Source organism: Staurois parvus, unplaced genomic scaffold (genome assembly GCF_062004578.1).
Source record: "Staurois parvus isolate SC_StPar_1 unplaced genomic scaffold, SC_StPar_1.0 ptg002851l, whole genome shotgun sequence".
Lineage (NCBI taxonomy): Eukaryota > Metazoa > Chordata > Amphibia > Anura > Ranidae > Staurois > Staurois parvus.
Window position 1 is genome coordinate 1 of NW_028320647.1, and position 122,385 is coordinate 122,385.

General features: G+C 48.3%; 1 protein-coding gene across 1 annotated transcript; it reads right to left on the minus strand.

The window, feature by feature from the left end:
* Positions 1 to 10,026: 10,026 nt before the first annotated feature.
* On the minus strand, positions 10,027 to 66,145 carry LOC149429035 (V-set domain containing T-cell activation inhibitor 1-like). Its single transcript, XM_089666808.1, has 8 exons — positions 66,025 to 66,145; positions 49,536 to 49,568; positions 47,643 to 47,884; positions 43,577 to 43,620; positions 39,369 to 39,414; positions 36,065 to 36,397; positions 29,085 to 29,363; positions 10,027 to 11,609 (listed from the first exon to the last, which is right to left on the minus strand). Exons 4-8 carry the CDS (start codon positions 43,592 to 43,594, stop codon positions 11,566 to 11,568), a joined length of 720 nt encoding a protein of 239 aa, XP_089522934.1. The 5' UTR covers positions 43,595 to 43,620; positions 47,643 to 47,884; positions 49,536 to 49,568; positions 66,025 to 66,145; the 3' UTR covers positions 10,027 to 11,565.
* Between the last annotated feature and the right edge of the window lie 56,240 nt (positions 66,146 to 122,385).

Consider the following 122,385-nt stretch of genomic DNA (forward strand, 5'->3'; position numbering starts at 1 on the left):
CCCTCCCCCGCTGACTGCAGTGAATTGTATCTCGTACACCGGAGACAGAATGAAGGGAAATGTACAGAATTCGCAGGAACGGACGCAATGATACAATATGACTTTATTGATGTATTTATCACACAGATACAGAGGAGAGCGAACCGTCACCACAATCCATCCACAGGGACATGTCACCTCCAGGAACCCAGATCCGTACAAGGACCAGAAAATCACATTAGTAAATGTTTGACAGAAAAAAATAATTATTAGAATTTTTTTTTCACATCTTCTAATATTTTTTTATGATGTAAATGTTTACATTGTATCTCTTTTCATCTTCTACAGAAACAGTCAATGTATGCAGCACTTTACATATATATATATATACAGGGGCGGACTGACCATTTGGAAACTCGGGCACTGCCTGAGGGCCCAGGGTCAGTAGGGGGCCCTATGAGATGCCCCTGGTACCTTTTTCATAGGCTTTTTTGAGTTTGGGCAAGGACACAGGGGCCCCATGATCCCTTATTGCCCGGGGGCCCCATGAGTTGTCAGTCCGCCCCTGTATATATATTGTACGGTCACATCAGTCCCTGTGCCCAAGGAGCGTACAATCGAAGGTCCCGAACTTACATTCATACACTGGTGAAGATGTGGAACTCCCTCCTCCAACCAGTGGTGTCAATCGTTTTTAAAAAACAACCTCTTAGATGGGCATCTTAGTGAATGCAATATACAGGGAAATGGGAAATGACATTGAATTACACACACACAGGTTGCACTAGATGGACCGGTGTCTTTATTCAACCTTACCATGTAACATACTAGGGGCCAATTTAGACAGGAGATAATTAACCTCCCAGCATGCTTTTTTAGTGTGGGAGGAAACCGGAGTACCCGGAGGAAACCCACGCAGGCACAAGGAGAACATGCCTGGTGGTGCCGTGGTTGGAATTTAAACCGACAACCCCAGTACAACTTTAAAATAGAAAGATACGGTTCATATGCCACACCCAAATATATAAATCAAAAATGAGAAAAATCTGAGGATTTGACATGAATTGCAGAACAAACAGGAAAAATTACAGTTCTGTGTAATAAACATTAAGTATAAAAAGACAATAAAAACATTAAATACAAACGATATAGAACACCACTTGGATACAAGTCCTACTTTCTATATTGGTATATATTGATATTCTGATATATAAATCTCTTAATCCTCTAGAACAATAAATGTGGTCCTGAGTCCTCGTGGGGCAACGCGTTTCTTGTTTGCACTTCATCAGGACGTTTGGAGATACAGCAGCAATGACCGGACATAAAAAGAAATACAAAAAAGAAACTTTATAAAGTGCATACATTTTACATTACATATGTATATACTTCATTTATATGTATTTCTTTGTATGTCCAATCATTGCTGCTGTATCTCCACGCGTCCTGAGGAAGCGCAAACGAGAAACGCGTTGATCCATGCCTCCTGAGGAATTCCCTCCTCTTGTGTGATCGTTATCAGTGATGTGTGTATTAGAATCCTCTCTCTACTCCTATTGGTTGGATCGGTGATAACATTTGTCCCGGCACTTGGCTATGGCTATGATCAAGGCTAAATGCTGAAACGCGTAAGTCATGGGACTAATAAGTCAATTTATTCAGGAAGATCGATATGATGGCTTCCTCTCATCTCAAATGTCTCCGTACTCAGTCCTGCTTGCCAGCTCTGCCGGGTGTTTGGGGGGTTTTTTTGTCTCCGCCCATATCTTCCTCGCTAGATTCCACGTGGGAGCACCATTTTCTCTGGTTGCATGTTTGAAGCACAACCGAAAGATTTTCAGCTGGTCACTCGTGCACTAGCACTCAACATCCTACACAGGTGAAGATTTTTTTTTTTACCAGCTGGTGGGTCTTATATATGGAGGCCTATTAAAGTGGTTGTAAACCTCAGGCATGAAATATGAACAAAGCACATCCCTCTATAGTGTGTACTTGTCTCAATCCAGAGCACTGAGTATCATTTCTGTCTGCTGCCTCCTTCCTCCGCTATCAGCATGAACCACTTCTGACAAGTTTTGCTGACATCAAGAGGTAAAAAGGTGACAGGGGAGGGAGTTCCAGCACACAGCCTGTGATTGACAGTCTCATTTCTGTTCCTGTGTGCTGTGTGGTGGGGGGGGGAGGGTGTCTCTTTCCTGCAATCAGCTCTCACAGTGTAACTTCAACTGCCCCCTTCCTGCCTTCTGAAGGCTCAGACAAGCTGTGTAAATTCTAAACTTTCAAAGGCTGTAGAGATGAGTCCTCCTAGGACAGGAAGTGTGCTATGGGCAGGATCACCGGAGAAAAATAAAAGGAAATAAAGAAACAAATGCAGCCGCCACATCTAAGCTGCAATGTAATACCGTTCTGTCCCTTGGTTTAGATCGACTTTAACCAATGAACCGTTACTGCGGATGAACCGAAGAGCTGCTGCCGTGTTTTCCTATTGCTGAGGCTCATCTCAGGAGCCTGTTCATGTGAACGTTCGATGGAAGTCGAAGCTCACCGATTCCCTGATCTCAAGTAGAGAATTGAGAAAAAACTCTGCTATGCTGGAAGATGGACGCTAAGCCGTGGAATAGGACGACCCTTACACATCGCCGAGCTCCGCAGGGAAGCAGCACAGGTACTGAGGAACCAATCAGATCCATGCAAATTGGATTTCCTGGATGGTAAAGTGGTAAAAAGAGGATTCCATACGTCTCGTTTCAACCTCTCGCTCCCTGCACACCTTGGATGGAAAACTTCAGTGCAACCAACTTATCGTCTTGTTTAGTCACGCAGGAAATTAAAGGTGCTAAGCGATTGGATAGGACAACCCTACCGAGCGCTGCAGGGAAGCAGCACAGGTACTGAGGAGCCAATCAGATCCATGCAAATTGGATTTCCTGGATGGTAGCAGAGTAGAAAGAGGGTTCCATTCATCTCATTTCAGCCTCTTACTCTCTGCACACCTTGGATGGAAAACATAATTTCAAGAACTTATCGTCTTGTTTAGTCACGCAGGAAATTAAAGGCGCTAAGCGATTGGATAGGACAACCCTACTGAGCTCCGCAGGGAAGCAGCACAGGTACTGAGGAGCCAATCAGATCCATGCAAATGAGAGTCACTGGATGGTAACAGAGTAGAAGGAGGATTCCATACATCTCATTTCAGCCTCTTACTCTCTGCACACCTTGGATAGAACGCTTCAGGGCAATAAAACTTTACCGTCTCTTTTAGTCACATAGGAAATCAAAAATACTTTACATACAAAAAGTCCCGTCGTATTCAGAACATCACTCAACACAGATAGATCCATCACCGAGGAAGAACGAAGAACAGGAGCTAGAAGTCCAAGAACAGGAGCTAGAAGTCCAAAAATATATTCATTCCAGGAAACTCGTTCAGCTGTGGTTGAGCATGCTGCTAACTCTGCACCCCACTCCCCTCACCCTCATGAGTCCACCTGTTGTGTCTCCACACACAACCTAAAGTGGTGGTCAACTCTGTCCTCCACCACCACAGACATTCAGAACCCCATTTCCCCAGAAGACCTGTATTTGTGTCCTTACTGTGTATACTGCCCCAGGACCTCCAGCTCTTCTACAAAGTCATGGGGACAGGTGGCCTTGGGACCCGTTACCCTCCTTCAGACTTAGTAGCACCTGAAAGGCCTCGCTCTGTATTCCTTCAGGCTAAAAAAAAGTTATTGGTCAAGTTCCAGCATGGACATTGACATGCCAACCCACTCCTTTCACGGTTGCATTTTGCACCTAGTGGAGCTTAATTGTTTTCTATTCTCCTCTTGCTCTACAATGAAGCTCCACTGGGGGAGCTTAATGAATCAGACGCAGGGGTGTCAAACCGGCGGCCCTCCAGCTGTTGCGAGACTATAAGTCCCATTATGCCTTGTAACCTTGGGTTATGCTTGTAACCGTCAATTTTGCAATGCCTCATGGGACTTGTAGTTTGGCAACAGCTGGAGGGCCACCAGTTTGACGCCCGTGAATCAGAGGATGGAGTGGGTTGGAATGTCAGCGTACACATAGGAACTTGAACAGTAAAGTTGATTTTAGCCTGCAGGAGGATTGAGTGTGCTCTTCTAAGTACTATTGAGTCTACCCCTGTTCTTGCTGAAGCTGGGGCCATCTTGTATGTGTCTCAACATTTACTTCTTCTCCATCTTCTACCCTCAAAGGCGTCATCCACAAAGCCTGCATATGCATGAACTAAAAGAGCCAAGCCCCAATCAAGGTTGCCATGCTCCATGTAACTCCATGCTGCCTATGTACCACTGATTTCCTAACTCCTGCTGGTCACCAGGGGTTTCAGAAGGTAACCGAAGCCAATGCCAGACCCAGAAGAGGGCCTCATCCAAGCAGGACTGTCAAGGTCCTACCTTTTCCCTGAGGTTTTGTTACTCCATGTGCTGGCGTCCATCTTGGATTCTGCTGTGCATGGTGGGAATCCTTTTATGCCTTCAGGTCTCTGAGGTCCATCCCCCAGAGGGGTGTGGCTGATGACATATAAGCCTGTGGCCCGCACATGCTCTTTGCACTTGTGTCTTGTGTCTTTGTCTTCCTACAACTGTGTATACGCTCGTGGCTCTTCTGGTATCTGACTCGGCTTGTGATTAAGACCATTCTCTGTGTTTTCCTTCGATCTGACCTTCCGTTGCTGAACCCGGCCCGTGACCTGTGATTCTCTGTCTACTGTTCTGTACCGTTTTGTCCCGTTGTTGTTGACCCGGCTTGCCTGACTACGCTATTGTCATTCTCACCAGCTACACGCCATTGGCAGCGGCCATTACCGCAGCCGGGGTGTCTCGGGGGCCGCGACCTGGTTCCTGGCTGCGTCAAATCCATCCCCACCATCAGGGGCCCTGGTGAAGGGCAGCCTGGGACTTAGACTCCGCACCCTGAGGGACTTCGGTCTGTTGGTGGTGGTTGTCGTCAGCCAGTGCGTTACCCTGCCACAAGGCCTACCTGTCCGTTCCACAGCCCTGCCCTGACAAGGACGCTTTAATCATTGGCTCACCCAAGATGTAGTGAATGTGAGAGCGAATGGGCATGGGCAAACGAGGTCACCAAAAATACCCACATCTATAACTCATGAACGGAACGGCTTTGGAGGATTTGTATTAAGAAGCTCCTGAGTTGACGCCTACCTATCTATGCTTTGAAGGGTGAATGCCATGCTTTCAACAAGTAGTATGTAGATGAGAACAAATCCTACCCAAGCTCAACTGCTCTGTGGAAGACAGGAGACTGAGAGACTGGCTAAGGCGTTCACCCTTCAAAGCATAGATCCACAAAATAGGTATCCATCAACTAGGGAGCTTCTTAATATAAATTCTTTATCGGTTACACAAGTACAGAATCCAAGGTGCTAACATGTTTCAGCTTACAAAGCCTTCCTCATAGCATACCGCGTTACAAGGAAAGCTTTGTAAGCCGAAACACGTTAGCACTTTGGATTCTGTACTTGTGTAACCGATAAATAATTTATATCAAGAAGCTCCCGAGTTGACAACTACCTATTTTGTGGATCTATGCTTTGAAGGGTGAACGCCTTGCTTTCAACAAGTACTATGTAGATGAGAACAAATCTTACCCAAGCTCAACAGCTCTGTTGGAATGTGGAGGAAGGAGACCGGTGGATTGGCTAAGGTGTTCACCCTTCAAAGCATAGATCCACAAAATAGGTATCCGTCAACTCGGGAGCTTCCTAATGTAAATTCTATATTGGTTACAGGAGTACAGAATCCAAAGTGCTAACGTGTTTCGGCTTACAAAGCCTTCCTCATAGCAAAATGGAGGAGACATCAGGGCAATTTACAAGCTGCACTATAGACACCAGGACAGGAAGGGAAATATTACCCATATCATCCTTGGAAAAGTTCCAAGCCTTCCATACTTCATCCAAAACCAATATCGGCTGCTAAAGTCCCACTTTAAAGGTTAACTCCACTTACGCGGGAAATAAATTGAACGAATAATAAAAAATAATAATAATGGAGCGCATACAATTGCAACACAAGTCATATAGTAAGTGAATCTTATTATAAATGAGCTTTCCTTACAGCCTGTCAGACACCGCCTGGCGGTACCACTAGCACTCCACAGAACAGGATTCCCCAGAGCGAGGAATCTAAGCCCCAGACTGCTGTTCACCAGGGCCCCTGATGGTGGGGATGGACTTGGAGCAGACTGAGACCAGGTTGCGGCCCCTGAGTACACCCACCTGTGGTAGAGGGATCTGCCAGAAGTGTGTACAGGTGGAGAGCCTGACGTGAAGAGGCGGATTGGCCTGAGCAGTGGTGACCAGATCCGTGCAGGGCGGATGGATAGCAGGGCAATAAGTGTGGTCAGACGGGCCGGTTCGGTAACAGTGGGATCAGCGTGGTACAAGGCAGCAGACAAAGAATAGTCAAGTCACTTGCCGGGTTCGGTAACAGGAGTTCAGTTCGGTAGAATTGTCCAGAAGAGTAGTCAAACGATCCAGGGGTCAGAGCAGGAGAAGTCAGCGAAGTCAGGATCCAGCAGGGTCAGCAAAGAATCAATCAGCAGGAAACACACGAGCAGGAACACACGAGCAGGAACACACGAGCAGGAACAGGGTAAGAATACCATACGGCAACTTGTGTCTGTGCAGGGCTGGTTTAAATAGCCCGCCTGGCACTGACAGGCGCGCATGGGTCCTAGTGCCTGCCCAGCGCCGTCATAGGTGACAGGCGCGCCTGGGTCCTAGTGCCCGCCTACCTGCATGTCTTGTCGGACACCTACGCATGTGCAGACTTATGCGTCGCGGTGATCCCTGACACAGCCGCTGTAAAATTCAGCATGGCGACATAGACCTCCCCCCCCAAGAAATTTAATTTCCTGCTTGTGTGATTGGCTCACTGATTTTCCCAGAAGTTAGATTTTGGGTGTCCCCTGCAACACAAACATCATTTTTGGTGAGATGCTTACAAAGGGAAATCACAGCTAAAGTCCGATCACATACAGATTCACTCCGCCCATGGACACAGACAGACAAACAAACAAACGGCTCTTTCTTCAAAATAACAAAAAGTATGGATCTGCAACAAAGTTTCATACAATCCCTGCAATGTCCACCACCCAGGGGGGATTTTTTTTTTTCTCAAGTGGATTATTCTGATTGTAGCAAGAAAAACAAACGATCTCCAGATTATATAAACCTCGGGATCGCTGTACAAGTGTTCCTGAAACATATTAAAATACTGCGTACAGTATACTATCCCCGAGAAATATATGTAAACCGATAGTTATAAAGTGCAACAGAGAAAACTAAAGAGATGACTGGTTTTTTTTATATTAAAGTGTTACTAAACCCCCAACAGTGACACCCGTCTGTCTATGCAGCAAAGCATGCTGGTTATACTCACTGTGGAACCTAAGGGGTTAATCCTCTGCATTGTGTAAAAAGGGCTGTTTGATCCTGTCTTCTCTGATCCTCGGATCCTCCCTTTCTTCTACTGTCCTCAATCCATCTGCTGATAGAACAGAGCCTTGGGGGCAAGCTGCACATGCTCAGTTTGCTAGAGGTTTTTTTTTTTCTTGGAAGAGTACATGTGATCAGCACAGGGCCAATCAGCGATGTCCAGACAGAAGTCCAGGGTCCTGTGTCCTGCTAGAGTAGAATGAAAACTCCTACAAGCATTAACCAGTGCTCTGCAGGACACTGATAGAAGTCACAAGACTGCTATATACTGCTGATGAGAAAAGGTATAGTGATAGGAATAAGATATAGTGAATGCGGGGTCCGGGGAGAGCGGATATAGTGAATGCGGGGTCCGGGGAGAGGGGATATAGTGAATGCAGGGTCCGGGGAGAGCAGATATAGTGAATGCGGGGTCCGGGGAGAGCGGATATAGTGAATGCGGGGTCCGGGGAGAGGGGATATAGTGAATGCAGGGTCCGGGGAGAGCAGATATAGTGAATGCGGGGTCCGGGGAGAGCAGATATAGTGAATGCGGGGTCCGGGGAGAGCGGATATAGTGAATGCGGGGTCCGGGGAGAGCGGATATAGTGAATGCGGGGTCCGGGGAGAGCGGATATAGTGAATGCGGGGTCCGGGGAGAGCGGATATAGTGAATGCGGGGTCCGGGGAGAGCGGATATAGTGAATGCGGGGTCCGGGGAGAGCGGATATGGTGAATGCGGGGTCCGGGGAGAGCGGATATGGTGAATGCGAGGTCCGGGGAGAGCGGATATAGTGAATGCGGGGTCCGGGGAGAGGGGATATAGTGAATGCGGGGTCCGGGGAGAGCGGATATAGGGAATGCGGGGTCCGGGGAGAGCGGATATAGTGAATGCGGGGTCCGGGGAGAGCGGATATAGTGAATGCGGGGTCCGGGGAGAGCGGATATAGGGAATGCGGGGTCCGGGGAGAGCGGATATAGTGAATGCGGGGTCTGGGGAGAGCGGATATAGTGAATGTGGGGTCCGGGGAGAGTGGATATAGTGAATGTGGGGTCCTGGAAGAGCGGATACAGTGAATGCGGGGTCCGGGGAGAGCGGATATAGCAGATGCGGGGTCCGGGGAGAGCGGATATAGCGGATGCGGGGTCCGGGGAGAGCGGATATAGCGGATGCGGGGTCCGGGGAGAGCGGATATAGTGAATGCGGGGTCAGGGGAGATGGGATATAGTGAATGCGGGGTCCGGGGAGAGCGGATATAGTGAATGCGGGGTCCGGGGAGAGCGGATATAGCGGATGCGGGGTCCGGGGAGAGCGGATATAGCGGATGCGGGGTCCGGGGAGAGCGGATATAGTGAATGCGGGGTCAGGGGAGATGGGATATAGTGAATGCGGGGTCCGGGGAGAGCGGATATAGTGAATGCAGGGTCCGGGGAGAGCGGATATAGTGAATGCGGGGTCCGGGGAGAGCGGATATAGTGAATGCGGGGTCCGGGGAGAGCGGATATAGTGAATGCGGGGTCCGGGGAGAGCGGATATGGTGAATGCGGGGTCCGGGGAGAGCGGATATAGTGAATGCGAGGTCCGGGGAGAGCGGATATAGTGAATGCGGGGTCCGGGGAGAGGGGATATAGTGAATGCGGGGTCCGGGGAGAGCGGATATAGGGAATGCGGGGTCCGGGGAGAGCGGATATAGTGAATGCGGGGTCTGGGGAGAGCGGATATAGTGAATGTGGGGTCCGGGGAGAGTTGATATAGTGAATGTGGGGTCCTGGAAGAGCGGATACAGTGAATGCGGGGTCCGGGGAGAGCGGATATAGCGGATGCGGGGTCCGGGGAGAGCGGATATAGTGAATGCGGGGTCAGGGGAGATGGGATATAGTGAATGCGGGGTCCGGGGAGAGCGGATATAGTGAATGCGGGGTCCGGGGAGAGCGGATATAGCGGATGCGGGGTCCGGGGAGAGCGGATATAGCGGATGCGGGGTCCGGGGAGAGCGGATATAGTGAATGCGGGGTCAGGGGAGATGGGATATAGTGAATGCGGGGTCCGGGGAGAGCGGATATAGTGAATGCAGGGTCCGGGGAGAGCGGATATAGTGAATGCGGGGTCCGGGGAGAGCGGATATAGTGAATGCGGGGTCCGGGGAGAGCGGATATAGTGAATGCGGGGTCCGGGGAGAGCGGATATAGTGAATGCGGGGTCCGGGGAGAGCGGGTATAGTGAATGCGGGGTCCGGGGAGAGCGGGTATAGTGAATGCGGGGTCCGGGGAGAGCGGATATAATGAATGCGGAATCCGGAGTTTAGTAACACTTTAATGCCCCCCCCCCAATACTCATCTGAGTCCCATCTCGATCCATCAATGTGCAAGAAAGCAGTGGCTTTCTCCCACCTCATTGGCTCAGAGGCAGCAGCAGGAGCCACTGTCAATCACAGCAAGAGAGACGCACAGAGCCGGCTCAGGAGGGAGCGCACACAGGTGCCCCGTAAGTGACTTGCTATAAGGGCCCTCGGCGGGGGACCCCAGAAGAAGAGGATGGGGGCTGCTCTGTGCATAACCATGACACAGAGCAGGTAAGTATAAAAAATATAAACTGTGATCCTTTACAATCTCTAGAAGGCGGTCGTAGACATTAGCAATCATATGAACGAGTAGAAATGTAGCAAAGTATAAAATCTACAATATAGACTGAAGTTACAGAACATTTGAAGGTCTGTTTAGGAACGTTTTCACACAAGGTTTGCATGTTTTTCCCAACTGCATGTGTGAATCCTGAGTGAAAGTTGTGTGAATCTTGCCTGAAAACCTTTCTAAGTGGACCCTCTTGATTTCTTATGGAGGTAGTAGGACAATTTGTGTACCATATAATTCATTGATAAATGTCCCCAGACAGTTCCTGATGGTGGGACTGGATTGGGAGGACATTCAGCCATTACAGAAGCAAATGTTCGCAGTAAAGTGCAGACAATTCTGAGCTCCACAACCTTGAGGTGACCATATCTTCCCCAACTTGTGTAGAGCCGGGGCAAGACTCGGTGCCCCCGAGACTCAGCAAAAACTCCCAACCAGATTGGTCGTGGAGACTCTAGTTCACTATCACAGTATTGACGGATTAGTAATTTCACAATATCGGTAGTGCAATGTGCAAAGTGCAGCAAGTATATGAGATGAATCTTCATTGCCTGCAGGCAGGCCTGGACTGGCCATAGGGGACATCGGGCATTTGCTGTGGGCTGAGGCCGCCAGGATACGAGGGGAAGCCGGGTGGCACATATAGGAGCAGATCATTGTATTTTACTCCTGCCTCCGCTTCTCCTCCTCGCCCTGCGTGAATCCTAATATAAAAAAATGTAATAAAATTGGAAAAAATTATTAAAAAAAAAACTACTGACCCCAGTGGTGGAACCACCAGGGTTACCAAGGTCGCTCTTGCATCCGGGCCCTGCCGTTCTGCCATTGGGCTCCAAGGAAAGGGTACCCGGGCATGAGGCTGCTCATTCTAAATTGCCCGGGCCTATGTTTTGTCCCAGTCCGGGCCTGCCTGCAGGGAAAGTAAAAAAAACCTGCATAAAAATGCGTCAAAAATGCATGGGCAAAAAAGCAATGCAGAAATGGATGACACGCAAACTGCGTAGGTGTGAACCTAGCCTTAGGGGTGCATGCGGAGATGCATTGAAGGTCTCTGTCAGGTCCTGAAGCACATCTGCGCATGCGTATGCAATGACATTCTCGCCTAGGCAAAAAAAAAAAAGGTGCCTAAAAATGTATAGATCCAATTGTGGGAGAGGGAGGGGACTGGAACCAGGTGAAAACAGAGTATTTTTGAGGGGTGAAGGTCCATTCTTGGAAAGTTCTCAGTAGTTGTTTCTAATTCTTGCAAACCCTTGGAAGCTCTATAGGGGGCGCACATGGCTGAGTTAGGTAGACTCATCTTCTTTTAGAAGCTCAGAAACGTTTTATCCGGAATACATTCCATGAGGTGTAAAGCCTTCAGAAGCTACTATCAGCCCTATGGAGAGAATGGAGGTCATGTGACTAAGGGTTGGACAAGACTTGACATCACGGATCACAGAGGAGAAGAGATCATCAGGGGGAGGATTTTCTTGTTATGGGGCTGTTTCTCACTCTGGAAGTGGTATTTCAGGGAGAGTCACCGGTTTTCCATCTGCAAAATAAAAAATAAAAAAAATTGGTAAAGGTCTCATCTTCATCCAGACGTTCTCCATAAATGGAGCATTCATAAAACATAAATGAGTTTTGTAAGCCCTCCAATCCATTCTGGAGGACCAGAGGATGTTCCTTCCTATTTGCCCCCATGAGGTTGGAGCTTGTACATAGAGCCCTGGTGACCTCAGTCTCTGACCTTCAGGCAGAATATGGAGGAAACTATGAGAACATCTTAGGTGGTATCAAAAAGTTTCGAGACTAGTTTTGTAACACGCCAACAGATGGCAGCACCAGGCTGCAAGTCAGTGTATCAAAAGACATTGTCCTGAGTTACACAGGCTGCGTACATTGGGAGCTGTGCAACTGGTGCTAATCTGACTGAGTGCGTTACCATTAGTGATGGGCAGAACACCCCCATGTTCGGTTTACGGTCAAACGTTTGAACCTAATGAACATTTGACCGTGAACTTAAAACTCAATGCAAGTCTATGGGACATGAACATATCCCCCTTATGTATTATACATGGAGATCATATCCCCCTTATGTATCACACATAGAGATCATATCCCCCACCTTATGTATTATACATGGAGATCATATCCCCCCCTTATGTATTATACATGGAGATCATATCCCCCTTATGTATTATACATGGAGATCATATCCCCCCCTTATGTATCATACATGGAGATCATATCCCCCTTATGTATTATACATGGAGATCATATCCCCCTTATGTATTACACATGGAGATCATATCCCCCCTTATGTATTATACATGGAGATCATATCCCCCTTATGTATTATACATGGAGATCATATCCCCCCTTATGTATTATACATGGAGATCATATCCCCCCCTTATGTATTACACATGGAGATCATATCCCCCTTATGTATTATACATGGAGATCATATCCCCCCTTATGTATTATACATGGAGATCATATCCCCCCTTATGTATTATACATGGAGATCATATCCCCCCTTATGTATTATACATGGAGATCATATCCCCCCTTATGTATTATACATGGAGATCATATCCCCCTTATGTATTATACATGGAGATCATATCCCCCCTTATGTATTATACATGGTGATCATATCCCCCTTATGTATTATACATGGAGATCATATCCCCCCTTATGTATTATACATGGAGATCATATCCCCCTTATGTATTATACATGGCGATCATATCCCCCCTTATGTATTATACATGGAGATCATATCCCCCCCTTATGTATTATACATGGAGATCATATCCCCCTTATGTATTACACATGGATATCACAGACCCCCTTATGTATTATACATGGAGATCATATCCCCCCTTATGTATTATACATGGAGATCATATCCCCCCTTATGTATTACACATGGAGATCATATCCCCCCTTATGTATTATACATGGTGATCATATCCCCCCTTATGTATTATACATGCAGATCATATCCCCCCTTATGTATTATACATGGAGATCATATCCCCCCTTATGTATTATACATGGTGATCATATCCCCCCTTATGTATTATACATGGAGATCATATCCCCCCTTATGTATTATACATGGTGATCATATCCCCCCTTATGTATTATACATGGAGATCATATCCCTCCCTTATGTATTATACATGGTGATCATATCCCCCCTTATGTATTATACATGGAGATCATATCCCCCCTTATGTATTATACATGGAGATCATATCCCCCCTTATGTATTATACATGGAGATCATATCCCCCCTTATGTATTATACATGTAGATCATATCCCCCCTTATGTATTATACATGGAGATCATATCCCCCCTTATGTATTATACATGGAGATCATATCCCCCTTATGTATTATACATGGAGATCATATCCCCCTTATGTATTATACATGGAGATCATATCCCCCTTATGTATTATACATGGAGATCATATCCCCCCCTTATGTATTGTACATGGAGATCATATCCCCCTTATGTATTATACATGGAGATCATATCCCCCTTATGTATTGTACATGGAGATCATATCCCCCCTTATGTATTATACATGGAGATCATATCCCCCCTTATGTATTATATATGGAGATCATATCCCCCCCTTATGTATTATACATGGAGATCATAGCCCCCCCTTATGTATTATACATGGAGATCATATCCCCCCTTATGTATTATACATGGAGATCATATCCCCCCTTATGTATTATATATGGAGATCATATCCCCCCCTTATGTATTATACATGGAGATCATAGCCCCCCCTTATGTATTATACATGGAGATCATATCCCCCTTATGTATTATACATGGAGATCATATCCCCTTTATGTATTATACATGGAGATCATATCCCCCTTATGTATTATACATGGAGATCATATCCCCCTTATGTATTATACATGGAGATCATATCCCCCTTATGTATTATACATGGAGATCATATCCCCCCCTTATGTATTGTACATGGAGATCATATCCCCCCCTTATGTATTGTACATGGAGATCATATCCCCCTTATGTATTATACATGGAGATCATATCCCCCTTATGTATTGTACATGGAGATCATATCCCCCCTTATGTATTATACATGGAGATCATATCCCCCCTTATGTATTATACATGGAGATCATATCCCCCCTTATGTATTATACATGGAGATCATATCCCCCTTATGTATTATACATGGAGATCATATCCCCCTTATGTATTATACATGGTGATCATATCCCCCTTATGTATTATACATGGAGATCATATCCCCCCCTTATGTATTATACATGGAGATCATATCCCCCCTTATGTATTATACATGGAGATCATATCCCCCCTTATGTATTATACATGGAGATCATATCCCCCTTATGTATTATACATGGAGATCATATCCCCCCCTTATGTATTACACATGGAGATCATATCCCCCCTTATGTATTATACATGGAGATCTTTTCCCCTTTTATGTATTATACGTGGAGATCATATCCCCCCTTATGTATTATACGTGGAGATCATATCCCCCCTTATGTATTATACATGGTGATCATATCCCCCCTTATGTATTATACATGGTGATCATATCCCCCCTTATGTATTATACATGGAGATCATATCCCTCCCTTATGTATTATACATGGTGATCATATCCCCCCTTATGTATTATACATGGAGATCATATCCCCCCTTATGTATTATACATGGAGATCATATCCCCCCTTATGTATTATACATGGAGATCATATCCCCCCTTATGTATTATACATGTAGATCATATCCCCCCCTTATGTATTATACATGGAGATCATATCCCCCCTTATGTATTATACATGGAGATCATATCCCCCTTATGTATTATACATGGAGATCATATCCCCCTTATGTATTATACATGGAGATCATATCCCCCTTATGTATTATACATGGAGATCATATCCCCCCCTTATGTATTGTACATGGAGATCATATCCCCCTTATGTATTATACATGGAGATCATATCCCCCTTATGTATTGTACATGGAGATCATATCCCCCCTTATGTATTATACATGGAGATCATATCCCCCCTTATGTATTATATATGGAGATCATATCCCCCCCTTATGTATTATACATGGAGATCATAGCCCCCCCTTATGTATTGTACATGGAGATCATATCCCCCTTATGTATTATACATGGAGATCATATCCCCCTTATGTATTATACATGGAGATCATATCCCCCTTATGTATTATACATGGAGATCATATCCCCCCCTTATGTATTGTACATGGAGATCATATCCCCCTTATGTATTATACATGGAGATCATATCCCCCTTATGTATTATACATGGAGATCATATCCCCCTTATGTATTGTACATGGAGATCATATCCCCCCCCTTATGTATTATACATGGAGATCATATCCCCCCTTATGTATTATACATGGAGATCATATCCCCCCTTATGTATTATACATGGAGATCATATCCCCCTTATGTATTATACATGGAGATCATATCCCCCCCTTATGTATTATACATGGAGATCATATCCCCCCTTATGTATTATACATGGAGATCATATCCCCCTTATGTATTATACATGGAGATCATATCCCCCTTATGTATTATACATGGTGATCATATCCCCCTTATGTATTATACATGGAGATCATATCCCCCCCTTATGTATTATACATGGAGATCATATCCCCCCTTATGTATTATACATGGAGATCATATCCCCCCTTATGTATTATACATGGAGATCATATCCCCCTTATGTATTATACGTGGAGATCATATCCCCCCTTATGTATTATACATGGTGATCATATCCCCCCCTTATGTATTATACATGGAGATCATATCCCCCCTTATGTATTATACATGGAGATCATATCCCCCCCTTATGTATTATACATGGAGATCATATCCCCCCTTATGTATTATACATGGAGATCATATCCCCCCTTATGTATTATACATGGAGATCATATCCCCCTTATGTATTATACATGGAGATCATATCCCCCCTTAATCTCCTCTAATCTTCCCTCATAGCTGTTCTCCTCCATGCCTCGTATCAGTTTGGTTGCCCAAGACTTAACTGTATATTCCAGATGAGGTCTTACTAGTGATCTGTACTGGGGGGGGAGGGGGGGTGATATCTCTCTCTGTAGTCTATACCTCTCCTAATACCAGAGAGGAGTGATTTCAGCCTCTGCACACAGTTTACACATAAATAGTTGCCAGCCAGCTCATGGTGTCCCTTTTCTCTGCCCAACAATGTCTAGTGTGAACAACACCAGCGGGTCCTGATCACCGCCACACCAGCAGGTCCTGATCACCGCCACACCAGCGGGTCCTGATCCCCGCCACACCAGCGGGTCCTGATCTCCGGCACACCAGCGGGTCCTGATCACTACCATACCAGGTGGTCCTGATCATCACCACACCAGGGGGTCCTGATCATCACCATACCAGTGGGTCCTGATCATCACCACACCAGGGGGTCCTGATCATCACCATACCAGTGGGTCCTGATCACCACCATACCAGTGGGTCCTGATCACCACCATACCAGTGGGTCCTGATCACCACCATACCAGTGGGTCCTGATCACCACCATACCAGTGGGTCCTGATCATCACCATACCAGGGGGTCCTGATCACCACCATACCAGGGGGTCCTGATCACCACCATACCAGTGGGTCCTGATCACCACCATACCAGGGGGTCCTGATCACCACCACATTAGTGTCAATGCCATGTAAAAAAACCTACACCAGGGAGGAGGCGTTCCAAATTCTGAGCATGATGGATGAGAGTAGCGGGGAACTCTCACTGTCAGACTCACATTCAGAATATGAACCTGTAGACGGCAGCAGTCTAGAATCTGATTGAGAAGAAGAAGAGCTTCCAACTACAAGACATTCCAAGGAGCATCAGGCAACAACCAGCAGCTCAATACCTTCCAGTGACATGGCTACCTGTGTGCTGTGTGTTGGGAGACATGTTGTGCAGAGAGATACAAAGCAGCATGTCCTTGCTGACAGGAGAGAGATCCGTGTTGTTTACATACAGACCTCTCCCCTGTCAGCTTTCCCCAACGATCGCCGTGTGCTGGCCAGGAAGCGCTGACCCGGGACCCAGTGATTGTCATCCCTAGTCGCCAATAGAGGCGCGGGTAGGGCGGCGCTCGCATGCCCCCTACCTGGAAATGCAAATCACCAGGACTGGTGGCAATGTAACAAGGACCACTGTTGCGGACATACACTGGTCTGGTGGCACTGGGACTGGTGGCGAGGTAACAAGGACCACTGTTGCGGACATACACTGGTCTGGTGGCACTGTACTGCTCTGGGGGGTGATCAGGTATTTTATTTTCTCACACTATGGTTGCTTATTACAGCAATGATCGCGGTATAAACAATCCCTCTTTATTTAGCAATCATCTATGACACCATTGTTTAATATTTTTGATTGATGTGATTGGCCACAACTACCGCATGGTACAGGGCCGCTTTGATGCCCTGTACTATGTAATTACTGTAACCCATTACAAAGAGCAATGGTGTCATGAATATTCCCCCCAGCCCGTGCCCCTCCCCCCGACTTCTCCATCAAGATCAATAACACAATCATCAGTCCCTCCCCTCATGCCAGGGTACTATGTGTCATCCTAGACTCCCATCTGTCCTTCCAGCCCCAAATCCAATCACTGTCCAAATCTTGTAGACTTCACCTCCGCAACATCTCCAACCTCCGCAACATCTCCAACCTCCGCAACATCTCCAACCTTCGCCACACCTCCTACTCTCTAGCTCCCTTGTCTCCTCCTCCCATGCTCATCTCCAGGACTTCTCCAGAGCTTCCCCCATCCTCTGGAACTCTCTACCCCAATCTATCAGACTATCGCCTACTCTGCTCACTTTTAGGCGATCTCTGAAAACCGATCTCTTCTGGGAAGCCTATCCCACCCTCAGCTAATACTGGAATCTTCTACTCCTCCTACCAGCCCCTCCCCCGCAGTTATTGCCTTTTGTACCACTAGCCCCTCCCTCCTAGATTGTAAGCTCCCAGGATCAGCCCCTCCCTCTTAGATTGTAAGCTCCTAGGATCAGCCCCTCCCTCTTAGATTGTAAGCTCCCAGGATCAGCCCCTCCCTCTTAGATTGTAAGCTCCCAGGATCAGCCCCCCCTCCTAGATTGTAAACTCCCAGGATCAGCCCCTCCCTCTTAGATTGGAAGCTCCCAGGATCGGGCCCTCCCTCTTAGATTGTAAACTCCCAGGATCAGCCCCCCCTCCTAGATTGTAAGCTCCCAGGATCAGGCCCTCCCTCTTAGATTGTAAGCTCCCAGGATCAGGCCCCTCCCTCTTAGATTGTAAGCTCCCAGGATGAGGCCCTCCCTCTTAGATTGTAAGCTCCCAGGATCAGCCACTCAATCTTAGAGTGTAAGCTCCCAGGATCAGCCCTCCCTCTTAGATTGTAAGCTCCCAGGATCAGCCCCTCCCTCTTAGATTGTAAGCTCCCAGGATCAGGCCCCTCCCTCTTAGATTGTAAGCTCCCAGGATCAGCTCTTCCCTCTTAGATTGTAAACTCCCATGATGAGGCCCTCCCTCTTAGATTGTAAGCTCCCAGGATCAGCTCTTTCCTCTTAGATTGTAAGCTCCCAGGATCAGGCCCCTCCCTCTTAGATTGTAAGCTCCCAGGATCAGACCCCTCCCTCCTAGATTGTAAACTCCCAGGATCAGCCCCTCCCTCTTAGATTGTAAGCTCCCAGGATCAGGCTCTCCCTCTTAGATTGTAAGCTCCCAGGATCAGGCCCCTCCCTCCTAGATTGTAAGCTCCCGGGATCAGGCCCCTCCCTCTTGTATTGAACTGTATTGGTGCTGTATTGTCTCCCTGTATATTGTACAGCGCTGAGCAAACTGTTGGCGCCATAAATCCTGTATAGTAATAATGAATGACAGCCGTTGTTTACTACTGAACATATGATCGCGGTGACTGGTCACATGTATGTAACTCGTTGATATGTGGAGAATATTTTTCACATCCAGATAAGGGTAACCAATACCACATATGGGACTACTTGAGCGGAGCATTGTGTTCACATCTTAGAATGCTCATGTACATGTAGGCAAGAAGACTGGCCCATTCAAGCCTCCAAGGACACGGGAGGGACGTCATGACGCTAATTGCTAATGGTGGTCAGATTGACTTGACCAAACCAGTAGGGGTTCAATTTGTCACACACGAACTTCAACTGCACCAGCTTCCAGGGCATGGTGAGTGGATGTGTCAATCAGTCTGTAAGTGTCAGGGTTCTGTCCTCAGCAGAGGTGTTAGGAGACCCGGCACCCCTGCCAGTACCTTGCATGGCCGCAGAAGTTCACATCGGCTCAAACGGCCTTTATAAGGAAGCCCTGCACTACTCTCAGGTGTTGGTAGATCTCTGGCTCCCCAGTACCTTGTTCCTGTTCCTGTGCTACTGTGACCTGTGATTTCCTGATACCGACTTGGCTTGCTCCTGGACCTGTCTATTCTGCTTAAACCCTGACCTGACCTCAGCTTGGCTAACGGATATTCTCTCTCGCTCCTCTGTGTATGACCTCGGCTATCCCATCTGACTACGTCTGCTCTGATCTCCACCCGGTACCGGACCTTGGCTTTGAACCAGCTATCCAGTAATCCTCTGTTCCCCGGAAGGCCTTGCATACCTAGCACAGGTGCCACCAGTGCATCAGCTGTGCTCCTGGGTGGACCACCAACGAGCACTCCTACAGGCGACCTGTGCCACTTTGGGCCTGACTCCCGCTGTCCCACTGTCAGGGGAGTCTGGAACTTAGCCGCAAGGGAAGCCCTCTCTCCATTGGCCTCCATCACCAGGTACGTGACAGTAAGAGGTGGAGACCGTGATTGCCTCCTCCAATGCTGAGAGGCTTTCTGGATCTATACACTTGGCACCATATAACCAAGTGGTCTGAATACAAATTTAAGAAGAAAAAAAAAATTCTTGACTAGGGTAACCCCATATGTCTCCAAGTCCTTCTACATCTCATCATAGCTACCCTTCCCAACTTATACTAATGAAGAAATGACCAAAGACCAGATCTGGAGGAAATTGGCCAACCTTGCCGTTTATTAACAAATAAAACCCAAATAACATTCCTTAAAACAGGATCATTTCTTTGTGAGGGGCGAACATTCAACATCAGCCGGGGAGCAAATATGCATTTCCTTCACTGTATAATGAGATAGGAGGGAAGGGGAGCATTGAAGTTCAGTACCATGGAAGGCACCTCTCCCCCTTATTGTTATTTTTCTTTGTTTTTTTTTTATTTTTTTGGTACTTTCTTTTATTTTGATTTTATTTTAACATTTTTATCTATTTTTATTTCCATTCTTACTTATTTTTTCATTTTCTTTTTTTTTTTTTTTTTTATATATATTTTCTTTTTTTTCTCTTCTTTTTTTTCTTTTTTTCCATTTTCAGTCTTTTTGTTTACTTTTTTCTCATTTTCATTTTTGTCTTTTTTTTTTTTTTTTTTTCAATATTTTTTTTTTTTTTTTTTCCTCTTTTTTTTTTCTTCTTTTATATATATATTTTTTCCATATTTTTTTATTTTGTTCTGTTTTTATTGTTTTCTTTCCTTCAGTCTTTCATTGTTTGCTTTTTTCTCATTTTTATAATTTTTTTTTTCTTTTTTCATTTCTTTTTTTTCTTTTTTTTAACTCTTCAGTTTTTTATTGTTTACTTTTTTCTCATTTTTGTCTTTTTTTTCAGTTTTTTTCAATATTTTTTTTTTTTTTCCTTTTTTTTTCTTCTGATATATATATATATATATATATATATATATATATACACACATTTTTTTTTTTTTTTTCATTTTTTTTTTCTTTTTTCTTCTCTCTCTTTTTTTATTTTTTCTTTCTTTCTTTTTATTTTAGGCTCGTAATGATGAGAGGTTTAGACTGCACAGAAAATGAATACTTTGAGCAGCAAAATCACCCAAAAATGTAATCTGCAGCCAGGGGCAGACTGACAACTCATGGGGCCCTCGGGCAATAGGGGATCATGGGGCCCCTGTGTCCTTGCCCAAACTCAAAAAAGCCTATGAAAAAGGTACCAGGGGCATCTCATGGGGCCCCCTACTGACCCATTTCCAAATGGTCAGTCCGCCCCTACCTGCAGCATTTACATTGGTAATTGTTGCTGATACAGGTTCACATGGATGGGGATAGACAAACTCTGTTGTCCCCAGCATCACTAAATGTACGTTTGGAGAGGACACTAGGTGTGTAGTTGCGTATGCGCACGCATTTAGGCACATCTAGTGTTTAAAGCAGGGGTAGGCAACCTGCGGCTCTCCAGCTGTTGTGGAACTACATTTCCCATGAGGCATTGCAACATTACAAAACTGACAGTTACAACTATGACTTGCAGAGGCATGATGGAACAGGTAGTCCTGCAACAGCTGGAGAGCCGCAGGTTGCCTACCCCTGGTTTAAAGTGAAGGTCCGGTCAAATTTTTAAAAAATAAAAGACAGCAGCTACAAAAACTGTAGCTGCTGACTTTAAAAAACAAGACACTCGCCTCTCTCACATGACAGCACCCAAAATAATTACTATGGAAAGAAACTTGGATACATATTATAGTAATAAATGAATGAGGAAATCAAGATGAGCGGTGAGTGACAACAACGATTGTAAGTATTGGGGTCCCTCTGGTGACCCCTGAGATTGGGACTACTTTCTATATGACAAGATACCACTCGGTCGTTATATATTTGATGTTTCACCTTGCAGATATTATATATATGTATGTACTCCTGAAGAAGGGAACTAAGAGCACGAAACGCGTCGAGGTTTGGAAATTGTGCTGTAATTATGTATCGACATTTGGATTGTCTATCCAATGATGTATGAAATGCATTAAGCGCTTTTATAAACGGCCTCCGCATTCACTGCCTGTGCGCGCTCCCTGGGAGCACCGATCGTTGTACAGGACCTCTGTGTGAGGGCCCGATCATGTGATCACACATAGTAGTAAGTTTACTACGTGTGAAATCTGTGAATGATCACAGAGATCACACGGTACAGGGCCATTCACAACAGCCTTGTACCATGTGACATGCTGTGACCAATCACAGCTCTCACAGTATTTCTCAATGTCTGCAGGAATGCAGCCAGAGAGAAGGAGAAATGGTTCCTCTTAAAGCAATCGGTGTAAAAAAAAATACAATCTTCATCACCCCCCACAAGTAGTACAGTGTCACCATGGTGACCGTACTGCTAGGGTGACAGTATGTTAAAAAAAAACATAAATAACAAAATTAAAAAACTAAAATAAAAATATAAAAAAGTTTTTTGAAAACTTATAATTTTTGGTTATAAACAAATTTGGGTTGTTGTTTTTTTTACTAAAAAGATAGCTGAATACATTTGGCCAAGATTTATAAAGAAAGATTATTTATTTGCAAAACTTTATAAGAAAAACAATTTTTTTTTTTTAATTTTTGGACTTTTTCATTTATATAGCAAAAAATAAAAATCTCAGCCGTGAATAAATACCACCAAAATAAAGTTTTATCTGTTTCAAAAAAATGCTAAAAAATTCACATGTGTACAGTGTTGCATGACCGCGCAATTGTCATTCAAAGTGTGGCAACGGTGAAAGCTGAAAACTGGCCTGACAGGAAGGGGGTGAAAGTGTCTGGACTGGGGGGGGGGGGGGGGGAGAGCGTCCGGACTGGAAGGGGGGAAAGCGTCCGGACTGGAAGGGGGGGAGAGCATCCGGACTGGAAGGGGGGAAAGCGTCCGGACTGGAAGGGGGGGAAAGTGTCTGGACTGGAAGGGGGGGAAAGTGTCCAGACTGGAAGGGGGGGAAGTGTCCGGACTGGAAGGGGGGGAAGTGTCCGGACTGGAAGGGGGGGAAAGTGTCCAGACTGGAAGGGGGGGGAAGTGTCCGGACTGGAAGGGGGTGAAACCGTCCGGACTGGAAGGGGGGAAAGCGTCCGGACTGGAAGGGGGGGAAAGTGTCCGGACTGGAAGGGGGTGAAACCGTCCGGACTGGAAGGGGGGAAAGCATCCGGACTGGAAGGGGGGGAAAGTGTCCGGACTGGAAGGGGGGGGAAGTGTCCGGACTGGAAGGGGGTGAAAGTGTCCGGACTGGAAGGGGGGAAAGTGTCCGGACTGGAAGGGGGTGAAAGTGTCCGGACTGGAAGGGGGGGAAGTGTCCGGACTGGAAGGGGGGGGAAGTGTCCGGACTGGAAGGGGGGGGGGAAAGTGTCCGGACTGGAAGGGGGTGAAAGTGTCCGGACTGGAAGGGGGGGAAAGTGTCCGGATTGGAAGGGGGGGAAGTGTCCGGACTGGAAGGGGGTGAAAGTGTCCGGATTGGAAGGGGCTGAAAGTGTCCGGATTGGAAGGGGGGGGAAGTGTCCGGACTGGAAGGGGGTGAAAGTGTCCGGACTGGAAGGGGGTGAAAGCGTCCGGACTGGAAGGGGGGGGAAGTGTCCGGACTGGAAGGGGGTGAAAGTGTTCGGACTGGAAGGGGGGGAAGTGTCCGGACTGGAAGGGGGTGAAAGTGTCCGGACTGGAAGGGGGGGAAGTGTCCGGACTGGAAGGGGGTGAAAGTGTCCGGACTGGAAGGGGGGGGGGAAGTGTCCGGACTGGAAGGGGGGAAAGTGTCCGGACCGGAAGGGGTTAATATGTATTTATTACAAATCGGCTTGTTACCATTGTATCCTCTTTTTGTAAGCAATGAGAAGTTTATTCATTTATGAAAAATTGGAATGTTGGAAAGTAGGTATTGGTTGGCCGTGTGTTGTGCCTTGTTATGTTCACATGACTGTCATATGCCTTTAAGAGTTTTCTATATCTTGTCTCTGCTCCTCCCTTTCCTTTGGTTTAGCTAATTCTGCATAGATAGCCCCTCCCCCTTTCCCAGGAATGCATTGCAGCAAGCCTCATGGCAAGAAGCAGGAACGTTATGAACTTTTGACTTATGGAATTTCATTGTTGTAAGATTCTCTCAGTTTATGGAATAAACTTCACAAGATCTACAAGATGTCATTCTCATTGAGTCACTGACTGTGGTGTCCACCAGAGGTCGGAGTTATCGCTATCTCATCACAACTGTAAGTTACAGAGATCACACTATCAATGCTTAGATCGGAGACACAGAACATTTACTGTCCCAGGACATATAAATTGGTTGCATGGACCGTCCCAAGGCACCCTTTCAAAAGATGGACCATCCCGAGGCACCCTTTCAAATGATGGACCGTCCCGAGGCACCCTTTCAAAAGATGGACCGTCCCGAGGAACCCTTTCAAATGATGGACCGTCCCAAGGCACCCTTTTAAATGATGGACTGTCCCGAGGCACCCTTTTTAAATGATGGACCGTCCCAAGGCACCCTTTTAAATGATGGACCGTCCCGAGGCACCCTTTCAAATGATGGACCGTCCCGAGGAACCCTTTCAAATGATGGACCGTCCCAAGGCACCCTTTTAAATGATGGACCGTCCCGAGGCACCCTTTTTAAATGATGGACCGTCCCAAGGCACCCTTTTAAATGATGGACCGTCCCGAGGCACCCTTTTTAAATGATGGACCGTCCCAAGGCACCCTTTCAAATGATGGACTGTCCCGAGGCACCCTTTCAAAAGACGGACCGTCCCGTGGCACCCTTTCAAATGATGGACCGTCCCGAGGCACCCTTTCAAATGATGGACCGTACCGAGGCACCCTTTCAAATGATGGACCATCCCGAAGCACCCTTTCAAATAATGGACCGTCCCGAGGCACACTTTCAAATGATGGACCGTCCCGAGGCACCCTTTCAAATGACGGACCGTCCCGAGGCACACCATTCTAAAATGTGAAAAACTATTATAATAGGTTTTTATAACGCAGCAACATCCACACATATAGGACACCCAACATTAGAGGGGATTTATCCTTCCAAAGCAAATACACTTTTGCACCCTGGTACTGACTAGTATTCTCATGTTTCTCTTCTCCCTCAGTTGCACCCTGGTACTGACTAGTATTGTCATGTTTCTCTTCTCCCTCAGTTGCACCCTGGTACTGACTAGTATTCTCATGTTTCTCTTCTCCCTCAGTTGCACCCTGGTACTGACTAGTATTCTCATGTTTCTCTTCTCCCTCAGTTGCACACTGGTACTGACTAGTATTCCCATGTTTCTCTTCTCAATCAGTTTTTCTCCATCACTGAGCTAATGTGACCCCAGTGCTGATGAAGAGAGGGCAGGGGAGGGCCAAAATAGGATGCTGTGCAGGCAACCAACATCCTCCTTATCATCTGATGATGTCATTGGTTGTCAGGACACCGGCGGCTAAAAGGTCATAATGGCGCACAATGAAAACCTACGGCTTTGTGTAACGAAAAGGCCGGCATGTTCCACCCGTTGGCTCGTATACAAGTTTTGGATAATTTTTAGACATTTTGCCAAGGCATCCCTGAAGAAACCTCAAGGCACCCCTGAAGAAACCTCAAGGCACCCCTGAAGAAACCTCAAGCCACCCCTGAAGAAACCTCAAGGCACCTCTGAAGAAACCTCATGGCACCCCTAAAGAAACCTCAAGGCACCCCTGAAGAAACCTCAAGCCACCCCTGAAGAAACCTCAAGGCACCTCTGAAGAAACCTCATGGCACCCCTGAAGAAACCTCAAGGCACCCCTGAAGAAACCTCAAGGCACCCCTGAAGAAACCTCAAGGCACCCCAGGTCGAGGAAGGCTGTACTAAGGGATGGAGGCACATCACTTGGTGCATCAGGTCACATTCTAATTTAGTCATTCTCAGGTTTTTATTGCCTTTCGGGTCCTGCCGAAATGTCCTTTTTTCTGATGGAGTCTCCAAGGCAAGAAACACAGGGAAATGTCCCCATGGGCACCCAGCGATATAAAACCCACCATTCTCCACCCTACCTTGAACAATATGTATACGGTATATATATATATATATATATATGGATCGTCAATTTGCACCCCAAGTTGTATCAGTCTTTTTCCTCTTCATACATCCTATTACGAGGGGCATAATGCGATTGGTGGATTATGTTTTCCTTAAAACGTCATATTATGGAAATTGTGTGAAAGTGTAGATGGTGAATACAATACACTGCTCTGACCATGATGGGAAAGGGGGGTTGAGGAACTGTTCCAGGATGAATGTACCTACCTAAATACCTACCTAAGAGACACAAGCCACTCCTCTCATCCCATGCTGCGGGTCACAATAGTTAGGTCAGGCACTGGAACTCTAAAATAGCCATTGAGCGGATATCAATCCACCTGGTGGTACTCAGTGCTGGTGCCTATAAGGGGAACATCGATGTGTAGGCACTACTTTCTCCCCTGCAGGTGTTGCATTGCAGTTGGAGAGGAAGTCAAGAGGAACATGGCTCCTCTATGGATTCCTGGGTCACTGGGGAAACTATCCAATTGGATGACTTTAGCAGCCATCTTGGGTCAGGCATAGCCTATTTAAGTCCTTGGATCCCAGGCTTGGCATGAATTTTGCAGTGGGGAGAGTAAGGATAGGTACCCCACCTGGTAGGGACAGAGCTAGTAGCAGAGAAAGGTTCCTGATGAGGAGGGAAAGCATAGAGCTTGCCTGCGCATGCGATGGTCAGGCCACGGTCTGCCCCTTCTAGTTGTCAGGTTGTCAGCTCGGCTGGAATCTGCTGTCTACATGTTGGTGGACCTGTGAGTGTTCCCAGTTGGGTTGTCTTCCCACTCAGCTTATGGTGAACTGTCTGTTCATTATTCCAATACACGTTCTTTCCTCACACTACAACTGTGTGCGTTATTGCCCCCACACCACACCTACAGGTGCCACCACCGAGCAGATCTGAGAATCTCTTATGAACATCGGATGATGGCACTTAGGGGTTGACTTACTACAACTGGAGAGTGCACGATCTGGTGCAGCTCTGCATGGGAGCCAATCAGCTTCTAACTTCAGTTTGTTCAATTAGGCTTCAGCAATAAAACCTGGAAGCTGATTGGTTTCTATGCAGAGCCGCACCAGATTTTGCACTCTCTGGTTTTAGTAAATCAACCCCTATATGTCATTGATTTCCATCATTAAAGTGTATGTATAGACGATGTTCGTAGATTTGGATGGAGTAAGTGAGGGTTAGAACCCCACCGAGTTATTTTCTTCTGACTTCCTGTCTTACATTTCTGAAACACAACAGGTAGTTAGAACAAAGTTAGTGATGGGATTCCCTCTCTTAGCCAGTTGTCCCCGTTACAAGTGCCCCCCTGTGAGATGTCCCCCCTCCTCTTGTTCTGGGGACAACTCTAACATTTTGGGTTCCCCGTCGCTTTCTTTTTTGTTGACAATCATCACCAATACAAACAAAGGGGGTGAATCTTCCCAATGGGAACACAGATAGGGATAAAACTGTCCAAATTTGTAGACTTCACCTCCGCAACATCTCCGACCTCCGCAACATCTCCAACCACTGCAACATCTCCGACCTTCGCAACATCTCCGACCTTCGCAACATCTCCAACCTCCGCAACATCTCCAACCTCCGCAACATCTCCAAGATATGCCCGTTCCTAACATTTGAAATTATTAAGCAACTTATTCCCTCCCTGGTTATCTCTCGCCTTGACTATTGTAACTCCCTCCTCATTGGCCGACCTCATCGCAGGCTATCCCCTCTCCAGTCTCTCATGAATGCTGCTTCCAGACTCATCCACCTTACTAACCATTCATTCCATATCTGCCACCCCTCTCTGCCAATCCCTCCACTGGCCTCCATTCCGTGTCCTCCACCCCTCTCGGTCAATCCCTCCACTGGCCTCCACTCAATGTCCTCCACCCCTCTCTGCCAATCCCTCCACTAGCCTCCACTCAATGTCCTCCACCCCTCTCTGCCAATCCCTCCACTAGCCTCCACTCAGTGTCCTCCACCCCTCTCTGCCAATCCCTCCACTGGCCTCCACTCAATGTCCTCCACCCCTCTCTGCCAATCCCTCCACTGGCCTCCACTCAGTGTTCTCCATCTCTCTCTGCCAATCCCTCCACTGGCCTCCATTCAGTGTCCTCCACCCCTCTCTGCCAATTTCTCCACTGGCCTCCATTCAATGTACTCCACCCCTCTCTGTCAATCCCTCCACTGGCCTCCACTCAGTGTCCTCCATCCCTCTCTGCCAATCCCTCCACTGGCTTCCCATTGCCCAACGGATAAAATTCAAAACATTAACGATAACCTATAAAGCCATTTATAACTCCGCCCCAAATTACATCACCGATCTTGTCTCTAAATATCATCCAAACCGTACTCTCCGCTCCTCCCACGACCTCCTTCTCTCTAGCTCCCTTGTCTCCTCCTCCCATGCTCATCTCCAGGACTTCCCCAGAGCTTCCCCCATCCTCTGGAACTCTCTACCCCAATTTATCAGACTATCGCCTACTCTGCTCACTTTTAGGCTCTGAAAACCTCTCTCTTCAGGGAAGCCTACCCCACCCTCAGCTAATAATGGAATCTTCTACTCCTCCTACCAGTCCATCCCCCACAGCTACTACCTTTTGTACCACTAGCCCTTTCTGATTGTAACCTCCCAGGATCAGGCCCCTCCCTCTTAGATTGTAAGCTCCCAGGATCAGGGCCCTCTTGACCCTCTTGTATTGAACTGTATTGGTGCTGTATTGTCTCCCGTTATATTGTACAGCGCTGAGCAAACTGCTGGCGCCATAAACCCTGTATAATAATAATATAAATCCTGTATAATAATAATAATAAAAAACCTAACAGACGGCTTTACCCCTCCCCCCCTCTATCCAAAATCAAAACAAAAAAGTTTTTCCTAGAGATACACTTTCATATCTGCACTGGTGGTGTCCGGGTCTTCTAGTTGCTCCTCTGGCCTTTCTCTCGGTTTCTGTGTTGTGATTCCCCCATTACATTGGACTTTGTTAGGTTTTATTACCTGATATCACAGCTCGGGCGGTCCTCTTCAGTCTCCCCTCTTTCACCACACAGAAGTACTGCTTATTTATTTCCACATCCATGTTCAGCACGGACTCCACCTTCTTCCGGCCATCACTGATGTCAGTTACATTACGTGTTCCATGTTGGGACAGATCCATCTTCTGCTCATCGTACCACTTGACCCACGGATTCCTGAACACGCCAATATCCATACATTTCAGACGCTTCTCCCCATCAATGTGAATGACGGTAACTGTTGAATCATCTGCATTTAAATCTATAAATAAAAAACAATTTACATTACATTAGAACAGATTTACATTTTGTTTATTCGATACGTTGATCAGTCATTTCAAGAATGCAACGTGGTTGCTGCAGTACCCAACATGTCTCCAGCACTGACCCCTTCAGAAAGTCCTCTCCAGTCCGGTCCTCCTTTGTGTTATTGAAAATAAAGCCCAGGGGGAGGGGGGGGGGGTACTCCAGGGGGGAATTTGTTCTTACAATGGAGAAGGCAGTCAAACTAAAATAATTGGCATTTATTATCTGCATATAATCAGTACTTAGTAGAACCAGCTTTGGTTGCAGTTTAGGCTCTTTGGGGTCATTTGTCTTTGGGGTACCAACTTTGCACATTTAGGATCTGATCTTTTTTTTTTAACAGTTCTCCATATCCAAATAGCTAAAACTCTGTTGGGTTGGATGGAGGCCATTGATGAACTGCAACCTTCAGGTCTTAGTTTCTCAGATGGACTCAGGTCTTTGACTGGCTCTTCTTATGTATATAAAAAATGGGTGCAGCGCTAAAACCTTAACATTGCCAAGTGTCAAAGTATAATATATGTAATAAATAACGAATATATATATGAGAACATTCAATAAAGTGACCAGTGATAAGGTGCTAATATACAGTTGCAAGAAAAAGTATGTGAACCCCTTGGGATTCCGTGGAGTTTTGCATGAATTGGGCATAAAATGTGCTCTGAACGTCATCTAAGTCACAACAATAGAAGAACACAGTCTGCTGAACATAATACTACACAAACATTAGATGTTGCCATGGTTTCATTGCACATAACATGTAAACAATCACAGTGCAGGGAGGAAAAAGTATGTGAACCTTTGGACTTAATAACTGGTTGACCCTCCTTTGGCAGCAATAACCTCAACCAAACGTTTCCTGTAGTTGCAGATCAGACCTGCACAACGATCTGGAGTCATTTTGGACCACTCCTCTTCACAAAACTGTTTCAGTGTAGCAATATTCTTGGGATGTCTGGTGTGAATCGCTCTCTTAAGGTCATGCCACAGCATTTCAATGGGGTTGAGGTCAGGACTCTGACTGGGCCACTCCAGAAGGCGTATTCTGTGCTGTTGCAGCCATTGTTTTGTTGAATGACTTGTATGCTTTGGGTCATTGTCCTGTTGCATCACCCATCCTCTGCGGAGGTTCAGCTGGCAGACAGATGGTCGTACGTTTTCCTGCAAAATGTCTTGATAAACTCTGGAATTCATTTTCCCATCAATGACAACAATCCATCCAGGCCCTGAGGCAGTAAAGCAGCCCCAAACCATGATGCTCCCTCCGCCATGTTTCACAGTGGGGATGAGGTTTGATGTTGGTGTGCTGTGCCTTTTTTTCTCCACACAGTGTTGTGTGTTCTTCCCAAACAACTCAATCTTGGTGTCATCTGTCCACAGTATATTCTGCCAGTAGTGCTGTGGAACATCCAGGTGCTCTTTTGCAAACTTCAAACGTACTGCAATATTCTTTTTGGCCAGCAATGGCTTCCTCCGTGGTGTCCTCCCATGTACTCCATTCTTGTTTAATGTTTTCCTTATTGTAGATGTGTCAACAAAAATGTTAGCATGTGCCAGAGATTTCTGTAGGTCTTTAGCTGACACTCTGGGATTCTTCTTTACCTCATGCAGCATTCTGCGCTGTGCTCTTGCAGTCATTTTTACAGGACGACCACGCCTAGGGAGAGTAGCAACAGTGCTAAACTTTCTCCATTTGTAGACAGTCTGTCTTACCGTGGACACATGAACATCAAGGCTCAAGGAGATACTTTTGTAACCCTTTCCAGCTTCATGCAAGTCAACAATTCTTGATGGTAGGTCTTCTGAGAGCTCTTTTCTGCAAGGCATGGTTCACATCAGACAGTGCTTCTTGAAACCAGTAAACCCAAAACAGGTGTCAGCAACACATCCAATATCATCACACTGATTGGAGTCAAGGTTGGCTCACTCCTGGCTCCAATTAGCTCTGGGAGAAGTCATTAAGCTAGGGCCTCACATACTTTTTCCTCCCTGCACTGTGAATGTTTACATGTTATGTGCAATTAAACCATGGCAACATCTAATGTTTGTGTAGTATTATGTTCAGCAGACTGTGTTCTTCTATTGTTGTGACTTAGATGACGTTCAGAGCACATTTTATGCCCAATTCATGCAAAACTCCACGGAATCCCAAGGGGTTCACATACTTTTTCTTGCAACTGTATCAACAAAATACAGTGACTTTGTGGCACTGGAAGTTCTGGTCACTGATCCTGCTGTGTAGAACTACAGAGAGCTGCGGATAGAGGAGACCCCACTCAGCAGAGGAGGAGGGGACTATGGCCTGAGTCTGTAATCCTGACCACCTGGAGGCGCTACATTCACATTCCAAGCTTTGTTTACAAAACAGTTGCCAAAAAGTTTCTGCTGGTGATCTCTGGAAACCGTTTGCTGTGAACGTGACGAGAGGAAACTTCTCAGAACACAGAATCATGAGGGATTACTATGAGATTCTCGGAGTGCCCAGGAATGCCACCCAGGATGACATCAAACGGGCAGCTGCATGAGGGGAGCGGCAGAGCCATTGCTGACAGCAGAGGAAGCAGTGAGGGAACATCAAACCAGACCATACTCACCTTTAAAGGGGCCTCCAGTCGATCTACTGAGAGTGTTATCTCTAAATGCGCTATTTGATTGCGCATCTGGTGAGTACGCAGTCTTTACACTATTGGACACAGCCCCATTATACCGGATAGATCACCAGCAATTGAAGATCATTATCAGATCTTCCATACACCCATCTTTGGACATTAATATTATCTTTCCAACACTTTATTAAGCACTATTGGTCACTACATAGTGACAGAGATATATGTTGCCACTAAGTCACTTTATTTTGTTGATATATTAGCATCTTATCACTGGTCACTTTACTGAATGTTCTCATATATATATATTCGTTATTTATTACATATATTATACTTTGACACTTGTCAATTGTAAGGTTTTAGCGCTGCACCCATTTTTTATATCGATGCTTTGGAGGTTTTTTTGGTACCTTTTGGTGTTTCAGCAGCTCAGTTGACTTTAGCACTCTCTTACCTCTCTGACTCTTCTTATGTATTTAGGTTCTTGGTACTAAAATATTCCAGAAGAACATTGGCTATGTGTTTAGGGTCCTTGTTCCTCCAAAACGTGAACCACTGGCCCCGTCTCAGGTCTCTTGCAGATTGAATAAGACTTTCGTCTATAATTGCCATGTATGGGTTGCATCCATCTTGTCCTCCATGGATGGTTGTTCTCATCCCAGCTGTGGAACTCCACAGCTTCTTCAGGGTTACAAACAAATCTCTCGGTTGCATGTCGGATTAATGTCCTGTTTATCCAGGTATGTATTTTGTGTAGTCAGCTTTAGTTATGCAGAGTCACAACTGTGCTGTTCTCTTTCCAGGTTTTTGATAATGGATTCAGTGCTGGATCTACCCTGATTAGTCCTTCTGTATCCTGGGTATTCGGGATGATGTTTATTTATCAATGTCTAAAACTCTGGGCCCTTTCAGCAGCTGTATTTACGTAGTGTTCAATTGTTCCTCTTGAAAAATTCACATGACAAAACATGTCAAGGAAGTGACACAGGCAGGAACCAGAAGTCAATGGTTCCCCATCTTTGTTTTTACTATTATATGGATTTTTATGTTCAGGATTTGGCTTCTCCCAACCTGGTAAGCTGATCCTTCATATGAGTTCTTCCCACTCCTACAGCCATGACTGTGTAACAGCGTGTATTCCTGGCTCTGGGATTTCCGAGTTCCCCAGAAAGTGTTTTGAGTTACCCTGAGAGCGTTTCCAGTTACCCCAAAAGTGTTCTGAATCACTCTGAAAGTATTCTGAGTTCCAAGTTACTCTGAGAGTGTTCTGAGTTATTCTGAGAGTATTCCAAGTTACCTCAAAGAGAATTCCGAGTTCCAAGTTACTTTGAGAGTGTTCAGAGTTACCCCAAATGTGTTCTGAGTTACCTCAAGAGAATTCCAAGTTCCAGGTTACTCTGAGAGTGTTCAGAGTTATCCCGAGATCATTCCAAGTTACTCCGAGAGTGTTCTGTGTTAGCCCAAGAGAATTCCGAGTTCCAAATGACTCAGAGTGTTCCAAGCTATCCCGAAAGTGTTCTGAGTTACCCCAGGAAAATTCAGAGTTCCAAATTACTCTGAAAGTGTCCTGAGTTATCCTAAGAGTGTTCCACTTTATTTTAATAGTATTCCAAGTTACCCTGAGAGTGTTCTGAGTTACCCCAAGAGAATTCAGAGTTCCAAGTTACTCTGGAGGTATTCCAAATTACCCTGAGAGTGTTTTGACTTACCCCAAGAGAATCCCAAGTTCCAAATGACTCTGAGAGTGTTCCAAGTTATCCCAAAAGTGTTCTGAGTTACCCCATGAGAATTCAGAGTTCCAAGTTACTCTGAAAGTGTCCTGAGTTATCCTAAGAGTGTTCCACTTTATTTTAATAGTATTCCAAGTTACCCTGAGAGTGTTCTGAGTTACCCCAAGAGAATCACAAGTTCCAGGTTACTCTGAGAGTGTTCTGAGTTACCCCAAGAGAATTCTGAGTTCCAAGTTACTCTGGAAGTATTCCAAGTTACCCTGAGTGTGTTCTGAGTTACCCCAAGAAGACTCCAAGTTCCAGGTTACAAGTTGCTCTGAAAGTGTCCTGAGTTATCCTAAGAGTGTTCCACTTTATTCTAAGAGTATTCCAAGTAACCCTGAGAGTGTTCTGAGTTACAAGTTACTCTGGAAGTGTTCCAAGTTACTCTGAATGTGTTCTGAGTTACCCCAAGAGAATCACAAGTTCCAGGTTACTCTGAGAGTGTTCCAAGTTACTCTGAGAGTGTTCTGAGTTACCCCAAGAGAATTCTGAGTTACAAGTTACTCTGGAAGTGTTCCAAGTTACCCTGAGTGTGTTCTGAGTTACCCCAAGAAGACTCCAAGTTCCAGGTTACTCTGAGAGTGTTCCAAGTTACTCCAAGAGAATTCTGAGTTACAAGTTGTTCTGAGTGTTGCATGTTTCTCCGAGAGTGTTCCGAGTTACTCCAGGAGAAATCTGAGTTTCAAGTTACTCTAAAAAGTGTTCCAAGTTACCCCAAGAGTGTTCTGAGTTATCATGAGAGTATTCTCAGTTACCCCCAGAGTGCTCCAAGTTCCTCCAAGAGTGTTCTGAGTTACCTAAGAGTGCCCCCAGTTCCTTGTGACCCCAAGTTCCAAGCTATACTAGTTTCCATGTGACTCCAGAGTGACCCTTGTGTACTCCACTTGTCTCCAGCATTCCAGTCTTCTTGCATCTTCTGTGACATCTGTATCTTCCAAATGCCACTGTCAGGAATGGACTGGCCAGCAATGGTGGGACTCACCTGCCTTTTGATCTGCAGTACCAGGGCTGGCCAGCGGGTGCTCCCAGCAATCAGAGACTCAACTTTGCAGCCAGCTAACACCTGGAACTGATTATGCTGGGGTATTTAAGGGATGGCCAGACCCACAGACTCTGCCTTGGTGTGTGTTTGTCCTGGGCCCTGTATCTGTCCTGCATCCTGTTTCTGTTCCTTTGCTGACCCTCTGTACTACGCTGCTTGCTACCTGTCCTGATCCCTGGCTTGTGACCCTGACCATCCCTCTGCCTGACCCTCTGTACTACGCTGCTTGCTACCTGTTCTGATCCCTGGCTTGTGACCCTGACCATCCCTCTGCTTGACCCTCTGTACTACGCTGCTTGCTACCTGCTGAACCTGGCCTGTGACCCCGACCATTCTCCGCTTGCTCCCCCTGTACCTACCTGCCCAATTGATATTGACCCGGCCTGCCTGACGACGCTTGCTTGTATGTACTGTTATCTGTGGGTGGTTGGTTTGGTTTGTTTGCACTGTATTATGTTTAGTATTGCACTGCGTTTATGTTTGTATTGTTAGTGTTAATAAATTATATTGTTTATCCCATATCTGAAGTCTGCGTTTCCCTGCGTCAGTCACACATCTCTGGTCATACCTGGGAGCCCTGACAGCCACTTTGTATGTCTTCAGTGACCTCCAGAGTTCTGTGACCCCCCAGCAAGTGAACCCTTACATTTTGTGTGCATGTCCAATTTCCTTCCATCCGTGAGGCCTGTACACTCCCAGAGAGCTTCCTGCAGTCCAGCACTGTGTGTTTTGTATACTCTCTATGAGCTTCTAGCATTCCTGCACCGATGTGCCTTTGAACTTCTAGTGAGTTTTCTGTGTTCCGAGAATCTCACTGATGCATGAGACTCGGATTCCTGCCTTCCTGTGATCCAACATCCCTGAGACCCTTGCACTCCTGCCTTTCCATGTGTTTAGCACCCCAGTATTTTATGTACTGATATTCCTTAGTGCACTCCTGTGTGTTACCTCAGAACCTCCAAGAACCCCACTTCTTTGTGATATCCATGCATTCCTGTATCGGGTCAGCTGTAACATACATGGGTGCAATGGAGGGCTGCAACCTGGGAGCTGTCCAGCAGGTAGTCTGGTGAATATCCGGCGCTCATTAGACTCTGCGCCTTAAACACACATCTATCATACATGCAGGCTGCATGGTGGGCCCACAATTCCCAGCCATATATGACAGTATAGAGATGGTGAACCGGGAGAACAGAAAAGCTGTGTATGTAAGGCCATAGACTGGAACAGAACTTACTGCCTATGGTCAATTCCACCTTCTGGTCCCCATGGCCTCTCTTATTGGCTGCTCTGCAGTAATACGTTCCTTCATCACTGAAGGTGACCTCTCGCAGTGTCAGGTCCAACGTTCCCTTAGAGACATCTTCAGACAATGCTGTGCGTCCTGTGTAGCTTAGATCTTGATCCTTGAGATCATCCCGGCCATCTTTGAACTTGTGTGCGATAAAACCTCTTTTATCCAGACCAGTCTTCTCCCAGACCACCACCAGACCTTCCAGCCCACGTATTAAAGGAAATGAGCAGCGGAGGATGACCGTGCCATAGAGGGAAGCAACCACTTCAGTCTGATCTGTGGAGGGGAGCAGAAATATTCGCTAAAAACGAATCCTTCGTACAATCAGCCTCATTCTGAATATATTTCACATGATCTCTGTTTGTTACATTGTGTAATGATTAGTATTTGTTCATTTATAACAATGATAAACATGTACATATACGATCATTTTCCAGTCCATGCAATCAGTGGGGGTTCAGGATACTGTTCTGTGTATAGGAAGTGTATTGTCTGGTAGCCAGAAATGATATTGTCCTGTGTCCACAAAGGATATTTTCTGGCATCCTGGAAGGAAATTGTTGAGTGTCTCGTGGCTAGGAAAGATATTGTGTCACGGTCAGGAAGGATATTACCTGGTGGCCAGGATGGATATTGCTGAGTGTCCAAGAAGGATACTGCCTGGTGGCCAGTTGATCTTTACGTATTTTGGGCAATGTATATATAGTTGGTATCCTACAAATAATTGGAATTAAATGTTTCCCTTTTTTTTGTAAGTACTTGAGTTTGATTTCTATTAATCCCATAAGCTCTTCTTTATATTGCCTATGGCACAGTGACCCCATCAGAGTCCCCCTATGGCACAGTGACCCCATCAGAGTCCCCCTATGGCACAGTGACCCCATCAGAGTCCCCCTATGGCACAGTGACCCCATCAGAGTCCTCCTATGGCACCGTGACCCCATAAGAGTCCTCCTATGACACAGTGACCCCATCAGAGTCCTCCTATGACACAGTGACCCCATCAGAGTCCTCCTATGGCACAGTGACCCCATCAGAGTCCTCCTATGGCACAGTGACCCCATCAGAGTCCTCCTATGGCACAGTGACCCCATCAGAGTCCCCCTATGGCACAGTGACCCCATCAGAGTCCCCCTATAAAACAACTACCCCACCCCCCCTTATCTGCAGGCCGGATTACTATGTCTTTTCTCTCCTCCAAACACTGAATACCTTCCTGTATATACCTAGGGGTCACCTCTTTCTTCGGAACTACTGTTGATAAATCTCTCAATACTGGGTGTTTAACCCCTTCCAGTCCGGACACTTCCCCCCCCCCTTTCAGTCCGGACACTTCCCCCCCCCCTTCCAGTCTGGACACTTTCCCCCCCTTCCAGTCCAGACACTTTCACCCCCTTCCAGTCCGGACACCCCCCCTTCCAGTCCGGACACTCCCCCCCTTCCAGTCCGGACTCTTTCTCCCCCCTTCCAGTCCAGGCACTTTCACCCCCCTCCAGTCCGGACACTTTCACCCCCTTCCAGTCAGAACACTTTCACCCTCCTCCAGTCCGGACACTTTCCCCCCCTTCCAGTCTGGACACTTTCACCCCCCTTCCAGTCCAGACACTTTCACCCCCTTCCAGTCCAGACACTCCCCCCTTCCAGTCCGGACACTTTCACCCCCTTCTAGTCCAGAAACTTTCACCCCCTTCCAGTCCAGACACTTTCACCCCCTTCCAGTCCAGACACTTTCACCCCCTTCCAGTACAGACACTTTCACCCCCTTCCAGTCCAGACACTTTCACCCTCTTCCAGTCCGGACACTTCCCCCCCTTCCAGTCCGGACACTTCCCCCCCTTCCAGTCCGGACACTTTCATCTCCTTCCAGTCCGGACACTTCCCCCCCCTTCCAGTCCGGACACTTTCACCCCCTTCCAGTCCAAACACTTTCACCTCCTTCCAGTCCAGACACTTCCCCCCCCTTCCAGTCCGGACACTTTCACCCCCTTCCAGTCCGGACACTTTCACCCCCTTCCAGTTCGGACACTTCCCCCCCCTTCCAGTCCGGACACTTTCACCCCCTTCCAGTCCAAACACTTTCACCTCCTTCCAGTCCAGACACTTCCCCCCCCTTCCAGTCCGGACACTTTCACCCCCTTCCAGTCCAAACACTTTCACCTCCTTCCAGTCCAGACACTTTCCCCCCCTTCCAGTCCGGACACTTTCCCCCCTTCCAGTCCGGACACTTTCCCTCCCCTTCCAGTCCGGACACTTTCTCCGGGGGGGAAAGTGTCCGGACTGGAAGGGGGGGGGAAGTGACTGGAAGGGGGTTCCAGTCCGGACACTCCCCCCCTTCCAGTCCGGACACTCCCCCCCCCCCTTCCAGTCCGGACACTTTCACCCCCCTTCCAGTCCAGACACTTTCCCCCCCTTCCAGTCCGGACACTTTCCCTCCCCTTCCAGTCCGGACACTTTCTCCCCCCTTCCAGTCCGGACACTCCCCCCCTTCCAGTCCGGACTCTTTCTCCCCCCTTCCAGTCCAGGCACTTTCACCCCCCTCCAGTCCGGACACTTTCACCCCCTTCCAGTCAGAACACTTTCACCCTCCTCCAGTCCGGACACTTTCCCCCCCCTTCCAGTCTGGACACTTTAGAGGGTGCCTTGAAATTGTCCATAATTTTAGAGGGTGCCTTGAAATTGTCCATAATTTTAGATGGTGCCTCAAGACTGTCCATAATTTTAGAGGGCGCCTCAAGACTGTCCATAATTTTAGAGGGCGCCTCAAGACTGTCCATAATTTTAGAGGGTGTCTCAAGACTGTCCATAATTTTAGATGGTGCCTTGAAATTTTCCATTATTTTAGAGGGTGCCTCAAGACTGTCCATAATTTTAGAGGGCGCCTCAAGACTGTCCATAATTTTAGAGGGCGCCTCAAGACTGTCCATAATTTTACAGGGTGCCTCAAGACCATCCATAATTTTAGAGGTTGCCTTGAAATTGTCCATTATTTTAGAGGGTGCCTCAAGACCGTCCATAATTTTACAGGGTGCCTCGGGACTGTCCATAATTTTAGAGGGTGCCTCAAGACTGACCATAATTTTAGATGGTGCCTTGAAATTGTCCATAATTTTTAGAGGGTGCTTCAAGGCTGTCCATAATTTTAGAGGGTGCCTCAGGACTGTCCATAATTTTAGAGGGTGTCTTGGTTGAAAAAAGGTCGTGAAACACTGGTCTATTCTTTATCTGGAAATGTCAAAGTTTCACTTACCTGAGGTCTTCACAGACAGGAAAAGCAGGAATGCTACCAGTGCCACCTACAACATATAAATGTTTCTGTAGTCAGCACATTGATACTAAATAATGAATAAAGAATACAAAAACAGAAATATACATCTCTAATTGCTCGGCTTTTACACAGTATATGGTGTCATGGAGATAAATCAGAACAAGGACCTTTGACAGAGTTCACAATGATGATTGTTGGATCAGGAACTCATGGGGAGGGGAATTCGATCCCTTTACACACCTTTTTTTGAGTCAGCTGGAAAGAGCCACAAATATCTTTAACAATTTGACAGGTTTGTTGGGGTTTTTTTTTTATTTATTTATTTTTTTACAACATAGGGGTGAAAAAAAGGCATAAAAATAGTCATCTGTGATTTGTAAAGAGACAGAATGCAAGAATGTAACACATTGTCCTACAAGAAGCAACAAAACACAAAAAAAAAAAAAAAAAAACTTCCTTTCTTGTGTCCTGTTTTTAGGTTACTATTTTGTGCCTCTTTTTTTTTTCCGCCTGTGTCGTCATCGCCACCCTTCCAGAAAGTGGTTTGCATTTGACAGGTGGCTGGGAGGAGTTATGTCCCATTTGACAGGTGGCTGGGAGGAGTTATGTCCCATTTGACAGGTGGCTGGGAGGAGTTATGTCCCATTTGACAGGTGGCTGGGAGGAGTTATGTCCCATTTGACAGGTGGCTGGGAGGAGTTATGTCCCATTTGACAGGTGGCTGGGAGGAGTTATGTCCCATTTGACAGGTATCTGGGAGGAGTTATGTCCCATTTGACAGGTGGCTGGGAGGAGTTATGTCCCATTTGACAGGTATCTGGGAGGAGTTATGTCCCATTTGACAGGTGGCTGGGAGGAGTTATGTCGCATTTGACAGGTGGCTGGGAGGAGTTATGTCCCATTTGACAGGTGGCTAGGAGGAGTTATGTCCCATTTGACAGGTGGCTGGGAGGAGTTATGTCGCATTTGACAGGTGATTGGGAGGAGTTATGTCACATTTGACAGGTGGCTGGGAGGAGTTATGTCCCATTTGACAGGTGGCTGGGAGGAGTTATGTCCCATTTGACAGGTGGCTGGGAGGAGTTATGTCGCATTTGACAGGTGGCTGGGAGGAGTTATGTCCCATTTGACAGGTGGCTGGGAGGAGTTATGTCCCATTTGACAGGTGGCTGGGAGGAGTTATGTCGCATTTGACAGGTGGCTGGGAGGAGTTATGTCGCATTTGACAGGTGACTGGGAGGAGTTATGTCGCATTTGACAGGTGGCTGGGAGGAGTTATGTCGCATTTGACAGGTGGCTGGGAGGAGTTATGTCGCATTTGACAGGTGGCTGGGAGGAGTTATGTCCCATTTGACAGGTGGCTGGGAGGAGTTATGTCGCATTTGACAGGTGGCTGGGAGGAGTTATGTCCCATTTGACAGGTGGCTGGGAGGAGTTATGTCACTTCCTCTCTGCCTGTGTTAAACTAGACAGCACCACATGCAGGTCAGATGTGGCCGGCCCAGGGGCAGACTGACAACTCATGGGGGCCCCCAGACAATAGGGGATCATGGGGCCCCTGTGTCCTTGCCCACACTCAAAAAAGCCTATAAAAAAGATGCCAGGGGCATTTCATGGGGCCCCGTACTGACCCTGGGCCCTTGGGCAGTGCCCGAGTTCCCAAATGGTCAGTCCGCCCCTGGGCCGGCCTCATTCACGTACCCCAGGTTCACACCTAGGGGTTTTTTCTGTAGCGTTTTGTATTTTGCCGAAACGCAGTGCAGTCCATTTAACATGATTTCCTATGGGACAGATTCAGATCTCTGTGTTTTTTTTTTAAAGGGTCGGGGACTTTTCTGAACGCAAAACGTTGCTTTTTTGGTTCTATAAACTTCAATGGGACTGCTGCAGAAAACCATGCATTGCGTTTTTGATGCGTTTTGTGTTTAAAATCTGCCTAGCAACAAAAAAAGAAAAAAAAAAAACGCATCACAAAGATGGCAAAAACACTAACGCAATGCAGAAACTCAACCTGCGTAGGTGTGAACCTAGATATAAATGGATTGTATGGCTGCAGTACTTTCTGCCAGGTACGACCTGTTGTATACATTTTGTAGCAGCATGTGCACTGCCCCCTCCGGACGCCATGTTAGGCAGCGGGGCTGGACACTGTGCTTGTACCTTCCACTTCTACGTAGCACCAAGTACCCGACTCCCGGTATCCTAGCTCCAGATTCCCACCACTCTGCTGACTGGTTTTCTTGGTTACAACCTTGCTTCTTCATCTGCCTGCTGCCCACCTTGACCTCCGGCCTTACCCCAACTCTGTATCTACTTGATGGTTTGGTAAATTTCCCTCATTTTGTTTTTGATGTCAACCATCTATAGTAGGGTGAGCTGGAAGTTTACACCCATGGGGTATCTGCCACACAAGACCAACTCCCCGTGGGACATTCCTTACTTCCTTTGGCTCGCTTGTCCTTAGACAAGCCTTCCCCATCATTGGGAGACTCAGATGGTCCACCATCTATGGTCAGGTTGAAGCTGCCTTCTTTCTTCAGCTTTCCTTGGTGCCCTACTAGCTGCTTTGAGGTAAGCCAATCCCAGTGCCCCAACCCCCCTCATTCACAAAGGAACATACATACATCAGATCATTGAATGAATAGATTGTCCATGATGACCAAACCCCATCTGATGTGCGTTAGACTTTGCTCCTCAAGGATGGGAATTCCTTAGGATTGTACAGGACACCGGGAGTTTGTCCTGGATGGTAGATACATTTCCCCGATATTTGCAGTGTGGTCTCTTTAAGGGAGACCATTGAAGAGACAACCAGGACTTTGGTCTCAAGGGGTTAAATCCCGGGTCAGGGAGGCTTAAATGGCAGCAGAGGGAAATTGGCAGGGGTGTCAGGGAAGTGAAGAGAGAGACTCACAGGCTGTGAGGCTAGTGGAAGCGCTCAGACAAACTGAGACACGGGCTGTTGATCCCCCAATGTGGCCTGCCTGGCACCCTTGTATGCAGGAGCCTAACCCCCTGTATGGAGGAGCCTAACCCCCTGTATGGAGGAGCCTAACCCCCTGTATGGAGGAGCCTAACCCCCTGTATGGAGGAACCTAACCCCCTGTATGGAGGAGCCTAACCCCCTGTATGGAGGAGTCTAACCCCCTGTATGGAGGAGCCTAACCCAATGTATGGAGGAGTCTAACCCCCTGTATGGAGGAGCCTAACCCCCTGTATGGAGGAGTCTAACCCCCTGTATGGAGGAGCCTAACCCCCTGTATGGAGGAGCCTAACCCCCTGTATGGAGGAGTCTAACCCCCTGTATGGAGGAGCCTAACCCCCTGTATGGAGGAGTCTAACCCCCTGTATGGAGGAGCCTAACCCCCTGTATGGAGGAGCCTAACCCCCTGTATGGAGGAGCCTAACCCCCTGTATGGAGGAGCCTAACCCCCTGTATGGAGGAGTCTAACCCCCTGTATGGAGGAGTCTAACCCCCTGTATGGAGGAGCCTAACCCCCTGTATGGAGGAGCCTAACCCTCTGTATGGAGGAGCCTAACCCCCTGTATGGAGGAGCCTAACCCCCTGTATGGAGGAGTCTAACCCCCTGTATGGAGGAGCCTAACCCCCTGTATGGAGGAGTCTAACCCCCTGTATGGAGGAGCCTAACCCCCTGTATGGAGGAGCCTAACCCCCTGTATGGAGGAGCCTAACCCCCTGTATGGAGGAGCCTAACCCCCTGTATGGAGGAGCCTAACCCCCTGTATGGAGGAGCCTAACCCCCTGTATGGAGGAGCCTAACCCCCTGTATGGAGGAGTCTAACCCCCTGTATGGAGGAGCCTAACCCCCTGTATGGAGGAGCCTAACCCCCTGTATGGAGGAGCCTAACCCCCTGTATGGGACGGAAGATTGTGGTGAGGTTATGATTCAGCTTCTGAAACCAGCTTTTGGGTCTGTTTATAGACTTTTGCTGAAGTAAGTTGTCTTTTGTTTTTCATGAACCGAAGAAATGAACTGTTTTGCTTTTACCAAACTGGCTGGCGGTCGTTCCGGAGCCACCCCACAAATCATCCCAACGTCTGTCCAACCCTTCCTGGAGCACCTCTACATCTTCACTCCTCGCCTATGTGGTTTCATCACATTCAGTGTTCCAGAAGGAAATGGATGATCAGAACTTTACATAAATCCAATAAATCTTCAGAATCTCACCTGAAGGAATGACTTCATAGTAGATCGTGATGCGACTTCTCTTCCTGGATGAAATACACACGAGTCAGTTATATACGGAAGAGTTTCTATCATTCTATGGCAGTGACTTCTCACTTACTAAGAAAAGGTTACAGATGTTGTCACATTTCCTTTACTTTGAAAACCAGTTGAGCTCCAGAATACATTTTACATCTTTTTAGCTGCTGACCGGATGATTTGGACATAACTTTATCAGAACTGATATTTATCATTTTTTACTGTAAAAGAGTTATTGACATTGGTTGGGTGTAGTTAGGGATGGGAAGGGTTCAGTCAGGGAAATATATACCGTATCTCCCAGAAGTGAGTCCCCCCCTCCCCCTCACATTTGTGTCAATATTTGATTCTCTCTTTTCATGTGACAACACTGAAGAAATGACACTTTGCTACAATGTGACGTAGTCAGTGTACAGCTTGTATAACATGGAAATTTGCTGTCCCTCAAAATAACTTTTTTTTTTTTTTACACAGCCATTAATATCGAAACCGCCGGCAACAAAAGTGAGTCCACCCCTAAGTGACAAGGTCCAAATTGGGCCCAAAGGGTCAATATTTTGTGTGGCCGCCATTATTTTCCAGCACTGCCTTAACCCTCTTGGACATGGAGGTCACCAGAGCTTCACAGGTTGCCACTGGAGTCCTCTTCCACTCCTCCATGATGATATCACGGAGCTGGTGGATGTTAGAGGCCTTGCAATCCTCCATCTTCCGTCTTCCACTCCTCCATGACGTCATCATGCAGCTGCTGGATGTTAGAGACCTTGCGCTCCTCCACCTTCCCTCTTCCACTCCTCCATAAGGACATCACAGAGCTGGTGGATGTTAGAGACCTTGCGCTCCTCCACCTTCCATTTGAGGATGCCCCACAGATGCTCAATAGGGTTTAGGTCTGGAGACATGCTTGGCCAGTCCATCACCTTCACCCTCAGCTTCTTTAGCAAGGCAGTGGTGGTCTTGGAGGTGTGTTTGGGGTGGTTATCATGTTGGAATACTGCCCTGCGGCCCAGTCTCCGGGGGGAGGGGATCACGCTCTGCTTCAGTCTGTCACAGTACATGTTGGCATTCATGGTTCCCTCAATGAACTGTATCCCCCCAGTGCCGGCAGCACTCATACAGCCCCAGACCATGACACCCCCCACCACCATGCGGCCCCAGACCATGACACCCCCACCACCATGGGGCCCCAGACCATGACACCCCCACCACCATGCGGCCCCAGACCATGACACCCCCACCACCATGGGGCCCCAGACCATGACACTCCCACCACCATGGGGCCCCAGACCATGACACCCCCATCACCATGCTTGACTGTAAGCAACACACTTGTCTTTGTACTCCTCACCTGGTTGCCGCCACACACGCCTGACACCATCTGAACCCAATCAGTGTATCTTGGTGTCATCAGACCACAGGAGATGGTTCCAGTAATCCATGTCCTCAGTCTGCTTGTCTTCAGCAAACTGTTTGCGGGATTTCTTGTGCATCATCTTTAGAAGAGGCTTCCTTCTGGGACGACAGCCATGCAGACCAATGTGATGCAGTGTGCGGTGTATGGTCTGAGCACTGACAGGCTGACCCCCCACCCTTCACCCTCTGTAGCAATGCTGGCAGCACTGACAGGCTGACCTCCCCCCCCCCCCTTCACCTTCTGCAGCAATGCTGGCACCACTGACAGGCCGACCCCCCACCCCTACACCCTCTGCAGCAATGCTGGCAGCACTCATACGTCTATTTCCGAAAGACAACCTCTGGATATGACGCTGAGCACGTGCACTCAACTCCTTTGGTGGACCATGGCGAGGCCTGTTCTCAGTGGAACCTGTCCTGTTACACCGCTGTATGGTCTTGGCCACCGTGCTGCAGCTCAGTTTCAGGGTCTCGGCAATCTTCTTATAGCGTCAGCCATCTTTATGTAGAGCAATAATTCTTTTTTTTCAGATCCTCAGAGAGTTCTTTGCCATGAGGTGCCATGCTGAACTTCCAGTGACCAGTATGAGAGAGTGAGAGCGATAACACCAAATGTAACCCACCTGCTCCCCATTCACACCTGAGACCTTGTAACACCACCGAGTCACATGACCCCGAGGAGGGAAAAAGGCTCATTGGGCCCAACTTGGACCTTGTCACTTAGGGGTGGAGTCACTTTTGTTGCCAGCGGATTAGACATTAATGGTGGTGTGTTGAGTTATTTTGAGGGGACAGCAAATTTCCATGTTATACAAGCTGTACACTGACTACGTCACATTGTAGCAAAGTGTCATTTCTTCAGTGTTGTCACATGAAAAGAGAGAATCAAATATTGACACTAATGTGAGGGGGAGGGGGGACTCACTTCTGGGAGATACTATATATATATATACATTGTATACAGTCTGGGGGAGGGGGGACTCACTTCTGGGAGATACTGTGTATATATATATACATTGTATACAGTCCGGGGGAGGGGGGACTCACTTCTGGGGGATACTATATATATATATATACATTGTATACAGTCTGGGGGAGGGGGGACTCACTTCTGGGAGATACTGTGTATATATATACATTGTATACAGTCTGGGGGAGGGGGGCTCACTTCTGGGAGATACTATATATATATACATTGTATACAGTGTGGGGGAGGGGGGGCTCACTTCTGGGAGATACTATATATATATATACATTGTATACAGTCCGGGGGAGGGGGGACTCACTTCTGGGAGATACTATATATATATATATACATAGTATACAGTCTGGGGGAGGGGGGACTCAGGTCTGGGAGATACTGTATATATATATATACATTGTATACAGTCCGGGGGAGGGGGGACTCAGGTCTGGGAGATACTGTATATATATATATACATAGTATACAGTCCGGGGGAGGGGGGACTCAGGTCTGTGAGATGCTGTGTATATATATATACATTGTATACAGTCTGGGGGAGGGGGGACTCAGGTCTGGGAGATGCTGTATATATATATACATTGTATACAGTCTGGGGGAGGGGGGACTCAGGTCTGGGAGATACTGTATATATATATACATTGTATACAGTCCGGGGGAGGGGGGACTCAGGTCTGGGAGATACTGTGTATATATATACATTGTATACAAAAGGATCACCTTGAATTTTGGACTTTCTTATCTTGTGTATTTATAACGCACTTCAGTCACTTTATTAGTTGGTTTTATCAGCCACATTGTCATGTATGATGGTTCACTATCTGCATTTTATATACACACACAGAGTATCTCCCTGAAGTGAACCCCTCCCCCGGACTGTATACAATGTATAATATATATTTTATACATTGTATACAGTCTGGGGGAGGGGGGACTCACTTCTTGGAGATACGGTGTGTATATATATATATATATATATATATACATTGTATACAGTCCGGGGGAGGGGGGACTCACTTCTGGGAGATGCTGTATATATATATACATTGTATACAGTCCGGGGGAGGGGTGTGTATATATATAACTTTTTTTGGTAGATTTGAATTAGCTGCAGTAACTCTGCTACACAGGACACCTATAAAGGTCCCACCTGGGGGGTGGGACCAGCCGGAAGGACTGCAGGACACACATGGTACATTCTAGATGACTAAAAGCAATGCCCCGTGTTGTAGACACAGCCGGCACCATGACTGGGGACGGGCCCTTCGGACTGGGCTGTAGGGTAATGAAGGGGTTAAGTGATGGCAGGAGGGTGAAGGGGCGGGATTTGGATTGTGGTGGCAGAAGATTGGAAGGAGGAAGAAAAAGGAGGGGCCTCCTGCATCATGTGACCTCCCTTGACATACTGGTCACTCAATTGGCCCCCTTCCAATTTTCTGGGATTTGTTGTTATGGATTTGCTTATAACGAAATAAGGAAATGAATATATTAATAAATAATTTTTTTAAAAAAACAAAAACAAAAAAAAAAACAAAGAATACATATATAAATTAAAAAATAAAATAAAAAAAGAAGTGCAGTTTTTTCTTGCAAGACAATGAATAAATAACTATAAAGTGCCTAATTCAGTGACACCTTCTTGTTGTTGGTTCCAGTCCAGTATGTTGGTTGTCACGTGATATTTTTGTCAAAAAAATGGACCGGATGGAATTATTGGCATCTTCTCAGAATTGTAAGAAATAATTGCGTTCCCAGTCTGTGATGTTTCTGTCATTTGTGATTTAACTCCCCCGTATCCATGACCAGGCGCTGACAACATCACACCGACAACCGGGTACAATGGTGACAAATGGCCTCCACCTTTCTGTTGGGTGTCTCTGTGTGCCACATGGAGGAGAGAAAGAGAAGCAAAGAATTATCTGACGATTGGAGAACAGTATTGTGGAAAAGCATGAACAACCTCAAGGTGACAAGTCCATCTCCAGAGATCCTAATGTTCCTGTGTCCACTGTGCACAACATTGTCAGAAAGTTTACAGCCCATGGCACTGTAGCTAATCTCCCTGGACGTGGCCCAAGGAGAAAAATTGATGAAAGATTGCAATGGAGGATTGTTGAAATGGTGGCTAAAAAACCTCCATCGACTTCCCGACAAATCCAAGCTGACCTTCAGGCACCGGGTACAACGGTGTCCACTCCCACTATACATCGCCATCTGAAGGAAAAGGGACGCTATGGTAGGAGACCCAGGAGGACCCCACTGCTGACACAGAAATATGGGAGAAGACCCAGGAGGACCCCACTGCTGACACAGAAATATGGGAGGAGACCCAGGAGGACCCCACCGATGACACAGAAATATGGTAGGAGACCCAGGAGGACCCCACCGCTGACACAGAAATATGGTAGGAGACCCAGGAGGACCCCACCGCTGACACAGAAATATGGGAGGAGACCCAGGAGGACCCCATTGCTGACACAGAAATATGGGAGGAGACCCAGGAGGACCCCACCGCTGACACAGAAATATGGGAGGAGACCCAGGAGGACCCCACTGCTGACACAGAAATATGGTGGGAGACCCAGGAGGACCCCACTGCTGACACAAAAATAAGGGAGGAGACCCAGGAGGACCCCACCGCTGACACAGAAATATGGTGGGCAACCCAGGAGGACCCCACCGCTCACACAGAAATATGGGAGGAGACCCAGGAGGACCCCACTGCTGACACAGAAATATGGGAGGAAACCCAGGAGGACCCCACTGCTGACACAGAAATATGGAGGAGACCCAGGAGGACCCCACCGCCGACACCGAAATATGAGTGGAGACCCAGGAGGACCTCACTGCCGACACAGAAATATGGGAGGAGACCCAGGAGGACCTCACCGCTGACACAGAAATATGGGAGGAGACCCAGGAGGACCCCACCGCTGACACAGAAATATGGGAGGAGACCTAGGAGGACCCCACCGCTGACACAGAAATATGGGAGGAGACCCAGGAGGACCCCACCGATGACACAGAAATATGGTAGGAGACCCAGGAGGACCCCACCGCTGACACAGAAATATGGTAGGAGACCCAGGAGGACCCCACCGATGACACAGAAATATGGTAGGAGACCCAGGAGGACCCCACCGCTGACACAGAAATATGGGAGGAGACCCAGGAGGACCCCACCGCTGACACAGAAATATGGGAGGAGACCCAGGAGGACCCCACCGCTGACACAGAAATATGGGAGGAGACCCAGGAGGACCCCACCGCTGACACAGAAATATGGGAGGAGACCCAGGAGGACCCCACCGCTGACACAGAAATATGGGAGGAGACCCAGGAGGACCCCACCGCTGACACAGAAATATGGGAGGAGACCCAGGAGGACCCCACCGCTGACACAGAAATATGGGAGGAGACCCAGGAGGACCCCACCGCTGACACAGAAATATGGGAGGAGACCCAGGAGGACCCCACCGCTGACACAGAAATATGGGAGAAGCCAGATTGGAGTTTGCCAAAACTTACCTGAGGAAGTCACGATCCTTCTCAAAGAAGGTGCTGGGGACAGACAAAACAAAATGTCAGCTTTTGGTAAATCCCATCATTCTACTGTTATCAGAAAAAGAAATGAGGCCTAAAGAGGAGAATCCAGTCCCTCCAGTCACACATGGTGGGGGGTCACAGTCCCTCCATTCACACATGGTGGGGGGGGGTCACAGTCCCTCCAGTCACACATGGTGGGGGGGTCACAGTCCTTCCAGTCACACATGGTGGGGGGGTCACAGTCCCTCCAGTCACACATGGTGGGGGGTCACAGTCCCTCCAGTCACACATGGTGGGGGGGGTCACAGTCCCTCCAGTCACACATGGTGGGGGGGGGGTCACAGTCCCTCCAGTCACACATGGTGGGGGGGGGTCACAGTCCCTCCTGTCACACATGGTGGGGGGGTCACAGTCCCTCCAGTCACACATGGTGGGGGGGGTCACAGTCCCTCCAGTCACACATGGTGGGGGGGTCACAGTCCTTCCAGTCACACATGGTGGGGAGGTCACAGTCCCTCCAGTCACACATGGTGGGGGGGGTCACAGTCCCTCCAGTCACACATAATGGGGGGGTCACAGTCCCTCCAGTCACACATGGTGGGGGGTCACAGTCCCTCCAGTCACACATGGTGGGGGGTCACAGTCCCTCCATTCACACATGGTGGGGGGGGGTCACAGTCCCTCCAGTCACACATGGTGGGGGGGTCACAGTCCTTCCAGTCACACATGGTGGGGGGGTCACAGTCCCTCCAGTCACACATGGTGGGGGGTCACAGTCCCTCCAGTCACACATGGTGGGGGGGGTCACAGTCCCTCCAGTCACACATGGTGGGGGGGGGGGTCACAGTCCCTCCAGTCACACATGGTGGGGGGGGGTCACAGTCCCTCCTGTCACACATGGTGGGGGGGGTCACAGTCCCTCCAGTCACACATGGTGGGGGGGGTCACAGTCCCTCCAGTCACACATGGTGGGGGGGTCACAGTCCTTCCAGTCACACATGGTGGGGAGGTCACAGTCCCTCCAGTCACACATGGTGGGGGGGGTCACAGTCCCTCCAGTCACACATAATGGGGGGGTCACAGTCCCTCCAGTCACACATGGTGGGGGGTCACAGTCCCTCCAGTCACACATGGTGGGGGGGGTCACAGTCCCTCCAGTCACACATGGTGGGGGGGTCACAGTCCCTCCAGTCACACATGGTGGGGGGGTCACAGTCCCTCCAATCACACATGGTGGGGGGGTCACTGATGTTTTGGGGTGGCTTTGCTGCTTCAGGCACTGGATGTCTTGGCCGTGTACATGGCATTATGACATCTGAAGACTACCAAAGAATTCTGGGGTCCAATGTTGGGTCCGGGGTCAGGAAGTTGGGTCTCCAATGTCAGAGGTCCTGGGTCTTCCAGCAGGACAATGACCCCAAAGCACATGTCACAAAGCCCCCAGAAATGGTGTCAGACAAAGCGCTGGAGAGGACTGAACTGGCCAGCAATGAGTCCAGATCTCCATCCCATAGAGCTCCTGTGGAGAGCAGAGGTGTGGAAATTATTTGGGAATTGTGTGTGAAGCCGTGTGGCAGTGAAGGGGTTAGGTGTAGCGGGCTGGGTCTGGCGTGTGAAGCCGTGTGGCAGTGAAGGGGTTAGGTGTAGCGGGCTGGGTCTGGCGTGTGAAGCCGTGTGGCAGTGAAGGGGTTAGGTGTAGCGGGCTGGGTCTGGCGTGTGAAGCCGTGTGGCAGTGAAGGGGTTAGGTGTAGCCGGCTGGGTCTGGCGTGTGAAGCCGTGTGGCAGTGAAGGGGTTAGGTGTAGCGGGCTGGGTCTGGCGTGTGAAGCCGTGTGGCAGTGAAGGGGTTAGGTGTAGCGGGCTGGGTCTGGCGTGTGAAGCCGTGTGGCAGTGAAGGGGTTAGGCGTAGCGGGCTGGGTCTGGCGTGTGAAGCCGTGTGGCAGTGAAGGGGTTAGGTGTAGCGGGCTGGGTCTGGCGTGTGAAGCCGTGTGGCAGTGAAGGGGTCAGGTGTAGCGGGCTGGGTCTGGCGTGTGAAGCCGTGTGGCAGTGAAGGGGTTAGGTGTAGCGGGCTGGGTCTGGCGTGTGAAGCCGTGTGGCAGTGAAGGGTTAGGTGTAGCGGGCTGGGTCTGGCGTGTGAAGCCGTGTGGCAGTGAAGGGGTTAGGTGTAGCGGGCTGGGTCTGGCGTGTGAAGCCGTGTGGCAGTGAAGGGGTGAGGTGTAGCGGGCTGGGTCTGGCGTGTGAAGCCGTGTGGCAGTGAAGGGGTTAGGTGTAGCGGGCTGGGTCTGGCGTGTGAAGCCGTGTGGCAGTGAAGGGGTCAGGTGTAGCGGGCTGGGTCTGGCGTGTGAAGCCGTGTGGCAGTGAAGGGGTCAGGTGTAGCGGGCTGGGTCTGGCGTGTGAAGCCGTGTGGCAGTGAAGGGGTTAGGTGTAGCGGGCTGGGTCTGGCGTGTGAAGCCGTGTGGCAGTGAAGGGGTTAGGTGTAGCCGGCTGGGTCTGGCGTGTGAAGCCGTGTGGCAGTGAAGGGGTTAGGTGTAGTGGGCTGGGTCTGGCGTGTGAAGCCGTGTGGCAGTGAAGGGGTTAGGTGTAGCGGGCTGGGTCTGGCGTGTGAAGCCGTGTGGCAGTGAAGGGGTTAGGCGTAGCGGGCTGGGTCTGGCGTGTGAAGCCGTGTGGCAGTGAAGGGGTTAGGTGTAGTGGGCTGGGTCTGGCGTGTGAAGCCGTGTGGCAGTGAAGGGGTTAGGTGTAGCGGGCTGGGTCTGGCGTGTGAAGCCGTGTGGCAGTGAAGGGGTTAGGTGTAGCGGGCTGGGTCTGGCGTGTGAAGCCGTGTAGCAGTGAAGGGGTTAGGTGTAGAGGCTGGGTCTGGCGTGTGAAGCCGTGTGGCAGTGAAGGGGTTAGGTGTAGCGGGCTGGGTCTGGCGTGTGAAGCCGTGTGGCAGTGAAGGGGTTAGGTGTAGCGGGCTGGGTCTGGCGTGTGAAGCCGTGTGGCAGTGAAGGGGTTAGGTGTAGCGGGCTGGGTCTGGCGTGTGAAGCCGTGTGGCAGTGAAGGGGTTAGGTGCAGCGGGCTGAGTCTGGCGTGTGAAGCCGTGTGGCAGTGAAGGGGTTAGGTGTAGCGGGCTGGGTCTGGCGTGTGAAGCCGTGTGGCAGTGAAGGGGTTAGGTGTAGCGGGCTGGGTCTGGCGTGTGAAGCCGTGTGGCAGTGAAGGGGTTAGGTGTAGCGGGCTGGGTCTGGCGTGTGAAGCCGTGTGGCAGTGAAGGGGTTAGGTGCAGCGGGCTGAGTCTGGCGTGTGAAGCCGTGTGGCAGTGAAGGGGTTAGGTGTAGCGGGCTGATAATGAAATTAACCCCTCGCCTACCGGGCACTTCTACCCCCTTCCCCCCCAGGCCAATTTTCAGCTTTCAGCGCTGCCGCACTTTGATTGACAATTGCGCGGTTATGCAACATTGTACCCATATGAAATTTTGATCATTTTTTTCTCACAAATAGAGCTTTCTTTTGGTGGTATTTACTCCCCGCTGGGCGCTTTACTTTTTGCGCTATAAATAAAAAAAGTGCAAAAAATTTGAAAAAAAAAAAAGTTTATTTGTTTCTTTTATAAAATTTTTCAAACAGGTATTTTTTCTCCTTCACTGATGTGCGTTGATGAGGCAGCACTGATGGGCACTGATAGGCGGCACTGATGGGCACTGATAGGCAGCACTAAAGGGCACTGATAGGCAGTACTAATGAGGTGGCACGGATAGGCGGCACTAATATGCAGCACTGATAGGCGGCACTGATAGGTGACACTGATGATGGGTACTGATAGACGGCACTGATTGGCATCACTGCTGGGCACTGACTAGCGGCACTGACTGGCACAACCCCTGGGCACTGACTGGTGGCACTGACTGGCAGCACTGCTGGGCTGCACTGGTGGGTGGCACTGGTGGGCAGCACTGGTGGGTGGGCACAGGTGGGTGGCACTGGTGGGCACAGGTGGGTGGGCACAGGTGGGTGGCACTGCTGGGCACATGTAGGTGGCACTGCAGAGTGGCACAGGTGGGTGGGCACAGGTGGGTGGCACTGCTGGGCACATGTAGGTGGCACTGCAGAGTGGCACAGGTGGGGGCACTGCTGGGCACAGGTGGGCGGAGCTAGTGGGTGCACTGCTGGGTGGAACTTGCGGGTGTCACTGCTGGGCACCGATCATCAGGGCACTGATCATCAGTGCCCTGATGATCGGTGCTGATCCTCGCTCTGACAACTGCCGGTTCTCGGCAGTACTTTCCTCACGATCTGACAGCGTGAGGAAAGTGCAGCCGAGAACCGGCACTTGCATTTCCCTGTGATCAGCGTGTCATTGGACACCGCTGATCACGTGGTAAAAGGCCGCTGTGATTGGCCTTTTACCACACCACGTGATCAGCTGTGTCCGTAGGACACAGCGATCACGGAGATCGCCGGGTGCGCGCCCCCTGGGGAGCGCAGGAGAGCGCGTTCTGGGAGGACGTCATATGACGTCCACCCAGAACTGGCCGGCCGCGGTGAAGCCGTCATTCAGCTATGCGCGGTCGGCAAGAGGTTAAATAATAATATAATTACATTAGAATGTATTGTGTATTATACTTTTATTATTATTATTGTTACATAATGAAGTTATTATTATAATTACCTAAATGAATTATATTTATTTATTTTGTCCCGAACCTTCATCCTGACTCCAGCCCTGACATGTGACTTTGGACACATAAAGGTTCCTGCAGCACTTTGATGCGACTTGAGTGACGCAGAGCGGGAAGTCGCACTACATGGACACAACTGCCTCACTTTTCTGTTAGCAAAACAAAAACAAACCGGAACCCCTCATCAGCCGCATCCTGCTAGATCCTCGCCGCGCTCTGCACCGGACGCAGACTATTTCTCCAGAATAATAAATGATCGGAATCTGATACAAAGTATTCCTTATGTCGCGGCTCCAAGCCGGGGATGGAAGGGAAAAAGCCCCCCTACCGGCAAGTGAGAAGAGGGGGGCACGAGTCCCAGCCATTCCTGTGTCAGCCAATACAAGTGAAGGGATGGACGCTGCTCAACCCACCCCAGGAGTCCAGTATTGAGGACCAAGCCAACAGTGGGCGGGGTGAAATGCGTCAATGGGCGTGACCAGAACGGTGGCTGAGACCATTCCTCAGTACTGGAGCCGGATGAGCGGCACCATCCCTTCACCTGCAACCAAGTGTGTTACTACCCCTGCAATGTGCAGAGACCACCCAGATTCCGGTGAGAAATCGAACAGGACAAATGGAGAGGATGAATCTCCCTGACAACTGACAGGGGGTCTCACCCCTCCCCCTCCATCCAACACTGACAGGGGGTCTCACCCCTCCCCCTCCATCCAACACTGACAGGGGGTCTCACCCCTCCCCCTCCATCCAACACTGACAGGGGGTCTCACCCCTCCCCCTCCATCCAACACTGACAGGGGGTCTCATCCCTCCCCCCTCCATCCAACACTGACAAAGGGTCTCACCCCTCCCCCTCCATCCAACACTGACAGGGGGTCTCACCCCTTACCCCCTATCCAACACTGACAGGGGGTCTCATCCCTCCCCCATCATCCAACACTGACAGGGGGTCTCATCCCTCCCCCTCCATCCAACACTGACAGGGGGTCTCATCCCTCCCCCTCCATCCAACATTGATAGGGGGTCTCACCCCTCCCCCTCCATCCAACACTGACAGGGTTCTCATCCCTCCCCCCTCCATCCAACACTGACAGGGGGTCTCACCCCTCCCCCCTCCATCCAACACTGACAGGGGGTCTCATCCCTCCCCCCCTCCATCCAACACTCACAGGGGGTCTCATCCCTCCCCCCTCCATCCAACACCGACAGGGGGTCTCATCCCTCTCCCTCCAACACTGACAGGGGGTCTCATCCCTCCCCCCTCCATCCAACACCGACAGGGGTCTCACCCCTCCCCCTCCATCCAACACTGACAGGTGTAAAACTCCCTGCTAGTATATTCTAGAGACACATGCTCACCAGACAGAGGAGGAAACAGACAAAGTTCCAGTCAGAAAAGCTTTATGGAAGCAGAGAAGGCCAAATAGGTATTTAATGCACTTGTGTGTTCCTCTGTTGTTTAGTAATGCAGGTAGATCTGTGTGTAAAAACTGTTGTGTGTGTTTACTTGTAGTTCCACCGAACTTACGAATCAAGTCACTGTAGAGTAATCATAATCGATACAATCTACCGAACTTAACAAATTAATCTAACATAAGCTAACGAATGTATCGAGATAAGCTATCGAATCATCCCAATGTAATATGAAAGAAACAACCCAATGTATATGAAAGAAACAACCCAATGTAATATGAAAGAAACAACCAAAATGTAATAAGAAACAACCCAATGTAATAAGAAACAACCCAATGTAATATGAAAGAATCAACCCAATGTAATATGAAAGAAACAACCCAATGTAATATGAAAGAAACAACCCAATGTAATATGAAAGAATCAACCCAATGTAATATGAAAGAAACAACCCAATGTAATATGAAAGAAACAACCCAATGTAATATGAAAGAAACAAGCCAATGTAATATGAAAGAAAACAACCAATGTAATATGAAAGAAACAACCAAAATGTAATATGAAAGAAACAACCCAATGTAAGCTGTTATATGAAGAAGATTGAAGTTATTAAAGAAGTTAACTAAAGTATTCGGTTTGCTCTTTAAACCTTCTGCATCCATAGAGCGGCATTGGAGGAATTACAGAGTAAAGTCAGTCTAATCAAACAAAGAAACAGCAATTGCATCATTTTACTAATGCCACAGCGCACAAGGCACCAAAGGGTGCTGCGCCTGCCACACTCCCCCTCCATCCAACACTGACAGGGGGTCTCACCCCTCCCCCTCCATCCATCACTGACAGGGGGTCTCACCCCTTCCCTCCATCCAACACTGACAGGGGGTCTCACCCCTCCCCCTCCATCCATCACTGACAGGGGGTCTCACCCCTCCCCCCTCCATCCAACACTGACAGGTGGTCTCCTCCCTCCCCCCTCCATCCAACACTGACAGGTGGTCTCCTCCCTCCCCCCTCCATCCAACACTGACAGGTGGTCTCCTCTCTCCCCCCTCCATCCAAAACTGACAGGGGGTCTCACCCCTTCCCTCCATCCAACACTGACAGGGGGTCTCATCCCTCCCCCTCCATCCAACACTGACAGGGGGTCTCCTCCCTCCCCCCTCCATCCAACACTGACAGGGGGTCTCACCCCTCCCCCTCCATCCAACACTGACAGGTGGTCTCCTCCCTCCCCCCTCCATCCAACACTGACAGGGGGTCTCACCCCTCCCCCCTCCATCCAACACTGACAGGGGGTCTTACCCCTCCCCTCCATCCAACACTGACAGGGGTCTCTCCATCCCCCCTCCATCCAACACTGACAGGGGGTCTCCTCCCTCCCCCCTCCATCCAACACTGACAGGGGTCTCACCCCTCCCCCTCCATCCATCACTGACAGGGGGTCTCACCCCTCCCCTCCATCCATCACTGACAGGGGGTCTCACCCCTCCCCCTCCATCCAACACTGACATTTGTGATCTGCAGCGGGGTCAATAATAAGTCAATGGCCCCCCAATTGCAGGTTGCAGATGCAGCGGGTCACATGGTGCAGAGTAAGAAGTTCCATGTAATCTGCTTGCAGTGCGTTTCCATAGGCAGTGCTTGGAGGACTATTGGGGCTCCGTACAGAACGGCATGTGACCTGTGCATGACGGATCACACAGCATGCCGTGTCATCCACATCCACATGGACATACATTCCCGTGTCATCCACATGGACATACATTCCCGTGTCATCCACATCCACATGGACATACATTCCCGTGTCATCCACATGGACATACATTCCCGTGTCATCCACATCCACATGGACATACATTCCCGTGTGATTCACATCCGCATGTACATACATTCCCGTGTGATTCACATCCGCATGGACATACATTCCCGTGTGATTCACATCCACATGTACATACATTCCCGTGTGATTCCCATCCGCATGGACATACATTCCCGTGTCATCCACATCCACATGGACATACATTCCCGTGTGATTCACATCCGCATGTACATACATTCCCGTGTGATCCACATCCACATGGACATACATTCCCGTGTGATTCACATCCGCATGTACATACATTCCCGTGTGATTCACATCCGCATGGACATACATTCCCGTGTGATTCACATCCACATGTACATACATTCCCGTGTGATTCACATCCACATGTACATACATTCCCGTGTGATTCACATCCACATGTACATACATTCCCGTGTGATTCACATCCGCATGTACATACATTCCCGTGTGATCCACATCCGCATGGACATACATTCCCGTGTGATCCACATCCGCATGGACATACAGTGGGGCAAAAAAGTATTTAGTCCCCACCAATGGTACAAGTTCTCCCACTTACAAAGATGAGAGAGGCCTGTAATTGGCATCATAGGGAGACCTCAACTATGAGAGACAAAATGAGAAAACAAATCCAGACAATCTCATTGGCTGATCTGGAAAGAATTTATTTGCAAATTATGGTGGAAAATAAGTATTTGGTGACCTACAAACAAGCAAGATTTCTGGCTCTCACAGACCTGGACCTTCTTCTTTAAGAGGCTCCTCTGTCCTGCACTCATTACCTGTATCAATGGCACCTGTTTGAACTTGTTATCAGTATAAAAGACACCTGTCCACAACCTCCAACAGTCACACTCCAAACTCCACTATGGTGAAGACCAAAGAGCTGTGGTACATTCCCAGTTACGACCGAAAGACAACCCAGAATATCCAATATAATGTAACATTCTATTCTATTCTATTCTATTTGTGTTTTGATTCTGCTCTGTCCTCTGTATCTCCAGTGAGGGTATAAACACAATACAAAGGATTACAAAAAACAAACAAAACCCCCCCATAGACAACCCCCCCCCCATAGACAAAACCACCAGATGAGAGCCCTGGTGCCCTACTTGACCCCCCCCCCCAAAAAAATAAAAAATAAAGACAAATTAAACTGCAGAAAATATGAAATCAACAAAACGACCGCTACATGTCTTGTTATTTGCAAAAATAAGTTCCATAAGATGCCACCGATATCAAGACGAAACATCTATTAACCAAATGGATAAATGGGCAGCACTTCCGCCTGGCAGTACTCGGGTTGTCAGTTCAAATCCCAACCATGGCACGTCCTGCCTGGAGTTTGCATGTTCTCCCTGTGCCTGCGTGGGTTTCCTCCCACACTCCAAAGACATGCTGGGAGGTAAATTGGCTCCTGTCTAAATTGGCCCCTAGTATGTGTATGTATGATGGGAGTTAGGGACCTGAGATTGTACGCCTCTCAAGGGTTAGGGACCAGGGGCGGACTGACAACTCATGGGTCCCCCAGGCAATAGGGGATCATGGGGCCCCTGTGTCCTTGCCCAAACTCAAAAAAGCCTATGAAAAAGGTACCAGGGGCATCTCATGGGGCCCCCTACTGACCCCGGGCCCTCGGACAGTGCCAAGTTTCCAGATAGTCAGTCTGCCCCTGTTCCTGTGTGATTCACATCTGCATACATTCCCCGTATGATTCACATCTGCATACATTCCCGTATGATTCACATCTGCATACATTCCCGTATGATTCACATCTGCATACATTCCCGTATGATTCACATCTGCATACATTCCCGTATGATTCACATCTGCATACATTCCCGTATGATTCACATCTGCATACATTCCCATATGATTCACATCTGCATACATTCCCGTATGATTCACATCTGCATACATTCCCGTATGATTCCACATGCACATGCATTCCTGTATGATTCACATGTACATGCAATTCCTAGCATGATCCGGTCCTAAATCCCACAGCACTGGTCACATCCCTGTCCTGCAGGCGCGGTGCGTTTTAAAGTCAATCCCTGCATTCCGCATCAATGTTGCTGTTTAGAAAAACGTTCCAGAAATTCAGCTCCCCATTGTAATGGATGGAAAATCCAACAAAAACATAAAAAACGCACTGTCTTTGCTTTATTTATTTTTTTGCGTCCTATGTCCACTATTGACAGATCAGAAATGCATCCAAAATGCCACAGAAATACATATGTGTTTATGGCATGTAGCCGTGTAGAAGCAGTCTGCCGATCCTACCCGGTCTGCTGAGCTCTCTACATTCCCAGCTACGGCCAAAAGACAACCCAGAATATCCAATATAACTTAACATTCTATTCTATTCTATTCTATTTGTGTTTTGATTCTGCTCTGTCCTCTGTATCTCCAGTGAGGGTATAAACACAATACAAAGGAGTACAAAAAACAAACAAAACCCCCCCATAAGATATAAAGATCGATTTGTATGGAATGCACTCACTGGGTGCGGCTCTGCTGCTGTGTATTCCTGTAAATGAGCTGCACCGATCATAGAATGTGTAACATTTCAGAACTGGTTTCACTTTCCTGTAACTAGAAGAGCCGTCTTCTGTGAAATCACATGACCACTTCTAATTCTCCTGACATTCGCTTGCATCACCCCATGGCCCCTCCCAGCCTGGAATCTACCTCCTGGTCTCAGCCTCCTGCAGCACTCCACTATGGTCCTGGGAGCTGTATTCTGGGGTAGGGCTAGTGTCCTACTTGCCCCCCCCCCCAAAAAAAAAAATTAAAAACAAATTAAACTGCAGAAAATATGAAATCAGCAAAACGACCGCTACATTTCTTTTTATTTGCAAAAATAAGTTCCATAAGATGCCACCAATATCAAGACGAAACATCTATTAACCAAATGGATGAATGGGCAGCACTTCCGCCTGGCAGCACTCGGGTTGCCAGTTCAAATCCCAACCATGGCATGTCCTGCCTGGGGTTTGCATGTTCTCCCTGTGCCTGCGTGGGTTTTCTCTGGGTACTCCGGTTTCCTCCCACACTCCAAAGACATGCTGGGAGGTGAACTGGCTCCTGTTTAAATTGTCCCTAGTATGTGTATGTATGAATGTGAGTCAGGATTGTACGCCCCTCGAGGGTTAGAGACCTTAGATTGTACGCCCCTCGAGGGTTAGGGACCTTAGATTGTACACCCCTTGAGGGTTAGGGACCTTAGATTGTACGCCCCTTGAGGGTTAAGGACCTTAGATTGTACGCCCCTCGAGGGTTAGGGACCTTAGATTGTACACCCCTTGAGGGTTAGGGACCTTAGATTGTACGCCCCTTGAGGGTTAAGGACCTTAGATTGTACGCTCCTCGAGGGTTAGGGACCTTAGATTGGACGCCCCTTGAGGGTTAGGGACCTTAGATTGTACCCCCCTTGAGGGTTAGGGACCTTAGATTGTACGCCCCTTGAGGGTTAGGGACCTTAGATTGTACACCCCTTGAGGGTTAGGGACCTTAGATTGTACGCCCCTTGAGGGTTAAGGACCTTAGATTGTACGCCCCTTGAGGGTTAGGGACCTTAGATTGTACCCCCCTTGAGGGTTAGGGACCTTAGATTGTACGCCCCTCGAGGGTTAGGGACCTTAGATTGTACGCCCCTCGAGGGTTAGGGACCTTAGATTGTACGCCCCTCGAGGGTTAGGGACCTTAGATTGTACCCCCCTCGAGGGTTAGGGACCTTAGATTGTACGCCCCTTGAGGGTTAGGGACCTTAGATTGTACGCCCCTCCAGGGTTAGGGACCTTAGATTGTACGCCCCTCGAGGGTTAGGGACCTTAGATTGTACGCTCCTCGAGGGTTAGGGACCTTAGATTGTACGCCCCTCGAGGGTTAGGGACCTTAGATTGTACGCCTCTCGAGGGTTAGGGACCTTAGATTGTACGCCCCTCGAGGGTTAGGGACCTTAGATTGTACGCCCCTCCAGGGTTAGGAACCTCAGATTGTACGCCCCTCGAGGGTTAGGGACTGGTGTGAATGTACATTATACAGGTGTACCTCAGTTTATAAATGTAATTTGTTCTGCGGGACTTTTTGTATAGCGAAAAAGTCGTAAACCAAAACGCCATTTCCCATTGAAATGCATTGAAAACCAATTAATCCATTCCGGGGGTCAGAAAAAAGTAAATGCTACTAAAATACGACAGGAGTTATCTGATGAAGTCATGCAGTATTTTAGTAGTGACAACCACGTGTTCATGTTCCAGCTGCCAGCGGGGTTCCCCACTGACAGATGAATGTAAAAGAATTGCCGGCAATTAAAAAAATAATTTAAAAAATGGCGTGGGGTCCCCCCCCTCCATCCATTCCAAGCCCTTCTGATGTAGAAGAGATCACCCTTTGAAACGCGTTAGCTTGTACCTCCCTTTTGGATTGACCTTTGACCCTGTGTGCACTCTGGGGATTTTATGCCTGTTTTATCGCTACTCTTGTGAGAATATTTCTTCAATAAAATGATTCATTGTTTACTGAGGGAATGCGCAAGGTTGGTGCGCTCTCTTGTATCCCCTTCTACCATATACAGTATAATGACTCCATACGCCGGAGAAGTTGCATCAGCCTAGTCATGTGACCGATCTCTCCGATAATACAAACTAAGAATGGATCTTTACAGCAAAATGTCTCAATAATGTCGTTTAACCAAAAACCTGCATATTGTATCAATATCAGCAACTTATACAACGTACATCATATACACTCACATACTACTAGAATAGATTCTATTCTGGTCACTACGGACTCCCATGACACCCCACACCATGACACCCCCCACCATGACACCCCACACCATGACACCACACATCATGACACCTTACACCATGACACCCCACACCATGACACCCAACACCATGACACCACACATCATGACACCTTACACCATGACACCCCACACCATGACACCCCCCACCATGACACCCCACATCAGGAAACCCCACACCATGACGCCCCACACCATGACGCCCCACACCAGGACGCCCCACACCATGACACCCCACACCATGACGCCCCACACCATGACGCCTTACACCATGACACCCCACACCAGGACACCCCACACCAGGACACCCCACATCATGACACCTTACACCATGACATCCCACACCAGGACGCCCTACACCATGACGCCCCACACCATGACACCCCACACCATGACACCCCACATCATGACACCCCACACCATGACGCCTTACACCATGAGGCCCCACATCATGACACCCCACACCATGACACCCCACACCATGACACCCCACATCATGACGCCCCACACCATGATGCCCCACACCATGACGCCCCACACCATGACGCCCCACACCAGGACGCCCCACACCAGGACGCCCCACACCATGACACCTTACACCATGACGCCCCACACCATGACACCCCACACCATGACAACCCACACCATGACGCCTTACACCATGACACCCCACACCAGGACGCCCCACACCATGACGCCTTACACCATGACGCCCCACACCAGGACGCCTTACACCATGATGCCCCACACCATGACACCCCACACCAGGACGCCCCACACCATGACACCTTACACCATGACACCTTACACCATGACGCCCCACACCATGACACCCCACACCATGACACCCCACACCATGACACCCCACACCATGAAACCCCACACCATGACGCCTTACACCATGACGCCCCACACCATGACACCCCACACCATGACACCCCACACCATGACACCCCACATCATGAAACCCCACACCATGACGCCTTACACCATGACGCCCCACACCATGACACCCCACACCATGACACCCCACACCATGACACCCCACATCATGAAACCCCACACCATGATGCCTTACACCATGACACCCCACACCATGACGCCTTACACCATGACACCCCACACCATGACGCCTTACACCATGACATCATTGGTTGGTTGAAGGCCAATCACACATATTAATATTAATTAGGATTAATCATAAAAACACCCCCTAGTAAAACACGCCCCTCACACAGATAACCCTTCCCTGAATAATAAACTTAACCCCTTCCTCCCCAGTGCCATTAGTACAGTGTCAGTGGTTTTTTTTTTGTACTGATCACTGTATTGGTGTCACTGGGGATGTCAGTGACCCCAAGTCAGTACCCCCCCCCCCCCCAGTGTCAGAATGCCCGCTGCAGTCCCACCATAAGTCGCTGATCGCCGCCATTATTAGTATAAAAAAAAATTAAAAATCCCAGTATCTTTCCCGCCATTTGTAAACGCTATAACTTTCACGTAAACCAATTAATTTACACGTATTGGGGTTTTGTAGCAGAAACTTATAACAAAATTTGATTTTTAAATTTTTTTTTACTGGACATGTTTTATAGCAAAAAGTCCAAAATATAGTTTTTTTTCCTCAAAATTGTCAGCCTTTTTTTTTATAGCACAAAAAATAAAAACCGCACAGGCGATCAAATACCACCGAAAGAAAGCTCAATTTGTGGGGAAAAAAAGGATGTAAATGTCATGTATGTACCGTATTGCATGACCGCGCAATTGTCCGTTAAACTAGCGCAGCGCTGTATAGCAGAAAAATGTTGTAAATTGCAGTATCTATCCCATAGTTTGTAGACGCTATAACATCACACAAAGCAATCAATATACACGCATTGGGATTTTTTTTACCAAAAACATGGAGCAGAATACATTTTGGTCTAAATTTATAACCTACTTTGAGTTTACTATATATTTTTTTATAGCTGAAAGTAAAAAATATCGTTTTTTTTCAAAATTTTTGGTCGTTTTTTGTTTATAGCGCAAAAAATAAAAAGCGCACAGGTGATCAAATACCACTGAAAGAAAGCTCTATTTGTGTGAAAAAAAGGACGTAAATTTTGTTGGGGTGCAGCGTTGCATGACCGCGCAATTATCAGTTGAAGTAGTGCAGCACTGAGTAGCAAAAAGAGGCGTGGTCATTAAGGGCGGTAAATCCTCTGGAGGGAGAGGGGTTAATGTTTATCACATGGAGGAAGGGGGGGAGCAGTGTCAGTGACATATGGGGGGGCAGAGTCAGTGACATGGGGGGGCAGTGACATGGGGGGCAGTGTTAGTGAATGGGGGGGCAGTGACATGGGGGCAGTCAGTGAAATGGGGGGACAGTGATATTGACATCAGGGAGGACTGTTCTCCCTGATGTCACTATCACTGTCCTCCCCATGTCACTGCCCCCCCATTTCACTGACTGCCCCCTACCATGTCACTGCCACTGTCCTCTCCCCCCCATGTCACTGACACTATCATTGCTCATTGCTACTGCCCCCCCATGTCACTGCCCCCCCATGTCACTGTACCCCCCATGTCACTTCTTGCCATGTCACTGTACCCCCCCGTGTTACTTCTCGCCATGTCACTGTACCCCCCCATGTCACTGCCCCCCATGCCGCTGTACCCCCCCATGTCACTTCTCGCCATGTCACTGTACCCCCCATGTCACTTCTCGCCATGTCACTGTACCCCCCCCATATCACTGCCCCCCATGTCACTGTACCCCCCCATGTCACTTCTTGCCATGTCACTGTACCCCCCCATGTCAGTGCCCCCCATGTCACTGTACCCCCCCATGTCACTTCTCGCCATGTCACTGTACCCCCCCATATCACTGCCCCCCAATGTCACTGTACCCCCCATGTCACTTCTCGCCATGTCACTGTACCCCCCGATGTCACTGTACCCCCCATGTCACTGCCCCCCCATGTCACTGCCCCCCCATGTCACTGTACCCCCCCATGTCACTGCCCCCCCATGTCACTGTACCCCCCCATGTCACTGCCCCCCCATGTCATTGTACCCCCCCATGTCACTTCTCGCCATGTCACTGTACCCCCCCATGTCATTGTACCCCCCATGTCACTTCTCGCCATGTCACTGTACCCCCCCATGTCACTGCCCCCCGATGTCACTGTACCCCCCATGTCACTTCTCGCAATGTCACTGTCCTCTCTCTGATCCCTTACAGTGATCTGCGGGATCAGTGTCAGCGGTGTGCAGCCTGTAAGGGGGTAACTGTGGCAGTTCTGCGCTAAAGGCGGAGATCGGCTTCTCCCTGAACCCGGCACATACGCGGCTCCTTCAGGGGAACACATTTTACCGCCACACCAGCTCGCCGACCAGCTCCTTGACTACCAGATATTCGCTGTAAAAACGCTTATTAACGGTTGTTAAGGATGCCAGCGGCCCCCGCTTAGGGAGGAGAAGCTGGAAAAAAGCTACTAGAAGCATTTAGGAGAGTTTAGGAGTGCTCAGCAATTTTTTTTTTTTTTCCTGTCGGCAATCTCCCCCCCCCCCCTTAAAAAAAATAACTCTACAAAAATACATTTTTTTTCTGCTTTTGAATGCTGAGATGGAAGAACCCTTCCGGCCTTTTTGCACGGACACAGGAGATCTCTCATCAGCTTCTAGGAGCAGATAGGAGTTGTAGTGTTCATGGATCCTCGCATGACGTCCTCATGGAATCCTGGAAGACGTGACGGTGTACTCACCCCTCCGAATGGTGCGACTGGACATAAAACCTGCAGATGGACTGAGCTCCCCGCCCCACTCCGTGTATATATATATATCAGATGTTAGTTTCAGTTTCTGTGTCTCGGGTGACCAACTGACATTCCTCTTCTGCATTCACTTGTCACATATTTCCCTTCAGCATTACATTCACATGGGAGGGTCTGGAGGCGGTACTTAACCCCTTCCAGTCCGGACACTCCCCCCCCTTCCAGTCCGGACACTCCCCCCCCTTCCAGTGCGGACACTTTCCCCCCCCCTTCCAGTCCGGACACTCCCCCCCCCCCCTTCCAGTCCGGACACTTTCCCCCCCTTCCAGTCCGGACGCTTTCCCCCCCTTCCAGTCCGGACACTTTCCCCCCCTTCCAGTCCAGACACTTTCCCCCCCTTCCAGTCCAGACACTTTCCCCCCCTTCCAGTCCAGACACTTTCCCCCCCTTCCAGTCCAGACACTTTCCCCCCCTTCCAGTCCAGACACTTTCCCCCCCTTCCAGTCCGGACGCTTTCCCCCCCTTCCAGTCCGGACACTTTCACCCCTTGCAGTCCAGACACTTTCCCCCCCTTCCAGTCCGGACGCTTTCCCCCCCCTTCCAGTCCGGACGCTTTCCCCCCCTTCCAGTCCGGACGCTTTCCCCCCCTTCCAGTCCAGACACTTTCACCCCCTTCCAGTCCGGACACTTTCACCCCCTTCCAGTCCGGACACTTTCCCCCCCTTCCAGTCCGGACGCTTTCCCCCCCTTCCAGTCCGGACGCTTTCCCCCCCTTCCAGTCCAGACACTCCCCCCCCCTTCCAGTCCAGTCCAGCTGCTACAGACAGGCACAGAGCTGGATCAGGTGAGGACTCCGGGAGGGAGGGGGGTGATACTGGAACTGGGAAATGTTGTACCCACCGGGTGCGACTTGTGATTTTCCGTGTCATGTGACTTGCAAATCTCATGGTAAGTGGCACCCTATTGTCCGCCATTCCAGCGGTCCGATCGGTGCGGTTCTGACTTGGTCTCTTTACTCCACATTCAGCACCTGGGAGCGGACAGAAATGACCAGGACAGGTAATCAGGTATCAGCGCTGATTGTGGGCCCCTACAATGCCATTACAGAGGGGATTCTGGTTTCTCCCTCTTTTGTTTAGTGCTAGTTAGTTCAATCCCAGCGAGATCCCCCCTCCTTCATCCATGGCCGGATCTAGCCAATCTGATCTGGGGGTTCAGTAAAAAAAAGTCAGGGGGAGTAATGTCAACACTGTGTGAGTCACTGAAGGTCTGTCATACGGTGTCACAACTTGGGAAACACTGGTATGTATTAGTGGCCCTATCAGAGGTCTCCTTTATATCAGGTTCCCCCATTAGAGTGCCCCCTTACATCAGGTGTCACCATCAGAGTCCCCCCTTACATCATTGTCCCCATCAGAGTGCCTGCCCCCTTACATCAGGTGTCCCCATCCCTCATCAGAGTGCCCCCTTACATCAGGTGTCCCCATCCCTCATCAGAGTGCCCCCTTACATCAGGTGTCCCCATTAGAGTGCCCCCTAACATCAGGTGTCCCCATCAGAGTGCCCCCTTGCATCAGGTGTCACCATCAGAGTGCCCCCTTACATCAGGTGTCCCAATCAGAGTCCCCCTTACATCAGATATCCCCATCAGAGTGCCCCCTTGCATAAGGTGTCCCGATTGGAGTGCCCCCATACATCAGGTGTCCCCACCAGAGTTTCCCTTTACATCAGGTGTCCCCATCAGAGTTCCCCCTTACATCAGATATCCCCACCAGAGTCCCCCTTACATCAGGTGTCACCATCAGAGTCCCCCTTATATCAGGTGTCCCCATCAGAGTCCCCCTTACATCAGGTGTCACCATCAGAGTCCCCCTTACATCAGGTGTCACCATCAGAGTGCCCCCTTACATCAGGTGTCCCCATCAGAGACCCCCTTACATCAGATATCCCCATCAGAGTCCCCCTTACATCAGAAGTCCCCATCAGAGTCCCCCTTACATCAGATATCCCCATCAGAGTCCCCCTTACATCAGGTGTCCCCATCAGAGTCCCCCTTACATCAGATATCCCCATCAGAGTCCCCCTTACATCAGGTGTCACCATCAGAGTCCCCCTTACATCAGGTGTCACCATCAGAGTCCCCCTTACATCAGGTGTCCCCATCGGAGTGCCCCCTTACATCAACGGTCTGCATCAGACTGGTTCATGGATTAGTAGTGGATACACTCTCAGAGACCTGGGGGGGGCACAGCCTACCCCAGCACCCCCCTAGATCTGGCCTTGGTTTCATCCATGTCCCCCCAGTCAGTGGTAGTACTTTGCAGATGTACAGCTACCCCCATAGGGGTTGTCGATGAATCTGGGTCCTCCTAGAGTCCTGCACAGCCAGGCAATCTGCATCTTCCACACTTGCTTGCATCCAGAGTCAGTAAACCAGTCCTTCAGCTTTTTGTTTTGTATTTTATTGAGGGGATTCAACTGGGATAGGGAAAAGGTGGGGGGGGGCAGGGGCGGACTGACATCTCATGGGGCCCCAGGCAATAGGGGATCAGGGGGCCCCTGTGTCCTTGCCCAAACTCAAAAAAGCCTATGAAAAAGGTACCAGGGGCATCTCATGGGGCCCCTACTGACCCCGGGCCCTTGGGCAGGGCCCGAGTTTCCAAATGGTGAGTCCGCCCCTGGGGGGGGGGGGGGGGTACAGGATGCCCAAGGGAACCGATAACTGAGGACAAACTTCTTAGAACGATTCACAATCTTCTCTCCTCCAGTGAAGTCTTTGTTGGGGAGGTAGCCAGAGTCTCCCTGATGTACACCCCCCAGACCCCCTGCTCACCCAATGGGTTAGGGATCGTCCTGAGCAGGGGATCTGGCTCCTGCCCCTTTAAGTAGGTGCACAGTCACTAGTAGGGGGCTAATCTGGTTTCCCACCAGAGTGCTCCATCCCCCATTCAGCCCGGGGGGGGGGGGGTGTACTCACTCAGATCCTCTCCTGTACAGCTTGGGGGTTGGCTGCTGCTACCAGGCCAATCAGCTGGGCCGCTCCTTCCCTGCCCTACAGGTGGTCCTCTCTCATGGACCAATCAGTTCTCAGCTTTCTCCCATTCCAGCTCCAGACTCACAGGCAGACCCCATCCCACTAGGCCTCCTGGCATCCTCCTTCCTCCTCCAGCCTCATATCTTGCTCTCTCTTCCTCTTCCACCCGACTCTCCTGCCACTGAGCACGCTCCAAACACTTTTAAGGGAGTCCCAGCCCATTGCCAAGCCTTCTGTTGCGGATTGGTTGAGGTCCCTTAGCCAGCCACTGCCTCCAAGGCCCTCCTCCAAAAGCCTCAGAGCCTGCAGAGTCTGTCAGCCCTGACCACAATTTGACCCCTCCGGCTATTACACCAGCCAATCAGCTCCTGTCTAACCATCTAGCTCCCCCTAGCTGAACGAGGAGGGTGCTACACAGAGACAGGGCTTAGGAAAGTCATTGTCTTCTTACACCTGAGACGTGAAATACATCCTCTGTACTGCAATCAGCTGAATTCAAATCGTGTCGGATTCAACTTCTGTGTCTCATCGAAGAGTTACGCTGCCTGTGGATGGTGCCAAGCTAGCAAGTGACCAAACCGCCAGACAGACTGGGTGTAGGAAGGGCAATACATAAAGCAGCATTTGAGACGGAAGATTTTCCTTCACTTCTTGTCCCTGAGACCCTCCAGGAAGTGAGAGAAAATCTCTAAAGAGAGAATTTCCCTTTCTGCATAAAAACAAAAACCTGTCTGGTGACATTTTTGTTTCCTTAATTGAGTTCTCGCCCTAAAAAAAAAGAAAAAACTAACAATCAGCAGCTACAAATACTGTGACTGCTGACTATTAATATTAGGGCACTTACCTGTCCAGGGACCCAGCGGTGTCCTCCCCCCAAGGGGTGCCGGGTGCTGGCGCCGCCATCTTGACTAAGGGAAACTGGCAGTGAAGCCTTGCGGCTGCGCTTTGTGAATGGGCTGCAGTCTTTGGAAGTGGACCTTGGAAAGAGGGGGGGGGGGCGATCTTCCAGCTCGGTTCGCCATGGTGGACTGAGCTGAAAGTGGAAGCTGGTACCTGTGAAAACCAGGTACCCCCTCCCCCCCAAAAAAAGATGCCAAATGTGGCAGTGGAGGGGGGGGGGGAGGAGGCAGATAAACGGAGCTTCTGCTTTTGGGTGGAAATCTGCTTTATCAGGCTTTAACCCCTCACCTACCGGTCTCTCCTCCCCTTCCCTTCCCCCCCAGGCCAATTTTCAGCTTACAGCGCTGTCGCACTTTGAATGACAATTGCGCGGTCATGCGACATTGTTCTCATATTTGTATCATTTTGTTTCACACAAATAGAGCTTTGTTTTGGTGGTATTCAATCACCACGGGGGGGGGGGGTATTTTTGGTAAACAAATGAAAAAAGACTGAAATTTTTGAACGGAAAAAAAAAACCTCTCTTTTCGTTTCTGTTATAACATTTTGCAAATAAGTAATTTTTCTACACTAATATGTGCTGATGAGGCTGCACTGATGGGCACTGATGAGGCTGCACTGATGGGCACTGATGAGGCTGCACTGATGGGCACTGATGAGGCTGCACTGATGGGCACTGATGAGGCTGCACTGATGGGCACTGATGAGGCTGCACTGATGGGCACTGATGAGGCTGCACTGATGAGGCTGCACTGATCGGCACTGATGAGGCTGCACTGATGAGGCTGCATTGATGGGCACTGATGAGGCTGCACTGATAGGCACTGATGAGGCTGTACTGATGAGGCTGTACTGATGGGCACTGATGAGGCTGCACTGATGAGGCTGCATTGATGGGCACTGATGAGGCTGCACTGATAGGCACTGATGAGGCTGTACTGATGAGGCTGTACTGATGGGCACTGATGAGGCTGCACTGATGAGGCTGCACTGATCGGCACTGATGAGGCTGTACTGATGAGGCTGCACTGATGGGCACTGATGAGGCTGTACTGATGGGCACTGATGAGGCTGCACTGATGAGGCTGTACTGATGGGCACTGATGAGGCTGCACTGATGAGGCTGTACTGGTGGGCACTGATGAGGCTGCACTGATGGGCACTGATGAGGCTGCACTGAAGAGGCTGCACTGATGGGTACTGATAGGCTGCATTGATGGGCATTGATGAGGCTGCACTGATGAGGCTGTACTGATGGGCACTGATGAGGCTGCACTGATGAGGCTGTACTGATGGGCACTGATGAGGCTGTACTGATGGGCACTGATGAGGCTGCACTGATGGGCACTGATGAGGCTGTACTGATGGGCACTGATGAGGCTGTACTGATGGGCACTGATGAGGCGGCACTGATGGGTACTGATAACTTGCACTGATGGGCACTGATAAAGAGGCATTGAACAGATGTAAAGAAGAGAAGATAAATAGGTGCAACTTATGTAGGGGGATTTGTTTCATCTCTGTGCCAATCACTGCACTGGGGATATGGAGGGCTTACAACCACTTTAACGTGTGCATAAAATAATGAAAAAACCTGCACTGGCAGCTAAAGTGTTAATAGATGAAGGTTTGGTTTAACCCCTCCCCCTCCAGAGGATTCCCTCCCCCCCTCCTGAGGATACCCCCCTCCCCCCTTCCTGGCCAGGCAATTTTTTGCGTTACGGCGCTTAGTTACTTTAACTGACAATTGCGCGGTCGTGCAACGCCGCACCCAAATGAAATTTACGGCCTTTTTTCCCCTCTAATTGAACTTTCTTTTGGTGGTATTTGATCCCCTGCGCGTTATTTTTTTTTACGCTATAAAAAAAAGACAGACAATTTTTAGAAAAAAAACAATATTTTTGGACTTTTTGCTATAAAACACGTCCAGTAAAAAAAATGTAAGAAATCAAATTTCGGCCAAAATGTATTCTGCTCCGTGTCTTCGCTGAAAAAAAAAATCCCGATACGTGTACGTTAATTGGTTTACGTGAAAGTTATAGCGTCTACAAATGGCGGTATACATATGGGGATTTTTATTTTTACTAGTAATGGAGGCGATCAGCGACTTATAGCGGGACTGCGATGGGCATTCTTACACTGGGGGGGGGGGCTGACTCAGTGTCACTAACATCCCCAGTGACACCAATACAGTGATCAGTGCTAATAAAAAGCACCAACACTGTACTAATGGCACTGGGCAGGAAGGGGTTAACATATGAGGCCATCAAAGGGTTAACTGTGTGCTGGGAGTGTTTTACTAGGGGGTGGGGTCTGTGTGCTTCACTGTACTCACACTGCTCTGGATGGCTGTGCTGTGCAGTGTGCCCGAGCCGACAGGGAGGAGGACTGTTTTGTTTTTACAAAGAGTTCTCCTCCCCGTCAGAGATCCCCGGCAATCGCTGGGCAACAGCGAGTAATCATTGGCCGGGACCCATGATTGACAGCTGCGAATGGCGGTGTGGGTAGGCTCGCCCCCTACCCAAAAATGCGAAATCATGAATATATATGTGATTTTGCGCATCCGTGCCGCCCTGTAGCAGTATATCTTCTATAAGGAGGGCGGGAAGCGGTTAAAAACTTGTCACAAACACACGTGAAAGATTAGCAACAACACAGAACATAAATATTAGTAAAAAAACAACATAATCAGCACGCCTACTTTCTGAAACCATCCAAAAAAAATCTCCAAAACTTCCCATCTCTATAAAAGGGTTCCAGCCATCCTCAGCTATGGATGGAGCTCCAGCTTGTAGAGCATTTACCTGCTCTCTATGATTCTCAATGACTTCATAGCAGTCTGGGATCTCAGCAGACGTGTTCCATGGTCAGCAGTAGAATCACACAGCCCGGTCAATGCTGCTCCCATTCCTTCTATATTCATTTCATTCATGAGCCTCCGTCTCCTCAATGCAACATTCAAGTCCAACATTCCACCCCTCCCCCACCTCTAGTTATGTTTTCTATGTATTTGTTTGTTAGTGGCATTAATTGTACAAAGTCTCCATCCTCAGGCCCCGCCCCCGGTGACGGAACGTTTAGACTCGCCGCTAAATTCTTTCCTTCATTTCTTTTGTTGCCTAAATTGGAACACCATTCAGGTTCCATCACCACCAACACCTCAAATGTCCACCTTGTAGTCACATTGGTGAGGATGATCCTCAGATGACCAATAAACATCCACAACATTCTTTGGTGCAGCATACAATGGAATGTTCGTGGTTTTGGGGCGGAGCCTACAAACCCAACAACTCTTGATACCCGAGGGCTTGGCATACCGACATGTAAAGTTCAGCTGTGACATATCTTCAGTCAATCATCTCTTCTGCTCTTTATTAGTTCAGCCATTCCCGGTCTTCTGGTTGTGGCCACAGATTGGTGGCCCTTCATGTAGATGATGGTAGCCGTGACTAACTGAAAGAGTTATCACTGAGAGACAACCAATCAGAAGAAAGTTCTTCCAGGCCGTCTCTGGAGGAAGCAGCACCCTGAAGATTGGAGGGTGTTGATAGGTCCGTCTCCTTTCCTTGTTCCGTCTGTTGCTCCTCGTTCTTTGGTGGTTCCGGGATCCTCTTTGCTCTAGAAGCTAGAAGACATTGGAGTCACCAATCAGAACTGAGGTTCTCATCACAGCCCTCACTATGGTGGGTTCTCCGTAGGGCGGATCTGCGGTCTTGTGTCTGTGAAGTTCCTTCAAGCAGAGCTCCACCCAACAGGGGAAGACCCTCTTTAAGTCTTTGTCCCCAGCTCCTCATTGAGGATTGTGTCTGTGAAGTTCCTTCAAGTGGAGTTCCACCCAAAAGGGGAAGACCCTCTTTAGGTCTTTTTCCCTGCTCCTGATTGAGGATTGTATCTGAAGTTCCTTCAAGCGAAGCTCCACCCAAAAGGGGAAGACCCTCTTTAGGTCTTTGTCCCCCGCTCCTCATTGAGGATTGTGTCTGTGAAGTTCCTTCAAGTGGAGTTCCACCCAAAAGGGGAAGACCCTCTTTAAGTCTTTGTCCCCCGCTCCTCATTGAGGATTGTATCTGAAGTTCCTTCAAGTGAAGCTCCACCCAACAGGGGAAGACCCTCTAAGTCTTTTTCCCCCGCTCCTTGTAGAGGATTGTATCTGTGAAGTTCCTTCAAGCAAAGCTCCACCCAAAAGGGGAAGACCCTCTATAAGTCTTTGTCCCCCGCTCCTCATTGAGGATTGTATCTGAAGTTCCTTCAAGTGAAGCTCCACCCAACAGGGGAAGACCCTCTAAGTATTTTTCCCCTGCTCCTTGTAGAGGATTGTATCTGTAAAGTTCCTTCAAGCGTAGCTCCACCCAAAAGGGGAAGACCCTCTATAAGTCTTTGTCCCCCGCTCCTCATTGAGTATTGTATCTGAAGTTCCTTCAAGTGAAGCTCCACCCAAAAGGGGAAGACCCTCTATAAGTCTTTGTCCCCCGCTCCTCATTGAGGATTGTATCTGAAGTTCCTTCAAGTGAAGCTCCACCCAACAGGGGAAGACCCTCTAAGTATTTTTCCCCTGCTCCTTGTAGAGGATTGTATCTGTAAAGTTCCTTCAAGCGTAGCTCCACCCAAAAGGGGAAGACCCTCTATAAGTCTTTGTCCCCCGCTCCTCATTGAGGATTGTATCTGAAGTTCCTTCAAGTGAAGCTCCACCCAAAAGGGGAAGACCCTCTTTAGGTCTTTGTCCCCCGCTCCTCATTGAGGATTGTATCTGAAGTTCCTTCAAGTGAAGCTCCACCCAAAAGGGGAAGACCCTCTTTAGGTCTTTGTCCCCCGCTCCTCATTGAGGGTTGTGTCTGTGAAGTTCCTTCAAGTCTGTGAAGTTCCTTCAAGTGAAGCTCCACCCAGAAGGGGACGGTCCTCTTTAGGTCTTTGTCCCACGCTCCTCATTGAGGATTGTATCTGTGAAGTTCCTTCAAGCGTAGCTCCACCCAACAGGGGAAGACCCTCTAAGTCTTTGTCCCCAGATCCTCATTGAGGATTGGTACCTTTGGGGAGTGAATTTGGCAGGTACCCGCTCCCACCTCCGCTGGAACTCCACCACTTCCCGATCTCCTGGCTTGTACGGGTGAGTTGGATCATCTGTGGGAAGAGGAAACAAGAGAAACCTCACCGTATACAACATTCAGCACCCTAATCCGTTCCCGGACAAATCTTTCCTGGACCAATCACCCGCCATGACTACCAAGAGGACCTCTTGTCGTATATTTTTTGCAACTACAATAACCAACCAGCAAAAGAACCCAAAATAATTTCTGCTGCTCCTGACAATCACAGCGATACCAAACGTGTATGTTTGTTGTTGTTTGTACCCGGAGTGCGGCCCCGGAACAATAGCGCACATTTCGCTTTTTTTTTATCTAGCCACTAACTGACACTAATACTAATTTAAAAATTGAAAAGAAAAAAATGTTGACAAAAAAAAAAAAATTCGGACCCTGATCCCTAATCCTGACCTTTGACCCTAACACAGGCACTGACCTAGATCAACTCTTCATCTAGGAATTTGTATTTATTTATTATTTTTTATTATTATTATTTTTACTTATTTATTTATTTTTTATTTTTGTTTTATTATGTTTTTATTTTTTTATTATTTTTACTTTTTTATTTATTTATTATTTATTTATTATTTTTATTATTTTAAGTATTTTTACTTATTTATTATTATTATTGTTATTATTATTTTTTTTTTATTTATTTTTTTTTTACAAACACTTTTATTTTCTCTCTCTAAAAGGACAAAGAGATATACAATGTATCTTCTCTCCTCCACTCAGAGAGAGAAAACAAGTGGGGCGGGCTTCGCAGTGAGTGATCATTGTGATATCCAATCAGAGGCTTTCACAGTGATCACGTGACCCAAAATCAGGGAGTACAAGGTCTCGATCATTAGAACGGGACTCGGGGCTCTCACTGACACCATGATGTTTGTGCTGGTGACACCAATGATGGGGCACTATTCCTCCCACTGACACCAATGATGGGGCACTATTCCTCCCACTGATACCAATGATGGGGCACTATTCCTCCCACTGACACCAATGATGGGACACTATTCCTCCCACTGATACCAATGATGGGGTACTATTCCTCCCACTGACACCAATGATGGGGTACTATTCCTCCCACTGACACCAATGATGGGGCACTATTCCTCCCACTGACATCAATGATGGGGCACTATTCCTCCCACTGACACCAATGATGGGACACTATTCCTCCCACTGATACCAATGATGGGGCACTATTCCTCCCACTGACACCAATGATGGGGTGCTATTCCTCCCACTGACACCAATGATGGGGCGCTATTCCTCCCACTGACACCAATGATGGGGCGCTATTCCTCCCACTGACACCAATGATGGGGCGCTATTCCTCCCACTGACACCAATGATGGGGCACTATTCCTCCCACTGACACCAATGATGGGGCACTATTCCTCCCACTGATACCAATGATGGGGCACTATTCCTCCCACTGACACCAATGATGGGGCACTATTCCTCCACTGATACCAATGATGGGGCACTAGTCCTCCCACTGTTACCAATAATGGGGCACTATTCCTCCCACTGACACCAATGATGGGACACTATTCCTCCCACTGACACCAATGATGGGGCACTATTCCTCCCACTGACACCAATGATGGGGCACTATTCCTCCCACTGATACCAATGATGGGACACTATTCCTCCCACTGACACCAATGATGGGACACTATTCCTCCCACTGATACCAATGATGGGGCACTATTCCTCCCACTGACACCAATGATGGGGCACTATTCCTCCCACTGACAGCAATGATGGGGCACTATTCCTCCCACTGATACCAATGATGGGGCACTATTCCTCCCACTGACACCAATGATGGGGCACTATTCCTCCCACTGACACCAATGATGGGGCACTGTTCCTCCCACTGACACCAATGATGGGGGCACTGTTCCTCCCACTGACACCACAGATGGGGGCACTGTTCCTCCCACTGACACCACAGATGGGGGCACTGTTCCTCCCACTGACACCAATGATGGGGGCACTGTTCCTCCCACTGACACCACAGATGGGGGCACTGTTCCTCCCACTGACACCAATGATGGGGCACTATTCCTCCCACTGATACCAATGATGGGGCACTATTCCTCCCACTGACACCAATGATGGGGCACTATTCCTGCCACTGACACCAATGATGGAGCACTATTCCTCCCACTGACACCAATGATGGGGCACTATTCCTCCCACTGATACCAATGATGGAGCACTATTCCTCCCACTGACACCAATGATGGGGCACTATTCCTCCCACTGATACCAATGATGGGGCACTATTCCTCCCACTGACACCAATGATGGGGCACTATTCCTCCCACTGACACCAATGATGGAACACTATTCCTCCCACTGACACCAATGATGAGACACTATTCCTCCCACTGACACCAATGATGGGGCACTATTCCTCCCACTGACACCAATGATGGAGCACTATTCCTCCCACTAACACCAATGATGGGGCACTATTCCTCCCACTGATACCAATGATGGGACACTATTCCTCCCACTGACACCAATGATGAGACACTATTCCTCCCACTGACACCAATGATGGGGCACTAATCCTCCCACTAACACCAATGATGGGGCACTAATCCTCCCACTGACACCAATGATGAGACACTTTTCCTCCCACTGACACCAATGATGGGACACTATTCCTCCCACTGACACCAATGATGAGACACTATTCCTCCCACTGACACCAATGATGAGACACTATTCCTCCCACTGACACCAATGATGAGACACTATTCCTCCCACTGACACCAATGATGGGGCACTATTCCTCCCACTGACACCAATGATGGGACACTATTCCTCCCACTGACACCAATGATGGGGCACTATTCCTTCCACTGACACCAATGATGGGGCACTATTCCTTCCACTGACACCAACATTTGGAAGAAGTAATGAGATCTGGCTAAGAGGTGACAGAAGAATGGCACAATTCGGTTGTCACAGACTGTGGGGTTCTCTGCAGACCGTCCATTGTGTGACACCTGTAGAGTCCTTCAGTGTGACTTCCCTGAGTCTGCGTTGGTTAAAACCAGTAAATCCCGTCATAGGAGCAGATTGGACGGGTCGCTGGCAGGGTGTCACTCACACTTATCTGTCATCTGTTGTTATATAAACTCCGTTCTGTGTATTGTGGAACCTCGGCATGGAGCACAGAGGGGAAGTATGACGGGAATTCTGAGTCATGCATGTGACATGTCACGGAGCCCCCACACACCACGCCCACAGCGACCAGCTAACCGAGGTGCACGTGCGGCCGTGACTTGTGGTACGAGGGAATAAAGGGGACGCAACTGAATATATAGAACCGAGTATAAGATCAGCCGTGATACTTCCACAGTCCGCACTACCTCTAGCCACCACTAGAGGGAGACTCCAATCCAGAGGGCTGACCACACACTGGCAGATACAAATCTTACATACAATCTGCTGCACTGATTAGAGTTGAGGACCAGCTTAGTAATTACACCCTTCTAGAGTCCCTCCAGCTACCTACAGCTTGAACCCCGGTGTTATCACCCCTCCACTGTCCACACCCCCCCCACACCAGACACACCACAATTAGCCTGCCACCACCCAACAGTTTATCCGCAGAACGGTCTGCTGGGACACCGCACACACACACAGATCTCCGTCTGGCAGATCTGTTACCTTTGCAATCTGCACGCAATCTGCCCACACACAGTGCAGTTGCATACAGATTGGCAATGAGCTGACCGAGCGTTTAAAGGCACTAATATGATACAATCTAATCTCTCCAATCTAATCTCTCCGGAGATATGAGCCCGAGCTTAAATACACAGAAGTCACTAATTAATTTTATGATTTAATTCCCCAAAAGTGGGCGGGGCATAAAATATGTACAAAATATAACAAGTTACAGAAATAGAAAAGATACAAGAAGACACACAAATTACTAATTACTATAAAATAAAAGGGAATAAAACAGAGATAAAACGTTTACCGAGATCTTTCCTGCGACTGGAGCAAGTCAGAGCGTCAGCAATACGTCAGTCAAATCGAACCGACTCCATACTAATCACAAATGTCCCAATGTCCGTGTACTCCATTTATGGGGATATGGATGTAGGCGGGACATTAATCCTCGGCCAATTGACCCCGCGGGGTGTTCCTGTACCCGCCCACAGGATGTTCTGGGTGCTGACCTGCCCAAGTTCAATTGGACCAAGACCGGCTTGAAACACCAAGTCGGGGATGGGATTTCCGACACCAGGGCATCAGCCCGATCGCAACAGTACCAATCACTGTTCAGCTGTCGCACTCCAGCTCCACCTAACCATTTCCTGCATTTTCCTGGCATTCTACCTAACCCACAAATATGTTTTTTATATGCCGTTGTAGCGCACAGGGTGTCCCATCAGAAGGAAGTATTTTCATCTCTCTGCAACTAATATTTTAGCTGTTATGAGAGATGAAACATTTCCTTTGATGAATGTATATTATTTTAGAGCTCCCAATGTCAGGGAGACAATCTGTCTGCAGCCATTTCCTTCAAACCCGTTTCCCCAGAAGGTGACAAAACCTTATTAGCCCCCAGGTGTCACTTCCAGAGGAAGTCGGGCTTTTCAGATGCTAATTGATGACCATTTGTCTGAGTCCCTCATTCCCCCAATGATAAGGACTGGAACTACATCTACAATTACTTTGTCACATCTTATCTACTCAAATCTGTACATTCATGTCACATGTACATCACATGACATCGATATCACTTCAGGGAATTGGCCTGAGCCCTCTGTGTCTGCCCCCCCCCCCTCCCCCCACACTCCAATCACACTCATGTCCCTATTTCAATGGAAGAAAAAGAGAGAGGAGAAAAATTAACTGGAATGCATAAAAAACACACCGGAACACGCCCAAAAGGCACTGGGAGATGTCAAAAACGCATCAGATGCATCAAAACACACCATAAAGGCACCGGAACGCACAAAAAACACACCGGAACGCTCAAGTCCCTATTTAATTTGAAAAAGAGAGGGAAAAAATGAACTGGCATGTATAAAAAACACATCAAAAATGTATCGAAAAGCGCCAAAAACACCTACAAAACGGCCTTAAAGAGGAGGAGATCTACCTGAATCACATGGGAGGAGTCAGAGATCATCCATGGGAGGAGTCAGAGATTATCCATACGAGGAGTCAGAGATCACCCAAGGGAGGAGTCAGAGATCACCCATGGGAGGAGTCAGAGATCACCCAAGGAAGGAGTCAGAGATCACCCAAGGGAGGAGTCAGAGATCACCCAAGGAAGGAGTCAGAGATCACCCATGGGAGGAGTCAGAGATCACCCAAGGGAGGAGTCAGAGATCACCCAAGGAAGGGGTCAGAGATCACCCAAGGGAGGAGTCAGAGATCACCCAAGGGAGGAGTCAGAGATCACCCAAGGGAGGAGTCAGAGATCACCCAAGGGAGGAGTCAGAGATCACCCATGGGAGGAATCAGAGATCACCCATGGGAGGAGTCAAAGATTATCCATGGGAGGAGTCAAAGATCACCGGGCGCGTTGTCGCCCCCTCACACCCAGTTTTTACCCTCTAATTGCCGTACCGCCGTGTCACAATCACATGGTGGCCACCCCATCCCCCGTTACCCTGGGTTCACACCAACGCGTTTTGCGGCGCATTTTCCGTTTCGCGTGCGTTTTTTGGAAAGGGCGGGGACTTTTCTGAATGCTAAACGTTGCATTTTTGAATCTATAGACCTCAATGGGAACATTGCAGAAAAGCATGTAGTGTGCATTTTTGCTGCATTTTTGATGCGTTTTGCATTTAAAATCTGCCTAGCAACAAGTAAAATGGAAAAAAAAAAGAAAAAAAGTTCCAAAAATGCAAGTGCAAAAACGCAAAAATATATTTTTTTTAAATTAAAAAAAAAGCTGCAAAAATGCAAGTGCAAAAATACACACAAAAAAATATTTTTGAAATAAAAAAAGCGGCACAATTGCAAGTGCAAAAACGCGAAAAAAATATTTTTTTAAATGAAAAAAAGCAGCAAAAATGCAAGTGCAAAAACACACACACACAAAAATTATTTTTAAATGAAAAAAAATGAAAAAAAAAGGCGACAAAATTGCAAGTGCAAAAACGCAAAAAAAAATTTTTTTTAAATGAAAGAAAAAATGAAAAAAACGCAAGTGCAAAATTGAAAAAAAAATATTTTTTTAAATGAAGAAAAAAAGCCACAAAAATGAAAAAAAATATTTTTTTAATGGAAAAAAAAGCAGCAAAAAAGCAAGTGCAAAAATGCAAAAAAAAATATTTTTAAATGAAGAAAAATAAAGGCAAAAATGCAAGTGCAAAAACACACAAAAAATATTTTTTTAAATGAAGAAAGAAAAGCGTCAAAATAGCAAAAAAAAAATAAAAAAAAAAAAGGTGGCAAAATTGCAAATGCAAAAACGCAAAAAAAAAAAAAAATTATTTAAAAAAACAGTAAAAATGAAAGTGCAAAAATGCAAAAAAAAATGTTTTTTAATTAAAAAAAGCGGCAAAAATGCAAGTGCATAAAACGCACACAAAAAATTTTAACTGAAAAAAAAAGCGGCAAAAATGCAAGTACAAAAAGGCAAAAAAATATTTTTTTAAATGAAAAAAGCAGCAAAAATGCAAATCTAAAAACACACACAAAAAAATTATTTTTAAATGGAAAAAAAGCAGCAAAATTGCAAGTGTAAAAACTCAAAAAAAAATGTTTTAAATGAAGAAAAAAAGAGCTGCAAAAACACAAGTGCAAAAACACCAAAAAAAATATTTTAAGTGAAAAAAAGCAGCAGAAACGCAAGTGCAAAAATGCAAAAGAAATTATTTTTAAATGAAAAAAAATAAAGGCAAAAATGCAAGTGCAAAAACACAATTTTTTTTTTTAAATAAAAAAAAAAGGCTGTGGTAAAAATGCAAGTGCAAAAACGCAAAAAAACATTTTTTTAATAAAAAAAAGTAAAAATGCAAGTGCAAAAATGCAAAAAAAAAATTTTTTTTACATAAAAAAAGATGGCAAAAATGCAAGTGCAAAAACGCAAAAAGAAAAATTTTTAAATGAAGAAAAAAAAGCGTCAAAAACACAAAAAAATATTTTTAAATGAAAAAAGCAACATAAATGCAAGTGCAAAAATGCAAAAAAAAATATTTTTTTAAATGAAAAAAAAAGCGGCAAAAGTGCAAGTTCAAAAACGCACTGCAGAAACGGATCAAATGCGACCTTCTTAGGTGTGAACCTAATGAAAAAAATAAAGTGACAAAAGTGCAAGTGCAAAAACGCAAAAAAAAATTTTTTAAATGAAGAAAAAAAAGCAGCAAATTGCAAGTGCAAAAACACAAAAACATTTTAAATGAAGGAAACAAAAATGCGGCAAAAATGCAAGTGCAAAAAAGCAAAAAAAAAAATATTTTTTTTAAATGAAAAAAAATGCAAGTGCAAAAATGCAAAAAAATATTTTTTTAAATAAAAAAAAATAAAAAGGCAGCAAAAACGCAGTTGCAAAACGCAAAAAAAAATTTTTTTAATGAAAAAAAAATGCGGCAAAAACGCAAGTGCAAAAATGCAAAACATTTTCTAAATCGATGGATTTTTAAAAAATTTAGGACATTTTTGATTTTCGCAAGAAAATTTGTTCAGAATTCCTTCCGTGCGTACGATTTTTTTTTTTGTTAATAGAGAAGCGGAGTATATACTATATACAGCTGTGCTCAGAAGTCTGTCCCTCCCCCCCCCCCCCCCTTGGAGAATCGGTCACATACAATTTGGACCCTTTGGAAAGCCAGCAAAACCGATTTCTTGTACTTCCTATTCTGTATCTGTAGGTGAGACCAGAATAGACCAATCATAGAACAAGTCAACCAATGACATGCCCCCCTGTTCAAACTCCTCCCCTTTGTTCCTAATCCTGGGTAGTGCCCCCTTCAGCATCAATGATGTCTACGAGGCCCCTCCCAATTCTTGCCGGCGGTAGAGCCCCCCCATTTGTGCCTCCATGCACATTCCAGGTGGCGCAGACTTCTGTACCAAGGATGAACATTCCAGGGGGCGGAGACTTCTGTACCAAGGATGAACATTCCAGGGGGCGGAGACTTCTGTACCAAGGATGAACATTCCAGGAGGCGGAGACATCTGTACCAAGGATGAACAGTCCAGGGGGTGGAGACTTCTGTACCATGGATGAACATTCCAGGGGGCGGAGACTTCTGTACCAAGGACGAACAGTCCAGGGGGCGGAGACTTCTGTACCAAGGATGAACAGTCCAGGGGGCGGAGACTTCTGTACCAAGGATGAACATTCCAGGGGGCGGAGACTTCTGTACCAAGGACGAACATTCCAGGGGCGGAGACTTCTGTACCAAGGACGAACATTCCAGGGGGCGGAGACTTCTGTACCAAGGACGAACAGTCTAGGGGGCGGAGACTTCTGTACCAAGGACGAACATTCCAGGGGGCGGAGACTTCTGTACCACAGATGAACATTCCAGGGGGCGGAGACTTCTGTACCAAGCATGAACATTCCAGGGGGCGGAGACTTCTGTACCAAGGACGAACATTCCAGGGGCGGAGACTTCTGTACCACAGATGAACATTCCAGGGGGCGGGGACTTCTGTACCAAGGACGAACAGTCTAGGGGGCGGAGACTTCTGTACCAAGGACGAACATTCCAGGGGGCGGAGACTTCTGTACCACAGATGAACATTCCAGGGGGCGGAGACTTCTGTACCAAGGACGAACATTCCAGGGGGCGGAGACTTCTGTACCACGGATGAACATTCCAGGGGGCGGAGACTTCTGTACCAAGGACGAACATTCCAGGGGCGGAGACTTATGTACCAAGGATGAACATTGCAGGGGGCGGAGACTTCTGATCCGGGCCATTTGGGGGGATTTCTGTCTTCATTAGGATTTAAAAAGGAGCCAAACAACTCTGTGATCATAAATGGCGTCCTATCATCACCATCCTCCAATAAAAGACAGTTTGTGGCACGATCGGTCAGATTTTTATCATCGATGCCGAGATTTCACCATTTCTGCCGAAGGAGGGAGACTCCATCCTCCATCTGTAGTCGGATTATTTCAGCTGCTTCCTGAGAGTTTGTCTTCATCTTCTTAATGTCACGATTCCTGTTTTTATTGATCGGTGTAAATATTTTCTTTGAACTCTGTGTGTTCCAGCGGGCGGGTTCCAGACCTGGCCGTCCTTCAGGCGCCGCGCTGTGCGCTTTTCTGTACTTGTCGCTTTATTAACCGCTTCTGTGCCGCCCTACAGCAGAAATACTGCACGGGGTGCAAAGTCACGTAGGTAAATGTCATTCTGCAGTTCTGGGTAGGGGGCGCGCACGTGCCCTACCTGAAAGGGATTTGTGCTTCTAATGACCACTGGTAGGTTTCGGCTTCCCGTTGAGCTCAAGAGACCGTGTTCTGGAAGGAAGAAATTCTCACACAAAGGTTTCCAGAAGACGATCTGAATCTTTATTCGTAGATTCTTCTTCTTATATTGTAACAAAGAAAACCATACAATAGGAATTCCCTGGATACTTGTCAAGGCTGTGAACGTGAGATTTCTCAGGCCTTGAAATCAGTTACAAGTAACCAACAGTTATTTTACTTTTAACCACTTGCCGCCCAGCCACTGTACATATACGGCGGCAGGGCGGCACTCGCAGGCAAAACCATGTTTTAAAACGTGTGTTTTGTAAACAAATAGGGGGCGCGCGAGGCACGCCGCCGCCCTATCTGTCCCGCGGATCACCGCCGCGGATGTCAGTCGCCGGGTCACAGACGCTCCTTAGCGGCTGTTTCTCGGAGATCGGCGGCAAACAGTGACAGAGAGCACAGCTGCAGTAGCTGTGCTGTCTGTCACTTCCCTGTCAGCTCGAGGATGAGCTGATCGAGAAAGAACAGTTTCTCTCTCTCGATCAGCCTTGTCCCGTCTAGTACACATCCCTGCCCCCCGCCCCGCCCCCTAGTAAAACACTCCCCCTCACTCCTTTAACCCTTCCCTGCAAAATAAAGTTAACCCCTTCCTCCCCAGTGCCATTAGTACAGTGTCAGTGTTTTTCCTTTTGCACTGATCACTGTATTAGTGTTTTTGGGGATGTCAGTGACCCCAAGTCAGTACCCCCCAATGTCAGAATGTCCACCGGAGTCCCGCAGTCCCGCCATAAGTCACTGATCGCCGCCATAAGTTGCTGATCGCTGCAATATGTCGCTGATCGCTGCAATATGTCGCTGATCGCTGCCATTAGTCTCTGATTGCTGCAATATGTTGCTGATCGCCACCATAAGTCACTGATTGCCACCATAAGTCACCGATTGCCACCATAAGACACTGCCGCCATAAGTCACTGATCGCCGCCATAAGTTGCTGATCGCTGCAATATGTCGCTGATCGCTGCAATATGTCGCTGATTGCTGCCATTAGTCTCTGATTGCTGCAATATGTTGCTGATCGCCACCATAAGTCACTGATTGCCACCATAAGTCACCAATTGCCACCATAAGACACTGCCGCCATAAGTCACTGATTGCCGCCATAAGTCACTGATTGCCGCCATAAGTCACTGATCGCCGCCATAAGACACTGCCGCCATAAGTCACTGATTGCCGCCATAAGTCCCTGATTGCCACCATAAGTCACTGATTGCCACCATAAGACACTGCCGCCATAAGTCACTGATTGCCGCCATAAGTCACTGATTGCCACCATAAGTCACTGATTGCCACCATAAGACACTGCCGCCATAAGTCACTGATTGCCGCCATAAGTCACTGATTGCCGCCATAAGTCACTGATTGCCACCATAAGACACTGATTGCCACCATAAGTCACCGATTGCCACCATAAGTCACCGATTGCCACCATAAGACACTGCCGCCATAAGTCACTGATTGCCGCCATAAGTCACTGATTGCCACCATAAGACACTGATTGCCACCATAAGTCACCGATTGCCACCATAAGACACTGCCGCCATAAGTCACTGATTGCCGCCATAAGTCACTGATTGCCGCCATAAGTCACTGATTGCCACCATAAGACACTGATTGCCACCATAAGACACTGCCGCCATAAGTCACTGATTGCCGCCATAAGTCACTGATTGCCACCATAAGACACTGATTGCCACCATAAGTCACCGATTGCCACCATAAGTTACCGATTGCCACCATAAGACACTGCCGCCATAAGTCACTGATTGCCGCAATAAGTCACTGATTGCCACCATAAGACACTGATTGCCACCATAAGACACTGATTGCCACCATAAGTCACCGATTGCCACCATAAGACACTGCCGCCATAAGTCACTGATTGCCGCAATAAGTCACTGATTGCCACCATAAGACACTGATTGCCACCATAAGACACTGATTGCCACCATAAGTCACCGATTGCCACCATAAGACACTGCCGCCATAAGTCACTGATTGCCGCCATAAGTCACTGATTGCCGCCATAAGTCACTGATTGCCGCCATAAGTCACTGATTGCCGCCATAAGTCCCTGATCGCCGCCATAAGTCTCTGATCGCCGCCATTATTAGTATAAAAAAAACCTAAAAATCCCCGTATCTTTCCCGCCATTTGTAAACGCTGTCCCAGAATGCATTTTGGCAGAAATTTATGACTAAATTTGATTTTTGCATTTTTTTTTACTGGACATGTTTTATAGCAAAAAGTCCAAAATATTGTTTTCTTTTCCTCAAAATTGTCAGCCTTTTTTTTATAGCGCAAAAAATAAAAACCGCACAGGCGATCAAATACCACCGAAAGAAAGCTCAATTTGTGGGGAAAAAAAGGATGTAAATTTCATTTATGTACCGTATTGCATGACCGCGCAATTGTCCGTTAAACTAGTGCAGCGCTGTATAGCAAAAAAATGGTGTAAATTGCAGTATCTATCCCATAGTTTGTAGGCGCTATAACTTCACACAAAGCAATCAATATACACTTTATTGGGATTTTTTCACCAAAAACATGGAGCAGAATACATTTTGGCCTAAATTTATAACCAGCTTTGAGTTTACTATATATTTTTTATAGCTGAAAGTAAAAAATATTGTTTTTCTTCAAAATGTTTGGCCTTTTTTTGTTTATAGCGTGAAAAATAAAAAGCGCACAGGTGATCAAATACCACCGAAAGAAAACTCTATTTGTGTGAAAAAAAGGACGTAAATTTAGTTTGGGTGCAGCATTGCATGACCGCGCAATTATCAGTTGAATTAGTGCAGCGCCGAGTAGCAAAAAGAGGTGTGGTCATTAAGGGGGGTAAATCCTCAGGAGGGGGAGGGGTTAACTATATCATAGCAGAAACAAATGCTGTTAGTACAAAGAAATAATTGGATGCTTTCCCTGCCTCTACCAAGGCTAAGCTAAGATAAGAAACAAAAGAATATTGTGAGTACAGTTCTATAATACATACACAGCTTTTACATGGACGTCTTCATATTTTCATTAACTCATTCTGGGTATGTCAGGAATGGACTTGCCAATAGTGGTGGGACTCACCTGCCTTGTGGGCTGCAGTACCAGGGCTGGCCAGCGGGTGCTCTCAACAACCAGAGGTTCACTTCGGCAATTAGCCATCACCTGGGGCTGATTGCAGGTGTATTTAAGGGATGGCCAGACCTGCAGTCTGTGCCTTGGTGTGTGCTTTTCCATGGGCCCCTGTATCTTGTAACCTGCATTCCTGTTCCTGTTTCTGCCTGACTTGTTGCCGACCCTGCCTGATCCTGACCTCTGCTGACTTCTCCTGTTTGATCCCTGGCTTGTGACCCTGACCATTCTCTGCCTGACCCCCTGTACCTACCTGTCCATTAGTTGCTGTACCCGGCTCGTGACCTGACTACTCTCTGCCTGCTCCTCCTGTTCCTACCTGCCCGATAGTTATCGACCCGGCCTGCCTGACTACGTTGTGCTCTATATGTGTATGTACCTGTGTATCTATATCAGTTTAGGTTTGGGTTTGTTTCACCTTGTTGTATGTATTTGTGTTAGCTTGGCGTTTGGTGCACTGCGTTTATGTTTGTATTGTTAGTCTCAATAAATTATATTATTTACTATATCTGAAGCCTGCGTTTCCCTGTGTCAGTCCACACATCTCTGGTCACACCCGCATCCCTGACAGGGTATAATACAAAAGCAATTAATCAAAATGGAATACAAGTAACAACATGGAGTGAGAGGAAACAAAATGACAGACCAAAAGGACACACATTTCCCTTCAATCCCCTCTTAAATCATTATTTACATATATGATTTTTCCTTTGCATATACGTATATTACACGGTTTCTTTGCGATTTTTCTTTGTATTTTGCTAGATAGCTGTGATACTCTTTAGGCTTTGATTCAATAGGGCAGTCTGTTCCTGAATCTCCTCTGTATACATTATTATTATACAGTATTTATAAAGCGCCGATAGTTGGCTCAGCGCTGTACATTACAGAGGGGGACAGAACATGTGACAGAACAATACCAATACAATGCGATACACGAGGGGATCGAGGGCCCTGATCCTTGGAGCTTACAATCTAGGAGATTGGCCATATCTACTCCTTTATTCATAAGCCTCTTCATACACGGAATCACACAGCACACTATCAAAGTTATCACAATAATCACTCCTATCTGAGCTAATACTTGTTTTTATCCCTTGAGCCATCCAAAATATTGATCCCATGGGTCAGTGATCCTTGAATTCCTTTTCAACTCTTCCGACAGATCAGTTTTTTTTATAGCCATAGTGACCTTGCCATTTAGTTCCGTGTTGTCTGGGATGTAGGTACAGCAAGTACCGGTTCCTTTTACCATTGCACACACACCACCCTTTTCTGCAAGCACCATATCTAAGGCCATACGATTTTGGAAGGTCAAGGTGGTGTCAGCCTGCGACTGCTCCGCTATCCCCTTCAATGCATCCCTGGTGTAGTTGACAAACCTCTGCTGATTGTAATAGATATAATTTATCCAGTCAACATTCTCGTTGATGGTGATGGTTGGAATGATTAACTCAAAACCCGCTTTGACCTGGTCCCTGGCTTTAAACTCATCTGGGACCCCTCTTGGAACCCCTATGGCGTCTATACAAACATGTGGGTCAAAACTACCCATCGGGGCCTCCCTCTTCTGCCTCTGGGCACCTCCTGATATATCTCCAGGGATCTCAGAGGGAATTTCACTAAAGATATGCAGGGGCATAATAGCTTTGGCCAAAGCACACTCACCAGACCACTCCTTCTCCAATCTAGACCTGATCTTACCATCACCACGAATCCAGTAGATATCACCTAAAGATTGTGTCTGATTCTGTAAAAGCCTAGATGAGATGTTGCTGTACGTGTGACAAAAACCTTTTGTAAAATTTCCAAAACTTCTCTTTGTTTCTGTCAGGGCAGGGCTGAGGAACGGACAGGTAGGCCTAGTGGCAGGGTAACGCACTGGCTGGCGACAACCACCACCAACAGACCGAAGTCCCTCAGGGCGCGGAGTCTAAGTCCCAGGCTGCCCTTCACCAGGGCCCCTGATGGTGGGGATGGACTTGACGCAGCCAGGAACCAGGTCGCGGCCCCCAAGACACCCCGGCTGCGGTAAAGGCCGCCGCCAATGGCGTGTAGCTGGTGAGAATGACAATAACGTAGTCAGGCAGGCCGGGTCGACGACAACGGGACAAAACGGTACAGAACAGTAGACAGAGAATCACAGGTCACGGGCCGGGTTCAGCAACGGAAGGTCAGATCGAAGGAAAACACAGAGAATGGTCTTAGTCACAAGCCGAGTCAAATACCAGAAGAGTCACGAGAGTATACACAGAGCTGTAGCAAGACAAAGACACAAGACACAAGTGCAAAGAGCATGTGCGGGCCAAAGGCTTATATGTCATCAGCCACACCCCTCTGGGGGATGGACCTCAGAGACCTGAAGGCATAAAAGACTCCCACCATGCTCAGCAGAAATCCAAGATGGATGCCAGCACATGGAGTAACATAACCTCAGGGAAAAGGTAGGACCTTGACAGTTTCCACTCCTCAATAGCAGGTATAATTCCCTATGTAAATTTTTAAGCCTTCGCGTGGTTTGGGGGCTTGGGTGACTCTGGGATACTTTGCTTTCCAGGTTTCACAGGAAGCATTTTTGTTATGTGTTCCTGTAAAAAGACTTAGGAAACATTCTTCAACATCTTCAGGAAGGTTTAGTGGCACTGTTCCCACATGGGGTCTGGCTGCTCCACAGACATAACAATTAGACTTGTTGTGCTGCAGGGCACTGTACCTCATCCATTCTAACCAAAGATTTACAGTTGCAAGAAAAAGTATGTGAACCCCTTGGGATTCCGTAGAGTTTTGCATGAATTGGGCATAAAATGTGCTCTGAACGTCATCTAAGTCACAACGATAGAAGAACACAGTCTGCTGAACATAATACTACACAAACATTAGATGTTGCCATGGTTTAATTGCACATAACATGTAAACGTTCACAGTGCAGGGAGGAAAAAGTATGTGAGGCCCTAGCTCAGGGGTGGGCAAACTTTTTGACTTGAGGGCCGCAATGGGTTCATATATTGGACCCGGGGGCCGGACTAGCTGCTGGCCAGCCCAGCCACTACCATGCCATCCATAGTAAGTATAGTAATATTCCCCCATAGTAATTAATCCCCCATATAGTAATTCATCCCCCATAGTAATTCATCCCCCATAGTAATTCATCCCCCATATAGTAATTCATCCCCCATAGTAATTCATCCCCCATATAGTAATTCATCCCCCATAGTAATTCATCCCCCATATAGTAATTCATCCCCCATAGTAATTAATCCCCCATATAGTAATTCATCCCCCATAGTAATTCATCCCCCATATAGTAATTCATCCCCCATAGTAATTCATCCCCCATAGTAATTCATCCCCCATATAGTAATTCATCCCCCATAGTAATTCATCCCCCATATAGTAATTAATCCCCCATATAGTAATTCATCCCCCATATAGTAATTCATCCCCCATATAGTAATTAATCCCCCATATAGTAATTCATCCCCCATAGTAATTCATCCCCCATATAGTAATTCATCCCCCATAGTAATTCATCCCCCATATAGTAATTCATCCCCCATATAGTAATTCATCCCCCATAGTAATTCATCCCCCATATAGTAATTCATCCCCCATATAGTAATTCATCCCCCATATAGTAATTCATCCCCCATATAGTAATTAATCCCCCATATAGTAATTCATCCCCCATAGTAATTCATCCCCCATATAGTAATTCATCCCCCATAGTAATTCATCCCCCCTATAGTAATTCATCCCCCATAGTAATTCATCCCCCATAGTAATTCATCCCCCATAGTAATTCATCCCCCATATAGTAATTAATCCCCCATATAGTAATTCATCCCCCATATAGTAATTAATCCCCCATATAGTAATTCATCCCCCATAGTAATTCATCCCCCCTATAGTAATTCATCCCCCATAGTAATTCATCCCCCATAGTAATTCATCCCCCATAGTAATTCATCCCCCATATAGTAATTAATCCCCCATATAGTAATTCATCCCCCATAGTAATTCATCCCCCATAGTAATTCATCCCCCATATAGTAATTCATCCCCCATAGTAATTCATCCCCCATAGTAATTCATCCCCCATAGTAATTCATCCCCCATATAGTAATTCATCCCCCATAGTAATTCATCCCCCATATAGTAATTCATCCCCCATATAGTAATTCATCCCCCATAGTAATTCATCCCCCATATAGTAATTAATCCCCCATAGTAATTCATCCCCCATATAGTAATTCATCCCCCATAGTAATTCATCCCCCATATAGTAATTCATCCCCCATATAGTAATTCATTCCCCCCTGTGTCAATTCACTTACCTTTGCTCCGTGCGTTCCTCTCGCCGTGTTCCCACGCCGTTCCGGTCTTCAGGGCGGACTGTGACAGGAGAGGAGTTCGTCACGCTGCCCCGCCTACATCCTGACAGCCAATGTTTGCCACGCTCCGCGGGCCGGATTAAAAGGTCCGCCGGGCCGTAGTTTGCCCATTGCTGCCCTAGCTTAATGACTTCTCCCAGAGCTAATTGGAGCCAGGAGTGAGCCAACCTTGACTCCAATCAGTGGGATGATATTGGATGTGTTGCTGACACCTGTTTTAGGTTTACTGGTTTCAAGAAGCACTGTCTGACGTGAACCATGCCTCGCAGAAAAGAGCTCTCAGAAGACCTACGATCAAGAATTGTTGACTTGCATGAAGCTGGAAAGGGTTACAAAAGTATCTCCTTGAGCCTTGATGTTCCTGTGTCCACGGTAAGACAGACTGTCTACAAATGGAGAAAGTTTAGCACTGTTGCTACTCTCCCTAGGCGTGGCCGTCCTGTAAAAATGACTGCAAGAGCCCAGCGCAGAATGCTGCATGAGGGCATCTTCCTTTGTAGTCTTGATAGTTTTTATCCACCTAGAAAACACATCTAAGATTACCAAAAGATATTCTTGCTTCTTTCCTATCTTTGGCATGTGTGTAAAATCAACTTGAAAATATGTAAAAGGAATAATAGTAGATGCTCATGTTTAGGCTTATTTGGTATATTTGGATTATTCCGGATACAAACAATACATCTGGATGCAAACAATACATCTGGATAAAAACAATACATCTGGATACAAACAATACATCTGGATGCAAACAATACATCTGGATAAAAACAATACATCTGGATACAAACAATACATCTGGATGCAAACAATACATCTGGATAAAAACAATACATCTGGATACAAACAATACATCTGGATACAAACAATACATCTGGATGCAAACAATACATCTGGATAAAAACAATACATCTGGATACAAACAATACATCTGGATGCAAACAATACATCTGGATGCAAACAATACGTCTGGATACAAAAGCCTTCACTAATTTGGGGAGACCTGCAATGTAAAAATCTTGTAATAGAACTTCACAGGTGTTTTTCCAGCCTCTGTGTCCTACTCCGTGGTATTATCCTATGAACAGGGGAGCACTGGCTGCAGGGATGCATGGCTTCACCTCTTTGAGAAAGAGACCTTTCTCATCTTTTAATAAATCCTCCCCCTTTAATCCTAACAGAGCATTGAGAATGGGAGCCGGGCCTGAGGTGGCTGACGCATATTTGATGGTGAGATTAGGATTTGACAAAAAAATGACCTCATAGCCGCTCAGCCTCTGGGAGGACATTGTCAAGGTCCTACCTTTTCCCAGAGGTTATGTTACTCCATGTGCTGGCGTCCATCTTGGATTTTTGCTGTGCATGGTGGGAATCCTTTTATGCCTTCAGGTCTCTGAGGTCCATCCCCCAGAGGGGTGTGGCTGATGACATAAAACCTGTGGCCCGCACATGCTCTTTGCACTTGTGTCTTTGTGTTGCTATAACTCTGTTCTGACTCTTGTGACTCTCCTGGAATCTGACTCGGCTTGTGACTCGACTATTCTTTGTGTTCTCCTTTGATCTGACCCTCCGTTGCTGAACCCGGCCCGTGACCCGTGATTCTCGTCTGCTGTCCTGTACCATTTTGTCCCGTTGTTATCGACCCGGCCTGCCCGACTACTCTATTGCCCTTTCCACCAGCTACATGCCATTGGCGGCAGCCATTACCGCAACTGGGGTGTCTGGGGGGCCGCGACCTGGTTCCTGGCTGCATCAAGTCCATCCCCACCATCAGGGGCCCTGGTGAAGGGCAGCCTGGGACTTAGACTCCGCGCCCTGAGGGACTTCGATCTGTGGGTGGTGGTTGTCGTCAGCCAGTGCGCTACATTGTTATTAGGCCTGCCTGTCTGTTCCTCAGCTCCAGCCCTGACAGCCATGTGCTGAGTGTATATTTTTTTATCAAAATAGCTACATTATGTGTAGTGTGCAATATCGTTGGGTGTCCTAAGGTGAATGACATGGACATCTCCACAGCCATAGCACAAGATACGAGAGCCCTGAGACACGCAGGCATGCCTTGGACCTGAACTGGTGCCACTTTTGAGAAAAAAGCTACAGGGCGAAGTCTGCCTCCGTGTTCCTGGGCGAGTACACCAGCCATGGTCTTACAATTGTCCCTTGCATACACATGAAACATTTTTACATAGTCACGGAGGCCAAGGCCAGGGGCGGTCACCATTGTATTTTTCAAATACACATATGCATCAGCCATGTCATCTGACCACTTAACAATTTCTGACATTTCCTGGGTTGTGGCTTGTCTCAACAAGATGTCATAATAGGAACAGTCAGGTATCCAATGGCGGCAGTAACCAATGGCTCCAAGAAAGGAGAGCATGTCTTTCTTGGTTTGTGGGCGGGCAAGTTTCAGGAGAGCCACAGCTCTCTTTGGACTGACTTTTCCTTTCCCCCTTTGTAAGCACAAAATTCAGATATTCAACACTTGTTTTACACCATTGTAGTACCCTGTTTGACACTTTGGGGTTTATTTACTAAAGCTGGAGAGTCCAAAATCAGACTCCCTTCTGCATAGAAACCAATCAGCTTCTAACCCAGGGGTGGGCAAACTTTTTGACTTGAGGGCCGCAATGGGTTCATATATTGGACCCGGGGGCCGGACCAAGAGTAGATGAATGATGTGTATGTGTCATCCATAGTAAGTATAGTAATATTCCCCCATAGTAAGCATAGTAATTCATCCCCCATATAGTAATTCATCCCCCATAGTAATTCATCCCCCATATAGTAATTCATCCCCCATATAGTAATTCATCCCCCATAGTAATTCATCCCCCATATAGTAATTCATCCCCCATATAGTAATTCATCCCCCATAGTAATTCATCCCCCATATAGTAATTCGTCCCCCATATAGTAATTCGTCCCCCATAGTAATTCATCCCCCATATAGCAATTCATCCCCCATATAGCAATTCATCCCCCATAGTAATTAATCCCCCATATAGTAATTCATCCCCCATAGTAATTCATCCCCCATATAGTAATTCATCCCCCATATAGTAATTCATCCCCCATATTAATTCATCCCCCATATAGTAATTCATCCCCCATAGTAATTCATCCCCCATATAGTAATTCATCCCCCATATAGTAATTCATCCCCCATATAGTAATTCATCCCCCATAGTAATTCATCCCCCATATAGTAATTCATCCCCCGTAGTAATTCATCCCCCATATAGTAATTAATTCCCCATAGTAATTCATCCCCCATATAGTAATTCATCCCCCATATAGTAATTCATCCCCCATATAGTAATTCATCCCCCATATAGTAATTCATCCCCCATATAGTAATTCATCCCCCATATAGTAATTAATCCCCCCTATAGTAATACATCCCCCATATAGTAATTCATCCCCCATATAGTAATTCATCCCCCATATAGTAATTCATCCCCCCTATAGTAATTCATTCCCCATATTAATTCATCCCCCATATTAAGTCCCCAAGTCCCCCGTGTCAATTCACTTACCTTTGCTCCGCGCGTTCCTCTTGTTCCTCTTGCCGTGTTCCCGCGCCGTTCGGTGTAGCATGAAAATCTGTCTCCTATGAGGATCTGTCCCCCTCGACGTATCTGCACATGTGCCAGTTTCAGGCATTAGCAGCCGATCGGCGATCTCCGGCACATGCGCAGATACGTCGAGGGGGGACAGATCCTCATAGGAAACAGGGCGGACTGTGAGAGGAGCCTAGCAGAAGCCTAGCTCCGTGGGCCGGATTAAAAGGTCCGCCGGGCCGTATACGGCCCGCGGGCCGTAGTTTGCCCATTGCTGTTCTAACCTCAGCTTGTTCAATGAAGCTTTGGCAATGAAACCTGGAAGCTGATTGGTTTCTATGCAGAAGGGAGTCTGATTTTGGACTCTCCAGCTTTAGTAAATAAACCCCTTTGTGTCCACCTTCAAAAAAAAAATTTCAACAAACTTTTCCCATCCCTCAGGCCGGCCCCCTTAGTGGGACTGCAGAGGCAGATGTTATCTGTGTACTGCAGCAGGACTGACCCAGGGACCTGTGTCCACTCCCTCAGAATGGCCTGGAGGACAATTGAGTAGACTACAGAAAAATCCACAAAAAAACCCTGAGATATTTCACACCAGGTCATCTGACGGCCATGGAAACAGAAACCAAAAATGGGCTGTCTCTGCGTCAACAGGGACGCTAAAAAATGCATTTGCTAAATCAATTACTGAAAAACATTCAGCATCAGACAGTATGGCTGTAAAAGGAGATGGCATATCAGACACCACAGGATGGTGTCAACCAGTGAGTCAACAATCAGTGGAATGTCTTCCTGTGTGAAATTCCAGAAATGCCCGTAGCGAAAATAAAGAAGAAATAGCGCAGGGCATACATGACTAGGCCCAGAGTGGGGGAAGGAGGAGCAGAAAGGGTTAAGGTTAGCTCCAGGGGGATTTTTTTTTGATAGTGGGGGGTAGATGATTGGTAGAGGTTGGTAGAGGTTGGTGTAGGTGGGGTTTTTGCTGCACCTTAGGGTGGGAGGTTCTGTGAGGGGGCGTTAGTTTAGCTGGACAGCAGGAGTGTGAGCTTCCCTCCCGCCCTCCCTGTTTGGGTGAGTTTTGGGTCCCTCCAGGTAGAGGGGGGATTATGTTGGTTCATGGGCGGTTGTTGGTCTTTGGAGGCGGTTCTTATCTTGGAAGGTAAAAACAAGGGTGTGGGACCCATCCGTGGTATGGGGGGCCCGGGGACATTCCCAGTTAACCGAGGTTTAACTGGAAGGTGGTGGTGCTGCACTGCGGACGGTATGGTTGTCTCCGAGCTGGTTGGTTGCGGCTGGAGGCCTAGTGTATAGGGTTGTCCGCAGGTGCATTTCGGATCGTTTTGGGGTGCCTTCGAAGACCAACAACAATTCTGTGGGTTTCTGTTATAAGGACTGGTTGGTGGCGGTTGTTGGTCTTTGGAGGCGGTTCTTATTTGGAAGGTAAACAACAATGGTGTGGGACCCCATCCGTGGTATGGGATGCCCGGGGACATTCCCAGTTAACCAAGGTTTAACTGGAAGGTGGTGGTGCTGCACTGCGGACGGTATGGTTGTCTCTGAGCTGGTTGGTTGCGGCTGGAGGCCTAGTGTATAGGGTTGTCCGCAGGTGCATTTCGGATCGTTTTGGGGTGCCTTCGAAGACCAACAACAATTCTTTGGGTTTCTGTTATAAGGACTGGTTGGTGGCGGTTGTTGGTCTTTGGAGGCGGTTCTTATCTTGGAAGGTAAAAACAATGGTGTGGGACCCCATCCGTGGTATGGGATGCCCGGGGACATTCCCAGTTAACCAAGGTTTAACTGGAAGGTGGTGGTGCTGCACTGCGGACGGTATGGTTGTCTCCGGGCTGGTTGGTTGCGGCTGGAGGCCTAGTGTATAGGGTTGTCCGCAGGTGCATTTCGGATCGTTTTGGGGTGCCTTCGAAGACCAACAACAATTCTGTGGGTTTCTGTTATAAGGACTGGTTGGTGGCGGTTGTTGGTCTTTGGAGGCGGTTCTTATTTGGAAGGTAAACAACAATGGTGTGGGACCCCATCCGTGGTATGGGATGCCCGGGGACATTCCCAGTTAACCAAGGTTTAACTGGAAGGTGGTGGTGCTGCACTGCGGACGGTATGGTTGTCTCTGAGCTGGTTGGTTGCGGCTGGAGGCCTAGTGTATAGGGTTGTCCGCAGGTGCATTTCGGATCGTTTTGGGGTGCCTTCGAAGACCAACAACAATTCTTTGGGTTTCTGTTATAAGGACTGGTTGGTGGCGGTTGTTGGTCTTTGGAGGCGGTTCTTATCTTGGAAGGTAAAAACAATGGTGTGGGACCCCATCCGTGGTATGGGATGCCCGGGGACATTCCCAGTTAACCAAGGTTTAACTGGAAGGTGGTGGTGCTGCACTGCGGACGGTATGGTTGTCTCCGGGCTGGTTGGTTGCGGCTGGAGGCCTAGTGTATAGGGTTGTCCGCAGGTGCATTTCGGATCGTTTGGGGGGTGCCTTCGAAGACCAACAACAATTCTTTGGGTTTCTGTTATAAGGACTGGTTGGTGGCGGTTGTTGGTCTTTGGAGGCGGTTCTTATTTGGAAGGTAAACAACAATGGTGTGGGACCCATCCGTGGTATGGGATGCCCGGGGACATTCCCAGTTAACCAAGGTTTAACTGGAAGGTGGTGGTGCTGCACTGCGGACGGTATGGTTGTCTCCGAGCTGGTTGGTTGCGGCTGGAGGCCTAGTGTATATGGTTGTCTGCAGGTGCATTTCGGATCATTTTGGGGTGCCTTCGAAGACCAACAACAATTCTTTGGGTTTCTGTTATAAGGAATGGTTGGTGTATTGTAACTTGTGTTGTTAATAAAAGGTCATGTTGGCCATTTACTCCAAAATTGGTGTCATGTCTTTTGTTAGTATAATTGGTTAAGGGGAAGGGGGTTGGTGCGGAACGGTAATGGTGGTAATGGGGAAGTGGACGAGCCTATCTCTGGTGCAATAGTCATGTCTTTACATGTCTTCTTTAGATGTGCTAATATTTTTCCCGGTGTAATAGTGGGCTTGGGACAGTGTTTAGTGATTAGTCAATGTCCTCGACTTCTAAACATTCAATTATCAATGTGTCCCCTACAGCGAGAAATGGATATTACTTGGTCTGTGTCACCACCTTGTCTCTGGTTGTATCTGCCGGTCCGGGGATAGAGCCTTTTATCATATCCATATGAAAAGTGTCATTATCTCCTGTTCTCGGGAAAGGACTTGAACTTCCCATTGCTTCAGTCCACCCTGCTAGATTGTCTACCCATGGATTCATTGGGTAATAATCAGTCTGTCAGGAATGGACTTGCCAGTAACGGTGGGACTCACCTGCCTTGTGGGCTGCAGTACCAGGGCTGGCCAGCGGGTGCTCCCAGCAATCAGAGACTCAACCCTGCAGCCAGCCAAACATCTGAAACTGATCATGCAGGTGTATTTAAGGGATGGCCAGACCTGCAGTCTGGGCCTTGGTGTGTGTTTTCCATGGGCCCCTGTATCTTGTAAACCTGTGTTCCTGTTCCTGTGTTCCTGTAGTGCGTTCCTTGTTGCCGACCCTGCCTGTTCTGATCCATGCTGACATTCTCCTGCTCTGACCCCCGGCTCGTCCCTGACCATCCTTCTGCCTGATCCTCTGTACCGTGCTGCCCGTGAGTTACTGAACCCGGAGTGTGACCTGACTACCCTTGTCTGCTGTTTGTACCGTGCCTGTCCCCACCGTTACTGACCCGGCTAGTCTGACCACGTCGCTCCTGACTGTCATCCATCCATCCCGCTTGGACCTGGACCTGCCAGCACTCTCTAACCACAGCCGGACGCACTCAGGGGTCGCGACCTGGTTCCAGTCTGCACCAAGTCCATCCCCACCATCAGGGGCCCTGGTGAATAGCAGGCTGGGACTTAGACCCCGCGCCCTGAGGAAATCCATGCTGTGGGCTTGGCCTGCCTGACCATTCCACCTCTCCAGCCCTGACTGCACTGTGTCCCTTTTGGTTTGTTTGTTTGTTTGTTTGTTTGCTCGGTGTACCTATTAGCTTAAGGTTAGCTTGTTTGCATTGTGTTTGTTTATTTGTGCAGCTGATAATAAATATTATTATTGTAACATATCTGAAGCCTGCGTTTCCCTGCGTCAGTTCACATACCTCTGGTCATACCCGGAGCCCTGACACAGTCCCACAAATCCAGGCTATGAAGTCTTTACATGACTCCCCTGTTCCGGACAAGGTGTATTTTTACTCTTATTTTGTTCTATTTTATCTATTCAGAAAAAAATGTAAAGATTCCAAAAAAAAGGAAAAAAGAAAGTGAAAGTGATTCACAGTGCTTGACTGCCAACTGAGTTTCTATCAGATACGTCTTCCTAAAACATAAATCTAGTCACTTGTATACCTTCTCGGGTCGAGTGATCTGCGACCAATTATCACTCTTATCACAAAGAATATGGAGAAACAGACAGACAGAGAGAATACACGACTCTTCCTGCTCTGTACCCTGAAGAGGACACTCTACATAATAATATCCTTTGTCTCTAACCTGTCTTTTAACTACTTCCACTGTAAATCCCTCTTGAAATTCTACTGGACAATGTAAATTTACCCTTTCTACCTGTATGTTAGAAATGCCTTGCTAAAAAAAGTCTTCTGCCTAATTTATATTTACCGTATTTGCCGGCGTATAAGACGACCCCCTACTTTTCCTGCTAAAATGTAGTGTTTGGGCTATACTCGCCGTATAAGACTACCCCTCTTCCAATGCACACCAGTGGGAGGACTAGTGTCCCATCATTGGTGTCAGTGGGAGGACTAGTGTCCCATCATTGGTGTCAGTGGGAGGAATAGTGCCCCATCATTGGTATCAGTGGGAGGAATAGTGTCCCATCATTGGTGTCAGTGGGAGGAATAGTGCCCCATCATTGGTATCAGTGGGAGGAATAGTGTCCCATCATTGGTGTCAGTGGGAGGAATAGTGCCCCATCATTGGTATCAGTGGGAGGAATAGTGCCCCATCATTGGTGTCAGTGGGAGGAATAGTGCCCCATCATTGGTGTCAGTGGGAGGAATAGTGTCCCATCATTGGTGTCAGTGGGAGGAATAGTGCCCCATCATTGGTATCAGTGGGAGGAATAGTGCCCCATCATTGGTGTCAGTGGGAGGAATAGTGCCCCATCATTGGTGTCAGTGGGAGGAATAGTGCCCCATCATTGGTGTCAGTGGGAGGAATAGTGCCCCATCATTGGTGTCAGTGGGAGGAATAGTGCCCCATCATTGGTGTCAGTGGGAGGAATAGTGCCCCATCATTGGTGTCAGTGGGAGGAATAGTGCCCCATCATTGGTGTCAGTGGGAGGAATAGTGCCCCATCATTGGTGTCAGTGGGAGGAATAGTGCCCCATCATTGGTGTCAGTGGGAGGAATAGTGCCCCATCATTGGTGTCAGTGGGAGGAATAGTGCCCCATCATTGGTGTCAGTGGAAGGAATAGTGCCCCATCATTGGTGTCAGTGGGAGGAATAGTGCCCCATCATTGTATTAGTGGGAGGAATAGTGTCCCATCATTGGTGTCAGAGCGACGAATCATGCCCCATCATTGGTGTCAGTGGGAGGAATAGCACCCCATCATTGGTGTCAGTGGGAGTAATAGCACCCCATCATTGGTATCAGTGGGAGGAATAGTACCCCATCATTGGTATCAGTGGCAGGAATAGTGCCCTATCATTGGTATCAGTGGCAGGAATAGTGCCCTATCATTAGTATCAGTTGGAGGAATAGTGCCCCATCATTGGTGTCAGTGGGGGGAATAGTGCCCCATCTTTGGTGTCAGTGGGGGGAATCGTGCCCCATCATTAGTATCAGTGGGAGGAATAGTGCCCCATCTTTGGTGTCAGTGGGGGGGAGGAATAGTGCCCCAACATTGGTGTCAGTGGGAGGAATAGTGTCCCATCATTGGTGTCAGTGGGGGGTGGAATAGTGCCCTATCATTGGTGTCAGTGGGGGGGCGGGAATAGTGCCCCATCGTTGGTGTCAGTGGGGGGGAGGAATAGTGCCCCATCGTTGGTGTCAGTGGGAGGAATAATGCCCCATCATTATCAGTGACACCAATAATGGGGCACTATTCCTCCCACTGACACCAATTACACTTGCTGACTGATGTTTTAGTATGGTGCTGCTGCAGCCAGCAAATGTGATGTGGTTGCAGCAGCACCTCTGTACAGCACATTTACCGGCCGCTCCTTCACTCGATTTTCGCGGGGCCGCTCGGCTCCGCCCCCTCGCCGGTGATTGGCCGCCTGTGTTCCTTTCCTGAGCTACAGTTCTGGCGGCCAATCACCGGTGAGGAGGCAGAGCCGAGCAGCTGCGCTAACATCCAGTGGCCGAACTGAAGGAGCAGCCGCGCTTCCTGGACTGGATCGTCGTGGGACCGGAGCCAGGTAAGAAACAGCAGCCCCTGCCCACCCCTGTACTTAGTGTCCCTTCCGTTGGAAGTATAAGAGGCGTATAAGAGAGGATTTTGAGAGGATTTTCAAGGGGTAAAAAGTTGTCTTATACGCTGGAAAATACGGTATATCCTTTTTCTACTTTACTCACAAGGTAACCTCCAGGAATACAATGACTAAAAATAGTCCGCATACACATTCAGGACAAATCATTTGCAAAACATTTAATCTGTAACTACCGGTCCATACACTTACCACCTGGACATCGGTGTCACACAACAAATTATCTTATACTTTACGTGACAGAAAGATAAGCAACAGAATTTTGGCAGCCCAAACCTACCAGTGTCAATATTTTCTTATTTCCTGGACATCCAATGTCCCTTTAAAGTACTGACCAAAAGTACATACACATTTTCTGGACAACCCCTGTCCTTCAATACTTCCCAAAAGTACTTATGCCAGCCGGCAATCTTTTGCACTATACCCTTTCATTAAAACATACTTCCAAAGCATGTGGGCATCGGAACTCAGCCAGAGCCTAGTCACGGTAAATATCAGAAAATATAACTCAAATACTTACCAGATAGGATGACTCTCCGATCCCGGACGAGCCCCCAATCTGAAAGGGATTTGTGCTTCTAATGACCACTGGTAGGTTTCGGTTTCCCGTTGAGCTCAAGAGACTGTGTTCTGGAAGGAAGAAATTCTCACACACAGGTTTCCAGAAGACGATCTGAATCTTTATTCGTAGATTCTTCTTCTTATATTGTAACAAAGAAAACTATACAATAGGATTTCGCTGGATACTTGTCAAGGCTGTGAACGTGAGATTTCTCAGGCCTTGAAATCGGTTACAAATAACCAACAGTTATTTTCCCACAGAAGTATTTGACTTTTAACTACATCATAGCAGAAACAAATGCTGTTAATACAAAGAAATAATTGGATACTTTCCCTGCCTCTACCAAGGCTAAGCTAAGATAAGAAACAAAAGAATATTGTGAGTACAGTTCTATAATACATACACAGCTTTTACATGCCCGTCTTCATATTTTCATGAACTCATTCTGGGTATAATACAAAAGCAATTAATCAAAATGGAATACAAGTAAAAACATGGAGTGAGGACAGACCAAAAACATACATTTCCCTTCACTACCCGCGTCACCATTTCAGGCGTCACCATTCCCCGCCAGCACCCGGCGATCTCCGAGGATTTCTGATGGGGGAGAGACCTGTATGTATTGGCGGCTACGGCTGTCAGTCTCCACGTCCCAGAAGGTGATTCCCCACCGGCACCCGGCAATCTCCTAGGATTTCTGACGGGGGAGAGACCTGTATGTATTGGTGGCTACAGCTGTCGATCTCCGGGTCCCGGACAGTGATTCCCCGCCGGCACCCGGTGATCTCCGAGGATTTCTGATGGGGGAGAGACCTGTATGTATTGGTGGCTACAGCTGTCGATCTCCTGGTCCCGGACAGTGATTCCCCGCCGGCACCTGGTGATCTCCGAAGATTTCTGATGGGGGAGAGACCTGTATGTATTGGTGGCTACAGCTGTCGATCTCCGGGTCCTGGACAGTGATTCCCCGCCGGCACCCGGTGATCTCCGAGGATTTCTGATGGGGGAGAGAGCTGTATGTATTGGTGGCTACAGCTGTCAATCTCCGGGTCCCGGACAGTGATTTCCCGCCGGCACCCAGCAATCTCCAAGGATTTCCAACGGGGAAGAGACCTGTATGATTGGTGGCTACAGGTGGCTACAGGTGGCTACAGGTGATTCCCCCCCCCCCCAGGAACTATAATCATAGAAACAGTTTTGTATATCACCAACAATAAATAGGAGGAGTCTTAGATCATGTGACAGATGAAGATTCGGGGGGGGGAGGGAGGGGAGACTAGTCCTTGGCCCTGGGCGTTTCATGGAATCGAGTTCCGATTCTTCAGAATGGAGGAGATATATACTGTAGTTGCAAGAAAAGTATGTGAACCCCTTGGGATTCCGTGGAGTTTTGCATGAATTGGGCATAAAATGTGCTCTGAACGTCATCTAAGTCACAACAATAGAAGAACATAGTCTGCTGAACATAATACTACACAAACATTAGATGTTGCCATGGTTTAATTGCACATAACATGTAAACCTTCACAGTGCAGGGAGGAAAAAGTATGTGAACCTTTGGCCTTAATAACTGGTTGCCCCTCCTTTGGCAGCAATAACCCCAACCAAACGTTTCCTGTAGTTGCAGATCAGACCTGCACAACGATCTGGAGTCATTTTGGACCACTCCTCTTCACAAAACTGTTTCAGTGTAGCAATATTCTTGGGATGTCTGGTGTGAATCGCTCTCTTAAGGTCATGCCACAGCATTTCAATGGGGTTGAGGTCAGGACTCTGACTGGGCCACTCCAGAAGGCGTATTCTGTGCTGTTGCAGCCATTGTTTTGTTGAATTACTTGTATGCTTTGGGTCATTGTCCTGTTGCATCACCCATCCTCTGCGGAGCTTCAGTTGGCGGACAGATGGTCGTACGTTTTCCTGCAAAATATCTTGATAAACTCTGGAATTCATTTTCCCATCAATGACAACAATCCGTCTAGGCCCTGAGGCAGCAAAGCAGCCCCAAACCATGATGCTCCCTCCGCCATGTTTCACAGTGGGGATGAGGGTTTGATATTGGTGTGCTGTGCCTTTTTTTCTCCACACATAGTGTTGTGTGTTCTTCCCAAACAACTCAATCTTGGTTTCATCTGTCCACAGTATATTTTGCCAGTAGTGCTGTGGAACATCCAGGTGCTCTTTTGCAAACTTCAAACGTGCTGCAATATTCTTTTTGGACAGCAATGGCTTCCTCCGTGGTGTCCTCCCATGTACTCCATTCTTGTTTAATGTTTTCCGTATTGTAGATGTGTCAACAAAAATGTCAGCATGTGCCAGAGATTTCTGTAGGTCTTTAGCTGACACTCTGGGATTCTTCTTTACCTCATGCAGCATTCTGCGCTGTGCTCTTGCAGTCATTTTTACAGGACGACCACGCCTAGGGAGAGTAGCAACAGTGCTAAACTTTCTCCATTTGTAGACAGTCTGTCTTACCGTGGACACATGAACATCAAGGCTCAAGGAGATACTTTTGTAACCCTTTCCAGCTTCATGCAAGTCAACAATTCTTGATCGTAGGTCTTCTGAGAGCTCTTTTCTGCGAGGCATGGTTCACATCAGACAGTGCTTCTTGAAACCAGTAAACCCAAAACAGGTGTCAGCAACACATCCAATATCATCCCACTGATTGGAGTCAAGGTTGGCTCACTCCTGGCTCCAATTAGCTCTGGGAGAAGTCATTAAGCTAGGGCCTCACATACTTTTTCCTCCCTGCACTGTGAATGTTTACATGTTATGTGCAATGAAACCATGGCAACATCTAATGTTTGTGTAGTATTATGTTCAGCAGACTGTGTTCTTCTATTGTTGTGACTTAGATGACGTTCAGAGCACATTTTATGCCCAATTCATGCAAAACTCCACGAAATCCCAAGGGGTTCACATACTTTTTCTTGCAACTGTACATTCACCGGCCACTTCATTAGGTCCTCCTGTTCAATGGCTCGGTAACACAAATTGCTAATCAGCCAATCACATGGCAGCAACTCAATGCATTTAGGGATCTAGACGTGGTGAAGACGACTGGCTGAAGTTCAAACCGAGCATCAGAATGGGGAAGAAAGGGGATTGAAGTGACTTTGAACGTAGCATGGTTGTTGGTGTCAGACGGGCTGGTCTGAGGATTTCACAAACTGCTGATCTCCTGGGATTTTCCCGCACAACCATCTCTAGGGTTACAGAGAATGGTTTGAAAAAGAGAAAATATCCAGTGAGTGGCAGTTGTGTGGAGGAAAATGCCTTGTTGGTGTCAGAGGTCAGAGGAGAATGGGCAGACCGGTTCCAGATGATAGAAAGGCAACAGTAACTCCAATAACCCCTCGTTACACCCAAGGTCTGCAGAACACCATCTCTGAACACAGAACACATCCAACCATGAGGCAGATGGGCTACAGCAGCAGAAGACCACACCGGGTGCCACTCCTGTCAGCTAAGAACAGGAAATGGAGGCTACAATTCACACAGGATCACCAACATTGGACAATAGAAGATTGGAAAAAAGGTTGCCTGGTCTGATGAGTCCGGATTTCAGCTGCAACATTCAGATGGTAGGGTCAGAATTTGGTGTAAACCACATGAAAGCATGGATCCATCCTACCTTGTATCAATGGTTCAGGCTGGTGGTGGAGGTGTCATGGTGTGGTGGATCCATCCTGCCTTGTATCAATGGTTCAGGCTGGTGGTAGAGGTGTCATGGTGTGGTGGATGCATCCTGCCTTGTATCAATGGTTCAGGCTGGTGGTGGGGGTGTCATGGTGTGGGGATCCATCCTGCCTTGTATCAATGGTTCAGGCTGGTGGTGGTGGTGTCATGGTGTGGTGGATCCATCCTGCCTTGTATCAATGGTTCAGGCTGGTGGTGTCATGGTGTGGTGGATCCATCCTGCCTTGTATCAATGGTTCAGGCTGGTGGTGGTGGGGTCATGGTGTGGTGGATCCATCCTGCCTTGTATCAATGGTTCAGGCTGGTGGTGGTGGATCCATCCTGCCTTGTATCAACAGTTCAGGCTGGTGGTGTCATGGTGTGGGGGAGATTTTTATTTGGCACACTTTGGGCCCCTTAGTGCCAAATGAGTATCGTTTAAACGCCACGGCCTACCTGAGTCTTGTCGCTCACCATGTCCATCCCTTTATGACTCCAGTGTCGCCATCTTCTGGTGGCTCCTTCCAGCAGGATAATGCACCATGTTACAAAGATCAGATCTTCTCCATCTGGTTTCTCAGACATGACAATGAGGTCACTGTACCCAAATGGCCTCCACAGTCACCAGATCTCCATCCAATAGAGTACCTTTGGGATGTGGTGGAATGGGAGATTCCCATCATGGATGTGCAGCCGACAAATTTGCAGGAACCGCGTGACGTCATCATGTCAATATGGAGCAAAATCTCTGAGGAACGTTTCCAACATCTTGTTGGATCTATGCCACCAAGAATGAAGGCCAAAGGGGGTCCAACCCGGGACTACCTCATAAAGTGTCCGGTGAGTGTAGATCTCTTGTGTTTAGAAGAGTCCTGGAAATGACTGACGTCGTATGTCTGCCAAAGTTTTGAAAGGATAGGAGCTCCATAATGGCTTCTATAGTCCTTTGACCCTTTCGTTGCCGGGCCCGTACGTTGTATGAACCCTGACAGCGGGGGCAGGTGTTACACACAATCACGTATCTACAGCCCCCGGGATTGTGAGGTGGAAGCAGTTGGGGGGGGCGGGGGCGGCTGCACTGCCGTCCAATTGCTCCCCCACCCCCCAGGTGGCACCAACCCCGTCATGTATTCTGGGCTCCACCTGCCCATCGGTGGGCCCGGGAGCAACATGGTGGGTGGAGGAGCAGGAGGAGAACGGACACACGCTTTCTCACTTCCCCTTCTTACCGTGACTCAGACAGCGTACAACGTCACTTCCGGGTCACCGCCATCACTTTCCCTGGCTACCATCTCCATCGCCATGTTTTCAGTGGAGCCCAGAGGAGCCATTGGGGGTTTTTTTAGACCCCCCCCCCCCCGGTGTCTCATTAAAGAGAACCTGTCACCAAACAAATCATCGCATCAGATACTTTCTGTAGGAACTACCACTATTTTATTCTCTAGGGGTGTCTGCTTTCAGAAAACATATTATATTGGGGGGGGGGGGTCATCTTCAGGCCTAAAATGTGTGCAAAAAAAATGCAAAAATGGAAGGGTTAAAATATTTTAATTTTGCAACAGTCAACATATTTCAGGACTTGCTCCCCCCCCCCCGCCCCCCTTCATCAGGGCTAAAAGCCAGATAATGTGGACACCAGGACTGGAAAAGCCTTTTAGCGTCTACATGACCCCACCCTTCCAAAACTTCATGCGTTTCTGGGTTCCTCCATGTTCTGCCTGGCCGCCTCCCCTATCCATCTCCTGCAGGCTGCATGCCCTGTGCTCCTGTGTGCTCCCACCCTCCCCCCACAGCCGCCCCCCACCCCTCATCCTTCCTTCCTTTCTTTCCCTTCTTTTTTTCCTTCCTTCCCTCCTTCTCATTCTCTTTTTCTCCTTCTCTCTCCCCTCTCTCCCTCTTTCTTTTCTTTCTTTCTTTCTTTCTTTCTTTCTTTCTTTCGTACTGGTTGCTTTAAATCTTAAACAGCAGTTGCAAAGCATTTTTTTTCTTTTTCCTCTTTGTGAGTGACAGACAGGAAAAGCAGGACTGTGCTGTGATTGGTTGTTGCTACAGCTGAGAAGGATCCACCCATAGCAGCACTGTTGCAGCTGGACTCATGATTGGCTGTGGAGGAAAGGAGAGAGGAAAAAGGAAGAAGAAGCACATTTGGGGAGGGAGACATTTTCAGAGGACCACATGGAGCAAGGGCTCCTGTTGTAAAGTCACAGAGTCTCACTCTCTGTGCTGCTGGAACCCATAAACTGGGCTGGGAGTGTGTAGCAGAGGAATTGTTACAGGAGGACAGTGTGCAAACCAAGGATTGTCCTGCCTGACACTCAGGATTACAGCCACTCAAGTGCATGTGTCTCTCAGAATTTGGAGCTGCTGTAAGAGAGAGGATTTCTACTGCTGTCTACTGCTATCTAGAGGACAATCCAGAAACAGTGAGTACTCTGTGATGAAAGGGGATTTTGCTGCATTTGCTGTTCATCTCTGGAGAATGGTCATGAGAAAGCCTGCTCTCTAATTCTCAGAGTGACACAGATCTTGGAAAGCCCAAGCTGCTCGGAATTAGCTATTCCTGCTGCTGATTGATGAGAGAACTCTGTCTCTGTATATTACTGGTTTGTCTCCTCCAGACTTGTGCTGTGGCTGAAGAATGTCTTTTAGTTCCAAATCCCCACAGAAGCTTGCTGCTCTGAATATACTGAGCAAGTGTCAGTACATCAGGATTTCACCTGTATGGTAAAGATTTGTTGAAGTGTTGTTTTCTTCTATTGCAATGTTCACTGGAAGATTCTGCTTAAAGGAGACTGCGCTATCCTGCTACCCCTGGACTACAAATACTCTCCCATTCAGAGAGTGAGCGCTCTTCCATTGGTTAAAGGGCCCCAACGTTGAGAGACTTTAAGTTTCATCCCACTGGCCAGTGGTTAGGTAGGATATTTCTGCAATAGATAGCACTGCTACAGCAAATGTCAGTGAGCTGCTAAACCTCATTAACAGTCATTGTTTCATGTGTCAGTGTCACTCTCATATGTCACTCTAGTCAGTGTGATACTAGTCAGTGTGATACTAGTCAGCGTGATACTAGTCAGTGTGATACTAGTCAGCGTGATACTAGTCAGTGTGATCCTAGTCAGCGTGATACTAGTCAGTGTGATCCTAGTCAGCGTGATACTAGTCAGTGTGATACTAGTCAGCGTGATACTAGTCAGCGTGATACTAGTCAGTGTGATACTAGTCAGCGTGATACTAGTCAGTGTGATACTAGTCAGCGTGATACTAGTCAGCGTGATACTAGTCAGTGTGATACTAGTCAGCGTGATCCTAGTCAGCGTGATCCTAGTCAGCGTGATACTAGTCAGCGTGATACTAGTCAGCGTGATACTAGTCAGTGTGATCCTAGTCAGCGTGATACTAGTCAGTTTGTGGAGTCTTTGGCGAGTGAATTGTGATTTCTTACTAACTGTGTTATGCAGCGTGGTATCTGTGTTTTGTGTACATTACCTGTGTTACATCAGCCGGTTCTTTTTCAGGGTTTGTCTTCTTCTAAAAAAAACCCATAAAAAATATTCTCAGAGTCTCAGAGTGTTCTGGGTATAATCGGAGGTGTTTCTTTCTCTCTCTCTCTCTCTCTCTCTCTCTCTCTCTCTCTCTCTCTCCCCTTTCCTTCTTTCCCTTCATCCAGGTAGATAATAGGGGGGAGGACACCAATGTACTAACTACAGATCTCTATGTGTGAGCGGACCTATGGAAGGAGTGAAGGTCACCCAGAGATGGTAGTCCAGCCTCTACCATAGATCTATGGAAATACTAGCAGGGAACTCCTCTATGTACGCCAACAACACCTGATAGAGACCATATGTAGTCGGACGCCCATCAGCGGTGTAATCCAAACCCCCAAGACCAGCAGCCTGAACATATCTGTTGGTGGTAAGAGTGGCGTGGCCACCAATGAGGAAACAGTTGTTGCATTGTCACCATATGCCTCCCCCCCCCCCCCCCTTCCTGTGCTATTCACTTCTTAATAACATGTAAAACTTGCAAAGAGTTATTCATATTTTTTCTGGGATCAGCGCCAGGCTGGACCTTGTAGTGCTCCAGGCACTGTTTCCTTATAAACCTGTGGCTCTGAAACGTGTTGACACCCTCCCTGCCCCCCTTCGCCTTCATGTGTGTTGTCTGGTTGGGTCCCTTCAGGCTATTTTCACCTGATTCCCATGTGAGTCATGACAACCTCCGGGGCACCAGTACCTGTGTCTCTCCCGCTGCCTGGCAGAGCGTAGATCCGGGCTGTGATCTCTCTGCATGAGGACTCTGGGCTGAAGATTGTCGACATCTCGACTCTACATTTCTCCTTCTTTCATCGAGTTTTACATGTAAGTGGATTTTGTCTTCTATTTCCAATCATTTGATATCACCACCACCCTCCTGCACCGTGTTTGGTGGTGGTTTGGTCTATATTGGGATTTTTGGGCACTGGGGAGGCACAGCTTGATGCCATCAGCCAAGTAAAACAAACGATGGGCTGAAATACATGGTGGCTGGACGTGGTGGCTGGACGTGGTGGCGGGACGTGGTGGCGGGACGTGGTGGCTGGACGTGGTGGCGGGACGTGGTGGCTGGACGTGGTGGCGGGACGTGGTGGCTGGACGTGGTGGCGGGACGTAGTGGCGGGACGTGGTGGCTGGACATGATGGCTGGACGTGGTGGCTGGACGTGGTGGCTGGACGTGGCTCCAAGCATTACGTACATTTTACAGCCAGATGTATTCAGCAATCTATGCCGTGTGCAGGAATCCCACATTCGAGGCACGTGTCCCAGAATGCATACGGCTCTAAACATGAGCGCTGCTTGGAACAGCATACAGCTACGTACAGCTGCCATATTTTTCAGCCTGTCACTGATTTTTACGAGGTAGGGCCGTAGGGTTCAATATTGAGTTGGCCCCGCCCTTTCCACACACATGACCTGTAATGGCCCCCCAGTCTTAGTCCATAGGGTTCAGTATTGAGTTGGCCCCGCCCTTTCCATGCACATGACCTTTAATGGCCCCCCCACTCTTAGTCCGTAGGGTTCAATATTGAGTTGGCCCCGCCCTTCCCCCGCACATGACCTTTAATGGCCCCCCAGTCTTAGTCCGTAGGGTTCAATATTGAGTTGGCCCCGCCCTTTTCCGCTATAACAGCTTCAACTCTTCTGGGAAGGCCGTCCACAAGGTTTAGGAGGGTGTCTATGGGAAGGTTGGACCATTCTTCCAGAAGCACATTTGTCAGGTCAGGCACTGATGTCGGGGGAGGGGCACTGATGTCGGGGGAGGGGCACTGATGTCGGGGGAGGGGGCCTGGCTCGCAGTCTCCGCTCTAATTCATTACAAAGGTGTTCTATGGGGTTGAGGTCAGGACTCTGTGCAGGTCAGTCAAGTTCCTCCACCCCAAACTGGCTCCTCCATGTCTTTATGGACCTTGCTTTGTGCACTGGTGGGCAGTCATGTTGGAACAGGAAGGGGCCATCCCCAAACTCCTCCCACAAAGTTGGTGGCATGAAATTGTCCAAAATGTCACCTTAAGAGTTCTCTTCACTGGAACTAGGGGGCCAAGCCCAACCCCTGAAAAACACCCCCACACCATAATCCCCCCTCCACCAAACTTTACACTTGACACAATGCAGTCAGGCAAGTACCGTTCTCCTGGCCACCGCCAAACACAGACACGTCCATTGGATTGCCACAGAAGCGTGATTGGTCCCTCCAGGGAACACGTCTCCCCTGCTCTAGAGTCCAGTGGCAGCGTGCTTTACACCACGGCATTCGACGCTTTGCATTGCACTTGGTGATGGAAGGCTTGGATGCAGCTGCTCGGCCATGGAAACCCATTCCATGAAGCTCTCTACACACTGTTGTTGGGCTCATCTGAAGGCCACACCAAGTTTGGAGTTCTTTAGCTATTGACTCTGCAGACAGTTGGTGACTTCTGCGCACTGTGCGCTTCAGCATGCGCTGACCCCGCCCTGTCATGTGACGTGGCCTACCACTTGGTGGCTGAGTGGCTGTTGTTCCCAATGGCTTCCACTTTGTTATAATCCCACTAACAGTTGAGCGTGGAATATTTAGTAGCCAGGAAATGTCACGGATGGACTTATTGCCCAGGTGGCCACCTATCACGGGACCACGCTTGGAGTCACTGAGCTCCTGAGAGCGACCCATTCTTTCACCAATGTTTGTAGAAGCAGTCTGCATGCCTAGGGGCTTGATTGTATACACCTGTGTCCATGGAGGGGATTGGAACACCTGAATCACATGATATGGAGGGGATTGGAACACCTGAATCACATGATTGGGAGGGGATTGGAACACCTGAATCACATGATATGGAGGGGATTGGAACACCTGAATCACATGATTGGGAGGGGATTGGAACACCTGAATCACATGATTGGGAGGGGATTGGAACACCTGAATCACATGATTGGGAGGGGATTGGAACACCTGAATCACAGGATAGGGAGGGGATTGGAACACCTGAATCACATGATATGGAGGGGATTGGAACATCTGAATCACATGATTGGGAGGGGATTGGAACACCTGAATCACATGATTGGGAGGGGATTGGAACACCTGAATCACATGATTGGGAGGGCGGGGACAATACATTTGGCAAGTGTTCCCAGCGCTTAACTTTTGCCACATTTTGTTATGTTCCGGCCTTATTCCAGAATGAATTCAATTCATTTTTTCCTCCACATTCTACAAACAATCCCCCATAATGACAACGGGAAAGAAGTTAATTTTGAAATCTTTGCAATTTATTTAACCCCCCCCCCCCCCCAGGTACATAGGTATTCCCAGACTTTGCCATGACACTAAAAATGGTGACGTGTTCAGTACTTATATTACCCGCTGTACGTAGTTGCAGGACTTTTTTTCAGCGGGAACGCGGGGGAGCACAGTCCCTGCACCTCCGGCACTTAATGTATGTAATGGCATAGGAAGCTGGGGTGTGCTGGAGAGACTATTGGTGCTGGCTGCTGGGGGATCTATTGTTGCTGGGGGGACTCTTCCTGAGGGAAGGGTCTATTGTTGCTGGGAGGGATCTACTTTTCAGGAAGGAATCTGTTGTTGCTGGCTGCTGTGAGATTTATTGTTGCTTGAGTGGATCTATTGTTGCTGGCGGGGGTCTATTGTTGCTGGAGTGGATATAGTGTTGCTGGTGGGGGTATGTTGTTGCTGGAATGGATCTATTGTTGCTGGGGGGGTCTATTGTTGCTGGGGGTGGTCTGTTGTTGCTGGGGGTGGTCTGTTGTTGCTGGAATGGATCTATTGTTGCTGGTGGGGTCTATTGTTGCTGGAATGGATCTATTGTTGCTGGTGGGGTGTCTAGTGTTGCTGGAGTGGATCTATTGTTGCTGGAGTGGATCTATTGTTGCTGGTGGGGGTCTGGTGTTGTTGGAGTGGATCTATTGTTGCTGGAATGGATCTATTGTTGCTGGAGGTCTATTGTTGCTGGATTGGATCTATTGTTGCTGGTGGGGGGTCTAGTGTTGTTGGAGTGGATCTATTGTTGCTGGTGGGGGTCTGCTGTTGCTGGGATGGATCTATTGTTGCTGGGGGGTCTATTGTTGCTGGAGTGGATCTATTTGATACAAATGATATACTGTATGTAGGTGATATATATATGATATACTGTATATATATATATTATGTGAAATGCCAAAACAAAGAACAAAGCGGCAAAAATGTAAAAGTGAGTCCCACCCAAAGCCGACGTTCTGGAAAATGTGGAGACGATTCTGGGATTGGGATTCTCGGAAGATTCGGGGATTCACTAACAATTTATCTGGGAGAGATTGCGGATTGCACAGGAAAGGATCCAATGTGGGGGTCTCCCCCGTCTGCCTGCACTGTGGACTCATCTCACGTTATACCAGAAATAGAAACACGATACAATGTAACAAGATTCCCTCCCCCCCAGTCCTGCTCAGTCCATGGCAGAGAATCCTCGTTTTGGGTCCCTCGGGCTCCTTGCGATAATGTGGGAACCTCCCAGAGCGTCCTCCTCCGGAGATGTATCCTCTACAATGTACATGTGACATCTTCTGGTATTCCGGGTCTGGAGTGTTCGGTCGGCTCAGCCAATCGTCCGCATGGACATGGGGCCATCAGCATACAATTGGAAGACAGTTATTTGCAGGCAGGAAAGAAGCAGAAGAGCCACGTATGTCCCCTTCTACCCGCTATATTACAGGCAAAACAGCAGAATGATGGAATTTACCAAAAAGCTGCCATTTTGTTCCGTCTGTCCCCAAAACATTCTCCCAGAAGGATTTTGACAAACTCCAATCTGGCTTCCAATATTTCTGTGTCAGCGGTGGGGTCCTCCTGGGTCTCCCCCCATATTTCTGTGTCAGCAGTGGGGTCCTCCTGGGTCTCCTCACATATTTCTGTGTCAGCGGTGGGGTCCTCCTGGGTCTCCTCCCATATTTCTGTGTCAGCAGTGGGGGGTCCTCCTGGGTCTCCCACCATATTTCTGTGTCAGCAGTGGGGTCCTCCTGGGTCTCCCACCATATTTCTGTGTCAGCGGTGGGGTCCTCCTGGGTCTCCACCCATATTTCTGTGTCAGCGGTGGGGTCCTCCTGGGTCTCCCCCCATATTTCTGTGTCAGCAGTGGGGTCCTCCTGGGTCTCATCCCATATTTCTGTGTCAGCAGTGGGGTCCTCCTGGGTCTCCTCCCATATTTCTGTGTCAGCGGTGGGGTCCTCCTGGGTCTCCTCCCATATTTCTGTGTCAGCGGTGGAGTCCTCCTGGGTCTCCTACCATATTTCTGTGTCAGCGGTGGGGTCCTCCTGGGTCTCCTCCCATATTTCTGTGTCAGCAGTGGGGTCCTCCTGGGTCTCCTACCATATTTCTGTGTCAGCGGTGGGGTCCTCCTGGGTCTCCTCCCATATTTCTGTGTCAGCGGTGGGGTCCTCCTGGATCTCCTACCATATTTCTGTGTCAGCAGTGGGGTCCTCCTGGATCTCCTACCATATTTCTGTGTCAGCGGTGGGGTCCTCCTGGGTCTCCTCCCATATTTCTGTGTCAGCAGTGGGGCCTCCTGGATCTCCTACCATATTTCTGTGTCAGCGGTGGGGTCCTCCTGGGTCTCCTCCCATATTTCTGTGTCAGCAGTGGGGCCTCCTGGGTCTCCTCCCATATTTCTGTGTCACCAGTGGGGTCCTCCTGGGTCTCCTACCATATTTCTGTGTCAGCAGTGGGGTCCTCCTGGGTCTCCTCCCATAGCGCCCCTCTTCATTCAGATGGTGATGTATAGTGGGAGTGGACACAGTTGTACCCGGTGCCTGAAGGTCAGCTTGGATTTGTCTGGAAGTAGATTTAAGTTCTTTATCCACCATTCCAAAATCCTTCATTGCAGAGGGGTGAAGGAATGAGAGTTTAAGGAGAGGACACCACTGTGAGAAGGAGAGGACCCCACTGTGAAAAGGAGAGGTCACTGCTGTGAGAAGGAGAGGACCCCACTGCGAGGAGAGGACACCATTGTGAGAAGGAGAGGACACCACTGTGAGGAGAGGACACCATTGTGAAAAGGAGAGGACCCCACTGCGAGGAGAGGACCCCACTGCGAGGAGAGGACCCCACTGTGAAAAGGAGAGGTCACTGCTGTGAGAAGGAGAGGACCCCACTGTGAAAAGGAGAGGACCCCACTGTGAGAAGGAGAGGACCCCTCTGTGAGAAGGAGAGGACACCACTGTGAGAAGGAGAGGACACCACTGTGAGGAGAGGACACCATTGTGAGGAGAGGACCCCACTGTGAGAAGGAGAGGACCCCACTGTGAGAAGGAGAGGACCCCACTGCGAGGAGAGGACCCCACTGCGAGGAGAGGACACCATTGTGAGAAGGAGAGGACACCACTGTGAGGAGAGGACACCATTGTGAAAAGGAGAGGACCCCACTGCGAGGAGAGGACCCCACTGCGAGGAGAGGACCCCACTGTGAAAAGGAGAGGTCACTGCTGTGAGAAGGAGAGGACCCCACTGTGAAAAGGAGAGGACCCCACTGTGAGAAGGAGAGGACCCCACTGTGAGAAGGAGAGGACCCCTCTGTGAGAAGGAGAGGACACCACTGTGAGAAGGAGAGGACACCACTGTGAGGAGAGGACACCATTGTGCGAAGGAGAGGACCCCACTGTGAGAAGGAGAGGACACCACTGTGAGAAGGAGAGGACCCCACTGTGAGGAGAGGACACTATTGTGAGAAGGAGAGGACCCCACTGTGAGGAGAGGACACTATTGTGAGAAGGAGAGGACCCCACTGTGAGGAGAGGACACTATTGTGAGAAGGAGAGGACCCCACTGTGAGAAGGAGAGGACCCCGCTGTGAGGAGAGGACACTATTGTGAGAAGGTGAGGACCCCACTGTGAGAAGGAGAGGACCCCGCTGTGAGGAGAGGACACTATTGTGAGAAGGTGAGGACCCCACTGTGAGAAGGAGAGGACCCCGCTGTGAGGAGAGGACACTATTGTGAGAAGGTGAGGACCCCACTGTGAGAAGGAGAGGACACCACTGTGAGAAGGAGAGGACCCCGCTGTGAGAAGGAGAGGACCTCACTGTGAGAAGGAGAGGACCCCGCTGTGAGGAGAGGACACTATTGTGAGAAGGTGAGGACCCCACTGTGAGAAGGAGAGGACACCACTGTGAGAAAGAGAGGACCCCGCTGTGAGAAGGAGAGGACCCCGCTGTGAGGAGAGGACACTATTGTGAGAAGGTGAGGACCCCACTGTGAGAAGGAGAGGACACCACTGTGAGAAGGAGAGGACCCCGCTGTGAGAAGGAGAGGACCCCACTGTGAGAAGGAGAGGACCCCACTGTGAGAAGGAGAGGACCCCGCTGTGAGAAGGAGAGGACCCCACTGTGAGAAGGAGAGGACACCACTGTGAGAAGGAGAGGACCCCGCTGTGAGAAGGAGAGGACCCCACTGTGAGAAGGAGAGGACACCACTGTGAGAAGGAGAGGACCCCGCTGTGAGAAGGAGAGGACCCCACTGTGAGAAGGAGAGGACACCACTGTGAGAAGGAGAGGACCCCGCTGTGAGAAGGAGCGTTAGGGAGCGCACTTTACAGAGTGGAGATAAATGAGCAGAATGAGGAGACGGGTCACTTGTAGTCTAGGAGGGTTTTGTTGTCTCGTAGTAAGAAGGACGATCGCTCTGAGAATTACAAGATTCTAATATGAAGATGTATTCATCCAACTGTGTACTTACAGTGCTGGAGAAAGTCCCCCTCCCCCATGAAATGTTGTCATGTTACAATGTACCAACACCCCAAAGCATCCCCCCCCCATACTAAGGACATATGGCCTGGTATGGTCCAAGGAGGGGGGACGGGACTTGATCATCCCCCTTTTTTGGCCTGCAAGCTTGGATGACGGTCTTGGCGTGGGGTTCCCCTCAAATTCCATACCAGACCTGAAGGGCTTGGTAAAGATTGGGGGGGAACCCCGCGCTTTTTTTTTTCTTTTATTATTTTTTTAACTGGCACTTCTTTTGTTTCCATTTTACTGTCATCCAGGAATCCCGCTGACAGCAGATGAGTCATGGTTGTTATGGACGCGGCGGCCGGCTACTCCTTAACAACCAGCGAACCCCCTCCCAGTCCGGACACTTTCACCCCCTTCCAGTCCGGACACTTCCCTCCCCCCTTCCAGTCTGGACACTTTCCCCCCCCTTCCAGTCCGGACACTTCCCTCCCCCCTTCCAGTTCGGACACTTTCCCCCCCTGCCAGTCCGGACACTTTCCCCCCCTTCCAGTCCGGACACTTTCACCCCCTTCCAGTCCGGACACTTTCACCCCCTTCCAGTCCGGACACTTTCCCCCCCCTTCCAGTCCGGACACTTCCCTCCCCCCTTCCAGTCTGGACACTTTCCCCCCCTTCCAGTCCGGACACTTTCCCCCCCTTCCAGTCCGGACACTTCCCCCCCTTCCAGTCCGGACACTTTCCCCCCCTTTCAGTCCGGACACTTCCCCCCTTCCAGTCCGGACACTTCCCCCCCTTCCAGTCCGGACACTTTCCCCCCTTCCAGTCCGGACACTTTCCCCCCCTTCCAGTCTGGACACTTTCCCCCCCTTCCAGTCCGGACACTTTCCCCCCCTTCCAGTCCGGACACTTTCCCCCCCTTCCAGTCCGGACACTTCCCCCCCCTTCCAGTCCGGACACTTTCCCCCCCTTCCAGTCCGGACACTTTCCCCCCCTTCCAGTCCGGACACTTCCCCCCCCTTCCAGTCCGGACACTTTCACCCCCTTCCAGTCCGGACACTTCCCCCCCCTTCCAGTCCGGACACTTTCACCCCCTTCCAGTCCGGACACTTTCACCCCCTTCCAGTCCGGACACTTTCCCCCCTTCCAGTCCGGACACTTTCCCCCCCTTCCAGTCCGGACACTTTCCCCCCCTTCCAGTCCGGACACTTCCCCCCCCTTCCAGTCCGGACACTTTCCCCCCCTTCCAGTCCGGACACTTCCCCCCCCTTCCAGTCCGGACACTTTCACCCCCTTCCAGTCCGGACACTTTCACCCCCTTCCAGTCCGGACACTTTCCCCCCTTCCAGTCCGGACACTTTCACCTCCTTCCAGTCCGGACACTTTCCCCCCCTTCCAGTCCGGACACTTTCCCCCCCTTCCAGTCCGGACACTTCCCCCCCCTTCCAGTCCGGACACTTTCACCCCCTTCCAGTCCGGACACTTTCCCCCCCTTCCAGTCCGGACACTTTCACCCCCTTCCAGTCCGGACACTTTCACCCCCTTCCAGTCCGGACACTTTCACCCCCTTCCAGTCCGGACACTTTCACCCCCTTCCAGTCCGGACACTTCCCCCCCCTTCCAGTCCGGACACTTTCACCCCCTTCCAGTCCGGACACTTTCCCCCCCTTCCAGTCCGGACACTTTCACCCCCTTCCAGTCCGGACACTTTCACCCCCTTCCAGTCCGGACACTTTCACCCCCTTCCAGTCCGGACACTTTCCCCCCCTTCCAGTCCGGACACTTTCCCCCCCAGGCCAATTTTCAGCTTTCAGCGCTGTCACACTTTGAATGCCAATTGCACGGTTATGCAACACTGTACCCAGATGAAATTTTTTGCATTTCTTTCTTTCGCGTCAGATTTTGAGTGATATTTAATCACCGCTGGGGGTTTTTTCGGGTTTTTTTGCTATATAACTGAAAAAAGACCAAAGAAGTTTGAAAAAAATGTGTTTTTCTTTTCTTCTTTTTTGCAAACAAAAAATCTTTCTTCATAAATTTAGGCCAAAATGTATTCTGCTACTTTTTTTGGTAAAAAAAACAAAAAAAAACAAATCAGTATATATATAAAAAAAATTCAAATTTTTTTCCAATTTTTTTTGTTTAATTTTTTAATTTATATATTCATTTACGTGCCGTCACCCTAGCAGTACAGTGAGTGTCACCATAGAATACTTCCTCTGATTGAGTCGGAGGTTGTGACATCATCAGCCCGTTGGTGCCAGTGGGAGAGTTAGTAGCCTCAATGTTGGTGTGGCCCAGAAGAGTACCCCATTCTTGGTGTCAGTGGGAGGAATAGTGCCCCTTCATTGGTGTCAGTGGGAGGAATAGTGCCCCATCATTGGTGTCAGTGGGAGGAATAGTGCCCCTTCATTGGTGTCAGTGGGAGGAATAGTGCCCCATCATTAGTGTCAGTGGGAGGAGGAATAGTGCCCCATCATTGGTGTCAGTGGCAGGAATAGTGCCCCATCATTGGTGTCAGTGGGAGGAATAGTGCCCCATCATTGGGGTCAGTGGGAGGAATAGTGCCCCATCATTGGGGTCAGTGGGAGGAATAGTGCCCCATCATTGGGGTCAGTGGGAGGAATAGTGCCCCTTCATTGGTGTCAGTGGGAGGAATAGTGCCCCATCATTGGGGTCAGTGGGAGGAATAGTGCCCCATCATTGGTGTCAGTGGAAGGAATAGTGCCCCTTCATTGGTGTCAGTGGGAGGAATAGTGCCCCTTCATTGGTGTCAGTGGGAGGAATAGTGCCCCATCATTGGTGTCAGTGGGAGGAATAGTGCCCCATCATAGGTGTCAGTGGGAGGAATAGTGCCCCATCATTGGTGTCAGTGGGAGGAATAGTGCCCCATCATTGGTGTCAGTGGGAGGAATAGTGCCCCATCATTGGTGTCAGTGGGAGGAATAGTGCCCCATCATTGGTGTCAGTGGGAGGAATAGTGCCCCTTCATTGGTATCAGTGGGAGGAATAGTGCCCCATCATTGGTGACAGTGGGAGGAACAGTGCCCCATCATTGGTGTCAGTGGGAGGAATAGTGCCCCATCATTGGTGTCAGTGGGAGGAATAGTGTCCCATCATTGGTGTCAGTGGGAGGAATAGTGCCCCATCATTGGTGTCAGTGGGAGGAATAGTGTCCCATCATTGGTGTCAGTGGGAGGAATAGTGCCCCATCATTGGTGTCAGTGGGAGGAATTGTGCCCCATCATTGGTATCAGTGGGAGGAATAGTGTCCCATCATTGGTGTCAGTGGGAGGAATAGTGCCCCATCATTGGTGTCAGTGGGAGGAATAGTGCCCCATCATTGGTGTCAGTGGGAGGAATAGTGCCCCATCATTGGTGTCAGTGGGAGGAATAGTGCCCCATCATTGGTGTCAGTGGGAGAAATAGTGCCCCATCATTGGTGTCAGTGGGAGGAATAGTGCCCCATCATTGGTGTCAGTGGGAGGAATAGTGCCCCATCATTGGTGTCAGTGGGAGGAATAGTGCCCCATCATTGGTGTCAGTGGGAGGAATAGTGCCCCATCATTGGTGTCAGTGGGAGGAATAGTGCCCCATCATTGGTGTCAGTGGGAGGAATAGTGCCCCATCATTGGTATCAGTGGGAGGAATAGTGCCCCATCATTGGTGTCAGCGGGAGGAATAGTGTCCCATCATTGGTATCAGCGGGAGGAATAGTGCCCCATCATTGGTGTCAGTGGGAGGAATAGTGCCCCATCATTGGTGTCAGTGGGAGGAATAGTGCCCCATCATTGGTGTCAGTGGGAGGAATAGTGCCCCATCATTGGTGTCAGTGGGGGGAATAGTGCCCCATCATTGGTGTCAGTGGGGGGGGGGGGAATAGTGTCCCATCATTGGTGTCAGTGGGAGGAATAGTGCCCCATCATTGGTGTCAGTGGGAGGAATAGTGTCCCATCATTGGTATCAGTGGGAGGAATAGTGCCCATCATTGGTGTCAGTGGGAGGAATAGTGCCCCATCATTGGTGTCAGTGGGAGGAATAGTGTCCCATCATTGGTGTCAGTGGGAGGAATAGTGCCCCATCATTGGTGTCAGTGGGGGGAATAGTGCCCCATCATTGGTGTCAGTGGGAGGAATAGTGTCCCATCATTGGTGTCAGTGGGGGGAATAGTGCCCATCATTGGTGTCAGTGGGAGGAATAGTGCCCCATCATTGGTGTCAGTGGGAGGAATAGTGCCCCATCATTGGTGTCAGTGGGAGGAATAGTGCCCCATCATTGGTGTCAGTGGGAGGAATAGTGCCCCATCATTGGTGTCAGTGGGGGGAATAGTGCCCCATCATTGGTGTCAGTGGGGGGGGGAGGAATAGTGTCCCATCATTGGTGTCAGTGGGAGGAATAGTGCCCCATCATTGGTGTCAGTGGGAGGAATAGTGCCCCATCATTGGTGTCAGCGGGAGGAATAGTGCCCCATCATTGGTGTCAGCGGGAGGAATAGTGCCCCATCATTGGTGTCAGTGGGAGGAACAGTGCCCCATCATTGGTGTCAGTGGGAGGAACAGTGCCCCATCATTGGTGTCAGTGGGAGGAACAGTGCCCCATCATTGGTGTCAGTGGGAGGAACAGTGCCCCATCATTGGTGTCAGTGGGAGGAACAGTGCCCCATCATTGGTGTCAGTGGGAGGAACAGTGCCCCATCATTGGTGTCAGTGGGAGGAACAGTGCCCCATCATTGGTGTCAGTGGGAGGAACAGTGCCCCATCATTGGTGTCAGTGGGAGGAACAGTGCCCCATCATTGGTATCAGTGGGAGGAAT

Bases quoted from the DNA above. Each gene is read 5' to 3' on its own strand.
- LOC149429035 (XM_089666808.1), bottom strand. The intron at 36,398-39,368 runs GTAAGTGAAACT...TCCCCTCCACAG, and splicing joins CCTGTCTGTGAAGACCTCAG to ATCAGACTGAAGTGGTTGCT. The intron at 11,610-29,084 runs GTAATAAAACCT...TTTATTTTGCAG, and splicing joins CGCCCGAGCTGTGATATCAG to ATGGAAAACCGGTGACTCTC.